The 144,179-nt window shown below is 42.9% G+C and overlaps 6 protein-coding genes and 2 long non-coding RNA genes across 9 annotated transcripts in view; 4 read left to right on the top strand and 4 right to left on the bottom strand.

Annotated features, from left to right (window-relative positions):
- The window catches only part of wdcp (WD repeat and coiled coil containing), a 9,830-nt gene extending 6,173 nt beyond the window's left edge, over positions 1 to 3,657 (bottom strand). The window contains exons 1-3 of one of the 2 annotated variants that reach the window (XM_079525474.1): positions 3,582 to 3,657; positions 2,224 to 2,313; positions 1 to 1,557 (exon numbers count right to left, since the gene is read on the bottom strand). The exon at positions 1 to 1,557 is cut by the window's left edge and continues 356 nt beyond it. In XM_079525474.1, coding sequence (XP_079381600.1) covers positions 1 to 1,528 — 1,528 coding nt within the window. In that variant the 5' untranslated portion in view covers positions 1,529 to 1,557; positions 2,224 to 2,313; positions 3,582 to 3,657. Of the gene's footprint in view, positions 1,558 to 2,223; positions 2,328 to 3,581 lie in introns of those variants that run through there. The other variant, XM_079525473.1, reaches the window with a different exon arrangement.
- Positions 2,782 to 19,441, top strand: fkbp1b (FKBP prolyl isomerase 1B). Its single transcript, XM_079525476.1, has 4 exons — positions 2,782 to 3,090; positions 5,001 to 5,048; positions 17,695 to 17,807; positions 17,900 to 19,441. The coding sequence occupies exons 1-4, from the start codon at positions 3,054 to 3,056 to the stop codon at positions 18,026 to 18,028; spliced, it is 327 nt and encodes a 108-aa protein (XP_079381602.1). The 5' UTR covers positions 2,782 to 3,053; the 3' UTR covers positions 18,029 to 19,441.
- A 1,161-nt stretch (positions 19,442 to 20,602) lies between these two features.
- Positions 20,603 to 57,047, top strand: mmut (methylmalonyl CoA mutase). The gene is made up of 13 exons (XM_079527003.1): positions 20,603 to 20,705; positions 22,229 to 22,662; positions 28,681 to 29,048; positions 30,782 to 30,939; positions 31,386 to 31,557; positions 33,121 to 33,369; positions 33,773 to 33,884; positions 38,215 to 38,330; positions 43,571 to 43,686; positions 44,821 to 44,952; positions 45,989 to 46,136; positions 52,390 to 52,557; positions 56,625 to 57,047. The coding sequence occupies exons 2-13, from the start codon at positions 22,272 to 22,274 to the stop codon at positions 56,751 to 56,753; spliced, it is 2,259 nt and encodes a 752-aa protein (XP_079383129.1). The 5' UTR covers positions 20,603 to 20,705; positions 22,229 to 22,271; the 3' UTR covers positions 56,754 to 57,047.
- Positions 57,048 to 61,812: 4,765 nt separating this feature from the next.
- Positions 61,813 to 75,481, bottom strand: opn8b (opsin 8, group member b; the record flags this gene model as incomplete). The annotated part of the gene is made up of 4 exons (XM_079526312.1): positions 61,813 to 62,187; positions 63,296 to 63,621; positions 65,272 to 65,565; positions 75,412 to 75,481. 4 exons carry the CDS (start codon positions 75,479 to 75,481, stop codon positions 61,813 to 61,815), a joined length of 1,065 nt encoding a protein of 354 aa, XP_079382438.1.
- Positions 75,482 to 80,482: 5,001 nt separating this feature from the next.
- LOC306940927 lies at positions 80,483 to 81,617 on the top strand. The gene is made up of 4 exons (XR_013792074.1): positions 80,483 to 80,602; positions 80,688 to 80,769; positions 80,853 to 80,917; positions 80,997 to 81,617. It is a non-coding gene; the product is annotated as an uncharacterized lncRNA (long non-coding RNA).
- Positions 81,618 to 84,967: 3,350 nt separating this feature from the next.
- LOC306940361 lies at positions 84,968 to 85,400 on the bottom strand. Its single transcript, XR_013792005.1, has 3 exons — positions 85,347 to 85,400; positions 85,148 to 85,195; positions 84,968 to 85,035 (listed from the first exon to the last, which is right to left on the bottom strand). It is a non-coding gene; the product is annotated as an uncharacterized lncRNA (long non-coding RNA).
- Positions 85,401 to 91,656: 6,256 nt separating this feature from the next.
- LOC306941008 (guanylate-binding protein 1-like) lies at positions 91,657 to 110,763 on the bottom strand (the record flags this gene model as incomplete). The annotated part of the gene is made up of 16 exons (XM_079526311.1): positions 110,729 to 110,763; positions 109,144 to 109,346; positions 108,430 to 108,557; positions 104,888 to 104,997; positions 102,887 to 103,074; positions 101,870 to 102,106; positions 100,620 to 100,897; positions 99,482 to 99,691; positions 99,170 to 99,275; positions 98,773 to 98,954; positions 97,659 to 97,787; positions 94,418 to 94,500; positions 93,751 to 93,835; positions 93,399 to 93,614; positions 92,584 to 92,808; positions 91,657 to 91,956 (listed from the first exon to the last, which is right to left on the bottom strand). The coding sequence occupies exons 2-16, from the start codon at positions 109,331 to 109,333 to the stop codon at positions 91,657 to 91,659; spliced, it is 2,667 nt and encodes an 888-aa protein (XP_079382437.1). The 5' UTR covers positions 109,334 to 109,346; positions 110,729 to 110,763.
- Positions 110,764 to 115,595: 4,832 nt separating this feature from the next.
- LOC306941007 (guanylate-binding protein 1-like) lies at positions 115,596 to 127,164 on the top strand (the record flags this gene model as incomplete). The annotated part of the gene is made up of 12 exons (XM_079526310.1): positions 115,596 to 115,650; positions 119,042 to 119,239; positions 119,798 to 119,925; positions 121,554 to 121,663; positions 122,213 to 122,397; positions 122,523 to 122,756; positions 123,225 to 123,502; positions 123,938 to 124,150; positions 125,213 to 125,321; positions 125,615 to 125,796; positions 126,474 to 126,567; positions 127,154 to 127,164. Exons 2-12 carry the CDS (start codon positions 119,050 to 119,052, stop codon positions 127,162 to 127,164), a joined length of 1,734 nt encoding a protein of 577 aa, XP_079382436.1. The 5' UTR covers positions 115,596 to 115,650; positions 119,042 to 119,049.
- Between the last annotated feature and the right edge of the window lie 17,015 nt (positions 127,165 to 144,179).

Genomic DNA, 144,179 nt, shown 5'->3' with positions numbered 1-144,179 from the left:
CCACGGAGCCCGCGACAGGGCTGGGAGGATCGCTCAACTGTTCCACTAATAATGTCCGCCTGCTGCCTGGTGAGCGGACTACCCCTCCTCCAGGCAACACCAAGTCCTTTATCCCCAAAATCTCCCTGTCATCTTTAGGCAGGCGATGATCCGAGTGCCTCCTAATCCCTGCGTCAGGGGAGGTTTCGAGGCTGTGGGAGGCATTTTTCATGAGCGGGGTCTCTCCGTCAAACAGCTCTTTAACCATGATGCGCAGCATGTATTTGTCCGTGTTGGAGGATTGCAGGAAGGTGGGGTCCGTGGACTTCTGCCTCCCTACAATCACCAGCAGGGTCTTGTTGTTCAGGAAGCATACTCCTTTGGGCCTCTCGTTCTTCTGCAGAGAGATCTGCTGAACATTGGGCATTGACGAGGCCGTGACACAGTACACCAGCACCATGTTACAGGAGTTGGATGCCACGGCCATCGTGGAGCCCCGTGGGTCAAAGGCGATGATATCTGGGACCAGAATGCCAGGAATGTTGACCTTCCGGGTGGTGGTGACCTTCCGCTCGTAGGTGACCAGGATCAGGTGCGACGAGTCTTGGCCAGAACCCGTCACGGTGTCGCGGCGTCGAAGGCTTATGAGGGGGCTGGGCTCGGAGTGACGGTGCCTCTCCAGGAGGTGTGTGAGATCTATGGGTCCAGGGCCGGGGGACATGCCGGAGGATCTGTCAGACTCAAACGACCTCCTCCGGGAGTCCACGGAGCTGTCGTCGTCTGACGCGATCGAGTGTGACCCCCGGGCGCGCAGGTGCTCGCCCTCCGCAGGCAACTCGAAGGCCATACCAGCGTTTAGCCCGCAGATTTTATCCAGAGGCAGCTCCGTAGCCACTGCCACCTGAGCCTCCCCTGTGGGTTGTATGGCACAGATGTAGCCTCCCACGTCGAAGATGGGGCAGAAGGAGCAGGCCACTAGACTCTTCTGCGCGTCGTTCCATATGTAGGATTGCAGTGCGCTGCCGACGGCCACCACCAGACGGGCGCCGTCCTTTGTCCAGCAGGCGCAGTGGATTTGGCCGCTGCCTCTGATGTCCGCCTTGACCCTCCTGTTGTCAACCCTGACCGCGAACAGCACGGAGGTGTCCCTCTTGGACAGCACGGCCAGGATGTCCAGGCGAGGGTGCCACACGCAGCCCTGGGAGAGCAGGGGGAATGGCTCGCTCATCTCGCAGGTCTGCGTGCAGAGCAGCTTGTTCTGCTCCAGGGCGCTGAGCTGCAGCTGCCACACGGTGACATGCTTCTTGTGCTGAACAGCGAGCAAGGCGGGGGACCCCGAGCAGCCCGACGGGCCCCAGGAGAGGCCGAACACGTGCTCGAACTGCCCGATGACGTTGGTGTCGCCGAACTTCGCCTCGCCCTTGGTGCAGCAGAAAGACGTCAGGCAGACCTGCTTTCCGTCCGTCCACGCGATCCCGTGCACTGGGTGGATGGCCTGGTGCAGCGTGTTGATGCCTGTCCTCAGCAGCTTTGCCTTGCCGAGGTCCATGCCGATTGCTCACAAGAAAAAGCAGGCTTCTTCAGAGAGAGAGGGAGAGGAGGAAATTAAAGAGACGTCACTCAAAATGAGAATATTAGAGGAGACTCCATACGATTTGAAATGGCTCTTGCGTGCTCCTCTAGGACTGTTAACCACTGCTACCTACACACACTAAGAATAGTGTTAATCCCCTCACCCTGTGTTGTAAGGAGGGACTTACTGCTGCTTATGTTTGAATGACCTATCACGTAACGCGTACTACCCACAGGATAACAACATAGTAATTAGTACAGTATGTGCCCCTCATCCCATTACTGCCATTTAAATTCAACTCAGTCATAATATACAAAAATATATCGCAAACTATAAATACATAATTAGCTGTAGAAAATAAAGTTACTTTTAGGATGTAGGCCTACTGGTAAAAATAGCATTTGTAATAATAAATAGAACTGTAACACTGGAAAGCCAAATGGGGCTTTTAACAAATTAAGTAACAGCCATTTAAAGTTTAGTTATTACGGTTTAAATTCCGTTTTAGGTCTCCAGAGTCCAGACTATAGAGCTATAGTTGAGAATAAATACAATAACAAATTAAATGTCTGTCACTGTCAGGCAAGTAATTCAAGCTTCATACTTGTATAATGTGTAAACACATAATGCACATGATGTAGCCTATATAATTGAACAGCAAAATAAAGTACCTTTTCAGCGGCAAGGTGCCACTGCCAGATATATCGAGACTTTACAATTTTTCGTTCACGTTTCCCGGCTCAGCTTTCCGCATACTTGACCTGGAAATAAAAACAACAACAACGAATATCTCAGTGCATCATGGGACTTTGAGTTTATTAGAATCGTTCAATTTGTATTCGCACTAAAATTGTTAACATTATTTTGTCCATAGGCCATGGATATATTATTAAATAAAACGACTTTTGAATGCAGTAAACGCATTTACTAAACGCATAATAATCGATTCGTATATGGCGTAAAATACATGACACTAAATTGACGAATGCTGAAGACGACAATGTAGAGAGAGTTGAATATCTCGACGGATCAGTTCAAGGAAAATGCTCTGGTTGGCAACATGCTTCAGCGAAGTTCGTGACCCATGAAATACTGTGACTCAACTGGTAGCCTTGTCCGCAAAATAAACTGGATGGCGCATGATGTGAGAGTTTGCTGTCGTAGTATACAAAACTATACATTCAGATTCAGGATTCTAATTCTAATTCAGGATGCAGTCTTTTTCAAGACTGCATAGGCTATCTACCTTATTTTCGTTCGCATTCGGCTCTTGTTTTTATTTTTATTTATTATTATTTGTTTTACAAACAAGCGACCTCTGGAGTCACACAATTCAATAGCTCACTAATAAGTACGTAACAGGTTACCGTTATCGCATATACTACAGTGGTCATAGTGGGTGAATGCATGGTGCCACCGCGCTGTATTGCCGCAAAACGGGTATCGAAACGGCATTATAAAGACTGTATGCTTTAGCAGCAACGTTTTAAATAGAACAATTATGGGCGTGGAAGTCGAAACAATATCTCCTGGAGATGGTAAGTTCACCACGTTATTGATTTCATACTTGATTATTTTCGTTTCGGCTGCACCCACCAGCCCAGACTGCTCCTCGCCTTATGGGGCATCTAATCCAAATATTGTACTGGCTGCCGCAAATTAACGTTTAGGCAAACGATTGATAATAATATAACTGCAAAATAGGCTCCGCCGCTCCGCTCCTTTATCCTCCCACTCACACATGCATGCGTTGCATAGCATACTGTAATAATAATTCTACATGTGTGTCACAGTGTGTGACATCACAATACCTTTCTGGATGTCACGACCACTACTGTAACTAATTTATTTTTTGCATGCTTAGATATATATAGTTCACGATTTCCTTCAATATTGCAATAGCTGTTGTAATATGTAGGTAACAAACATTATATCCTCTTGGTGTTTTTCTTCTTCTTTTAATTAGAAATTGCAGGGTTACATTATTATTTGCGCCATTGATTTATGGACATATACTGTATAGGCCTACCTCTTTCATTGTACTTTTCTGTATTGCTATTCATCTGTCCTGCCAGCATTCTGCCTACACTATGGTTTCTCAACCAAGTTCCAACACAATTCTGCTGCATGGGTCACACACACACACACACACACACACACACACACACACACACACACACACACACACACACACACACACACACACACACACACACACACACACACACACACACACACACACTCCAGTGACTCCGCAATCATGGGCATTTGATAATGTGATATCCCCCAGTTGGCATTGCAAAGAGTATGCTTATACAGGCTATAGGGTTTCAATATTGGGCTATTGAGAGTGATGGGTAAAGAGTTGACTTCCACACGTCTGCACTCTGCACTCTGCAGGCATGAGGAGGATTTGGCATTCTTGCCAGGAACACCTTGCCAGACCTTAATACAGCCATTGTTACTTTATAAGCCTATTCGTGTGACAGCCTCTGTGGCATACGGTATATAAAACACATTACAACATGAAGTCGCTCTGGATTAAGAGCGTCTGCTAAATGCCTAAATTGTAAATTGTAACTCAGCACATGCAAGCCAGGCAGTATGAATTAAAAGTGACGTTCTGCCAAGCATCAATATTTCCCATGTCCCAATGTTGCTGTTTTCCCTAATCATGGCCTAATGATTTAATGCAGCATTGTACTGGCATGTTGTCTTTATTTAGCTTACTGTTAAAGCAGAGGCAGTGGCGGAAGAGGAGGTGATTTTAGCGTCTTGCTCTATTTCCTCTTACATTCTTGTGATTCTCAGATGCATTATTATTAGCCTGAAGATTTGCTCGTGTCATTAAGTGACATGGTCATGTAATGGAATATAAATTAAGCATAATACTCTGTATGCATTTCCTGTCTGTTTCTTAACTGTTATTTCACTTTAAAACACTTCTGGAGTAATTTCTTTGAATGTCTACTCAGGCTTTTGTAAGCACACCGGACAGTTTTTAAGTTGCTTGATTCAATATTTAGATATTTGATATTAATTTATCAGACATGTCCTCCTGCTATAGGCCTACTGTAAGTCCATTGAACTCCAAACTCCATCTTAACCATGTTAGACTAATTGAAAACACATGTCCCTGACCCTGATTATATTGTCCTTATGGCCTGAGGGGCCATGTTTATTTCTATTGAATCAAGCAACTTAAAAACTGTCTGGGGTGCACACAAAAGCCACAGCAGATGTTAAAATGACTTCAGATTTTTTTTAGGTGAAATACCCCTAAACCACAAATTATTGATTAAGCATTGGAAATCTGACAAGGTAACTTTATCGGCCTACAAACTCTAATACTCAAGGCACTTTAACACAAGCAGGGGGGGGGGGATAATCCATTTATTAAGTTAAATAACTGTGTGTTGACGCTTCCCTTTTTCTCTCTTCTTCACAGGAAGGACATTTCCAAAGAAGGGCCAGACATGTGTTGTTCATTACATAGGTAATTCATATATTACAGATGGTTTGCTTTCAGCCAGTATCAAAGACCTCATACCTTTTCCCTGATCTGTTTATCCAGGGAGGAAATTTGTCCCTGCATTTATTTATTTTGTCGGTCCCAACACGACATTATGCAGTGCAACATATTATCATGCTGTGTGTACACTAGTGAGCAAGCTGTCAATGTCAATGCCCCAACTAGAACATCTTGAGGTTGTTTTGGATGGATGGACAGGGAGGTTCTGCGTCACATGATCTGAATTCTGTTTGAATGGTCTTAACAACCTGCCAAGAGGAAATCTTCAGGGAATGCAGTGCATGCACACACACACACACACACACACACACACACACACACACACACACACACACACACACACACACACACACACACACACACACACACACACACACACACACACACACAGCTTGTATTTTGGCATGTAGTTTGTACTGTACAGTGTACACACACACACACACACACACACAGACATGAAAACACACACACACGTACGCACGAAATCACGCACACACGCACACTGCTATTGCCTGTTTATCTCATGTCTGACTGGCTGCCCAATTTTAGAGGTGGAGCACGCAGAAGCAAAGAAGCCTTTTGGGAAATGAATGTGGGTTATTCTGTGCCTCAGGGTTGAGAGTCCAGACAACTAGGCCAGACAAAAAGTAAACAAAACCTAGGCGGCATGTGATGTCATCACTCAGTCTGCACATCACTGGCTTTATTATACATTCTATATTAGCAGTTATGACGTCTGTCATTATGACTGCTGACCGTAGGAGCTGAATCCTGCAACATCTGTGTGTGTGTGTGTGTGTGTGTGTGTGTGTGTGTGTGTGTGTGTGTGTGTGTGTGTGTGTGTGTGTGTGTGTGTGTGTGTGTGTGTGTGTGTGTGTGTGTGTGCGGACACACTCACTCTTCTTGACTAATTTGTTACATGATGGTGTTAATAACAGATTTTTAAGCCAAAATCAGATTTTCAAGCTAAAACATTTTCAGCGCAACTAAGTATAAATCAGCATTAATCTTTGCTTGGCGTCTGATGTCCCCATAAGTTTGAAGTCTGAAGTGTACTTGATCGTATGATTACTGTTGAGCAGCGAAAATGTGTTAAGCAGATGACTGAATATTTTGTTTCGTGTAATCTAGATTTGCGCCTCCGATTGACAGCAGATAAAGCAGATAAACACACAGGCAGACATACAGGGATGTAGGCTGCCAACAAATACAGATATACTGATAAAGAGACAGACACGTCTGACTTCTTTTCCAGACAACGGGTGTTTTAAGGCCTACGTTTTCAGGTGCGGCTCTTCTCTTTGTCCACGTCCAATTCCTTGCATTTGAACAGAAGTAAACCTACTGCAGTAGAGCCTGACCGATATATCAGCCATTATTTGACTTTTTTGATTACGTCAGGATCTGCGATTATGCAGCTGAATTTTTTGCTTTCAAGGTGGTGTCCCTATTCTTTCAAAAGTAAAAAAAAAAAAAGAAAAAAAAACATTGATCTATTCTATTCTAAAAATCGGTGGTTTAGGATCCCTTAAAGATGGAGTACCACAATTTTTGTATTTTTCCAGTTTTTCATGTGTCTATGAGGTGACAGTACTTCATTAGACACCCTGGAGTCGTTTTTATGTGCAATGGTGTATTAACTTTGTATTTAGGGTTTCTTCCTGGAGGCTGAACCCTTGACAGTCAAACGGGCCAATGAAATAAACAGTAATATAGTGACATCACACTATCAGCCCCTCCCCTAACCCCTCCCCCTTTATCATACAACTACAGCTGTGGGTGCGGCTTCAGTTCAGGTGGATCACCACCCATCACCACCCACCAGGCAAACCAGGCATACTTAATGAACTGGTGGGCGTGTCCACATAAAAGCATGATTTTAACAAATACTGTACACTTTTTGGAAAAAGTTCTTCCTCCTTATATTACAATGATACCTGATGATCATGTTTTAGGGTGGAAAAAATCGTGGCACTCCATCTTTAATTTTTACGGTCTAAAACCGTAAAACCGTTTGATGCCAACCCTAAATTGGCATCAAACCAACAAATAATCTGGCATCCGTCGGGCTCTACCTTTGATCATGTATGGACAGGACATAATGCCAGTCTTGAGTTTAATGGTGACATGTATATTGCCCCAGGCAGATTAAGTCTGGCCCCTCTCAATTGTGGGAGGACTTCACAGCCGAAATGGTGACGGCCAACCAGATTCGTCTGGAACCAGGCTATAACCAACCAGGGCCCAGTATTCAAATATGGGGCGCTACATTGCGAAAAACTCGAACACTGAGAGGGACGAGACTAATATTCATGCAGTGATATTAGTATCGCTAAGTGAGGCTAGACATGTACAGTAACTGTATTTCCCTACTGTACCAGTTACTTTTATTTGGCAGGGAGCAAATCACAATTTTTGGTAGTCCAACATTTATATTTGGGCAGATATCAATTACACATAGCTGACCTGGTACTGTTTTGACCATGTAATTGGCAATGCTCCTGGTTTGATTCTGTGTGGAGACTTGTGTTGCATGTCTCTCTTCCTCTCTGGGCAGATATAAATTACACATAGCTGACCTGGTACTGTTTTGACCATGTAATTGGCAATGCTCCTGTGTGGAGACTTGTGTTGCATGTCTCTCTTCCTCTCTGGGCAGATATAAATTACACATAGCTGACCTGGTACTGTTTTGACCATGTAATTGGCAATGCTCCTGTGTGGAGACTTGTGTTGCATGTCTCTCTTCCTCTCTGCCCCTAGTTTCCTGTCCCATACTACACTGACCCACGTAAATTAATCACAAAATACATCATGCACGGACATGGTATCACGCACGCACGCACGCACGCACGCACGCACGCACGCACGCACGCACGCACGCACGCACGCACGCACACACACACACACACACACACACACACACACACAGAACATCACAAAAAGCGAATATGCTCCCAGCATGTTATTTTGGGCATACAACAGTACTGTACATATAGCTCCATGTTTTTTCAGCTCCTGAATTCCTGTTTTCTGTTTCCCTGACATTATATTTTCCTACCCCACAGTAGTAGTAGTAGTCCTGATCACATTATGTCCTGTTGTTCTTGTGTCGTCCTTCTGATTACATTGTGTTCTTCTCATAATCACGTCCTATATGAGATGCCGTATCTCTGCTCTGGCGTCCTGTGTGCTGAGCTCCTGTAGCGCCAATTAAGGCCCTGGGAAACAAACATGCAGTGGTGTAAAAAGTACTGACATGTTGTACTTAAGTAAAAGTATCAATACTGCAATGTAGAAAGTAACTCAAAAGTAAAAAGTCTGGACATTCAAAATTTACTTGAGTAAAAGGACAATACTAAGTATTGGTATCAAAATGTAGCCTAGTACTTTTAAAGTACCAAAAGTAGAAAGTACTCATTATGCAGAATATCTAATTTCACAAAAAAAAATATATAATGTGTTTTATAATAAAAATGAAAATCTACTAGTAAAGTAACTAGTAACTATAGTAAATGATACGTAGCTTGCAGAGTTAGTTCAGTCAGGTATACTCGAGGGGCTCACGTTATGCTCTTACAATGGTATACTACACATGATTCATATGGCATACGCTGACGTAGCAGTCAGTTGACCAATTGCCGGGTTATTTAAGCTCTCCTCAGTCTCTGTTCTTCCTGCTGTCATCCTCCTGCTGTCATTGTCCCTGGACTGTTGGTGTGCGCCTTAAATTTATCACAGTCTAAAGGCTCATTCATAGTCTGGATTTTCGGTGGTGAGGTGACCACCGCTCCGGTGGTGAGCTGACCACCGGAGCTGAAATAACATTGAGCGGTGGTGAGTAAAAACAGAGAGAAGGGCTGGGGCGGTGGCGGTGGTTTGCTCTTCACCGCGGCTCGTGACGTCATGTTGTAGTTCGGTGGTCACCTCACCACCGAAAATCCAGACTATGTATGAGCCTTATGCCAGGTCCAAGAATGTTGTCCCCACCTTCATAGATGCACACTATACTTGAACTGAGAGAGAGAGAGAGAGAGAGAGAGAGAGAGAGAGAGAGAGAGAGAGAGAGTGAGAGAGAGAGTGAGAGAGAGAGTGTGTGTGTGACCTCACTGCCCCCCTTTGACTCCTGTAAGAAAGTAACCAAATTAGCTCAGGGTTCACTGACACAAGGAGGTGGCCATTCCCAAACAGGCAGCACACCCAATCAATTAGTAATGAGATCCCCCTCTGTCTGTATTCACTTTCTTTCTCTCATACCCTCATACACGGAAAGTCTTTATGCTGCAGCATTGATACCAACATTGCTATCAGTATTGTCAAAGACTAGACTTAGTCTAATCATAATGGCTTCATTGAAAATAAAACAAACATGGAAGGCTTTAAAATAATTAAATGTTCTCACTACGTTATGCTAGCTCTTACAGTACCTGTAATGCACACACACATTTAGACTGGGAGTGGGAGGCATCCGATCAGATTTTGTTCAGACTGCACTGCAGGTGAATAGGATTGAATAAGATTGACTGACTACACTGTTATATGCAATTATAATGATCAGATTTACGAGATTTTACATTGTTTTTTTTTAAAAACATCTGTTTATTATGAATTTTTGGTATACAGGCATTTCATTAATATTTAAGCAACAAGTTACAGATTGGTCAAAAAAATAGCAGAAACATACAAACAAAACAAGACTTACAATAAAAAGAGACAAAATATAACCGTCAAAGAAAAAGACAAAAACAATATCATTAGATTTTACATTGTTGACCTAATCTGCATTGTTTGCTGTGGTAACGATGTAATGACAGACATAGGCGTCTCAAAGGAAATTGTGAGCGGTATGAGCAAGCTGCTTCTTTAGAAAAAAGATTGCGAACAGATCACATTTCATCATGGGATTTATTTTTGCAGTTCAGACTTTATTAAAACCAATCTGATTCCAATCTGAATTGGCCAAAAATCAATCTAGTATCAAAATAGTTTGATACATTTGAAAAATTGAAAAGAGACATTCTGCATAATGACTACTTTTCTACTTTTGGAACTTTAAGTACATTTTGATGCCAATACTTTTGTACTTTTACTCAAGTACATTTTGAATTCCATTGAAGTATTGAGACTTAAATATGAGTACTGTTTCCACCACTGATTGCCGGTGAGGTCATGTCATGCTGAGCAGCATGCTTGTTGCAGGGCTCCACGGGACGGGATGGGGCGGTGATATCATGTCCTAAAAGGGGACACTCCACGCCATGTTTGAGCTCTGCCCCTCCTCCTCCTCCCCACAGCTGAAACGTGATGAGGTGGGTAAACCTATAGCGGCACTTGGTGAGGGTGTCGCACAGAAATAGACTGCTAAAGCGTATACAGCTGTAATTTAGCGGACGGGCGAACTCTCTCCTTTCGGGGGCAGAATGTTTGACTGAATGCCATGTGAAATGCTGCGTAGAGTGTACAGTACGTTGTAATGTGGTGTGTGTGAGTGTGTCAGAGATAGGGAGAGAGGTGCAGGGGAGGCCACTGGACAAGACAGTTGTGTGACACCGAGTTGAGTTGAGGGGAATAAACCCCATCCAGTTCAAGTGATGCTATATGCACTTCAACCCTATACATACAGTACTGTATAGCTGACTGTGGACCCCTCAGGACTTCATATTAGGTTCATGCCTTTTTTTTAATAAACATTTTTGAATAGTTCAAATAGCTACACAACATGTCGATGTAGATTGGCTAGTTCAACAATTTTAAACTGTTTTAAAAAATAGTAATACAAAATAAAATATCACACCCGTGTGAACTGAGTGGTGTAAGGTCTTATATAGACTGATCAGCTGTGGTCTGACGTAATGTCTGACGTAATGAAGCACAGACAGACAGACAAACAAAGCCAGTTGTAGGAGTGGTTTACACCACTCAAAAAGGAAGGCAAAGACGTTTAGGGATTAAGGGGTGAAAATAGGGACATTTAAATCTCTTCGCTGAAAATAGCCAATCCAAAAGCTCACTACTCATTGCAACGTGGCACGTTGAGCTTGGAGCTATTTTCGCCGAATGTTTGCCCCAGAATAGGGATTAGGGAGAAGAATAGATTAACCTCTATTCAGGGGGGGTAACATTCGCAGAAAATAGTGGGAAAAGAGTGGACCAAGTACAGAGCAGACCCGGTCAAGTATAGAGTTCAAATAGCTTGTATACGTGCCAGACACCCAGATGGAAATGCTTTATTTTGTTTCCAGTTCCCTTGTCCTCTCTTGCTCTCCTTTCAGCCTCCATGCATCCTCTTTTATTTTGCAGACGACCTGTGTGGGTGTGTGTGTGAGTGTGTGTGTGTGTGTGTGTGTGTGTGTGTGTGTGTGTGTGGTCGAAAAGACTACAGGACAAGTCAAGGTCTATATTTTCCTAATCAGCGTGCAGCGGCACATCTTATTATTATTATTTTTTTTATTTATGTTTTTTTGTGGCTTTCGCCTTTATTTTATATTTTTTATGGAGGGACAGACAGTAGGCTGACAGGACATGGGGAGAGAGATGGGGGGAAGACATGCAGTAAAGGCTGTCGGGATTGGGAGTCGAACCCGCGGCATACTGCCAGACTGGATTACCAGCCAAGGTGCCTGGACCATTGAGCCATGGCCCAGGCCGGCACAGCTTATTTTGAGGTCTTCCGTCTTTCAAAGCTCTCAGCATGATCCTACCCAAGCAGCAGCATACACCCAATCGTGTCACGATCTGGTATGATGAGGACCTAAAGCAGGACAGTCAGTCAGGTATAGTGATCAAACCCCATGGTTGGGTATATTAATAAACAGGAGGTGAACAGAAATCACAAACTAACTAATGACAACAAATAATGAACCGACAAGGACTGACTGGGGAACAAGACTAATATACTGATTACACTGATTGCACATGAGATACACCTGGGGAAGACATGAACATAGAACCATAACAACTAGAACAAGAACATAGAAAAACAACATCTAGATGAGCAAAGTCTGCGACCGTGACAAATCGACCGAAATGGTGCATAGATGCTGTATTTCTCGGTGAGGCCAGCAGTCATGTATTGGAATGGTGCATAGATGCTGTATTTCTCTAGCCTCACGTAGCGATACTAATATCACTGCGTGGATCTTAGTCTCGTCCCTCAGTGGGTTTTTTTCTCGCGATGTCCCGCCCCATATTTGAATACTGGGCCCTGGTTCCAGACAAATCTGGTTGGCCGTCACCATTTCGGCCGTGAAGTCCTACCACAATTGAGACAGGCCAGACTTAATCTGCCTGGGGCAATACATTGCAAAGGCAGATAAAGGCTGGCTACGGGAGGCTAGTATTCCTCTGTCAGGCCAGATGTATTGGAATGGTGCATAGATAGATGCTGTGTTCCTCTGTCAGGCCAGGCCAGTCATATATTTGAAGGAGGGCAGGCAGTGCATCTTCATTATCCCTCCATACAGGGACAGGGAGGCCCGGAGGAATGCAAGAGCCAAGAGCATGTATGTAGCGTGTGCCAGATTCAGAACCTAGCTGTGCAACTGTGCATAGCGCATACATACAGTAGGTTAATTCCCATGCAGGCCACCGTGGTGGGGGTGGCCTGCATACTCGCCACTTAGCAAACAGTCAAATCTTTACTTTTATCTGGAGCACCGGTCTCATCGCGAAGCATTGTGAGCTTGTAGATTGGCTTGTAAAAGTACAATATTTGCCTGTCGTGGAGTATAGAAGTAAAAGTATTGGAAATTGGAAATACTCAAAATTGTCCTTAAGTACAGTACTTAAGTAAATGTACATAGTTACGTTCCACCACTACAAAATAGGGATTTTCTGAAAATAAATATATTTTGACATAAAGGTTGCTGCTCAAAAGCGATGATATACTGCATTCTGAAAATAGGCTGCTCTAGTAAACTGCCAAATTAATAAGTCAAATTTATATATTCGTTATCTTTTTTTGGCTTGATCTGTAATTATTTTCTGTCTTTTGTCTGTAGGTAATCTTAACTTTTTCATTTTGGAAACTGAAAGTGCTATATAACATTCTCATTACTTAGTAGTTCTGATAGGTGCATGGCAAGGGTCAGCAGTGGCAGTGATGCGTAGAAGGCCAGATGATTACAGCGCGGCTGTATCTCTGTGATGCTCTCATTGTGACGACACACAAGTCCTAATTATATCCGTCAGCGGCTGCTGTTTGATCTATGATTCAAACCACCAACGGGTCTTTTTCTCAGAAACATGTCTGTCTGCAGCTTCGGAATATGCCACCACACATAGTGTATAAAGCCTGTCGGAGACAGATAGCTTACACACGCTATCTTGTTTCGTCCGGACCTTGGCCCAAGAAAGGCTGCTGGTCCTGGCAGCCCTTCTATACACTGCAGCTGAGATGAGGATACAGTAGACTGGGTAAAAATAGCCACCCTCCCTCGTCTGTGTGCACTACAGCTTTTCCAGATCCAGCCCGAGCAGTCGCGGAGCTTTAAAAGCTCTCACGCCACTTAGGAGAGCCTGGGAGTGGGCCTCAGGAAGGGACAGGCCCTGTTTTTATTTTCACTGTGAGACCCCCACCCTGCTCAAAGAATGATAAATCAGCAGTGATACGAGTGGTGCTCAGATTGGGGCTGCTCATTGGCTGATGCATAGTGTAGACTGTGAGAACTACTTAAGCCTCGCACCCACTTGCACTAATGTCATATTAGACATTAGAGCCCGACCTGACCCCAGGTTCATATTAGACATTAGAGCCCGACCTGACCCCAGGTTCATATTAGACATTAGAGACCGACCTGACCCCAGGTTCATATTAGACATTAGAGCCCGACCTGACCCCAGGTTCATATTAGACATTAGAGCCCGACCTGACCCCAGGTTCTTGGCTCCGATGCAGATTCCAAATTTTCCTTTGAAAAAGTTTGATTTGATTCGTGTTGTGAGCTTATAAATCTGCCATTTTAGAAATGTTTTGGAAATGTAAGATGTTGATGACTATGATGCCCAAAATAGGGATATACGGTTCAAACTTCAAAGTGGTAAAAAGTAATCATTTCGGGACACATCAGCCGCATAATGGCCGATACCGATGTTGTCAAGTCTTGCCATAGTACGGTTGAATATGTTTGCATAGTAAAATAGTAGCAGGTGGTAATCGTGGTGTGTGTGCACCCAGTGACTGTATGCTTGGCCCCGGCCCAACCTGCTTCACCACCCAGTGACTGTATGCTTGGCCCCGGCCCAACCTGCTTCACCACCCAGTGACTGTATGCTTGGCCCCGGCCCAACCTGCTTCACCACCCAGTGACTGTATGCTTGGCCCCGGCCCAACCTGCTTCATATCGCCCAGTGACTGTATGCTTGGCCCCGGCCCAACCTGCTTCACCACCCAGTGACTGTATGCTTGGCCCCGGCCCAACCTGCTTCACCACCCAGTGACTGTATGCTTGGCCCCGGCCCAACCTGCTTCACCCAGTGACTGTATGCTTGGCCCCGGCCCAACCTGCTTCATATCGCCCAGTGACTGTATGCTTGGCCCCGGCCCAACCTGCTTCATATCTTGGTGTGTGTGCACCCAGTGACTGTATGCTTGGCCCCGGCCCAACCTGCTTCACCCAGTGACTGTATGCTTGGCCCCGGCCCAACCTGCTTCATATCTTGGTGTGTGTGCACCCAGTGACTGTATGCTTGGCCCCGGCCCAACCTGCTTCACCCAGTGACTGTATGCTTGGCCCCGGCCCAACCTGCTTCATATCTTGGTGTGTGTGCACCCAGTGACTGTATGCTTGGCCCCGGCCCAACCTGCTTCATATCTGTGTGTGTGCACCCAGTGACTGTATGCTTGGCCCCGGCCCAACCTGCTTCATATCTGGGTGCACCCAGTGACTGTATGCTTGGCCCCGGCCCAACCTGCTTCATATCTGGGCGACGGTAATTCCTGGAAGCCAGTGGACACACTAAGTTTAGGGAGAGTGAAAGGGGAGAAGCAATGTACAGTACCAAGCATCATATCTGACTGGGACGAGCTAGTCTGTCTGTCTCCAAAGGTGAGTTATTATGCTACGTTTTATGCCGACTATTTACACTCAGGTGCTACTGCTGTTGCTGTGTGTCAGTGGTGGACATAAATTGTCTAGGATTGTCTTCAGGCCACTTAAGGTAGTGGTTCTCAAAGTGGTCCTTGAGGAGTTACGGATCTGTAACACTGAGGGTGTTACAGTGAAGATTGGGGTCCCAGAGAGATAAAACTGTATCAAATGGAGGCCTGTGGCTGGGACTGTATAGCCTACTGTGTACAGTAGATGGACTGTCTAGAGGGAGAGAGGGCACTCTCTCCGGGCAGCGGTGGCCGAACGGTTTGCGGAGCGGTCTTGGCTTGGCGTGGCTGTAAACAAGCATCTCGAGCTTAGTCCACTTACCCTGGGTAAACAATGAACTTTGCTTTGCTTTCTCTCTCCCTCTCCCTGCAGAGCGTCTGCCTCTCTCTACAAGGCAAGACTACCAGTCCCCCCCCCCCCCCTCTACTGGCTATGTATACTCCGTTGTACCATGGTGGGGGGGGGGGGGGGGGTTCACCTTTGATAAGAGAATCGTGAGCAGCAAAGATTGGAGATATTTTAGTGACATTAAACAAAATAAATAAGGAATGGTAGGAAGCCACTTATAATGCTGAAGTACATTTATTATGTATTGTTATGTTGTTCATAGTATAACATAGATTAAAAAATCACACCCGTGTGAACTGAGTGGTGCAAGGTCTTATATAGCCTGATCAGCTGTGGTCTGACGTAATGTCAGTGACCATGGTAACCATGCTCACCTGTGCACGGACACGTACACAGGTACACAAACATAGATACAGACAAAGCTGGTTGTTGGAGTGGTTTGCACCACTCAAAAATAACACTGTGAAGTCAGTGCCACTATTATACGTTACAAGACATGAATGCAGTGTGTTATTGTATATAAAACAAAACCAGTCACAAGATGTATTTATATTGGCCACATGATGTCTCATGTCGTCATTTAGTGCTCTAAACTAAATAGACATGGCTGGCAAGTGCTCTAAACAAAGCCCTCACAGACTTGGCTGTCATATGCCATGCTTTGGAGGGCTATATACCCTCGAAAAAACAAAAAAGGCTTCAGATAGTTGGTGATAAGCAAAAAGCTTTTGCTCAGGAAGCAGTGAAATTAATAAATTAGTTACACTCATGGATGGATGGTAGTGCATATCAATTCATCATTTTATCAAATCAATGTCGAAGACACACTCAATTTACAAATGAAATCAAACTACCGGTACTCATTTGGCTAGGAACCCTGTGAAGAGCCCAAGAGTATTAGATGGTAGTACTGGACCAATTCATGTCATTGTCTACTCATAGCTTCATTAACAAACCTACATGAATAGATGAATCAACGTTAATCTCACATAGCCAGATAATCAGGGATCTCCTACTGATATATTTGGGGAAATCTAAATTAAATTATTGCGTTTGGAAGGTGGAGTAAACCAGTGGTAACAAACCTACAGTACACCTTACTGCTTTGAAAATCAATTATGATACCATATGGACTACCCTAAAATCTTTCTATTGGTTCAGTGAAGGTGTTATTCGTTACATTTCCGAATAAAAGAGGGTCTGGCTAAAAATGCCAGACCTTCTGTATGTCCCTTATAAGCCCTATACTGAGATGAGCTCAAGTTAGAAAAACATAGTACTCCCCCAGTTGAGCTGTCCTTGGGAGAGACAGTGGGAGCTTGTTGGAGGATGTGGTTATGTAGGCCTAATATTATTATCGTGTCTGATAATGTGTGTTATGCACTGTGTGGCGCTCTGTTCTCCTCTTCTCCCCGTGGTCTAGATACAGGCAAGCAGTGGCCTACTTAACTTCAAAAATAATCCAGTGAACCAAGCCAGCTTCCTGTTTCGCATTCCCTTTGTTCATTTGGATAATTTGAAATGAGCCCAAGATCTTGATAAGGGGCCCTCAATAGAATAATTCTTGTTTTGGGGCCAACACTGCATTATTGAAAGCTGCCCGCCTCTTTGTCTTTGATCCAGAAATAATACCTCATTCCATAGCATTCCAGCGTTGTAGGAAGGGTGTGGATAGACCTGGCGTCAACAGGGTCCTGGTTTGGCATTGTTGCATAAAGGTTACAGTTTACAAATCACACATGATGTTGTTTTATTCCACTCAGACCAAAATCAGCTGTAAAACAACGGATGTTCCTCGAGTGTACATGATCTGTATTGAACTCTGTCTGTCTGTCTGTCTGTCTGTCTGTCTGTCTGTCTGTCTGTCTGTCTGTCTGTCTGTCTGTCTGTCTGTCTGTCTGTCTGTCTGTCAGTAATTAATTTATTCATTTGTACAAGTGCATTGGGGAATGTTACTACTATCCTGTAGTCAACATTAACTTTGCAATAATTATTATATTTTAGACAGTAAGTGCACCAACCCCATCTTTTATATGCAAACATACAGTAACTTGCAATAAAAATAATTCCGATTCTTTAATTGAAAGTAATATCTACTGTGTTACGTCTTGAAAGTAACTTATACACATCACTTCTCTCAAAGACTTTTCATTTCTCTCTGGCAGGTATGTTGCAGAACGGAAAGAAATTTGATTCCTCCAGAGACAGAAACAAGCCCTTCAAGTTCAAGATCGGACGACAGGAGGTCATCAAGGGCTGGGAGGAGGGGGTCGCACAGGTAGGAGGGACAACATCAAGGGCTGGGAGGAGGGGGTCCACAAAACATTAAGACATGTCATACTGACCCACTCTCGTTTCTCTTCCTGTCAGATGAGCCTGGGCCAGAGAGCTAAGGTCACCTGTACGCCAGACATGGCCTATGGAGCAACAGGTCACCCCGGTGTCATCCCCCCAAACGCCACGCTCATATTTGATGTTGAGCTTCTCAAGTTGGAGTGACACCCAGAGCGAAGTGAAGGGTTCTAAAGGTTTCAAGTCCTGTAGCTGTGTTTGTGCCACCAGACATCCTCGCTGGGGGAGAGGATAAGATGAATTTATACTCCGTAGAAAATTAGGGTGGATGCTTGCCGACAAGAAATTAGCTTGCCGACAGTTCTTGTCGGCAAGCGACAATATGGAGATCACTATGGACATTAAATGAGGCTTTAACCGGGCACTAGCATCCCTATTTTGGGGGGGAACATTCTGCAACAAATAGCAGATCTATAAGCTCACAGCGTGTCACAACGCTACAAATTGTGAGCTGGTAGATCGTCTATTCTCAGCGAAGAGGTTTGCCGTAGAGGGGAAAGTAGCCTACATGGTGGTAATAAGTGGTCTTAACAGCGGCCAATGCTCCCCTCCATCCATCCATCCATCCATCCATCCATCCATCCATCCATCCATCCATCCATCCATCCATCCATCCATCCAGCTACAGTCTTTGATTTCCACCTTCACGTTCTTCAGATCAACATTAATGACTATCTACTGCTGCTTTTGTTTTTGCCAATTTGTCATGTTAGTTACTACAAGGATTTTAGCCTTTTTACATACATAATATGCACGCGCACACACACACACACACACACACACGCGCGCACGCACGCAAGCACGCACGCACGCACGCACGCACGCACGCACGCACGCACGCACGCACACACAGTCACACACACACACACACACACACACACACACACACACACACACACACACACACACACACACACACACACACAGTTTGGCTTCATTGTCTTAACCACTTCCAACCTGACGCCCCTATTTCGGGCATGTTATTATAGAGATGAAGATTTTCATACATTTTGAAAAATTGCCTAAAGCTCGCAATATGTGACATTTTGTGAGCTTGTAGGTCTGCTATTTTTTTAATCTTTGAAATAGGGCTCATGTGGTTTTAAAGTTGTCGGTTGGTTTATCAGTTATTTGTTTTTGTATTGTTTTATTTCATTTTAGGTTTTATTTTTATTTTCTTTGTTTTTGTTGAATCAACAAAGAATCATCTGATGGACATGCAATCAAAACATACTGCCTTACAGTTAAAAAATTATAATAATAAAAGAAGAAAAAAAAAACCAGAGAAAGGGTACATGTCTGAAGTACAATACTGAAGCTCTGTATGTTAACCGGGCATTAACAACCACTGTCTGCATTGCCACTTTGATAAACGTCTGTCCTGCTGAATGCTTTGAATGACGTTGCTGTGTTTAGTATGTTTTATATCCCTCATAAACATTTACTGCAAGTGTACCACAGAAGGAATCCAAATCCAATACTGTACAGATCTACAAGCCATGGCTACTATGACCGTTTGATCGATCAACTCTTAATAAAATGGCAAGTACTGTGTTGAGAGATGACGTTTCACGCTTGTGTTTTTGTGCTTGAACTCGGTGTTAATTTTGTCGAATTTTGACGAAAACGAAATAAAAACTATAAGCTATGATAACTAAAACTATATAGACTAAATCTATTGACAATTTCGTCAACAGATAAAAACTAAACTAAAATGTTAGGGAGGGAGGGACTAGTCTAGTGTGATCCAGTAGAAGACCAGATAGTTTATGCTTGGTTCTGTGTGGGTACAGCACCCCGAAAATAGCTGATCTACAAGCTCACAATGTTGTGCTGCGACACGTTGTGTTGTGTGAGCTTGTAGATTTACTATTTTCGGAATGCGGCCGAGTATAAATCAGGCATTACTATGCCATCATGCCAATCAACTGTAGTTTTAGTTGATTAAAATCGTACGATAGCTTGACTAAAACTAAAACATTTCAGAAGACTAAAATGTGACTAAAACTAAATAGAATTTTATTCAAAAAAGACTATGACAAAAAGTTTTTGTCAAAAACTAGGCTAAATAAAAAGGATCACAGCTTACTTCAACTTCAGTTTATATTGTCACATCAAGGTTTAGGCCCTATGCAAAACGTTGGGGCTGAAGAAAAACTGAAAAATAATCCTCATACTGGATCATGCTCCCATCATCATATTACTACCATATAATAAGTACTGTATAACAATAATTATACATGGGACCATGTTGCAGTGTGCAGATTTGCAGACAAAACTTTTCTGACATGACAAGTTTGAACACCAGGTATAACAGTGAAAGAAATTATTTTGTGCAAGCTTCCATTCTAAATAAAGAATAATAGTGAAAGTAAGAATACGAATATAAAAAATAAAATAATAATACAAATAAACTACTAATAATAATAAGGGTAATTAATAATAATAATAATAATAATAAAGCCAAATAGCAGCATAACATAATGGTATACATTAATTTATATAAATACATGGTAATATAAATGTACCATAGTAGTACTGAGGTCTGAAATAGGTTTCCTGGATGAGACATTTAAACGTACACAGTATGTCACATCAGCGCCTCCTCCTGGACAAATGAGTGTAGCACACTGACAGGAGCACAGTGGAACATCTTTTCAGTGACGAAGAATCTTTGCCTTTGAATTACATCCGGTGCTTTCGGGTCAAAGGTCAACCCATGACGGCGGCTTGCGATTGGCTGACTGTCCAATGTTATGAAACCTGATTGGACGAAGCGACTCACGCCTGCTTTCCTCACAGCCACGCAGAACATAACAACAAGGTCAGAAATGTTCCTTAATCATAATGAAACAATAAAACATGCGTACTTTACAGCATGAAAGAGTGTCAAATATTGTCTATAGGTTTGTTGACATTTTGTTTGTGTCCTTATGCATAAAAAAGCCCGGTAATTACTTGCTGGTACGACTCGAGGCTGCTAGGCAGCTGTTGGCTATCAGGATTGAGAATTTGAGAGTTCTCAAAGCCAGAAAGTCAGCCTCTCTTCCATTGTTTATACATGACATTTATCTGGAAGGCTTGACAGGCTGGAATGGGACGACAGAGTACAGCATCTTGCAATGGGTCTTCTGGGCCACAACCACCAAGATACCCATTCCATGTACGATGTACCCGTCTAAATACTTCCTTAATGTCAACGAAGTCCATGCACCACAACACCAGAGGGAGTACAACAAACCATGTGCAACCCAGATTCGGCACAAACAAGTGACTAAATTAATTTCGCTCCTATGCCACCAAAATGTGGAACGCCCTACCAACAGTCATTAAGACATGCGAATCCCTTGACTCCTTTAAAACCGCTCTCAAAGGGCACCGCCACCTACGGACCCCCACCCACCTCTTTTTCCCCTCACTGTATTCTTTCCCCCTTGTTACCTCCTTTATGATGATTTCCTGTTTTTGGCTATATAGAAGTGTATATTTCTAAATGTTATGATGAATTGAAAACGGTGGACCCTCTTGTAAACAAGTGTAATCCTTTATGGTGTATTGAGTTGTGCTTGAAATGTACTGTAATTCTGCAAACTGTTAATAAATACTTCAATCAATCAATCAATCAATCTGTGAGTTATTATTATTATTATTATTATTATTATTATTATCCAGTAGGCTTATGCTGACTGCGTTCAGAGGACACAATTATTATGATATTACTCGGTCATTACAGTCTGCAGCTCAGAGCTGCCTTATACAGTATAGCAGTGGTTCTCAAAGTGGGGTCTGGGGACCCTCAGGGGTCCTTGAGGGAGTTCCAGGGGGTCCCCAGCTGAATGATAGTGATGAACCAAATGGACCCTTTATGGGTGTCTATCTCAGAGAGTGTACAAAATGGTTCCATTTTGTACACTCAGAGTTAAATTAACATTGACTCAAGACACAAGATTCAAGCATCAAGATCAAGAACACCTCATCACATAGGAACCAAGGTGTCTGACCTTACAACCCAGACCCCTTCGTACCGTATACGACTCCTACGCTCCGAGGTATCTGGCTTTACAACCCAGATACCTTGCATAGCTGCACTAAGACCACCATGCCAATTACACCTGTTAAACATCCCGGTTTAAGTTGTAATCGGACACCACTGAGGCGATCCCTAAATCTAACCTTTGAATAACAGTCCTTATCGATCCTATTTAACAATGCTCTTAACTCATCCTGCAATGTTTTATTTTGTTTGTCTAATTTTGAATATGCCTCTAAGGCCTCTTTTCCACCAAAATATATTTGTTTCTAGAACTGATTCCTTCTCTCCGTCTCTGTCTGTGTTCTCTTCCCCAGGAGTGTGGGTTCCATGTGTGTCTGAGAAGACACAGCAGCGATCATGCTTCATGCACAAAGGGCGTGCACCGCCCTGGCTGCATGCCGCCGCCTCGCCGTGGCGTCCTCACAGCCCTGTCAGTTCCACACCGCCACCACGCCTCATCATCAGGACCGGCAGGAGCTGCACGCAGAGTGGGCCGGCCTGGCCAAGAAGCAGCTGAAAGGGAAGAACCCAGAGGATCTGGTGTGGCGCACGCCGGAAGGCATCAGCATCAAGCCGGTGTACACCAAGTCGGACTCAGCCGCCAGCGCAGACGAGCTGCCGGGCGTGTTTCCGTACACCAGGGGGCCCTACCCGACCATGTACACAAACAGACCCTGGACCATCAGGCAGTACGCAGGCTTCAGCACGGTGGAGGAGAGCAACAAGTTCTACAAAGACAACATCAAAGGTATACAGCTAGAGCCCGACTAGTCTCGCGTAGCCAGACAACTACTCCAGACAACTACTCCACAATCTCCAAAAGCTATATAGAGAGTAGAGACTGGAGCTACACCTCGCTCCCGAAATCTGAGTAATCAGTTTGTCATTTCCGTTCACAAAAATATATATATAAAAATAAACAATCGGTTTGTTATTTCCATTCTGCTAATCAGCAGCAATATGATTAGATCATTTCTATAATTAGGATAAATTTGTGCGACTATAAAGACAAAACAGAAGTGGGGAGGAGGCTTCACTCCCGCTTTATATTTTACTCAATGATCAGAACTTCCGTGCTGTATGACGGAAGCAATTGAAAATTGCAAGAGGCAACAGTCTGGCCACGCAAGACTAGAGCCCGACCGATGCTGAATCCAATTGTTGACAGGCCTCGACCATTGATTTTCAGATGTTGTATTTTTTCCATTAACGTCATACCAAAAATAGGGACGCCAGGTTGAAAGTGGCCGGTATATCAAGTTCTACATAGACAACATCAAAGGTAGCCCACACTGGCTTTTGCTGCTGTGCTCAATGAATCCCTGTTGTGAAAGCAATTTTCTACGGGGAGCCTAAGCCTGATTGTGTGCGCCGTGCTTGGAGGAAAAATCCCGCCTAGTAATTCCGAATAACATGAGCTGAAGCATACGTTATTGCCATAACATAGGATAGACTTTATTGTCCCGGTGGGAAATTTGTTATGGACACAAAAAGTATCTGCTACTGCTTAAAAAAAGAAGAAAATACACTGACAACATAATGCATGCAGACAGTGAGTCTATACAGACAATAATTGCACACTGCACCTTGAACAATATACTCTAGAGTCTAGTTAGTAAGTCGACATAGTACTGTGCTGTGTTGTAAGATCAACTGAAAATTGTAGTAAAGAAATTACGTTACTGACTGTACATGTGTACAGTTATGGATGTGCTGGAGCGTTCTTTTCCTAGTGACAGAGCATGGCGTTTTCAATGTTCCCGGCGTCCAGCGTTTTCTTTTGCCAAGTGATCCATGTGCCTCCCATAGAAAATAGTTAAACATTTTGGAGAGGCTGCATGCTGCTCATCAATGTCACTTTCCTGTGCAGCGGGTTGGAGAGCAGGGCTCCAGACTCACTTTTATCACCAATGTCCCAGAACCGTCCCAAAATACAATTTGAACCGACCCAAAGTGAATGTATACTATACAGTCCCGATGTTTTTTAGTTTTTTTATGATTTTGATGTCATTCTAACCATTCACACTAATGTGAGGGCAGAACACAGTTATTTAAAGACTTCCAGCATTGCTTTAGAAAGTGGCAAGGAATCATAATAGGTATCAAGGTATCAAAAATATCCTTGATAAATGCATTAATCCTTGAAGTAAATGCCTTCTTAGAATCTTTAGTTCAGACCCAGAAGTGTAACAAAACATTTTGGAGGGGTCACCACTCACCAGTTGCATTTCTGAATATGCGCAAAGTAATGAAAATCTGAATAAAAAACAAAATCCTTGTTTTCCAAGTTCATATTTCAGTAAAAGTACAGTCACATTACAGAATATTTAGGTAATTAGTAGGTAATAGTTTTTTGATGTACACGTCTGCGTGTGTGGCACTGAAAACTCCTCAGATTTATCGATGTGATTTGGGTGTCTGGTTTAATCTTAGTTTTTCCACTGAAGTGCAGTCCGTGCGTCAGAAAGTCAGACACAGGGCTGATCAATGCACAGCAGGTCGAAGTTGTCATTGTGGGTGTTAGGTGTGTGATATCTTTTTATGGATCTTAATTATCTTACCAACGGCAGGATGCATCCACCACAACATCCACCGTCCAACGTCTACATGCTGTTGAGAGCCACTGTTCCATGTACAGTATTAATTTGCGACAGTTTCCTTACATATATTAATTTTTGGCTGTTGTCATATGAAAGTTTTTTATTTGGAAAAGGGATTGGGTACATCTCCTTGTGCTGCAGGGAGCGTTGAGCCTGCGTGAATGGTCTGTCTCTGCCTGTTCTTCTCCCTTGTTTTATTGTTATTATTATTATTATTATTATTATTATAGCGCTGCTTGTCTCATGCTGCCCGTAGGTGCGCACTGCGCATATGCACATTTTCAGTGCAAAAACTCCTCTAGTCCCAAAACCGTCCCGGCTGAGATTCATTTAAGTCCCAAATAGATATTTTATAGGCCCCGGGACGTAGGGACCCCCTTAGTCTTGAGCCCTCCCTGGGAGAGTAATTAAGCCTTGGCTGTCTCCTGTTTCTGTAGCATGAGGCAGCTTGATGTACACAGTAGAAGTACACCCCCTGGACATGACGCTAGTATGTTGCAGGGACTTCAATGCAACCCTTGATGCTGAGTGCCAAGCAGGGAGGCATTGGGTACCCTTTGGTACTGAGCTGGGGTTGGAGTCGGAGAGACACTCTCACAATCCTTGAGCATAGGAATCTTGATCAGTGTAATATGCAAAGGCCTCCACTGCTCAAGAAAACCGTTTGGACACGGCCCAAAGATGTAGTGATGGTTTATGGATCACACATGATCATGATGTTTTTGTATGTATGTAAAGGATACACGGGAAATCTGAGAGAATGCAACCAACAGCAAAAGTCATAATCAAACATACACATTTGGTGGGTGCGTATGGCTTAGGGGAGTTAATCACCAGTTGCATGTTGAATTGATCAGCTGTGTGTGTATTTCCTAGAGTATACACAGTCAAATCCTTAGTGTTAATCCTTAGTGTACTGTGCCAGGTCGCCCCACTAGCTGGGTCTGAATTCGTCCAAAATCAACAAGATCGTGCACTTGGTGACAAGTTTTAGATTTTTGGTATGATGGTAGGTATGGTTATAAGGTTTTCAAAAACCATCGCAAACGAGTTGGGAGCGCCCCCTAGTGGCCTGTTTGCAATGAATCTAATATTAAATGGGTCAGTATATGGCTAAAAATCTAAATAATTGATAAAAGAGAGTTTCCAATGGATTCTATTAGTATTGGGTGTGCTAAATAACATACTAAAAAATTAGGAAAAAATAACTTCTGGAAAGGCATCATTTTCAAGATGGCGTCCACGATGGCTGCCAGGAGCTTAAAATGCCTATAAACTGGGATTTAATACATAAAAAATCATAACAATTATACTCTTGGTGACAAGTTTTTGATTTTTGGCATGATGTTAGGTATGGGTATAAGGTTTTCAAAAACCATCGCAAACAAGTCGGGCTCGCCCCCTAGTGGTCTGTTTGCAATGAATCTAATATCAAATGGGCCAGTATATGGTTAAAAACCATAATAATTGATAAAAGAGATTTTTCAATGGATTCTATTAGTATTGGGTGTGCTAAATAACATACTAAAGAATTAGGAAAAAATAACGTCTGGAAGGGCATCATTTTCAAGATTGCGTCCACAATAGCTGCAAAATGCCTATAAAGCTGGGATTTAATATGTAAAAAACAAAATAATTGATAAAATATATTTTCCAATGGATTCTATTAGTATTGGGTATGCTAAATAACATATTAAAATATTGGGTGAAAATAACTTCTGGAAAGGCATCATTTTCAAGATGGCGTCCACGGTGGCCTCAGTAAGCTTAAAATGCCTATAAACTGGGATTTAATACATACAAAATCATAACAATTATGCACTTGGTGACAAGTTTTAGATATTTGGCATGATGTTAGGTATGGGCATAATGTTTTCAAAAACCATCGCAAACAAGTTGGGTTCGCCCCCTAGTGGTCTGTTTGCAATGAATCCAATGCTGGCCTATTTAACATTGGATTCATTGCAAACAGACCACTAGGGGGAGAGCCCAACTCGTTTGCGATGGTTTTTGAAAACCTCATGCCCATACCTAACACCATGCCAAAAATCTAAAACTTGTCACCAAGTGCATAATTGTTAAGATTTTTTATGTATTAAATCCCAGTTTATAGGCATTTTAAGCTTACTGAGGCCACCGTGGACGCCATCTTGAAAATTATGCCTTTCCAGAAGTTATTTTCACCCAAAATGTTTATATGTTATTTAGCATACCCAATACTAATATAATCCATTGGAAAATCTATTTTATCAATTATTATTATTATTTTTTACATATTTAATCCAAGCTTTATAGGCATTTTGCAGCTATTGTGGACGCAATCTTGAAAATGATGCCTTTCCAGAAGTTATTTTTTCCTACATTTTTAGTATGTTATTTAGCACACCCAATACTAATAGAATCCATTGATTTTTTTCTTTTATCCATTATTATGGTTTTTAACCATATACTGGCCCATTTAATATTAGATTCATTGCAAACAGACCACTAGGGGGCGAGCCCAACTCGTTTGCGATGGTTTTTGAAAACCTTATGCCCATCCCTAACACCATACCAAAAATCAAGAACTTGTCACCAAGTGCATAATTGTTATGATTTTTTATGTATTAAATCCCAGTTTATAGGCATTTTAAGCTCCCGGCAGCCATCGTGGACGCCATCTTGAAAATGATGCCTTTCCAGAAGTTATTTTTTCCTAATTTTTTAGTATGTTATTTAGCACACCCAATACTAATAGAATCCATTGGAAAATCTCTTTTATCAATTATTTTGATTTATAACCATATACTGACCCATTTAATATTAGATTCATTGCAAACGGACCACTAGGGGGCGCTCCCAACTTGTTTGCGATGGTTTTTGAAAACCTTATAACCATACCTACCACCATACCAAAAATCAAAAACTTGTCACCAAGTGCACGATTTTAACGAATTCAGACCCAGCTACACGCCCGTTCGTGCAATTCTCGTCTTTGCATTGACTTTGTATGTAATCGCGCCACTCTAACCATTCAAGTCTGAATGCACTTTTAGTATGTCAGCAGCACTATTTTTTGAGTGGTGCAAACCACTCCAACAACTGGCTTTGTACCCGTGTACCCGTGTTTGTTTGTTCGTACCAAAAAAACGAGCATGGTTGCTATGGTTAGTGTGTGACGTCACTGACATAGCTGATCAGACTATATAAGACCTTGCACCACTCAGTTCACACAGGTGTGATTTTTTACTGCATAGATAGCTGGTTGTCTATGTAATTTCCTCTTCGTCCTCCAGCCGGAGCCACTGAAGCTGTGTTTGTGTGGGTGTTTGTGTGTGTATGCATCCATATGCGCACACACGCTCTTTCCACCTCTGAATCCTATTTCCATCATTCTTCTTTCTAGGGCTGCAATTATTGATTACTCTTTTGGTTAATCAAATAATTGAGAATTACTTTTGGTGTGGTAAGCTTGTAGATCTGCTATTTTTGAGTGGTGCAACCACTCCAAGGAACAGCAATGTCTGTGTTAACCTATGTGACTGTGTGACTATGTGACTATGAGTACCAGTAGGGGCAAAAGTGGCGCTGTTGTGCCAGAAACAGAGAGAGAGCGATAGTGCTGCACTGTTGCCTGCTAATGAGAGAGAGAGGGAGAGGGGGAGAAGGGGAGTTGCACCACTCAGTTCACACAGGTGTGATTTTTTCACCTATAATGAATAGGTTGATAACTTGATATATATTTTCAATTTTTCTTATAATCGATTCAAATCGATAGTTAGATTAATACTCTAATACTAGCCATGTGTTGTATGGAGAGTAGTTGCTGCCTTCAGGAAGGAGATGTTGGTGGTGTTCCAGCATACAATAAGGTCAGACTGAAGAGGACTTTTGTCCATCAGTCGACTTTGAGGCTTAATCAGGATTTTGGCCAGGACTAGACTGAGCTGTGGACATTGCTCTTGCCTTTAGGTTTCTAATATGTAATTGTATTTTCTTTTCTGTTTTGTGTTATGTCAAATGTGTGTATATGTGTTGCATACAAGGCCGCTGGGTCGCAAGACAAATTTCAGTGCAAACTGACAATAAAGTACTATACTGTATCTATCTATTAACTGTTGCACCGCTAATTCTCCTCCGCCTTCCCTAACTCCCCAATCTGTCCCCCCCCCCCCCCCCCCGTTCAGCCGGACAGCAGGGCCTCTCGGTGGCCTTCGACCTGGCCACGCACCGCGGCTACGACTCGGACAACCCCCGTGTCCACGGAGACGTGGGCATGGCGGGCGTGGCCATCGACACGGTGGAGGACATGAAGATGCTGTTTGACGACATCCCGCTGGATCGCATGTCGGTATCCATGACCATGAACGGCGCGGTCATCCCCGTGCTGGCCATGTTCATCGTGACGGGGGAGGAGCAGGGGGTGGACAAGGCCAAGCTGACCGGCACCATCCAGAACGACATCCTGAAGGAGTTCATGGTCCGCAACACGTACATCTTCCCCCCGGAGCCTTCCATGCAGGCCATCTCCGACATCTTCGCCTATACCTCCAAGGTATTCTCTGTCCCGTCTAGGGCCCGTCACGATAATGACATTTCACTTGACTTGACGATTAATCGTCGCTCAAATACTTGTGATTAACGATTTAATTGTGTTTCTGTCGTTGAACATTATAAATAATAATCACAACCGTGTGAAGTAAGTGGTGCAACTCTGTGTGGGTCCCCGGAACTTTCAGACCCGCAGGAAAGTGCCCAGGCTGCCGGCCCGGTTCCGCCGAGCCGCCCCGCGTCCGGAACGTTCGAGATATGACAGAGTTACCGTGTGGGGGTCCCCGGGGGGTCCCGTAACATCCAGACCCCCAGGAACGCGCCCAGGGGCCGGGCCGGTTCCGCGAGCCGCCCCACGTCCGAAATGGTTGAGAAATGACAGAGTTACCGTGTGGGGGTCCCAAGGGGGTCACTGTACTGTACTGTACTGTACTGTACTGTACTGTACTGTACTGTACTGTACTGTACTGTACTGTACTGTACTGTACTGTACTGTACTGTACTGTCGCAGCGATGCCTGATTTATTCTTCGTCATACAACGTGTTCCGTGCTGAAAATAGCTGATCTACAAGCTCACAACGCGTTGCGGACGCGACACGTTGTGAGCTTGTAGATCAGCTATTTTCAGCACGCGGAGATATGCAGGCTGTGACAACCGAGAACATTCAGAAACTTTTGCCTTCACAATAAAAGCATGCAGCTTTCACAAGTGTGCCCATAAAAACAAGGAAAAGGATTAAGAATTCGGTGGCATTTCACACTGCAAAAGAGCTATTTTTTCCAAAAGGTAAAAACAATTATAAGGAATTAATTTGGATAATGGTAATGGAGATATTGTAAAAGTTGTCCCTTTATTAATCCCAAAGTTTTTTTTTTAAGGTTTGGACTTCAGACTTTATTCAATAGGAATAAAGTCTGAGGTTTTATGTGGCTATGGGCTGTGGCAATAATTTTGAAAAATAAAATAAAATAACTAGGGTATGCGCATGCATAAAGTCAATGGCAAATCGAGTGGCAAAGTGAGTGGCAAAGTGAGTTTAACGTTTTTTAACATTGTTTAATACAATCAGATAAGACTTTTCTGCTTGGATGTATGGGCTGTCAAGGCCAGAAAGTAGGCGTTCCTGCATAACTTCCGGGTATGATGATGATGTCACGCGCATACCCTCTATAGTTCATTTTTTGGAACCATGAACTTTAGTTCAAAATTTCTAATGATGAACTATGAATGGAACTAGTTCATTTTTGAAATTTTGAACTGTGAACTGAACTAGTTCATTAAAAAAATGAACTTTACCAAGTGAAAATTCCGCTTATGCTGTCTATGGGAACGCAGTTTTTAGAATCATAATATCTCGGATGCTTCTTTGAAATGGCTTTCAAACTAAAGATTTAGTCTGGCGGTCAATTCAGACACCAGGTGGGGGTGTTGGTGGTAAATTAGTTAGTAACATAGTGGAAATAGCAGATCAGATCCACTATTTGTGAGTGTGAGTGTGAGTCTGTCACAGTCAGTCAGTGGTGGAAGAAGTACTCAGATTTTTCACTTAATGACATAGTTGTTGAAAATGAGTGGAATGCCCCTTTAAGTAAAAGTAGCAATACCACAATGTAGAAACACCCTGCTAGAAGTAGCAGCCCTGTATTAAAAATGTACTTGAGTAAAAGCACAAAAGGCATCAAAGTACTCATTATGCAGAATGACTGACTGTTTTCCTGACCAACCCTTTTCACAGCACATGCCCAAGTACAACTCCATCTCCATCAGTGGCTACCACCTTCAGGAGGCCGGGGCAGATGCCATCTTGGAAGTGGCCTACACCATCGCCAATGGCCTGGAGTACTGCCGCACGGGTCTCAGTGCGGGCCTGACCATTGATGACTTCGCTCCCAGGTAGATTCAAGACTTTGGTTTATTCATTACATCTCATAATATACAGGTACGCAAGAGTCAAATTCTTTCAACATTCTAGCAACAATAACAAAAGACAGACATGAAGAATAACAACAAGGGAAGTAGTAAGGTAAAGACGAAATGGCAGTAATGGCATGTGAGCAGTGATGGGCTATTGAACATGGAATCTGAAAACAATGTACCTTGCATAATGCTGGCCTCTTTAGCACACTGTTGTACATGATATAGATAACACCTCATACAATTCATGGTTTATTTATTTGTGACAAAGGGTCGTGTAACTCAAATTCAAGACATCTACAAAAGTCTTAAGTTAGCGCCAGTGGCCAAGGCTATGAAAAATGAACAGTGGACCGAAGTGTGAATAAAGTGTGCGATCTGTGGATTATGTTGTTTTCGTCTCCTGACCTGCTACGTGATGTCAGGCTGTCATTCTTCTGGGGAATCGGGATGAACTTCTACATGGAAATCGCCAAACTGAGGGCGGCCAGGAAGTTGTGGGCCACGCTCATTAAACAGAACTTCCAGCCCAAGAACGCCAAGTCTATGCTTCTGCGCACACACTGCCAGACCTCGGGCTGGTCTCTCACTGAACAGGTAAACTGGTAGTAAAGAGCACCACTGAAAACACATCATGATGAGAATCTCGTCATTGGCAAGCACTTAACCTTTTGAGTGCTCGGATCGCCTCCTTGTCTTTAGTATTCCAGTCCCACTGATCTACTTTACTTGATTATGTTTTGCATCTCCATCGAGCACCTGGTTGACTTTCTTTTTGTCTAATAATAAGTCAGGCTTCGGAGACAGGAAATGAATAATGAACGTTGTCATTGAAAGAGTGGTTCAATTCACTGGTGAAGATGTAGGGCGTGTTGGAGCTGCCATCGTTAATGGACTAAACTGACAAAGTGCGCAAACTGACTCCGCTCACAGGAGAGAGCATTTATTGCCGTCATCTGTGTGCAACTAACATTAAATAGGAGGACTTTCAAGATCACATTATGCAACAGTCTAAAGTGGTGTGTGTGTGTGTGTGTGTGTGTGTGTGTGTGTGTGTGTGTGTGTGTGTGTGTGTGTGTGTGTGTGTGTGTGTGTGTGTGTGTGTGTGTGTGTGTGTGTGTGTGTGTGTGTGTGTGTGTGTGTGTGTGTGTGTGTGTGTGTGTGTGCTGTTATAACTCTGTATTGATGCATTGCAATGCTGCAATAAGCCAGCTTACACAAACATTGCAAATTTGCAATGTGTCAATTTAATTTACTGTGCGCTGGAGAAGATGTTCCACCGCAGAGCAGGCTCTTGGCACACATGATGCGCTCCAATTCAGCTTTGAACCTGTGTGGCATGTCATTCTTCCAGCTTTGAACCTGTGTGGCATGTCATTTCTCTTCTCCTCCATCACTTCACTATCCAATTTGGAAGAAGAACACTTTTTATTGCCATAATAATCTCTATTCTGTCCTCACACTTGCGTGTCTGTGCAAAGGCTAGACAGATGGCGTACAAACTCCCAATAATAAAGCCGTTTCTTTAGAAGAGTAGTTTTTACTGTAGGTTTTTGATTTGTAAGACTGTAAAACATGAAATGTAAGACATGAAATTTCAAATGAAAACATTACAAAAAACATAAGCTGCTACGTAGTAACAGTTTAAGCTACAAACATCTTACTGTTCACTACTGAAAGCATGTACACATATAGGTGATGTAATGACAGACAACTGTAGCTCACATGGCACATGGAAATTAGCAGACTAACAAACACTACTAAGTTACAAAAATAACTAAATTGACAACACATTACTTTACACTTTCTTAAACACTTTGGAACAATGATATTTGAGTTTACTCACAGACATACAGTATCTACTCCAAGACACAGAACGTTGCAGAGCTGTGGAGAACACACTGCAGCATGCTTGCTTCTCAAAAGGTAACAAAGGAATTAACTAGTTGCTTTTAGTTTCACTTAAAACGAGACCTAAACTGGAACATACCAGCAACTGGAATATACTCCAAGAGGGAATGAAATGACACAAAACAACCACAAATATCAATTAAAGACGTCCAGCACAATCTCAACAAATGGATGGAATCACAAAGCTGTGAAAACCATAATACTTGCCCTGCCTAATGAATTGTAACCACCCGTTGTGGTCCCGTTCAGGACCCCTACAACAATGTGGTGCGTACGGTGATCGAGGCCATGGCGGCTGTGTTCGGGGGGACCCAATCACTCCACACCAACTCATTTGACGAGGCACTGGGCCTGCCCACGGTGAAGAGTGCCCGCATCGCCAGGAACACCCAGATCATCATCCAGGAGGAATCGGGGATCCCCAAGGTGGCCGACCCCTGGGGCGGATCACACATGATGGAGTCCCTGACAGATGACGTGTACAACACAGCCATGAAGGTAGACCATAACTGTACATTAACTCATGCATACTGTATCGTAACCACCTAACCCTAACCCATTTTTAAGGTTTTTGATTTTTTTTTTTTCATAAATCAGTCACGGGGGGCAACAGTTCCAGCACTGCAGCAGAGAGCTCCAGACTTCTCTTTTTCGTGCAACATTATATCTGATTTTAACTGTTTTAATTGCAGAAAAACCATAGACCTTATTAGACCATTCAAGCCCTTTAAATTCCACAACAACAAAAAACGTAGTACTTTATTATGAATTATTGCACCATTCGGCTGGACATAACAGTTTTAACAGCTGTAATAACAGTTAACTGCTGCATTTGGAAATACACGTGGGTTTGACTTCAGCATGTTGTTTTTATTCCTGTGTTTTCCTGTATCCCGTGTAGTTCATTAATGAGATTGAAGAGGTGGGAGGAATGGCCCGGGCTGTGGCTGAGGGCATTCCTAAACTCCGCATCGAGGAGTGCGCTGCACGCAGACAGGCCCGCATTGACTCAGGTACTGGAAACACACGCACACGCACACGCACACGCACGCACGCACGCACGCACGCACGCACGCACGCACGCACGCACGCACGCACGCACGCACGCAATTTGCATTGACGTTGATCTCCTTCTTTCACCAATAAATCCAAAAACAGTGTGACTGAAAGCTTCCACGGTCGGCTGTACTCGGGTTGTGAAGATTGATGCGGTGGTACGGGATGGGCTGGGAAATTATTAATACATGTGGGACCTGCAGGTCCTGAATTACCCTGACCCGTGCATCACTATTCCCCCCCCCTGCCAAGCCCCGGCCATGTTGTGGTTGGCCATATCACACTCTGCGGGGCAGTCGGTCTTGGGACATCAAGGTCAAGGTCAAGTTTATTCATATGTCCCAAACTGGGCACTTCGTTTTACAGCACATAATAAAAGCTCTCAAAGACATTACAACACAAACAGTAGAGCATACATAACAACAACAGACAAACGTATACATTATCACTAGGGATGTCCCGATACACTTTTTTCGCTTCCGATCCAATCCCGATCCCGACCTCAATTTCTGTGTTAGCCGATACCAATACCGAATACCGATACCAGTGTCGTGATCTCATGTTGTGTTTATAGCTATCTAGCTATATATCTCGTGTTGTGTTTATAGCAGACTCCTCACTCAAATGTGCACTTGCAGCAAGTCCAAAGCAAACTCCACATTTTATTTACCTGCCATAGTGTCAACCCCTTACCCTAGTGTCGGATCTGTGGTTAAATTGGCATATTCGCCGATACCGATATGAACCGATATGACAAATAAGGGCCGATCCGATACTTTTCCCGATACCGATACAGTATCGGGACATCTCTAATTATTTATCACAAGATACAGATGTTACATTAAATATAAAGTGCAACTAGAGCTAAAGTGCAACGAGTGTAACTACATCTACCTCCTCCTGCTTCCCTTTTTGATGGTATAAACGGAGCCAGTGCAGTGGGTGCTACAGGAGGTGATCCTAACCTTGATACTTAAGCAGTTGGTCTTTCAGTATGAGGCACACGACCATGACAGGCGAGCCCCAGAAAGCACATCTCATACAGTATGCATGTAAGCACTCCAGGGACTTGATGTGACAGCTGTGTTGAGTATAGTCCATGCGTCGCAGCTATAGAGCAGGGTGGTGGTTGTGATGGCCTCATCTTGGTGTGCAGGTGTGCAGGAAGGAGGTTATACAATTGGCGAAAGAAGGAAGGCACTGGAGCAACTCAGACAGTTTAAGCCCTTATTTTGCAAGTCAAAATGTACGTTTCGATGTATCGACCACATCTTCGTCAGGTCATGAACCTGACGAAGATGTGACCGATACATCGAAACGTTGTACATTTTTACTTGCACCCTGTGAATAAAATAAGGGCTTAAACTGTCTGAGTTGCTCCAGTGCTTTCCTTCCTCCTGCAACATGTCCTGCCTCTGAGATGCACCAGACTGGCCTGCCATAGGCTTGAGGCTGCCTCTGAGATGCACCAGACTGGCCTGCCATAGGCTAGAGGCTGCCTCTGAGATGCACCAGACTGGCCTGCCATAGGCTTGAGGCTGCCTCTGAGATGCACCAGACTGGCCTGCCATAGGCTAGAGGCTGCCTCTGAGATGCACCAGACTAGCCTGCCATAGGCTTGAGGCAGGGTTGGAACTCCCTTCTACTTATCTGATGTGTTTTTCAATTGTATTGTCACCGCTGCAGTCCTCACTCCTCAGCATTGTGTTGATTTCGTAGACTAAAACTATGATGAAAAATGAAAACGATCGACTTTTCTTTTCACTGAGGAAAACTGAATAAATAGCCAAAACTAAGACTAAATATACTGACAATTTCGTCAACAGATAAAAACTACATTTTAGGGAGGGTCTAGTGGAGAAGAGATCCAGTAGAACTAAAAGTCATTTTATGTTTTGTTGCATGCGAAAAATAGAAGATGTACAAGCTCGCGACGCATTGTGAGCTTGTAGATCGGCTATTTGCAAGTGTAAAATCAGCCATTATGACATCAAGGCCTGCCAAAATACATTTTAGTTGGCACTTTGACTAAACTAAAATCTAAATTTGCTGTCAAAATCAACACTCTTCAGAAAGGATTCCGCCCACATATTTGAATGATGGGGTTATTGTTAGTGTTTTGTGGTCAGTGGTGAAAACAGGCAGGTAGGGCTGTCAGGATTAGGACATTTTTGTCGCTCCAGTAATTGCGAATAACCATTTAATTGCGCTTATGATGTTGAACATTTGGAACATTATGCATACAAAAAATAATTTCGTTTTAGCTTCGTTAACAAAAGGTGCACAGGGCACATAAGACAAATAACTTGCATAATTTCATAACTTTATACTTACATGAATGGTGGAAATAGCTGATCTACAAGCTCAAAACGTGTCACGTAGATGTGCTATTTACACAATTATGTTGTAGTTGTTGAAAATGTATACATTTTTCAACATGGTAATGATTATGACGATTATGCAAAAATATAATTGAGATTGTCTAAAATAAGTGCGATTAGCCGATTATGTAATAATAGTGACAGGTCTACAGGCAGGGTGTGTGGGGTAATGGTACGCTGTTGGCAGGTGACTTCTGTCACACGCACACAAACGTGTGCACTGCACACACGTTAAGCGATCGTTTGATGCGACTCTTTGGTGCTTGTTATGATGTGTTGAAGGACAGTGGAGCCATCTTGGCATTTTAGAGGTCTAATGCCACACATTTTGTGTTTCTGTTTTCTGCTGTTAAAAATAGGATTATTCGAAATGTCGGTGCATTGGAGCACCTCCAATATTTCAATTGTAGAAGCTCCATGAATTGTGAGAAGACACATATTCCCATATGTGTCCCATAATATTATTCCCATAATAGAGAAGACTCTCGGCGGACTCTTATAATAGACTAGTCTCTCCATGCTGACAAATTCTCATTTGTCTTCATTGGTGTTGTGATTCACGGCGCGTGACGTCTGGGCTGAAGTCCAATGCATTTTTATTGGCCCTTGTAGGGCTGTCAGAAACATTCCTGTCCTCAGTGTCCTGAGCATGCAGGATAAGACGTTTTTCAGACGTGTCGTTATTTCCCTGGTTGTTTCCTAACGTGCCAATTGGTTATAATACAGATTTATTTTAAATATTAGATTTGACTTAAAAGCACCTCAAAGTGTGCTATGACTAATGTACATACTTAGCTACTTCTTTACCTTACTAGTTGTTGTTGTTATAACGAGCTCATGTGAAATATGTCATAACATCCAGAGTGCAACACAGCTCCGACCTGGGTCTTTTTCAACTGGCAGATAAATTAACCACAATCGATTTACAGGATTTCGTGAGCGTTTAATTTCAAAAGGACTCGTTCTTTTTTTCAATTTCCTGAAAAATAACACTATTGGACATACAAGTGTGTACACCTCGACCCAACAGCTAAGATATGCCTACAGTACATCAACAGAAGCCTTTGATCCTTCTGATCCTGTTGTGTAGTGGTGTGCACATGGACTGTCTACAGATGAAATAGATGCAGGTAGAGAACGAGGCTTTTTCATCTCACAGTGGGAGTGGAATGAGTTTATCCAATCCCTTAGTTGTCAAAGGGCCTACTAGGCCCATAGTGCGGGACCCTGAAATTACACAATGAAATGAATCAAACATTCTGCATTCTGAGTGCACCCTTTATCCTGCACTAGGAGGGTCAGCATGGGGCTTTTTCCTGTGTACATGGCTGGAGTCATGCAGTGGTGTGTGTGCTCATGGACTGTCTTTGTTGCATACAGAGAGGAAAGAGACACAGGTAGTGGAGAGGGAGTGACAGCGTGACAAGAGGAAATCAAAGGGGTAGTCATGGATTTTTCAATTTACTGAAATCGGTGGGAGTGGAATTAAGATTCTCCAGTCGCCTTGGTTTCGAAGACATGCCTTGCCATTGTTCCTTGGTACAGTATACGCACCAATTAACTTAATTAGTTTTATGTGAGCCTCGAGGTCTGCTATGTACATCAATGCACTTTAATGTTGCAGGCCTGGCTTGTAGTCAACTTAGCTTTTGTATTTAGTTTCAGAAGATGTTTTCTCTTATGTTCTGTGTCACAAATTGGCTGGTCATGTTAATGTTTTTGACTTTCCACGTTCCCCTTTCCATTTAAGGATGGATGGATATTATATATAGGCCTATAGCTAATTTGCTAAATATAGCACTCCACTCTGTTCTGCTTTTGAAATAACAAATGTACATAGTTTTTCCTGGCCATGTCACCGAATCATTGCTAATACCACATGCGCTGTCCTTCTGGTGTGGGCCAGGTTCAGAGGTCATTGTCGGGGTGAACAAGTACCGTCTGCAGAAAGAAGAGACCGTAGAGGTGTTGTCCATCGACAACACCAGCGTACGTCAGAAGCAGATCGACAAACTCAAGAAGGTAAGTGACCCCCCTTAACCATTTCCGTCCGTAGGACGTGGCCACACGTCCTGGGAATCCAATCGAGGGATGCATTGGACGTGTACACGTCCTAGCACATCCTCAATGATATCAGGCGAGGGGAGAATATTCTGATTTTTTTCCTTATTTTTATTTTTCAGTCGGACACTCGGCCACCGTCCTTCGCGCTCTACGGCCATATTAGCTGTTAGCGCGGCAGAAAGAATGCCTCTCCAAATCCACGCTCTCTGTGTTTTTGATCTGATGGATATACTAGCGCTTCACGGGGGGGGGGGGGGTGGGGGGGGTTACGGACGGTTGTACTCTGCCACAATGTTATGCTGCCCACACGGGCAGATGTAAAAGATAAAGGTGCTCACAGACGGTGTATTTGTAGGCTAGTCGTTAGCAGCAGGAGGACGTTTGTTAGCAGCTCAACCACTGAAACCAAAACAAAAGTCCAACACAGATAACCATCACCAACTGCTGCAGGTTCCATGTTTAAGTAATCCCAGTGTTGTTCAAGATGCATGGTTTTCATATTACTACCACTATGAGAGGAGCACGTAACTTTGGGAAAGTGTCATAGTAGCTTGTTTACAACTGAAACGGACTTCCTGTGCACTGATTTCCTCTTCAAAATAAGAGCCACATGTAATGATTAGTCAACACTATTTTTATTTCTAAGTCTGGCACACCGGTTGTGTGCCCCCCTGCTCATAGTAATCATTGCTATGGACTCTGTGTTTGTTCAGTAACCGGGGTCTCCTGTTCTCTCCAGTTCTGTAGTTAACAGAAAATACATTTTCAGGCGACTTGCCAATTTCTCCAATCAGGAGAGAGTACCCATTCATCAGCATCAATTGTGTTCCTGTTCCAATGTCGTCCAATCAGGAGAGAAAACTGATACAGGACACAGGATGAACAAGTGAAATTGGAAGTGATGACACAAAGAAGTGATCAAAATTGGAACTTGAACACGATAACAATTTTTTGCTGATAACTTAGTTAAGTACTCTCTCATGATTGGCTGAAAATGTCCATCGGCTATTTCTGGCGAATGTTCCCCACCGAAATGGGTGGATTTCCCAAAAGAATGGAATGTGTGTTGTTTAAGAATGATAATTTTGAGTCGTAAAAAGTCCAACTGGGAATTGAGTTGGACTATATTCTCTTTCTAATGCAAACCCATATTTGTGGAGTAACAGGATTACACAAGATCATCTTCACACTGTACATGCGATCTTCATACAGCAGCTTCATCTTCGTATTATTGTCTCCACTCCGTCCGTGTGTGTGTCCTTCCTTCCTTCCTTCCTTCCGTCCTTCCGTCCGTCCGTTATCAGCTAATCTCCGGTACCGTTGGCCCGATCCATGCCAAACTTTGCACACACACTCCATGGATGCCAACGACGAACCTCTGCTCCAAATATTCCTCAACGGCCTGTTATAGCGCCACCATGATGCCGATTTAGGCAAAACACATTTCTGTAGATTACTCGTACACATTTTATCCATACATCACACAATTCGGTATACACTATCGCCATAGTCATGTGATCAACACAGATCTGCACAATTTCCCATCTTCCATCTAATATTGGCTTCCAAAGCTCACATGATTGGTCCGTTTCGAACAAAATGCCACAAATCACAAACACAGTGTGCAATTTCCGTGAAATTATACACGCACATTTCCACTAGGCCAAGGACGACATGCCACTCATTCTTTTCCAAATCAGCCTCATGGTGGTGCTATAACAGGCCAATTCCTGTTTTTAGCTATAACTTCATCAATCTGTATACAACTTATGTATGCGCACTCCCTAGAGGCCATGGAAAAACATTGTCCCTGCATCATTCCCTCCACATCTTCCGGTTATAGCGCCACCATGAGGCCGATTTCTGCTAAACACATTGCTTATGTTAGTCGCACAGATTTCATCCAAATCTCACGCAAATCGGTACACATGATATCTGTAGTCATGTGATCAAGACAAGTCTGTTGGATTTATCAGATTCTACACTGATTGGCTAACATTGCCTTCTAAAGTTTTCAGGAGTGGCCCGTTTCGTTCAAAATGCTGCACATGTCCTGCTCATCCAGAATTCTATCCTCAGAGATTCGATGAGTGATCTGGCTCTGCATTTCCTCAACAAAATGAAGAAAATTGTTGCAAAAAACAAACAAACAAAAAAACATGTTTATATTACTCCTAAACATTTTGCCAAACATCTCACACACTCCTATCCTCCTGGTGGAGACCTGTGCCCAGAAGGGCACTTTTTCTAGTTGTATAATACTAGAATTTCGCCGCCCTTCGGGCGGCTCATCCTAGTTCCGTTGCAGCGCAATGGGAAGAAGGAAATTGCGAGATTTGACAGACTCCACTTCATGTTTCAGCTGTGTTTTTAAACCCAGTATTGTGCCCTTCACATGTATTAACAGATGGGTATTATTAGTATTTGTTGTATTTTATTTTCACATCAAAGCAAATTAAATTAATTTTAAATAAGCACACATGAAACTGCTTTTTACTGTTTTGGTTTACTTACAATAAGTTAGTGTTTTTGGAAACCAAAAGATGTTGAGAATGGAGCAGAACATACTGTAGTATATTTTTGTGGGGACCTTGACTGCATTATAGTAGGCCTACAATCTTTTGGATTGCAGTGACCCCACATTGTTTCTTCGGGAACAATATTTGTAGTTACAATGAGGGCTACATGAGCCGAAGGGAGAGAAACACGTCGCCTCTCTCCAGTGCGTGCGTATGTTGCTGCTGGTGGCTGACTAACAACGGATCGCATCGCTGAGTGACATAAACGCACAGTTACAAATCAGAGGCACTTCAATAAGAAAACTCAACTAATAACGCTTGTGTGTGTTAATCTGCCCGATGCTGACGTTAGTATATAATGTTTAGATTGTTTTCCTCTTGTACATGCGTTTGTGGGCACAGTGGCAGGGGGTGAAATGCCGATTTGTCCCATGGTGTGCACTGCGCAACTGTGCAGTGTAAAAAATGCTGAAATCAAACCACACACACACACACACACACACACACACACACACACACACACACAGTCACTCAGTCACAAATCCTCCACAGTGTGATTACGTGTCTGCAGTGACACTGCTGCGAGGTTACAATGAGTCCGTGGTGTGGTGAGACTGGGAAAGGAATAAATCGCGGAAGAGCTTGGCATCCGACTGCGCGCGTTGTGTGGATGAGATGGGCGCGTTGGGAAATACCGCACCGAAGCACACTCGCCTATTAGTTTGCATTGCATTTGCACAGTGCGCTCAGTGCTATATTTGCGAACGTGGCCGTTGTGTGTGTGTGGCTGGCTGCGTGGGGATCGCCATGTGAGGGGGCTCGCCAATAAGGGGCCTGTTGCATTAGTGTGTGTGGTGTAGCCGAAGGGGGTGGTGAGAGCATGAGGGGGATGTAGCACAGCAATCGGTGACCCCTACATTAAGCTGTGTTGCTCCCATCATGCAGTGCAAATGCGTGTTGTAGCAACCGTAGCCAATGGGAAAACAGGATGCAGTGTTGCCAGGTCCGCGAATTGTAAGCGAGTTGTAAGTAGCGTGTTGAATGGCATTTTTTCTGGGCTAGTTTTCATAGACCTGGCAACAAATTAGGCGGGGGTGTCGGTGCTTGTGGCGTGTTTGTGTTTATTATTGATATTGATGTTGTTTGTGAGTGTGGACGGGAGGCGGCTTTAGTGGCAGTGCAATGACAGTTTTTACGCGGGTGTTGTGGAATGTGGTCGTGCGGCGCGACATGAGGAGATAGCCGTGGATCGACGCGGAGGGTAAGGCTGTGTCGTGTTAGTGTGTTGTTGCAGTGTGTGTTGCAGCGTGTTGCAGTGTGTCAGTGACGTAGTAGCTGGTGCCTTTTGTTCCTGTGCGTGCTTTTGGGCACATGTTTTCAATTGTAATATAGGATAATGGAGAGAACACTGTGCCACTTGTAGTGACTATTTGACCTTTGCACAAAGAGAGCTACATTTCGCTCCATTTGCCAAGATGTCATATCGAAGGCAATTGTCGGATAAGATTGAGGTAATCAAATGAAAGTGGTCCTCCATGCCTGTGATGCTATTATTTTCCCATATTGGACAGTGACCTCAATTTTCCTTTTTTTTTCACATCATGCTGGGATGACAGTCATTTCTAAAGGTTTTCCTCTTGATTTGATTTTGCACATCTTTACTGAATAGACTGCATTCAATATTTCCGTCACAACTCCATGAAATACATGTACAGTTACAGATTAGGTATTAGCGTGCCATATATTAAATGTAATAATGGTCAATAATCAAGGCGGATCTGTCATATTTTTTATATTCCATTCTTATTGGCAAATTTCGAACATTACTGGCCCACAAACCTACCTGACCTGGCGGAACACTTTTTCTAGTTGACTTTTGAATCAATCCCCCTGCAATTTCAGGAAAGCAAACGGCAATTCATTGCGCACTAAACGCTGCTAATGCATCTCTTGAACACATATGACATAACGCCATTTGTCTCATTGCTTCTGTTAGAAGGTCACTTGGCATACATTTGACGAGGGTAGCCGGTCAAAGGTTAAAATGAATAGTAAGGCCGTCCCCGGTCCGGGCGCCTAGGCTGGTGGTCCAGTCTGACAGCGTGTTGCGGGTTCGAGTCCCGATCCCGGCGACCTTTATTGTGTGTCTTCCCCCCATCTCTTTCCCCGTTTCCTGTCAACATACTGTCTGTCTGCCTATCAATAAAATATTAGTAAGGCTTGTCATTTCCTCCAAGGCTTGTATGTATTACAAGAAAAATTACTTAAGACTTAAGTATTCTGTACTTTGAACCACAAATGAATTCAGATTAAGCTTGTATCCTTTTTAAGATGGGTTCAGCTCAGCTCTCGAATTGTTTTGGGGAGCTGTTGAGTGGCTAATAATTAATAATAATTTAAATAAATAATTATAAAAGCATGTTGCTATAATAATAGACTGTCTGCTCAGCTACCTGCTCTCCAGAATGTCCCTTGGAGAATATGCCATACTGCTGTGGCTGAGAAAGGAGGCACAGCTCGTAGTCACGATGCCATCAAAATCTTTATTTTTCCAACGTTTCGGCAACAAGTTGCCTTCTTCAGGGAATACTGCTGTGGCTAACATACAATGGCACATTTCCCATGAGCTGAGTTAAGTCATTGCTGTGGTTGTTATTTCATGTTTATCTTCCCTTGCAGGCGAGGGAGAGCCGTGACCCCGTGGCAGCGAAGAGTTGCTTGGCTGCCATCGAGGAGTGTGCCCGAACTGGGGAGGGCAACCTGTTGGCGCTCGCCGTTGAAGCAGCTCGTGCCAGGTCAAATTGATGTCATTTAATTAAGTGCATTCACTAAAAATGCCGGGACAACACTCCACACGTCCCAAACTCTTCTCCATTCTGGCTCCAAAACTATGGAATGCACTTCCCATTGCAATCAGAACTGCAGACTCACTCCTAATCTTCCACCGTAGTCTGAAAACCCACCTCTTCAGACTCCATCTTAGCCTGTTGCACTTGCCGTAGCACTTGCCCTAGCCTTGACAACCTTACAGGCGTATGTAAAGGCTCAATTTATGTAACTTGGATAGCATTTTACGTAGACATAGAACTCTATAGTGTATATGCATTGTTTCATTGTATAGATATTCCACAGTTAGGTTCTTAGCTTACGTATGAGTCTGGATGACTATTTTTATGTATTTGATGTATTACCAATTTACCATGTTTTTGTTCTTGCTTACTGTAAATCGCTCTGGATTAAGAGCGTCTGCTAAATGCCTAAATTGTCATTTGTTGACATTTCCAAACAGTTCTCCTGTTTTACACACTATTAAATCTCTCAATACAATACAGGCCGAGCTCAAGTACATTAAACTAGATGACAGCAATACAGTATAATATCATCTTTTTTATTAATACCTTGGGCAGGGGCTGAGCTCGGGCTCATTACTTGTCAACTATTGTGCAGCGGTGAACCTCCCTTCTTTGACAATGACGTTTGTTAAGTTAGTTTACACAGACGGAAGACACATGTCACATATAGTACTGTACAGAGAGAGGTAAACTTAAAACTTGTTCTAGTTTTATTAAACATAACTACAACTGACACAGCCAAACATACTCACACATTAATAGGCTACCGGGTCCCGACTCTCCATTAGTGACATGTAAACAACATGAAGTACAGTAGAGAATAAAGCTATTTGCGTGATAACAACACAGTTCTCACAAAGAATAGCGACTGTCCATTACAGAGATGCATAAGCATGCATGCTGTACTGTGTACAGAATACATCCACGTCACGTTATCCAGCAGCAAATCAGTCAATTAAGGCTGAGAATAAAAGGAGTGTTGAGGCAGTGTCAGTGTGATCACAGGACACAGTGATGAGTATTGATGAGTGATTTTACTGTGTACGACTGCCAGCATAATGTGCATTTTTCTTTCAGGTGCTCTGTGGGAGAGATAACGGACGCCATGAAGACGGTGTTCGGTGAGCACAAAGCTAGCACAAGGATGGTGAGTGGCGCTTACCGCAGCGAGTATGGGGAGACTGAAGAGATCTCCCTGACCCTCAGCAGGTAATTGTCTCCGTCCGTGTGTGTGTGTGTGTGTCCGTCCGTGTGTCCTTCCGTCCGTCCGTTACCAGCTAATCTCCGGCACCGTTAACCCGGTCGATGCCAAACTTTGCACACACACTCCCTAGATGCCAACGATGAACCTCTGCCCCGCATTTTCCAGAACGGCCTGTTATAGCGCCACCATGAGGCAGCTTTTCACATTGTTTACCTAAAACTGCACCGATCTGCGTGAAACGTTGCATGCACACTCCCTAGAGGCCAAGGACAAACCTTTGACCTGCATTTTCCGCATCTGCCTTTTATAGCGCCACCAGGAGGCCGAATTTTGTAAAACACATTTTTGGATATTACTCCTCCAGATTCTGTCCAAAAATCTCACAAATCGTTACACAGTATCTCTATGGTCATGTGCTCAAGTCGGATCTGTCCGATATTTCATATTCCATCCTGATTGGCTATAATTGGCTTTCACAGTTTGCAAGATTGCCCCGTTTTGAACAAAAGCCTCAAATCATGAACGCAGCATGCAATTTACGTCAAATCTTTCACACATTTTCTTACTAGGCTGAGGAATATATCCCACCCTTTTCACATTGGCCTGTTATAGCGCCACCAACAGGTTGATTTTTGCAAAACACATTTTTGGAACAAAATGCCTCAAATCATCCAATTGCCATCAAAGGCAAACATATTACTTATTTATATTACTCCTAAACATTTTGCCAAACATCTCACACAGTCCTATCCTCCTGGTGGAGACCTGTGCCCAGAAGGGCACTTTTTCTAGTTTACATATAATATTATAAACTTATATTTATTTATCTATCTATGCAACACCTGTGTGTGTGTGTGTGTGTGTGTGTGTGTGTGTGTGTGTGTGTGTGTGTGTGTGTGTGTGTGTGTGTGTGTGTGTGTGTGTGTGTGTGTGTGTGTGTGTGTGTGTGTGTGTGTGTGTGTGTGTGTGTGTGTGTGTGTGTGTGTGTGTGTGTGTGTGTGTGTGTGTGTGTTGGTTAATGTGTGTTATCTTGCTTTCCAGAGTCACAGAGTTTAAAAAGCAGGAGGGCAGGAACCCTCGCCTGCTGGTGGCTAAGATGGGTCAGGATGGCCACGACAGAGGGGCAAAGGTTATCGCCACAGGGTTCGCCGACCTGGGCTTCGACGTGGATATTGGTCCTCTGTTTCAGGTTAGTGCTAGGAAGGGCGTTCATTGCAATCAACCCATCATTCTAACTCTACAGCAGTGGTTCTCAAACTGGGGTCCGGGGACCCCCAGGGGTCCTCAGGGGCTTCCAGGCGGTAGCCCCTGTGAGCATGTAGATCTGATATTTTCAAAAAGTCTTTAACAAATGTGGAAAACCGTTAAACACAAATATTGTATTGAGATCCCTGGCACAAAAGCTGTAGCATAAAAAAGAAGCATATGTTGCCTCCCACAATTTTCTAATTCTTCCATCCTACAGTCTGTACAACAGAAGCGCTAATAAATGTGGGATTATTTTTGATTAGATGCACTTCTTGGCGTCACAAGTCAGCCCCTAACAAGTTAACAAGAATTACATATGTTGTTCAATTGAAAACAGGATTTATTGTGGTGAACATGGCTAAATAAACAAAATCTCAATCAATCAGTACATGTGTACAATGGTAGCCATTTTGCGCTGGCATCATAAATCCCTGAGTATGATGTAAGAGCAACATGTGATAATGGTCAATGTGGTAGGTGAGTGGATGGCAGTATGTATGGACCACACAGGGTGTGTTGTAGGTGAGTGGATGGCAGTATGTATGGACCACACAGGGTGTGTTGTAGGTGAGTGGATGGCAGTATGTATGGACCACACAGGGTGTGTTGTAGGTGAGTGGATGGCAGTATGTATGGACCACACAGGGTGTGTTGTAGGTGAGTGGATGGCAGTATGTATGGACCACACAGGGTGTGTTGTAGGTGAGTGGATGGCAGTATGTATGGACCACACAGGGTGTGTTGTAGGTGAGTGGATGGCAGTATGTATGGACCACACAGGGTGTGTTGTAGGTGAGTGGATGGCAGTATGTATGGACCACACAGGGTGTGTTGTAGGTGAGTGGATGGCAGTATGTATGGACCACACAGGGTGTGTTGTAGGTGAGTGGATGGCAGTATGTATGGACCACACAGGGTGTGTTGTAGGTGAGTGGATGGCAGTATGTATGGACCACACAGGGTGTGTTGTAGGTGAGTGGATGGCAGTATGTATGGACCACACAGGGTGTGTTGTAGGTGCCAGAGTAACAAACAGCAGTGCAAGGAGAGTCTTAATATAGTGCATGTCATTGTGTACTTAAGTGAACGTTTCGTGAAGATTCTTGTAAACCATGTTTTTTCTGTTCTATGGACCCTAACAATATTTTATCACCATGGCAATACATGACAATATTATGTAGCAATATTTTGTGTCCGTCTGTATTTCTGTCGATCAATCTGCCAGGCCGATTTACACCAAATTCGTTCCAGGAGTGTATGATGTGCTCTAGAAGACCCCATAAAAATTGCTGGGTTCTTGCACCAAGGGCTTCTGCACAAGCCCTGCAAATGTGACCACAATGTGTGTGTGTGTGTGTGTGTGTGTGTGTGTGTGTGTGTGTGTGTGTGTGTGTGTGTGTGTGTGTGTGTGTGTGTGTGTGTGTGCGTGTGCGTGTGCGTGTGCGTGTGTGTGTTGTGATTTGTAGTTTGCAAAGATCAACAGCTTTTTGTGCAATGTAGAGGACGAGGTTGGCCTTGGTTTCCTTGGTTCCGAGGAAAGCCTTGAAGTCTTGGTGGTGTGTTATCCTTCATTTTATACCCATTGTCTTGTGCTCTTCCTGCTGTACGGAGATGTCTTGGACAGGACAATGCATATTAATGGACGTCACATGGACGTAAATACACCGGATATAGCACACAGATACTGGTCAACACGTCTGCAGATGGGCTACTCTACATTTCTATGGATTCTTCATTAGATTCTATCTTTGAAACTACTCCTTCCAATTCATGGATGAGGGCAGACTTGGCTGTAGTCGGCAACAGAGAACCATCAGACTTGATTAAGCTTGCTTTGTGATCGGCAAATTCATGTGTTCCCAGAATGTTCTGCAGGTCCAGTTCTCTTGAGGACTTGGCAACGAGAAGCAAGCGAACAAACAAGGAGTTGGTTGCTTTCAAGCTGACTATTTCAGATGATGCCCTGAACTTGATAGTTTTGCATCCGTCTTTCCAGGTCAGATACTTCAGCTTTGTCATTTTGTCCCACATGTTCTTTTCCCCTCTGACCCCTCACCACTCTTGAGATCTTGCCATACTGAGGGATGGCTATGTTCCAGGTGATGCATGTGTACGATGTAGTCGGGTATGTTCTGGGCGTAGTCGTGTCTATTGTAGGCAAAAAAGTAAATACACATCTGCTCCAATGAGGCTAGGTGCAAGGGTCAGTTCCGATCACGAGTAGTTCGTATGAACTGAAGGAGATTGTTGACCTGTCTTATATATATATATATATATATATATACGAGCCCATTTTTACATCGGGTCCTTCTCATTTTCACTGTCAAATTGGTCCAGTGTTGGCCACACTCGCCCTCTCTCTTCCTGTACTGATGGCAGCAACACTTTAGTGTGTCATCTCCTCCTTCTGCACTTTAGTTTAGCCTTTGGTTTGCACCATTCAACAACACCCCACACTACATTACCACACATCCTCACCTACACTACTGATTTCACTGATTAACACACCTCATAGCATGTTGAAGCTTTAAGTTATTGTTTATATTGTAAATAAATATTGCTTTGCACTTTTAACCCCGTTATGGCCAGTGACGTATTGATATCAATAAATCCCTCATGGCCACTGACGCTATTGACGTAATCGTTTAATCCCCTGTAATCGGGAGCTTAATATAACAAAATGTAGCAACTTTTAGCTTGTTTGGCTAACGGCCAATGTAATCTACCTAAAACCGGCCGAAATCCGCGTGTGCACGGTCGATCACGCACGCGTGTGATCGCGCATGCATCGCTGCGTAAAATGCGATATTTTGGGCATGATTAGAGCTTAATTTGATTTAGTTATTAAAATAAACAATGATCGCTTATCACTCCGGACATCTGATAGTGCTGCACCAGTCCAAACTAGTCCTGGATGTTGTGATTCCTTAAACCGGAAGTGACATCGCCAGATTCGCTCTATTTGGTCAAAATCGGCATGATGGTGACGTTACCGCCACCATCAGGACTGGGTATAATACTATAGGATTGCCGTGTGAGAATGAGATGCAGTGTGTATATCACGGATTTTTCTATTGGCATTAAAATGACAAATTAATTAGAAATAAAAAATGTAAACCGTTTTTTTTGTGTCCTATAGGGTCCATAGAACAGAAAAAACATGGTTTACAAGAATCTTCACGAAACGTTCACTAAACTGGATTCTGCTACATAACTACATACACTAATACAGGCTGCATTATATTCTGACTCAATGGTGTTCCTTAGGCAGTTTCGACCCTACAAGCCTCCTGCAGGGAACAAGCCTCAACACAGAGGCTCAACACAGAGGAACATGGCAAACAGCGAGAGGGTTGTTAGTCGGCCACATGTGTGACTGTTTATTCCCGCTGACATACTGCACAATCCGATTGCCAGTGTTAAGTGATGTGTGGAGATGAATTGCCCAATTGAAATTCTGACCACCCCCTCCAGAGATATACAGTCGTTTTTGGTTGATCTGGTCTCCAGGACACCTTGTGGTGTTTTGATTGTTAGGCCGGGGCTCCATTGAGTGCGTTGCGTCACGCTGCGTTTGGACGGCGTCAAAAAATGAACCGTGGTGAATGGGTGATGCCGTCCAGACGTCGTCCAAGCACAACCGCCGGCAGAGTGTGTGTGTGTGTGTGTGTGTGTGTGTGTGTGTGTGTGTGTGTGTGTGTGTGTGTGTGTGTGTGTGTGTGTGTGTGTGTGTGTGTGTGTGTGTGTGTGTGTGTGTGTGTGTGTGTGTGTGTGTGTGTGTGTGTGTGTGTGTTCAACAGTCTCTCTCTCTCTCTCTCTCTTTCTCTCTCTCTCAAAAATAACGAGAGACCCTTGATACAATAATAATCAGTGTGGTGCGTGCCCTGGCCGTGCTGTGTATATAATAAAGTAGGCTACAAATAAAAACGAGATGATCACCTTCCCAGCGGAGAAGGGGAGCCGCAGCGGGTGGGGAAAAAGATCACATCTCCATGTAAACAATGATTCGGAATGACCATTTCCCATGTAAACTCGCAGCAAAAACAATTACTTCCGAAGTATTTTATTCTGAAATATTTATTCGGAATGATCAGCCTGCATGTACTGTAACTGCGGCCGATGTGTCAGTTGCTTCCTGTGTGAGAATTAAGTCCACAGGCTTTGCTGCGTGTCCCTCCCAAACTACTTTCTACTGACTGTATACTATAAATAAAGCCAAGAAAATATCATTGAAAATCAATATGACAACACATGTATAAGTTAGTCCTGCATATGCAATGGCCAATGTAATGTAACAATCTTGCAGTGACGTGGAGATTTTGGCATGTTGATTCTACTGTAGGGGTCTGTCATAATTTATTGGTATTAATAAGGGCATGATTCTATGCGCTGGATATTGTCATAGTTAATACTTCCTGCAATGCTAAATTAGGTCAAAGATAGAGCCATTTTTGAGTTACTGTACTATAAAATTCCTTTATGGATGCATTGATTAGAGAGGATTTTAAACCACGTGAAGTGTGAGAAAATGTGAGATTGAGACGAGAGACAAAGATAGAGATTATAAAGACCACTACATCCGCTACACTATTACTGAGGGGAATAACATGATATTACAAACCACTCATAATTAGGTGAGTGCATTCACCTAATCCTATTATTATTTTCATTACTATTAGTATTATTGTTTGTAAGGTGTTTCATTGCAGATGTTACTGGTCTCAGATGTAAAGTGTTTAGAAGAGGTTGGGAGAGCCTCTATACATGTTCTCGATGTTGTTATGCTTACTGTTAAACATTTAAGTTGATATTATTTCCACTATTTTAAAATGTGTACAAGTGTGTCTACAGTACTTAATGATTATGTGCTACTAGAAGGCTTGTGCACTGTTGAGTTATGATGAAAATGAAATGATCTTTTTATTTATGTTTTTGTTACCCCATACGTGATTTATAGTGGAAGTGAATGTTGAAATATAGCATATTATGTGAAATTTAAATATACAATGGTAGAGTAGAAAATACATTTACAACAGTGATTTCTGTGGATTGTGTTATTGTGTTATCAACAATAGTGTCAAAGTTATGGAATAGCATTTCTGTACACATTTTTAAATCAAAGCATACAGTATTATAGCCATTAGGCTGTATCTGTTGGCCAGAATATAAGATATACCGGTATATTATATATTCGCCTAGTCTGCTCACACACGCACGCACGCACGCACACACACACACATGCTCAAAGCCACAGAGTTCAGCTTGACGTCAGATGAGCATTCTGTGGTTTTAGTTTAGTAGTATTATTATTTTCGCACAATTATGAAGGTTGACGTTCAATAGTTGGCGTGCCAGTATTATGTTATTATTGATCAGCTTGTTTCGTTTTGAATGCTGACAGAGTAGTGGAGTTCATTTAGACATTCCTGAAAGGTTCAGGGAGGCTGTGTAGGCTGAGGGAGACTGTGTAGGTTTGAAAATGTGATCATTATTGTGCTCAATAATGTACAATAATGTCCACCCCCCGTCCACCCCCCCCATAGAAGGTTTCTATGTACTTGTAGTGCAGTGTCAAAGTGTCGCTATGAAGTGAATAAAGCAACTTTCCCTTTCCAGAGGATCGGTATAGCACTGGAATAACACATGCTCATTTAAGTAGTACATTTAATATGAATAGAATTAATTGACGAGCAATTAAAATATGAATAGAATTAATTGACGAGCAATTAAAATACTGCGCCGCGAGTAGAGTAGCCCTAAATAGTAATACTAGTACTTGTCATGCTGTGTTCTTGTCAGCTCTGTACTCTGTGAAGTAATTTGTGTCAGCGTGCATTCGCCACTAGCATATGGGCAAAATGTTGGGGGAAATGCCAAACGTTTTTTGATTATTAGAAGTGGAGACACATGCAAACGTGGGAATGTAAAGCGGTTCAAACGCCAGACCCATGAGCGATTTCTGTGTCTAGTTTGAAGGCAATAATAGGACAACTGGTCTGCTATGAGTTGGTCCTGGACACACAGTATTGCAGATTGGCTCGGGGCTGCTGGCCGAGTTAAAGTAGTAAAGATGTATGTCCCCCACAATGTAGACCCGGCGAGTTAAAAATGAAAGTGAAACTTGTTGAGTTGGGTTGCAGTTGAAAATTGTACATCATTCTTAGAACCTTTTGAACTTGCTGTTGGGTTAACAGACTCCCCTGGAGGTGGCTCAGCAGGCGGTGGATGCTGATGTACACTGCGTTGGGGTCAGCACGCTGGCAGCAGGACACAAAACTCTGGTCCCCGAGCTCATCAAGGAGCTGAGGAACCTCAACAGGCCTGACATCCTGGTCATCTGCGGGGGCGTCATCCCACCACAGGTACTGTAACATATTTGTCTCCACCAGGCCAAAGGCTTGGAGGGAGAGTATGTTTTGCACCCTGTCCGTCCGTTCGTGTGTCCGTCCGCCCGTGTGTCTGTCCATGTGTCCTGTCTGTGATCAGCTAATCTTCGGAACCGTTGGCTTGATCGCAGTGAAACTCTGCACACACACACACTCCCTGGATCACACAGCAGAAGCTTTGCCCCAGATTTTTCAAATGGGTCTTTTAGCGCCAACATGAGGCCGATTTTCACGAAACATTTTTCTTGACAGAACACCTACAGATTTTATCCAAACATCACGCAAATTGGTACACAGTATCTCTATCGTCATTAAATTAAACTAGTCTTTCAGATTTTTCATACCCCATCCTTCTGATTGGTTCCGTTTTGAACAAAATACCTCAAATCATGAACACAGCATGTGATTTCCGTGACATTTTGCGTGCAAAATCCCACTAAGCCGAGGAAGAAATGCCACTTGAAAATGTTGAAATCAGCCTCATGATGGTGCTATAACAAGCCGAGTTGCGACTTTACCATAGAGTATATATATAATAGAGACTGAACTAGCGCGAAGCTCCGCCCCCCCAGCTATTCATGTCAGTGGAAGTTGCTCAGTGGCGTTTTGAAGCACCCGGAAGACTGCCGGAAGTCCCTCCCAGGACCTCAACTTTGAGGTCCTGAGTGACGTAGGGCAACCGAGCGCTCAACGTTAAAGCCCAGCTGCACGGGGTTTCCCGGTCATGAATCCACGGGTCCGCCTGTAGTCCCTCGTCCTACCACTAGGACCTAGAGCTTCAACGTTGGAAAGCCTGCCTGCCCCCTTGGACTTTACCTATAACTGCACCGATCTACGTCAAACTTTGTATGCACACTCCCTAGAGGCCAAGGAAAAACGTCTGGCCTGCATTTCTGATTATTTTATATCGGTCCTTCAGATTTTATCCAAATATCATTTATAGATCAGATTTCTTTCTATACTATCGCGGTTAGCCAAGATTTTTGTTTGCAGGTGTGGCCCGTTTGGAACAAAATGCCTCAAATCAACTTATGTTTTTCTTTGTGATCCTGTCATAATAAATCCTCTACCAACAACACACTACAAGTACCATCTTCTGTAAGTCATTAAAGAAATGAAAGAAATAAAAAATAAATTCGTCATTCGTCATTCGTCACGACTTCAGCCGTTTCAGACGGGGAGCGAGTGGCGTGCCTTAGTAATTCATTTTCAATGAGAGGTGGGTGATCACTCACTCCTGTTCTGAAACGGCCTTTAAGGCCACTCAAATGCCACTCAAAGTGAAATTGCATTGTTGAACGATTTTTTATTTATATACTGTAGCACCTTTCCAAACATAGTTACAGTTGTTTTTGATGTCTTTTATGATCTCTCTCCAGTACGTATACTGGTGGAGAGAGTTATGTGCATCCTTATGTCACTTGCAGATTGCCACATGGCATTTATTTAAGTTCTTTCCATTGTTCTACTTCTTGCTTCCACTGCTGTTTCAGTGGTGCAAAGTAACTAGCACATTTACTCAAGTACTGCACTTACTGTGCAGTAGCTACAATTTTGAGGTAGTTTTACTAGACGTTAGTATTTCAATTATTTTGTATTCTTTATACTTCTACTCCACTACATCTCAGAGGCAAATATTGTACTGTGATTATTTGACAGCTTTATTTACTTTTCAAAGTTACATTAATATTACAAAACATACATTAACCACTCAGTCACTATCACTATACTTTGGCTATTCAAAGATAGCTGATCTAGAAGCTCACAGCTTGAGAACTTGCAGATCAGCTATTTTCGAAACATTTTGACAAATTGAGTACTTCTACTTTGGTTCTTTAAGTACATTTTGACACCAAATGCAATAATTTTGTACTTTTACTCAAGTATTTTGGTATTGTTGCTTTTACTACTAAAATCTTGAGTACTTGTTGCTGTTGGAATGTGTTTCTCTGCTCCGTCATCACCCTTCTCCATCCGTAGACTCTGGATGTGGTTCTTTGCGATTCATCTCCCTCACTCTGAAACGGTTCATCTCCCTCAATCTGAAACGGTTCATCTCCCTCACTCTGAAACGGTTCATCTCCCTCACTCTGAAACGGTTCATCTCCCTCACTCTGAAACGGTTCATCTCCCTCACTCTGAAACGGTTCATCTCCCTCACTCTGAAACGGTTCATCTCCCTCACTCTGAAACGGTTCATCTCCCTCACTCTGAAACGGTTCATCTCCCTCACTCTGAAACGGTTCATCTCCCTCACTCTGAAACGGTTCACCTCCCTCACTCTGAAACGGTTCACCTCCCTCACTCTGAAACGGTTCACCTCCCTCACTCTGAAACGGTTCACCTCCCTCACTCTGAAACGGTTCATCTCCCTCACTCTGAAACGGTTCATCTCCCTCACTCTGAAACGGTTCATCTCCCTCACTCTGAAACGGTTCATCTCCCTCACTCTGAAACGGTTCATCTCCCTCACTCTGAAACGGTTCACCTCCCTCACTCTGAAACGGTTCACCTCCCTCACTCTGAAACGGTTCATCTCCCTCACTCTGAAACGGTTCATCTCCCTCACTCTGAAACGGTTCATCTCCCTCACTCTGAAACGGTTCATCTCCCTCACTCTGAAACGGTTCATCTCCCTCACTCTGAAACGGTTGTCTAATAGCAGATTATTAATGCCAAAATCAGATATAAATTCTCACCTGCTTTTACATTAGACATAATTTTGTAATCTATATGCAAGCTGTCCCACGTTCAAATGTACTGGCCACAGTAGTCCGTCGATCATATTTAAATAATTATGCTCATGGTCGGCATAATGTGGCATTCTCAGAAGACCCTGTTGGATACGTCCCTTTATTGCTGGACATGCGAGAAAGAAGAGAGGGACTTCACAGGAAACTGCAAAGAATGAATTAGCCACATGGGTTTACCGTTTAACACTGGTTCCTAAGCAGAATGCTAATGTCCCTTTTCTTCACAATAGTGTATCATCACTGTCGGGTGGAAACCTTGTATATCCAAATTTTATTGGTTAAAAATATATAAAACACACAGATAGGCTTAACCTCTGTCAACCTGGCGTCCCTATTTTGAGCACAAATTGTAAAATTAGCACAACGCGACACGCTGTGAGCTTGTAGAATTGATATTTATATTACTTTTGTGTGACACAGCGAAGTATAAAATATAGCATTCATTGATGAAAAAAAAAACATATGAAACATGGAGATACAAGGTCCCCCCCCCCCCCCCTTCCAGATCATGTCGGCATTGGTGCGTGACGCTGTTGTCGAGCAAGCTTATTAAAATGCAAGCTGTATCATATCTGCTGATGATGAGCTTGTGGGTCGTTTGATGGAATTGATGGAATTCCTGGTAAATGAAACCTTTTCAGATGGAGTAATTCCGAGAGAGCAGCCTCTCGAAAGCTTTGGAAAATGTTAAGAGGAAATTAAGAATATGATCTATGGCCTGGGCCATGGCTCAGTGGTCCAGGCACCTTGGCTGGTAATCCAGTCTGGCAGTGTGCCGCGGGTTCGACTCCCGATCCCGACGGCCTTTACTGCATGTCTTCCCCCCCCATCTCTATCCCCATTTCCTGTCAGCCTACTGTCTGTCCCTCCATAAAAAATATAAAATAAAGGCGAAAGCCACAAAAAATAAACATAAAAAAAGAAAAGAAAATAATATGATCTATGATGTCTTCCGCGTCCCATATGGCTCATGAGTCATGACATGAGCCAGGCAGCTCATCGGCCGGCCTCTTGAGTATTTGCCCGACAGTTATGTCAATCTCCTGTAAGCCGGTGATATTTCTGTTCCCCTGGAAAATGGGAAGTGAGTGATTTACTGTGCCACATAATATATTCAAACCCAGCGTATATATGATACCTTTAATTAGGACAGGTGTTTCAAACCTTTCAAACTTGTCCATGCCTAGGATATATTTTGTTTGACAATAATGAGCAAACTCCCTGTATATTACATCACATTACCGATTTGTTGTGATGTTTCTAAAGTGTGCTGTGTCCCCCCTATTACAGGACTATGAGTTCCTGTACCAGAGTGGTGTGTGTTCCATCTTTGGGCCAGGCACCAGGATCCCTCAAGCTGCAGTTCAGGTCATCGACAACATTGAGAGAAGCCTAGAGAAGATCCGCCAGGCTATGTAAATTGCACTGCAATAACGGTCTGATCCTGCTCCGTGTCAACCAACCATCATCGATTTGACTGTGGGGTCCCTGACTGTGATCCTTCCCTCTGCTTTTGATATCCCCCCTCTGGTCATTAATTTTCATCACTGCATTGCGACGCATTGTAAGCTTGTAGATAAGCTATTTTCGCTATTTGTATAGGGTCTTTAAGAACCTCCCCCCTTTGTTTTTGTTTTTCAAATCAAACACTGAGCATAGGAGACTGATTGTGCCTGTCTTTCTCTGAACGCACAGAATATATTGTATGTCAATGATATGCCTCTTCAGGTTGAGATGGAACACTGTGTTCTCTGTATATTATGAGATATGCACACTTTATCCAGAGCCTCCTTGCAACCGTATACAGAAAAGGGCAACAGGTTTATTCATTAACTGAATTTTAATTACATATCAAAAGAGCCTGCAGCTCCACGTTCAACATAATGTCACCAAGTCCTTGACCTTAACAAGATCTGTTAATTACATTTAGCCGCGTAATTTTATTATTTTCTGTCACACCAGTAACATTTCCCAAATGGTGCTGATATTGCAAATGTAATTAACAGCTCGATTGTAGTGAAGGAACTCCCAGAAGTTCCGGAAATATCCTGCTCTCTTTTTTCTTTTTCTGACAGAGTTGTATAGAAGAGTCACAAGGATATTTTTAAACTTCATAAGCATAACTACACTTAACACAGATGGCAGATTGTCTGTTCAGTCATTCAGAACATACAGCGTGTGACTTGTAGTTGGCTAAAGTTGCAATGGTGCACATCAATTATGCTTAGTTTGTACCTATCTGAGAAATGCTTTGGTTGATTTCTTTAAGATTTTAACCACATTGTCTGAGACTGAATCTGCTCATTCTCTGACTCCAAGGAGGTTAAAGCATTCATTTATTGGTGTGTGCCAATAAAAAAGTGGAAATGTGAGTACTTTGTCCTCCATTGATTTAAAATTTGGGTTGTGCTACCTTTTGGTATTTTTTCAATTCCTATTTTTGAGTGGTGCAACCACTCCCTTACGGAGCTATGTGTGTGGCTGGCTGGCTGGCTGCTTGGGTCTGAGCACTATGTGTGTGGCTGGCTGGCTGGGTCTGAGCACGAAAACAGTACAGTTGTTTGTCACCACCTGTGCGTAACCTAATACACGCACATATTAACTGTATATTATGATGATTTGGGTGTGCCAGTACAGTACAGTGACATTACAGTACAGTAGAGGGTACAGTAGAGGGACGCCGTCGCCAACACGGCCCCATAACGGTCCATTTGGATCATAACTCCATCATTTAGCTCGGGACCTCAGAGGAACTGTCGAGGAGATTTTAAATATGCCATGTTATTAATTTAAGAGAACTCACCGTTTTAAATGATAGGAAGGAAGATATAAGTAAAACATTTGAGAACTCACATGATATATCTACTTCAGAGCTCTCTCTCCACCAACAACTCTGGCATGTTTGCTAGATTTTGCATCTCGGCTTGAGAGCACTGTTACTACAGGTACTGTTTGCTCAGATGTGTCTAGCATGACTGTCCTAAGACAGGACCCCAGGGGGTCCTCGACTCCTCGTACATCACGTTGAGCATCAGTGCTTTCTAGCTTTTTCCATTAAGCATTTTGATGCAACCCTAAGTTGGAATCGAAGGCTTTTATATGTCGTTTTAAATCAACAAAGAACCAAGCCGAGAAGTCAATATTTCTAATTACAAGGGATGATGCTCAGTTAGACACTACCCATTGATCGTTTCTGTCCAAGACAGTAAATACTTTTCAGGATTCAAATAAAGAAAAATAGCAGATCTAGGCGCTCTAAGCGTGAAGTGACGGGATGCGACGCATTTTGTGGTTGTAGATCTGTTATTTTTTATGCTAAAGTGGGCAATAATTTACGATAAAAAAAGAAATAAAATATGGAGATAAGAGGTTTCTGCCCAACAGTGACAGCATGCTTAATCTGGTGCTTCCAGATTACTGAAAAGACTTGTGATGGGAGACTTTGTTATGCAGTAGCAGCAACCAGGAGTTGAGCTGATTCGAGGATGATTTGAGGCACGTGCAAATGGTATCCAGACAGGCAATAGGGCCAGAGCGTAGGGAGGAGTTTCACTCAGAACGGGTTATTCTTGTTGCCATTTTCCTGCCTACCAGTAGGCTAGTAGGCTATAGTAGTATAGGCTGCTAGGCTACATTTTCCAGCCTTACTGTGGAGACATATACCATTGTAGATATAAAATAATTAAATAAACACTGTATGGTTTGGGTGTCAGATGACCATAAACTTAACATAAACTTGATACACTAACTTGTCCATTCCACAGCGGGCCGTCAGATTTATGCTTCCATTGTACCCTCGCAGTGCTTTGACTGTCTCTCTCGTGGGTTTTTTCCCCCTCTCCCAGGTTCCCTAAGGATATGTCTTCTCGTCAAGTAAGATGTAAACATTGAGAACTGTTTTGGCGTGAGGGGAGAGGAGGCGGCTATCAGATCAGAACACCCGAACATTCACAACAGCGAATAATAATAATACCAGCGTCGATCCAGAACCATAGAGTAGAAGAGTTGTGACAAGTCAAAGATAGGAGAGATGGAAGATGGTATACTGCAGTGACAGTATACACACCAGTGTCACTGACAAGCAAACGTACGAACTACAGACTGGCAGCCAAGTAGCCTAGCATCCTACTAGCCTACATGTAGGCAGGAAGATGGCTCCCAAATAAGCCAAAATCCTACCGAACGCGTCACTACGCTCTCCCCCTATAGGGAGGGACAACATTTTGTACTAGCTGAAGGAATGCTGAGGATATAATTGACCATTAGGCGCTGAAGCTATCTGAATATTAAGCAATAGGACTACCCTATAACCAAAAGTAGGCTATTATAGCCTCATTTTTGGCTCAACTGATATAGAGTGCATAACATGCACAATATATTTTGAGAACCCAAATTAACATATCAAATATTTGTGAGTAATTTATTACATTCCAAAACAAAACATGCTGTGTTGTGGAATGTTTTTATTGCGGTGTCTGTACTGTGTGTGAGTGTGAGCAAACACGCCATATATGACCATCTGCGGACCATATGACTCATGCAGCGTTTATTTCCACCAAGGCTCTTGTGGTCCATTATTGATTTGACAGTTGACACCACTTTCACACTAATTATAAGTGTTTGCTGAAGACTTGGGGCTTTTAGGGGGATAAATTGATGTTGCAGGGAAAATAAGCTTCCTTCTGTGAATTATAACCCCATGGAATCTCCCCTGGGCCCTGGCATTGATTGGGTATGTCGAGTTCCCTCAGTAAATGATAGCATATCCTGCATCTATCTTCAACCGCTTATCCATAGTTGTATCGCCAGGGCAACAGAACTCCAGACTTCCCTCTCCAGAGCAACATTAGTACAGGTAACTTCATTCTCTAGGGTCCAGAGGTTGGAGATATAAACCCTCCAACTCATCCTTGGTCTGCCCCGGGGTCTTCTTCCAGCGCGGGGCGTCCATCGAGGACCTCCCTAGGGAGACGCTCGAGAGGCATCCTAACCAGATGCCTGAACCACCTTAGGAGAATATGTTTTGAAGGCGAGGTTGGAAATTAATGCAATTTATGTGTTATGGTAAATATTGAAAAGTTGGCTTTTGGCCTTAAAGGTCCACTCCTGACACTACATAAGCGATTTATTATATTTATGAAGTTCTTTATTTTCATTTCATAAAAAAAATTTTTTATAACATAATCCAATGTACACGGTCAATAATCGTCCAATGTACACGGTCAATAATCGTTAATTTGGGTCAAACAAAATGTCACACTTGCTATGCATCCCATGTTTATAACGCATTATGAACACACTTATAATATATTATAATCTTCTCATAAACATGTATATGTATATTTATAAGCGCTCATAAATAATCATTATACATTATAACCTTAATCATAATATATTATAAACTTTATTATAATGACTTATTAATGTCAAATATTACATACCTAAAACACTATGTTTGAAATAGACACTTGTGCTTTCTAGGGTATGATTTGGGTCTGTAAAGATGAATACAAAATGAATATGAACATTTGTCCAATAATTAAATAGGGAAATTATGACAGGCAGTTACTGCCATCAAAATATGACCCCCCAGTAAAAAAAAAACACTTTGTGTTTTGTGCTTTCTAAGGTGTGATTTGGGGCCCTAAGGATGAATACAAAATCAACATCTTAACGTCCAATACTTCGATACAAATGAGTACGGAGTTACTGCCGTCCAAATATGATGGCAGAAGCCATCGTTCTCATGATAATAAAAATCTAAAAGAAAAAGTTGAATTCTTCTTTCTGAACTGCTCACAGCCCTCCTATGAGACACAGACTGAGTAGAAAAGAATTGTGCCATTTTATCATGATTATTAGTGAGGACCTATTATATGTAGATAGGTTGAAAAGTGGTGAAAGTGGTCCTTTAAGATGTTGCCAACTTGCCATCATTGTCATTAAAACAGCATCTGGGAAAGTAATTGGCACCAAGCACAGATTAATGAAACACTATTACAGAAAACTGACAACGATTACTCCCAGAATTATGTTCATGATGAAATCAGATCCTCTCCCTATGTCCACAACTAACAACTAACAAAATATATTTCACATAATATTTAACAATTTTACACCCAAAAAATAAAAAAGTCATCATAGACCTTTGTGAGGCATACATGATCATGAGGAATCTTTAACATGTTATAAACTTAATTGGCTGTACACTACTTATACAGTATATTGTATAGCATTTGCATATTTTTTGTGTTTGGTTTTCTTTTTTATAGTGAGGTTTTAATGTTGAGTCTCCTGGTACCAAAAATGTGCTATACAAATAACATTTACTTGACTTAAAGTCTGCTTTCCGTTTCTCTCTGACGTTGTCTCTCTCTCTTCCATTTCAGGTTGCCTGCTGCATGAATGGAAATTACTGCAGCACTCTACCCTCATGTAATGTTTTCATTCAGAAAGAGGTGTTGAACATTGATTCATTTTAGATGGGTATGTGCTGCAACTGACCCATAGTCTCTGTGCTCACTTGGAAGGTTGAATTGACATCATTAGGCCTGGCGACCTTGGCCTTCTTATTGGTCACCATGTAAATACCATCATCTTTGATGTCGTTAGATGCATGGCATGCGTTTGAACCTCCACATAACCAGCCTAGCTTCTTCAACTCGCCTTTGAATGTGGTGCTGAAGGCGTAGTAGATGAACGGATTGTACATAGTGGATGTCTTGGCAAACATGCAGGGCAGTAGGCTGACTTCAGGGGGGATGGAGGCACTGTCCTTGAAGATGGACCACAGACTCACAATACCATAAGGCGCCCAGCAGCCGATGAAGCCCACACTGATCAGAAAGGCGATCTGCAACAAACCAAACAGATGTGTTCAGTTAGAAAACCTTGAATCGCAAGATTATGAAAAATAACAGGCTGCTTTAAACATATCGCAGAAGAACGTTGTGAACGTTGTGAGCTCCCGCTCTGTTCCTGATAGCCTGTGAAGAAGAAAATCTGTGTTTACCTATATCATTGCAACCTTCAGTAACAGAGCTATCTATTTGTTTTCTGAATGGTGTGATTTTAAATGTGATTGCCATGAGGTAATCTGTGCATGTTAGATTCACTGTCAAATGCGTATAACGTGTTTCTGTTGTGAAAACGCAGTGATTGCGAATGCACTGAGCCCTAACTATGGAAGCCAGGCAGAACATGTCTGTCTGTCTGTGTGTCACGGTGTGACACCACCCGCCACCAGAGGGCGCAGTTACTATGGAAGCCAGGCAGAACAGGCAGTTAGCTGTGCGCAGTTAGCTGTCTAACCTGTGTATGTGTGTGTCTGTCAGACTGCCACAACAGCGCTTCGTTGTCTAACTAACATGTGTGTACCACACATTGCTGTCTAACGTGTGTGTGTGTGTGTGTGTGTGTGTGTGTGTGTGTGTGTGTGTGTGTGTGTGTGTGTGTGTGTGTGTGTGTGACGTGTGTGTGTGTGTGTGTGTGTGTGTGTGTGTGTCACGCTGCGCTCACACAACAGTGCTTCGTGCAGAATAGCCGACAGTGAGTGAATGCTGCAAAACCACACATAGCTGTCTAACGTTAACCTTAGCTCTAAACCAACCCTTGCTTGGCTGCGTTCGCTTCCCACGTTCGCGCGTCTTACTTGTATAGATAAGAAATGATGAAAATGTATTTCACGATGAACAAAAATCCGCCAAATCTGCCAATTTGAATAAAAACGGATGCTGCTGAGCAAGAGCAGTGTGCGGAATTTTTGTCCATGAAATTAAACTTTTTTCGTGATTACTTTAGTTGTCACTGTCCAACGCACCTGCATCTGAACAAAGTTGATGTGCGACCCTAACCCTGTGTAAATCATTAAAAGCATCGACATTGAAGATGTTTTGTGTGCAACTGTTCTGAAACCATGTCCATGGGAGCCAAGCCAGCACTCTCTAGTTAAAGCAACTTACTGTCAGCAGCCTGCGATGAATCTTGACAACATTAGGTATCTGGTTAGTGTTGACTGTTTTCTTGTATACGTAGAAGAGCTTCAGGACAATGCCAACGTAGCAGAAGACGATGATTGTCGAGGGCATGACCAGGTTGAAGAAGAATATGGAGATGACGAAGGAGAAGCCTTCGTTCTTCATCTGTCCCCAGGCCAGCGAGCAGGACAGGCCAAAGGGCTCAGGCCCGTATCGGCCCCAGCCCAGTATGGGGCACAGGGCCCAGAGCAGAGCGTATAGCCACGTCCATGCGCACAGGAGCTTCACGTTTCTGCGGCTGATCTTCTCATCTACCACAGAGGTGAGAGAGAGGTTCAGGTTCATATTTAAATGTGGTAATGGCTCATTTAACATGCAAATCCCCGGGCAATCCAAGTGCAGAGGGCAAAGCAAGGCCCTAAATCTCCTTTGTTTTTTTGTTATTTTTGTACTTTATTCCTAATCCCTTTGCATTACTACATGTTTTCTCATTATTCATTTTTATTATTATTAGCACAGAGCCCGCCAGAAACGAGGAACATGGAGGGTTAAATTAGTACCCTAGCCCGCCAAACACGAGACTCTCGTGTTCCAGGGTTTACATTCTTTAATCCATGTTTTGATCTGATTGCATCATTAGCCACCGTTTGCTAACACAACATCACCAAGTAGGACAGTGGCCGCGGCCATTTTGAAAATGTGCGCGCATCCACTTCCATTCTAAGCCCTGCATTTAAAGCTCTGTATCTCAGAAACAACATCGAGGGGCCGTTTCTCTGGCCCAGACAAGCGTTTTCGGCGGCCTGTAGCAGGCGCTGTGATACTCGCGGTTGGGTTTTTCCAACACCGACCGAGAGAACAACAACCGGTCAAGACACCACACACAGCAGTTTGTCACTGTAACATGCGATTACGGATATTTGGCTCTTCAAAGTAAGTGTTACGCGTGATAAAACCCTGGCAGCACGCTATTAATTAATGGCGGTGGATTAAGAATTAATTGTCTCTCCTTTTCTGTATCTTGTTTCGTGTTTCATACTGCGGTACTGCAAAAGAAGGAGGAAGTCTGCACACCGTTTTAAAAGCTCCCCAAAACTTTTATTACAGGAGCGGAAAAAACATACAACGGCCTCTGTGGCCTTCGTCAGAGTATACCTGACGAAGGCATGTTTTTTCCACTGTGTAGATAGGCTTATTTTAGGTGTGTGACGTGTGGAAATCAGAGGAGTCTCTCTGAGCAGGCAGGTCAGCAACCGCATGGGGGTAGAATAGGCCTATCTCACAGCATTTCCCCACCCCCTTTTGGAGCTAGTGGTGTTATTTAACCATTAGCATTTACACTTGTTTTCTCTGGAGAATCTAAGTACATTTCCTAATGTTAAAATGTCAAAGACCGATAATAATATGAAGAAAACACAATGGTATAACAACTCAAATAAGTAGAATAAACCTTACCTTTACAAAACAGTAGTTTGTGGCTTGTGAAAATACCTCTTTTAACATGGAAGCCTATGGACCGCAGAAAAATAACACCACTAGCTCCAAAAGGGGGCGGGGAAATGCTGTGAGATAGGCCTATGATGGTTGAATGATTTTTTTCCACACCTTTTCCAGTCTCTAGTAAATGTTTAGAAATATGATTTACCGTGTCCATTTACGGAGGTGAACAGGCCATGACATTCTGACACTGATATGAACATGAACACATTGGAAAGAGAGATTCTTCAATAGCTGTCGTCGGCCTGTCCTATATATAAAATAATAATAATAGAATAAAATAATCAATATGTAAACAAGAGTCTAAAATCTCTGCTATTGACCTAACTGGACCAAAGTGGTTTGAACCCAGTCAACCCACTGAGATTGCAAGCCTAGTATCTACCAGGCAGCCAACCTACATTTCCATCCTTAGAGCACCGCTAGCAGCCACCCAAGCCTCTTCCCACATGAAAAATACTTACCGGGAGAATGCATGCTGAGGGACACGATGAAACGTACTATGGCTATGATTGTAAGGTTCATAATGCTAGCCATGCCGAAGAAAAATCCTGCGAGGCCGTAGTAGAGGCAGGTGGCGTCTCCCCCAAGCCAGCGGTGGCTCCAAGCGGACGCTACAGCTAAAGGGTACATAAAGACAGCCGCTCCCAGGTCCGTCACTGCCAGATTCACACTCAGCAGCTCCGGAGGCTTCATTCTTGTTGACCTCTTGAAAGCCATGATGAGGACTAGAAGGTTCCCCACAATGGAGAACACAGCTGAGGAGAGGTAGAGGAGAGGTGTTATCATTATGTCACATAATTTGGGGAGAAGAATGATAGATAATGACTAACACCTTGGCCTAACAGCATTCAATTGTGAGCGAGCATCGAACAGGACAACATGACTAGGGATGGAGCTCGTTAACTTTTATTGATAACGAGCACCTTATTTATCAGGCTTATCAAGCGGGGTTCTTATCGAGCCCACTATCGAGTATCGAGCATTTTCTATTATTTTGTGGAAAGACGGGAGACGACAATACATTCAGAACAGAACCAGTATCTTTTACTAGGACCTTCAAATACAGTACTTTTCTAACAGATGGAAGGCAATTGACCTTTTTACTTTTGGAAAATAGTATTGAAGAAACTCTTAACTGGTTAACGTCACTTTAAAAGCATAATTTTGTTTACCCGGGCAGTGCTGGTTGGCAGGTATCAATACACTTATAGACCAGTTTGTGCCAGCATGGGTGATTAGATTTATTTCTTGTCTTGATGACGTCATGGGCCGCTATGATCGATAACAGGATTGATAAGCCAAAAGCTTATTGATACCGGTTACTCAATAAGCTTGTTATCGAGTTTTTTCGGGTATTGGCTTTCGAGCTCCGTCCCTAAACATGTTGACGCTATTGTTGTAGTCATTTAGGCTGTCCTAACCAGCTGTGAGCATTGATGGACACCCTGCTGTAATTTCTAATGTCACCCCTGGCCCTGGTACTACAGTACTACAAAAAAAACTATGTTCGAGTTTTACCTTCACCTAAAAAACATGCCCAATCTCTTTTTCTTTTTATATTTTTATATTTTTTTACGGGTGGGTTGGTGGATGGGTGGGAACATGGGGGCAGGGGGAAAACTGGAGGGGAGGTTTAAAAAAATAAAATAACTCACAAGAAAGCAAGAACGAAATTTGTGGAGAGAAAAACTAGGTCCCGCAAAGATTGTGTTAAGGAGTGAATGATAAAAACAAAATACACTCAATTTCTCAATTCACTTCCCCACGGCCCCATCAAGGATGCACGTCTTCTCGTTACCACTAGCAACCAGAACACCAGATGTACATTCTTCTTCCCATCCCCTGCACGTATAAGAGCTCAAGTGTCTGGATGCCGCCAGGTGTGACGAAGACACTACCATGTGTTCCTTTGTTTGCTCAGCCCCCGTCCGTCCGTCCGTCCTCCCTCTTGTCAACACGGTACCGATTTACTGCAGATTACGGATACAATAAACCCAGCAAATTGCGATGGGACTTCACTCCTCACAGAGGTGAAATGATGCCACGAGATAATTCCCCCCACATATATTTATACAGTATGTATGCTATCTAAATTACATATTTTAGCCTTTGTTGAGGCTAGGGTAAGTCTAGGGCTAGGGCTATATATCCTCCATCCTACTCCTCCCACTCCCGCCCAACACTGCCTGCTGACAGGTGCCGCCCCAGCAGATGAAAATTGAAAGAGGTCTTTCAGTCTATCTATTGATCTCTGTGACCTCGACCCTTGTGACTCCTCTGTCCAGACTCTAATTGTTTAGTTTGGAATAGCCAAGGTCCAAAAGAAAATAGGCTTCTCTTCAGTGTTCATTTTGTTGACTAAGACAGACGCCCTTTCTCAATTCCCCCCTTCTCCCTGGCCCTTAGCCCTTCCCCTTGCTGATGCGCGTTCACGTGAGGAGAAAGGGTTTTCTCAATTCTCTTTGGAGCGAGGGTTAGGGCCGAGGGCGAGGGCTAGGATCCCCTTCAAACGAAGGGACATCGCGACCCGACTTAAAACGGAGGGACATCACAGAGGGCGGAAGGCGGACAAGGTAAGAAGCCTTTTTTGTCCTTTATTATGGGAAAATATGATAATAACCAATATTATTTGAATCTATTAACAATCTGCATCGCCAAAAATATCGCAATCTCTAGCAAAGGTTAACGTTACCTCACGTGAACTAACGATATTCTACGGCGTTGCATTCATACAGCGTTACCCATTAATTTGGCATCGGCACTTTATTCTTTTTTATTTACCGCCGGTGCCCTGGTGGAACAACTCGGATGCACGCTAGCTTTGCTTAACTAGCAGGCATCAGTCCGACCCCACAGACCACGATATGTCAACATTCTGCAGTTTTGGAGCTCTTAAAAGCCGTGAAATAGCCTACTGTACCTACATAACGCTGTCGCTGCATAATGTTGGCTACTCGGTGCAGTGACAGCCGGTATGGTTTTATTTGTTTTTTTCCCCCAGGCAAACCAGCTATGGAACAGACTGCAAGCTGCTGTACAGCCTGTACATGGGATGGAGATGAATCACAATGGCATTTTCATTGTCCTAAATGTTGTTGAATTTGAAACATTGTCATTCATATGTAGCATACCACGACTTGTTATAGGACAAAATGACTCTGTTCTTAATGATATTAAAAACAATGAACACAGTGACCACAGCCCCTTCTTTCTATACTGTAAATTGTTTTTCCTTTTTCTAACCCTGTATATGATATATTACTGTACCCATTCTATACAAACTGTTAATACAATAATCAATGAATCGGGTACAACTGTTGAGCAGGTGTCAGAATGACCTATATCTAGCTGAATTACATTCTGGTGGGCTACCAAGATGAGACAAAATTACAATATATTTCATCATAACCACAGCAATGTTATATTTACGTTTATGTTATCTCTTCTCCCAAAATAGCCCATCTACAGCTTATAGCAGTGGTTTCCAAAGTGGGTTATGGGGACCCCCAGAGGTCCTTGAGAGAGTTCCAGGGGGTCCCCTGGAACTAGGATAGTTTGGACCCATAACATAACATAACATAACATAACCCATTACAATATAAATTGGGGGTCCCAGAGACAGAAATGCCATCAAATGGGGGTCCATGGACTAATGCATGTGACACTGGCGGTCCTTGACACTGCTAGAGCCGTAAATATCTATGGGGTCCGTGGCATATCTCTTCAAATGGGGGTCTGCAGCCTAATTAGTGTCAATTTGGGGGTCCTTGACATGAAAAGGTTTGGGAACCACTGGCCTATAGTGAGCTTGCAGATCAGCTATTTTCTGAGAACTTATTATATCATATAACTCGTTCAATATTTAGGGACGTTCCAATTCCTAGGGGGAATGTGTCAAGATTCCTCTTGACACTCATTATGTAGGGGGAAGGGGCAAGGGATAAGCGGTAGGGTTTCAAAATAGAATTGAGAAAGGGCCTAAAAGAAGAAGAATTTGATATTTACTCGACTAGACTAAGACTAAACAATTTCAGATGACTAAATATAGTACTAAAACTAAATTATGTTTTATTCAAAAAACTAAGACTAAATCTGAATTTGCTGTCAAAATTATAATAGAATTGCTATTTTCGGTGTGTCTCCTGCGGTAGGCAGACTCAATAAGTACCAGAAAGATTTGATCGCATTCGCTTCTCTCATAGCTAGACGGTGCATATTGCTACAATGGAAGAGCCCTAGTCCCCCTCCCACGACATCCTGGTTAAAAGTCATAATTTCTTCATTTAGAGAAAATAAAATTTGCAGTCAGAGGCTCCTTGAATGGTTTCCACAGAACCTGGGACTCTTTCCTCGCATATATTAACTCTCTCACTGAGATTGTTTGACCTCTTTTTTCTTTTAAATACTTTGTCTTTCTCTACTTTATTTATTTTTATTATTATTATTTTATCTGTATGTTTTTCTTACCTTATCTTTAATTTCCAATATTATTATTATTACTGTTACACTCAATTTTGCTTCTCTCTATAATTCTCCCCTCAGGGCGGGCGGGTAGGAGGGTAAATCTGTGTTGTCCTTATTTTATGTTTTGTACTGTTCCTTTGTGTCTTTGTATGTCTTGTATTTTAATGGGAAAAAAACACAATAAAAAAATATAATAAAATTAACTCTTTCCAGCCTCAGTACGCAGAGGCGGCACAAAAGAACGCAGCCATGCATTTGATCTGAGATTAAGTGAATTATGAATCAAAACAAACTTGATGCCTGTGTTATATATCTTATTTATACATACAGTATATATATACACTATACAGTACACACACACACACACCAACGTGCCAAATCTTACGCTGATCAGAGCAGTGGTAAATAAGCTATGGTCATTTGAAGTGTTAAACACTAATGTAGCACTGCTGTAGTGCCCCACTGCCCCATACTGTACAGTAGGCTATGTGTGCAATTTAGTTTTTTGGTGTGACTGTTCTCATGCCAGACCCCTGAACAGTGTTTTGAAACAATTGAAGCAATTTACAATTTAGGCATTTAGCAGACGCTCTTAATCCAGAGCGATTTACATTAAGCAAGAACAAAAAGCATGGGAATACATCACATATATAAACAGCATTTATCAAGAAACATGCGTAAACTAAGAACGTAACTAGAACATATCTATATATAATGACACTATACATATAAGCTATACATATATATTATACTATGCTGTACTGTTATTGTGCTGTCTACATGACATGCTATAAGTCTGTTTCGAATGCTATCTAAGTCTAAAAAAGTGCTGTCTAAGGGGGTAGGGTAAGTGCTATGGGCCATGGTGGAGTCTGAAAAGGTGGGTTTTCAAACTACGGCGGAAGATCGGGAGTGATGCTGCAGTTCTGATTGCAACGGGAAGTAACAGTGCACCTGTGGCCCCCCCATGTAGCCCCTGGTGTGATTATTCTCATGGCAGACCCCTGAACAGAGCAACAGTGCGGCTCTCAAGTCCTGGGTGTCAATGTTTGTAACATTACCCACTCTTTAGGCAATATTATATGTTCCAATCTTTTGCGAGTTATAATATCTGTATCACAGACATGCAAAAGCGTAACTTTTTTGGAGAAAATCGCTGTTTTTAAACCAAATGGGCCAGAAGGCAAAGCTCTCTGACTACCGAGCAATCTTCGTTCCTACTCTCACCTATGGTCATGAAGTGTGGGTCATGCCATGACCGAAAGAATAAGGTCGCGGATACAAGCGGCTGAAATGAGTTTTCTCAGACGTGACATCTCCCTTAGAGATAGGGTGAGAAGTTCAGTCACGTGAGAGAGACTGAGTATAGTCGCTGCTTCTTCGCTTTGAAAGGAGCCCGCTTATGGTTCCGGCATCTGGTTAGGATACCTCTCGAGCGTCTCCCAATAGGGAGGTCCTCAATGCACGTCCCATTGGGAGGAGACCCCCAGGCAGACCAAGGATCAGATGGATGGATTATATCTCTAAACTGGCCCTGGAACACCTCGCGATTCCCCAGGAGGAAGTTACTAATGTTGCTCTGGAGAGGGAAGTATGGAGCTCTCTGGTGGAGCTGTTGCCCCCGCGACCCGACTACGGATAATCGGTTGAAGATGGATGGATGGATGGAAACCCCACCTGTGTGATTCATGCAAATCCGTTGAGAAATATATCTTTCTGATGCACTGTAATGACCGTAAATCTGCCACGGCGCCACCGGTCAAGAAGCACGAGGTATAGAGATAAAGATCAAGGGAAATGTACATGTACAATTGTATATGATGGACTTGTAAAACAGTATAAATATGGTTTATAGGCTGCTAATCGACTTATTTACTTTGTCTTTCAACAGCTTGATCAATGTAAATGGGTCTCTTTTGCCGTTCAACATGCGTTGAAATGAGCAGATCTACAAGCTCACCCGCATTGCGTCCGTGACTTGTTGTGAGCTTGTAGATCTGCAAAACACATGTTATTGTAGGCTGTTATTATAAAACCTGTAATCAATACATGGTTGTTTGAGTTTGTAGACTAGATAAAACGTTGCACTCACTGTTGGGAATATTTGCGTGTGTCTTCTATTTTTGACATTGGTCACTATTAGATTTGGGGTAATGAATGAAATAGAACAGAAATTAAATGTTACATTTGGTATAGAACAGAGCAAGATACATTTTTCATTTGAAATGATGAATGCAGCATGCCTACAGGTAGAGTAAGTAGTGTGCATGCCTCAGATCGTAACATTCTTAAAGGGTTTGATATAATGAGCATGAGAAGTCAGTCACACAATTATAACGGACTATATGAAATTAATTGCTCCAGGTAGGCTACATGAACCATGAAACAGCTAGGCTCTTGAGCTCATTAGAAGACACAAGCTGTGCCATCATGAATATTTCTCCACAAACTAATCCGGTTAATTTGGATGAAGTGTGATACAGAGAATCTGTAAGTCTTTTTTGATCTTTGTTAACAGCAACCTCTAATAGGCTACTGTTAGCTGCTGGGTACTCAAAAGGTCACAAAACTGGACCTGAGTAATTGGATATCCTACTGTACCTATAAGCTAAACATTGACTGAACTCATGCCAAGCTAAATGTACTGTATTAAAGTTATTATTTATGACATATCGCTAAGTCATTCCATGCATACTGTAGCTTCACTCAACGTGACATACAGTATTTAAACATGATCAAGGAGTACTAAATGTAGTTCAGTGATCCTGGGCTAGGTGCCTTTGGAGGTAAGACTAATGGATTTTACCCAGGGCTGGAACCCGAGTGCATGCTCCCTCGAAAACACATTATTCATATGATTTAAATCTTAAAGGATTTACAAAACGCAGAACGGGATTATCCTCTCTTACTAAAGCACTTTGAGCTGCATTTCATGTCATGAAAGGTGCTATACAAATAAAGTTGTATTATTATTAGAAATGCCACTTGACAAAGGCTGCAGCGAGTTTGAAAAGTTGTTAATTTCTTTCATGCTGCTGAATAAAGACTTTAATTTTAAAGAGAGTTGCGACTGCCACCTTGTTTTGTAATGATTCTGCAGTTTTTTGTCTTTGAATTAACCTACACACACTCTATACATTCACACATACAGTACAGGCATGCTGATGCATGCACAAAAATGACTTGAATAAGCTCAGGCCTCATTTCTCTAGTCTAGGTCCTATAGGTAGCCTACTACTGTACTAGCCTATATAGTCAGTTTGAATTTGTTATGTGTTGTTTTATGTTGTGATGTTTCATGTGGACCCCAGGGAGACTAGCGACTGGGGATCCGAATAAATAATATAAAGATTAAAGAATATAGAAATAAAACTAGTTTCCCCATGCTCTGTGGGAAAAGGATTATCAAAGTCACATTTTGTATCTGTACTGGACTATATGTACGGGACATCTATCGTCATGCCTCAGGTTTGAGTGACATAGTCTGGCTTAACCTGACTCCGCCAGATGGGGCAGCAGAGAGTACACTGGGTTCCCCCCTCCTGCTCCCATCTGGGAACTCTCAGGCAGACTTGATGCCCGGCCACAAAACGACCTGGCCAATCAGCAGCAGCTAGAGGCGGGATCAAGGCAGCACTGTGTATGCCTACTATTACTAGTTTTCTCCACCTGTGTCCTGTTAGTTGACCAGCCAATCCCTGTGTTGATTGTTAGTTCTGTTCACCTGTGTATTGTTATCCCTGCGTCTACTTAAACCCTCAGTTCCTTATATGCTTGAGTATATACAGTATGTTATTATGTTCCAGTGCTGTTCGTATGTGTTTTGGAGAATAAATCCATGTCCTGCCTGTCTGTTCTGCACTTGGGCCCCACTCCCACTCCCACTTCTCTTGAGTTGCACTGTGACAGAACCAAGTCTGAGGCCTGGGCCAAAGATGGGCCAAAGATATCTGTGTCCACTGTCCACACAAACGCAGACAGGGGCGGAACAACTTTGTACCGGGCCAGGGGGGAAGACCGCACAACCGTAGCGCTGGTGTAGCTGCATGTCAGACTAACTTTACGCACAAGAATATAGTTTCACATGGCTATATGCATGCACACGCACCGCCACGCATTATCCACAGTTTCTCTGTAGGTCCGCAATTTACCTATTATTCAAGCTTCGCCATCCACACCAATACAATTCATCTGGTGGCCACCGCGGACTGTAGGCTGATATTATTATTTATATTGGATTGCTCGGGGACGTGGTGCAGTTGATGCAACAATGATTACTTATTAACGCAGTGATATAAAACAGGAACACACGGATAGATATCTGTGTAGTTTCCAGGCGCAAGCTGCATTTCTCACCTATATTATAGTAAAAGTTATATGCGCTAATGAGCGTTGACGTCATCGTTTCTCAAAAGCTCAGTTTCGCATGACTACACAGATCCACTGATCCGGATATTGGAAAATCTTCACTTATTTATCCGTTTCCAAAAACCTCTGGACGAAAACGCCGTTTGCGTGTGGCTGAAAGGCCCAAACGTACAAAAGAAATTGCGTTTGGAAAAAGATTCATATAGGTGTAGCCCAGGCCTGAATCAAAAGCCTGATAATAAAAGGAGTTTCAGTTGATATGATTTGATGCATTATTATTTGAGAAATCAAAGTCCCTGTGAAGAGTTCTGACAAAGCCTTGGTCTAACCATAGGGGTCTGATGCAATCCATCCATCGTCAGATGATCTAGGCCTACTACACTACAACTCGGAGGCAAATATGGCATAGTTTTTAGTACTCTACTACAATTATTTGACATCTTTAGTTTGTAATTTAGATTAGTATTACAAAACATAAATGAACCACTTAAGCCCTATTATACACACTCTTCGAACATAGCTCACAGCGTGTCAGAGCTTGTAGATCTGCTATTGTTTTGTGCACAACACTAGCAGCATGCAAGTATAAACCTTGAGGGGGGGGGGGGGGGGGAAGTACCATTCGGGTGGTTGGCCCCTTCCAACGTGAAAGCCATTCCACCAGGCCTCATCACCTTTGCATGTAATAATCTTGGCTCAACCCAGAACAGATTCAATACATGTACAGTACTGGGGTATCCACAGGTGGTAGGCCTATATGTAGCCTGCTGTAATGTGAACTGATGAAGACATCGGAGGCTTACACAGTAACCCTGGTTCTCTGAGTGGAGAGACTGGCTCTCCACGAAAGAGCCACTCCAAATTCGTGTGAATCAAAGGTTAATCAAAGTGGCCATGCCCGGGTGGGGCTTAAATACCCCACTGATTGAAATCAGGGAAGGGCCACCATGCAGATGATCGGTGTCCTAAAGAGTATCCACGTTCTCTGCCCCGTGGGGTCAGTTCCCGATATTGAATAATATGTAGTGGAGACTGTCTCGAACACGATAGAGAACATTCATTTCAGTGGGTCCGGAAATATTGGGCAATCTCAAATAAAATTGCATAAGAAATTAGATAGAACCATGAAACTCATCTATGGTCTGTGATGACCCCTTTCTGCTTGCCAAAGTACACATACCGTAGCCAGCCTACTAATATATGATACCTGCCATACTTTTTCTGCAAAGACACATTTTTGAGGCATTGAAGCTAATGTTTTCATCTAGGCTACATTATTTCCCTTATACTAGTATCCTTAATCCTTCATAGACCTTAAAAACAAACTGGGGCTACAAACTCAAACTGACTGCCGGGGAGTGAGCAAACACACTTGTCTCAGACAAACAATGTCACATTCTTCTTTCAGTGCAGTGTTTGACAGATATAGTAAGGCATGGTGATGGTCCTGGAACGGACCCTAAAGGAAAGAAAGGGGGGAAAACTGTTGCCTATATGCTGACCTAAGATGACTACGTATCTTTATTATTTCAATATTTATTTATTTATTTCTCTCCATTCAGAAACATACATAATCAAATACGGCCATAGTCCAATTTCACTGTGGAGAGGAGGAGAAACTTCGCTGGGAATGTTAATTGCTTATTTGAGCATGCAGGCAAAACGCATGATCAAGTCAATGCGTCCTGCATACAGGCTACTACAACTACAATAATCATAAAATAATAATAGCCTATAATAATCCATAATAAACAAAGGACCAGACTTACCAATAACTAAAAGGAAAACCCCTGTTCCAATATCGAGCGTAGGTGACAGTTTTGACGCATAGATATCCATCGGAAAGGTGAGCACTGCTAAATTAGTCAACGGAATTATTAGAGATAATGCACTTTCATGAGGACGAAATCAGTATCCGCACCAATTGTGTAACCGTCCAATTGTATGAAATCCATCTGATCTATATGAGGCAAACCACTGGTGGAGACGCGCAATGGACATGCTCCTCAGAGCGCAGCACTGCACAACGCGAATGATCCTAATCCTTTATGGAGCGGTAGTCCATGGTTGGATGAACTGGATGGAACGCCAAGTCTCGCCTGAATTATTGATGGTCCTCCTGGAGAAAATGACCCTCTGGCTGTGCTGCATGGAGTGGAGACATCGAGCAGAGCGATAGCGCAGAGCTATATTGTGCAGACCTATAGAGAGCTGTTAGTGTAGTCACAGTTCACAGTCACACCCCCATGCATTCAAGATTCAATGCACTCCGGAACCCCACTGGACTAGTTTTGGACTAGTCAACTTGCCAGAATGTGAACCCAGGCATGTTGAGTAAAGTTGAGACAAAGTTGTATGGGTCCCCTGCAGCATGTAGAAACTGCCGAATACTAACTTGCATATATGCTGATCAATTTTCATAAATTCATAAATACATAATATGTGATTATGCCATTAGCAACCAACCTATAAGGGGGGGGGGGGGGGGGGATCTAAATTTCATCATGCTTTAAGTAGCAGTGACGTGTAAACCTAGGGGGTTTTCATGATGCTGAATCAATTCCAAGCATTATAGTTTTGCACAATAAACACTCCTTGGGCGTCATCACAAATGTGATGAAGTCAGCACATTAGGCAAGTGGCTATGGCCTATGGCCGTTTTTAGCCCAATGAGTTGTTGTTTTTTTTGCAAAACTAATGCTTGGAAGTTGGAACCCCCTAGTTTGACACGTCACATGCTTAATAACTTGGTATGATGAAATGTAGAAGTTTTTGCCTTCTATAGGTTGTTAATATGTTCGACTAACTTAAGTGGTAATTAAGACTCAGTTATTTGTACAGCCCACTGTGACCATATTTGTGTGTGTGTGTGTGTGTGTGTGTGTGTGTGTGTGTGTGTGTGTGTGTGTGTGTACATCAGTTTTGAATATCCATCCTACTGTATTGGGTTAAAGTGGTTAAACCTTTTTGAGAGCTATACGGACCCTTTGGAGTCTCAAGGATCCTTGGGTGTAACTCCATTATTTATTCAGCACTCATGATAGGATTTTAGACTCTCATAACCAAATCATATGTTGTTGCCGTTAGATAACCTTTATTTATTGATTGATTATTATATTTATCTATATGCAGTGTAATTACAGAATAATTACAGAAGGAACAGAGGATCCGATTGAAGATCCCATTGGAAAAAGAAGAAAGAAAATAATTTGATTGTGACACGTGCAAAAATAATTACCGGTAATTTGCAATTACACTGCATTGGAGGATAAGCTCCCTGAGGTGTCAGCATCTCGATTCCGAGGGGAGTCCTCAGTCCTCACCATTTCATCTAAGCCCCTGCAGATTAAATTGATGGGATTTTCAGCTCAATAGTGTTCAATAATTGTTTTTGTGGATGTAGTTGACATTTCAGAAAACCACCAATACAAGCTTAGTGACCCGCACTAACACTGGAAATGACTTGTGTGACATATTGGACAGATCTGAATCTGATGCTGCCGTTTTAGAAGAGGTATGCTGCAATCCTTGGAGAGAAGGTTCTCATAATAAAAGTAAGTGTGTGTATGTGTGAGTGTGTGTGTGTGTGTGTGTGTGTGTGTGTGCGTGCGTGCGTGCGCACGTGCGCACGCGCGTAATTCTATTCAATTGTGGGCTGGATTCATTGGCATTAACACTAAATTGGTAGAAAAGGCGATTCAATTAATTGCTTACTCTGAATAAATGAAATGGGAGCAGGATACTGCTTTTGATGTATACTGATTTACCGTATGTGAGTTTTGGACAAAATATGTAGATGTAGAAGACAAAAAAGTGTGTTACGCAGTGTTTTGAAGCACCTTCATGAGGCCAATTTGAAAAAATGGACTGTCTTCCTTGGTCTACTGGGAGTTTAACGCTGATAGGTCCAACTGTGTCTGACATTAGGTGTACGTACACACACACACACACACACACACACACACACACACACACACACACACACACACACACACACACACACACACACACACACACACACACACACACAAGCTTCCTGGCCTGGTGAGATAATGAACGCAAATCCATAAGGATACACAGGGCGTCACTACAGCAACAGTACAGTGTCTGTTATGGATGGCAAAAGAAAAAAGAAAAACGTGCCATATGGTACAGTATAAATAGTGCATATAGTAATTTGAAGTACTTAAGGGTGATTGCACATGCTGCAACATACATATCCTTAGGCTGTGATACACATTGTCACGTGTGTATTTACAGTATAGGCTATGTACTGTATATAGCGTGTTAGAAACACCAGGATCCTGGAGAGAACTGATGGATAAAATTGATGTTACACGTCATGTCAAGCTGGACAGTGTTTCATAATCCTGTTTGTCAGGTTAGAGATGTCCATATCATTTTACCCCTAGCCTACTCCCTGTTTGCACATTATTGTTCATCTCATCCCATAATGTCATGTCACCATGCACATCCCTAATCATCTCGGCCCTATATTATCATTTATATTATGGATTTCTGACGCCATGTACAGATATAAACTGTCTCTCCCCGGCCAGTTAACTTTCTATACTGTGGCACAATGTTTTTAACACGGTCTGCATGCAGCTGCCATCCTTATCAGGCCAGTGACCTTGTTAGAGAGTTGAGAGAAAGGTTGAGAGACCTTGTTAGAGAGTTGAGAGAAAGGTTCAGCTCCTCAGGTTGCCAGGACAACGCATCCAACGATATGAGACGGCACATTTCCTATCTTGTGATGGCTAGTGCAAGTAAAGGTCAATCTTGGAGAAACGCTCACCGTGTGACATACAACTCAAGGTTGCGCCTTTGGCCCTCATATGCCACTTTCACCGTTAATTTTCCCAGTGGAGTGATCCGCTCACCTGTGTATGTTTTCAGTTTCACCATCGTGCGTTTCAGTTTCAGTTCAGGGAAATGCTCCTTGTAGTTTTGTAGGGATATGATAGACAGTGCAGATCCAGTATCAAGTTCCATTTTGAGAGTATAAAGAGTATAAATCAAGACAAGCCAAATTATCTTCATTTGAGTCATCTGAGTCTGTCTCTGTTACTTCATGTACTTTTTGGCTGCCTTCTCCAGTTCTCTTCCCTTGTCTGTCACTGTACCTTGATTTACACATTTTCTGTATGTGCCCTCTTTTATTGCACTACCTGTAGTCTTTATCCTTGAACCAACAATCTGCAGGATCATTTGACTTTTTTTCACATCTGTAGCAACGCTGTGTTTTCTCATTTTGTTGGTTTGTGTGGAACTTGTGCACTAACCTTTCTGCTTCATTGTGTTTGCCTTGTAACTCACCCTTTCATCCTTTGTTGCCGTTTCCATTGATATGGCTATTTCCAATGCATGAGTCAGTGTCCATTTGTCTTCAGTCATAAGACGTTTCTGGATGCCTTCGTTGTGCATCCCACACAAGTCTGTCTCTCATCAGAGCGTCAGATAGCCCGTCTCCAAACTGACAATGCTCTGTCAACCTACGGAGCTCTGCAATGTAATCCAATATGGTCTCAGACTGTGATTGATTCCTTTTGTGAAACGAAAACATTCTGCTATCAGCAGTGGTGTTGGATTCAGATGCTTTCTTTAGAATGTGATCTGTGATCTCTGTAAATGTTTTGGTAGCAGGTTTGGTGGGTGCAGGTTCTGTTTTAGCTCCCATAACACTGAGGAGCACCGCAACTCGTCTCTCCTCTTCGTTAGCCACACAATACTGTTCAACTCTTTCCACGTAGGAAGTCCAATCTTCAGCTGTACTGTCAAAACTGATATGACTCACAGCCACAAATCCAGCCATACAGGCACGGTCTCTCCGTGATGACGTAATCCCCTGTCTTAAGGGAACTAGGCACTGTCAAGATAACAGCAGTGCTATTATTGAAATAATGTATTACACATACATAACAGAATGGTATGAACATGAGGTGACCTTGACCTTTAACCAGTTCATCCTTGAGTCCAAGTGGACGTTTGTTACAAATTTGAAGAAAGTCATAATGGTGCATTTATATAAAATATGGTGCATTTATAGCGCCTTTATGCAAGGAGCTTTACAATGTGCATTACATTTCGCACGCACGCACGCACGCACGCACGCACGCACGCACGCACGCACGCACGCACACACACACGCACACACACACACACACACACACATGCATACACACATTTTCAAAGACAAACTGGAATGCAAACAAACACACACACACACACACACACACACACACACACACACACACACACACACACACTGAAAGCAAACTGTGAGCCACAGAGTTCAGCTTGACGTCAGACGAGCATTCTAGTTGGCGTGTCAGTGATCTGCTATTATTGATCAGCTTCTTTCATTTTTAATGCTGACAGAGTAGTGGAGTTAATTTAGACATTCCTGAAAGATTCAGGGGCATCTGTACATACTGTACGTACGCTGAGGGAGTCGTGCAGGCTGTGTAGGTTTGAAAATGTGATCATTATTGTGCTCAATGTACATACCCACATGGTACAGCATACTGTACCATGTACATACTGTAGCCACAACACACACGCACGCACGCACGCGCGCACACACACACACACACACACACACACACACACACACACACACACACACACACACACACACACACACACACACACACACACACACACACACAGGTGGTGGAGTGCATGGCCCCAACCTGCTCACTGGAAGCAAGGGGTTCAGCGTCTTAGTGTAGCAGGATGGGCTTTGGTTCCCCACTGTGCAGCCCATGCTCCGCCCCCTCATCAGTGGCCTGATTGCTACCAGTATTTAGGCAGCACATGCTCTGTTTGCTTGAGTGTCTCCTAGAAGCTGGCCCGTGGGGCTGCAGCAAGCCACGCTTTCCCACTGCGTGTGCGTCATTCCTATATCCAAGGCTGGCATGTTGGGCGTACAGTTTTGGGGTTTTAACATCTGTGCAGGTATGTGTCTTTCCAGCTATTAGCAATCTGTTGCAGAATTATAATGTGGTCTTTAACTTGATCGTGACCGCTGGTGTCTTTTTAGCCTCGGGGCTACACTGCTACCTCTCACTCCTTCTGGAGTTCCTGCTCTGGGCGTGCAGTGTAAGTTCACCACGCACCAACAGGTATGTTGGCAGTCCTCACAGTTATGTTCATTAAGGTGTCTTTGATGCCACAAGAATATAAACATGGACCTTTGCTATTACAGTTTCCTATTTTGCGCCCGCCGTGGTGGGCCTCACGATGGTGTGTGTGTCGCCCTCCTAAAACGCGGTAGGTTTCACTTGTGTATCTGTCTCTGTGAAATTCAGTATTTTAAGCAGTAGTGTAACATGGCCACTTGTGCTTTCAGGGGCCAGTGGCACACCTGCTGCTTTGCTAGAGGTTGTTTTATGAGGAACATCCACACCCCTCTTTCTCACTCATCAACCTTCCAGTGTGACAGCGACTACACCGAGACCGTCCCTCCCTGGTTGTGTGAACCTGGAGTTATCTGTTTTGTTGTTTTACATTTGTTAGTTCTTTGTGAGACCCTCAGGCTCGTAGGCTGACACCTATTTTCCTTGTTAGAGGATAGAATTGGACATTACTGCTTTTACTATCCCTGTGAAGTACTCATTGTTTCCATTACAGGACCAGTGCTGGGGGAGCTACGTGGGACCAGGTGACAGCTGCCCAGTGGTGGTGGTAACCCCCCTTTTGTTTCTGTTTTGATATTATGTTTGTTAACTAATTTTGCAGTGCATTGGGGTGCCACTACCCTGGGTCGGTTGGGCTGCCTGCCTCCCTTCCCCCCAGTACTGGCCTGCAGAAGTTAGTATTCACTGGTATTGATTAACTAGTAGTTTTATCTGCATGGAATTGCTAAATCTATTTTAATGTTGAATAACAATGTCCTAATTGTACATAATGAATTGGTGTTTGCCATATTGGCTGACTTCCTAATTGAATAAACCCTTTTGTAATTTTGGTACACACGTCTCTGCCTGCCTCATATTGTATAACGAATCTGTGTGGAGGAGTCATTAAGTGCTCTGGGTGTTCAGTGTTCTACCATAGTAAATATCTCCTGGGGCGCAATTCCCCAGGTGGCGTAGTAGGCTACCGGTTAATTCATATCACCCCACCACATTAGCACAGAATGTAGAGCATAGAAAGCATAGTATGTGTTAGTTAGAGCATAGAAAGACAGATTTAGCTCTCTGCAGTGTTCTTTAAAGCCGGTGTTGTTGTTCCTGTTACTTTTTCCTGAAGTAAAATATGTGCTCTTTTGTCTTGAAGGTAGCCTACAGGTTACCAGCCAGGTTGTGGATTTAATCTGTAGGCAGACTCAGTTTATCTGCAGTGGTGTCATCTGCATAATTAATGACTGTATTTGTGAATAACGGAGACGAATAAGCCTTTCGCCTTTTGCACACAGCCTTTCGCACACAGAGCCCAGCTGTGAAGCTCCGGTACTGAGCGTCAAAGTGATGTGTTCCCACCCAGCATGATTTGTCAGAAAATCCATTATCCATCTGCTTGTGTGCTCACAAAAAACGCCTGGGTTTGCGAGGCTAAATGTGCTCACTAAACACCCTAGTTGAGGAGCATGCAGAGCTGAACCTGGATGCCTTATTGCAATGTGTAGAGCAGTGTTAATGGCCTCGTCCGTCGAGCTGTTGGATGCAGGCAAATCACGAAATCGGTGTTCGTCCAGGATGCATGGAAGAGATGATTTAATATGCTGTCTCTTCTACAGTGGAACTAAAAGCCATAGGTCTGTAGTCATTTTGACTTTGCTGTTAGGTGATGTTTTTGGGGGGACAGGCAAAATGAGGGCAGAATTAAAACATGATGCATGATGATGACAAGGAGAGGTTAAAGAATACTGGAATACTGTCTCGCCCGTCGTGGCCTTCCTCCCTGGGGTTGACATCTCGAAGCATTCTCCTGATATCATGTGCTCACAGTAAGGCTGTTAGTAGTTGGAAGCAATTCAGTCAACATCTCATCTCTGCAACTTCCACTGCAAAGCCATTCAATATTATGTAGTCATAGCACTTTATAGTACACATGTATAATATATTATATAGTATGTATAGTTTACATAGATACTCCACTGTTACGTTCTTAGTTTACGCATGATTCATGATAACTACTTTTTATATATGTGATGTATGCCATGCTTTTGTTATTGCTTAATGTAAATCGCTCTGGATTAAGAGCGTTTGCTAAATGCCTAAATTGTAAATTGAAGTATTTTTTTTCACATTGCTGTAATGTTTTCACAATTGATTTATAGAACAGATGTAGTTTGTCTTCTGTAAACACATTTTTACTTTGTTTTTCATCCCCGAAATCTCAAACAAAGACCATGGGTGTTCTTGGAGGTTTAAATGGAGGAGAGACATGCATCCACACCAAAAACAGGTGCTAATAGAAATATAACATCCCACACTGTGGGCTCCAGTTGTAGATTATTATATATTTTGTTTTTATTGCACCTGAGTGAGTGGTTCTGTACGTGTTTTGGGCTTGCCCTTCCTCAGAGTGACTGAAGTGAACACCCACAATATACAAACAACACGATCACACAATGCATTGGATTTGGCGACTAAATACCCCTCGCTTGACCAAAGATGGTCTTGTCTTATCTTAGCACTGGCAAAGAAGAGGTTGAGCTCCACTGCTTAGTGAGTCCCTGCTGTGCTGATCCTCCTTTAGTATTTTGTGCTGAATACCATGCCAAACGCGTAAAGTGTTTCCCTCGCTGGAATGTTGTTAAATCCTTTGTCCACACGCTGCTTCAACCCCCTTGATGGATATCTTTAAGCTGGATCTGACCACACTGTAGTATAGTTCATCATTCCCAGCCTAGACCTTGCAGGCTGTCCCTCAGCTGGAGATTAACCTCCCTATAGTCAACCAGGGTTTATTTGGAAAGCAGCTGATACGTTTGTCACAGTGACTTTATCAGTGCAGTTCTGTATATAAAACAGTGTGCAGTTCTGTATAGTCCTGTATACTTCTGTAAAGTCCTCTAGATCTTGTTATAGATCCCAGTGGGTACGATCCAAATATGAAATAGTGTGTTAAGCCGCCTCGGGCCAAGTCTCTACATGTTTCTCACACTGGGCTTTGTTTTGTTTTGCTAAGAGGTCCGTATGTCATCTCACTTACTGTTTTTATGTAGCGGCTCCAATATACTGTAAAAACAGTAAGAAGTAAGATGCCCCACTCCCCAACCACACTGTAAGTCTGACAGTCCGACCATATCCCTCTTTCTCACCCCCGCATAACAAAACAAAGCCCTGTGGGAAGATGTGAAGAACTCGGAGTGTAGGTACTCGGTCAGTGGACCCCCAGGGGTCCTTGAGGTAATTCCAGTGGGTCCCCAGCAAAATTAGTTAAAGCAGTTTCAAAATCAGTTTAACCGCTTTAACCCTATGAACATTGGCTATTTTCAAAATGCATTAATTGTGGGGTCCTTGACATGTAAATTGCTGTCATGATCACCAAATGCACACTTTCTTGTATAACAAATCTACAAACTGTGCTGAGAAAACACACCTAAACCACACCTAAAGTGGCACTGCTGAGCAGCCTAAAAGGGCCATGACTGCAGCCAGCCAGTGGTGTTGTTGAGCAGCCAGAACCGCTCAGTTCACACAGGTATGATCTTTCTTATTGCTTGGCCCCGTCTTATCGCTGCTTGCAGCTATATTTTTCTGTTTTATTGTATTGTATTGTATATTGAGTTGTGCTATTCTTTTTGTATTGTATTTCACTAGAATTTCGCGGGCCTTTGGCCCGCTCATCCTAGCTCCGCCCGTGTCGCAAATCGGAGGAAGGAAATTGTGAGAGCAAAGGTAGACAAAGTCACAACATTTCAAAATGTAGTTCTCAGTGTATTTTTAATGGAGTCCGATCTTCAGTACATGTAGGTATAACATACACACATTGCATTGAGGCAGAGGGCAACATATCTGAGGCCTTACCTCTGGTCCGTCTCACTCTGTCACGTGTTTGCTCCCGCCTGCGCTGAGCTGGGTATGGATGTCAGTAGAGTGTGTAGACACAGAGGTACAAAATGTTATCGACTTGTTATGCAGAGATATGTAGATGGATGTCTCTATACAGTGTGTCAGGATGCTCGGTACCAAGCAGTAATAAGTAGATTGTGGTCAGTATGTGAATGTGATGTTTTTGTTGAGGCCGGCAATGGAAATGTGTGGAGGCATTAAATTGAACTGTGTGTATGTGTAGTGGGACAATGTGATAGTTGTATTAGAGTTATTGAGGTGAAAGTGTAGATGTGAGTGTAGTGCGTTGGTTACCTGTGGTTTCTGCTGTGGCCATTGGCTGTGTTGTAGCCATCATGTGCTGCTGTTTGTCCAGGTTATGCTGAGCTGAGAAATTAAGATGGGAGTGTATGTGACTATATCTTCAGTACATGTAGGTATAACATACACACATATGCGTAATGCATTGAGGCAGAGGGCAACATATGTGAGGCCTTACCTCTGGTCCGTCTCACTCTGTCACGTGTTTGCTCCCGCCTGCGCTGACCTGGGTATGGATGTCAGTAGGGTGTGTAGACACAGAGGTACAAAATGTTATCGACATGTTATGCAGAGATATGTAGATAGATGTCTCTATACAGTGTGTCAGGATGCTCGGTACCAAGCAGTAAGGTTATCTGAATAACAGAAGTCAGTACCTCTGGCCTCAGCCACGTCCAATGAAGGTGTGTTGGCCATTTGTGGAGGAGTGCTGGCCTGGTGTTGAGCTGTGAAGTGATGTGTAGAGAGATAGTATGAGTCATGTAGAGCACAGGGTGTGAGTGTAGTGTACACAATTAATGTAGGTTATGTGATGAAGATACTGCAGTATCTGTGGAGAAAGAAACAGCAGTGTATTGCATTGTGCAATGTGCTGTGCAAAGTGTAGTTTTGAGCAAGTTTACCTGGTACATGTTGTGCTGCAGCTGCTGGAACCAAGCGTTGTGTTGGGGCTGTTGGCGTGTGAGTGGCGTGGGAGGGTCCATGTAGTAGTTCAGCTGCTTGATGCATGCATTTGCGTGTAGCTGTTGGCGATGGATGTTTTGCACAGTATGTGAGTGTAGTGGACACAATGCAGTACGGGTAAATTTGAGTGCAACATATGTGAATGCATTACCTCTGGTGTCATGCAGGTGCAAAGTAGGGGTGTGGAGCAGTCGTGGTGTAGTCGCGTCATCAAGGCGTTCTGCTGTGAAGTGAGACAATCATCATCAGCGGTTGTCAACATAATAACTTGTGCTGCTATGACATGCTGCTGTGTGATGGGTCCCTGCACACATGTATTGTGCAGTGCGAGTGTTTGTGGAAGGTTGTTAGAGCACATGTACCTTGTACGGATGGTGCTGTACATTGTGCGGATGGTGCGTGGTGTTGGCTGGCAGCTGTGTGCAAGCGTATTTGGGTGGCGTTTGCCGTTCGGTATCCAAGGGATGATGTGCGTTTCTTCGGCATGGCTTTGTATGTAGCTGAAGTGGTTGAAAGAAGTTTTCTGCATTGACGACAAATTATGAAATTAGTTATTATGGTATGAGGCTAATAATGGCGTTTTTGGCAACAGTGGAATTGTTAGCAGCCCTCATTTTCAGCATTGACAACATGAATACAGAATTGGGTGGCAATAGCTGTTGTACATGAGACATGGCGGCGTGTTATTATGCTTGTAATGATGCTAGTGTTATTATTAATATTGTTATTGTCATGATGCTATTTCTAAGAGCATAATTGGCAACAGCCCAATTGTTAGCAGCCTGTATTGTTAGCAGGCGTTATTTTCAGCATTGCCAACATAAATAGAGAATTGTGTGGCAATAGCTGTACATGAGACATGGCATTATCAGCTGTTGATGCTGTTGATGCATCAACAGCATCATAACGTGGCTATGATTCAGGACGCGTATCTGCTTGTTTTTTTGTTTTTTTTGAACGTCGTATAAAAGCATCTAAGTATGCGGACGTCTCTGACGTTTATAACAAACCAAACCGTTTGAAAATCGGTTGAAAACTGAGCAAGTTATGGTCATTTAAGAGTACATGCGTCATAGACACAATGTTATGTGGGCCAGGTAAGATGGGCGCCATGTAACGACGTCGCTCTCCATTGGCCAACAGCGCGGGTGAGCTATCTAGAGTTTATATATATCTATGGTTATGATGCTATTAATAATAGCAGTAGCAGCTGTTTATGTAGTTGTTATGCTATTAATAATAGCATTAGCAGCTGTTTTTCAGTATTGACACACGTAGCAAGCACACACAATACACACACACGCGCACGCACGCACGCACGCTGAAGTTGTAGTTACCTGTAATGGTGGAAAGAGCCGTAGTCAGAAGTAACGTCGTGTCCAAGTGAGTAGTGAAACTGCTGTGAAGAAGGGTGTCGTGGGCGAGGGGAACACCGAGACGCAATGCAATGCAATGCGAGAGTCCGTCCCGCGCGCAATTGTCGTCTTTTCATTAATTAAACTGTGTATGTAATCGCGCCGATCTCCATCCAAGTTATAATCAGTTTGTGTGAGAGTGTGTGTATGTGTGCGCAATCGCGCCGCTCTCCATCCAAGTTAGAATCAGTTTGTGTGGGTGTGTGTGTGTGTGTGTGCTCGCGGTAGGTGTGTGTGCTACTTTTGGTATGTGTGTGTGGGTCACGTGGTGGGCTTTGAGCAAATGGGAGAGGGAATGTAGTGTTGCCAGGTCCGCGTATTGTAAGCGAGTGGTAGTGTGTGTAAGTAGCGTGTTGAATGGCATTTTTTCTGTGCTTGTTTTCATAGACGTGGCAACAAATTAGGCGGGGGTGTCGGTGCTTGTGGCGTGTTTGTGTTTATTATTGATATTGATATTGTTTGAGTCTGGACGGGAGCCGGCTTTAGTGGCAGTGCAATGACAATGTTTACGCGGGTGGTGTTGAGTGTGGGCGTGCTGCGCGACAATTTACAATTTACAATTTAGGCATTTAGCAGACGCTCTTAATCCAGAGCGACTTACATTAAGCAATAACAAAAAGCATGGCATACATCACACGTATAAAAGTAGTTATCATGAATCATGCGTAAACTAAGAACGTAACAGTGGAGTATCTATGTAAACTATACATACTATACTATATAATATATTATACATGTGTACTATAAAGTGCTATGACTACATAAAGTGCAATTCTAGAGCTGTCTACATAACAAGCTATAAGTCTGTTTAAAATACTATCTAAGTCTACATAATGTGCTATCTAAGGGGCTAGGCTAGGGCAAGTGCTACGGGCCATGGTGGAGTCTGAAGAGGTGGGTTTTCAGACTACGGCGGAAGATTGGGAGTGAGGCTGCAGTTCTGACTGCAATGGGAAGTGCATTCCATAGTTTTGGAGCCAGAAGGGAGAAGAGTTTGGGACGTGTGGAGCGTTGTCCCGGCGACATGAGGAGATAGCCGTGGATCGACGCGGAGGGTAAGTCTGTGACGTGTTAGTGTGTTGTTGCAGTGTGTGTTGCTCCTGCTTCGGCTTCGGCACCCAGCGTGTCAGTGGCGTAGTAGCTGGTGACTTTGGGTATTGGGTTGCGTACATGTTTTCAATTGTATAATAGATATGTCATGTTAAAGTTTGGAACACGACAACGTTATTTAATAATGTAGTCTTGTTGGCCTTTCATCTAATCTGATTTTCGTCTTTGCAAATACTTGTGCAGTCCTACTTATACCTTTCACAGACCCTTTCACAGAAAGTATTCGCCAACATCTGTGGTCAATAACGCTGGAGACTTCATATAGAATAACTAATTCTTATGAATCCCAGCTGAAACACTAACCCTAACCCAACCAATAGAGCGTCGCAGTCCCGCCCCCTCGAGAGACTCAGAAAAGAATTCCCCGTTCATTTTCCCCATAGACTTTTCAAAAAAGTGTTTATTTAAAGACGTTTACGCCACGGACAAAGCCACGTTGTGACAAATCATGACAATAAACACAATGTTTTGGGCTGATCAAATAATTAGAAAGAAGAAAAAAAAGGCAGGATACAACACTTTTTGTTTTGTTTTTCTTCTTACAAATAATTTGTTCGGCCCATGATTTTGTCACAACTCGAGTTGGCTTTGTCCGCAGCGTAAACGTCTTTAAATAAATACTTTTTGAAAAGTCTATGAGGAAAATGAACCGGGAATTCTTTTCCGGGTCTCTCGTCGTCATGAACGGTGCATATATGCAACGCTGTATATACAGTATATTTGCACATATTTAGATTGTTTAAGTTTAGTGTATCGACCACCTCTCCACAAATTCCTTGCAGACATACTGTACCTGCAAATAAAATAGCTCCATAGTGAAAGTCCATACAATATTTATTTTTTTACTCTTATTCATTGATACATGTGTGCATGAGCCTCAAGGCATTTAAATGGAAACGTTCTACTTTCAGTCTATTTAGATTACTCCTATTTTTACTCCTATTCATTGATTCATGTCAATAATTTGTTCATAAACATACATTTGCTATCGCCATATTGATACTGTTGCTCTCAGGTGGAAACTGTGAATGTCCAAAACAGTTTAAAGTGTTTCAATGGATCCAAAGTAGTTGCCCATCGATCTTGTTAATACATTACATGGGTTAAATTAAATATATAAAACACAGATTTAACAGATTTAACCACTATCAACCAGGCATCCTTAGGGATTGGGGATGAAAGCAAGAAGTGATCAATGCTGATACGGATGCAGTTACATCTAGTTTATACTTATAGTTGACTGGAGTTCCACAGGGCTTGATACTAGGTCCCCTCCTGTTTTCACGCTACACGAAATATCTTAGCCGAAAATAGCTAAATATTTGCTGAATGTTCTCCCCCAGATATAGGGACAGTAGGGTTCAAGTCGGAAGCAGCACTGGAAGCTGCATTCTTGATTCTTCTCTAGCTTGAGCCTGGCCAAGCCAGAGATAGGCCAAGCTTTTATGGCTTGGCCCTGTCTTATCGCTGCTTGCAGTTATATTGTTATTATTATGTTAATAAGGGCTTATAAGAACTCCATAGGAAGAAGCTCTTTAAGACCAACGGCTCCCTCCTCGGATTATGTTTTCCTCAGCATGCTGTGCAACAAAGGTCAAGGACTGTGAGGCAGAGTGACAAGAGTGATTTGAGTGATTTGCCACAATGTGTGGGGAATATGCAGTGGGCACGACAGGGTCGAATTGATCCCATTTGTACACTGTCTTAGTTAAATAAACATTCTGATTACCACAGCCAGAAATTCAGTAGTGAACTGTAGGCCTATGTTTACAGCAAGCTTTAACATCAAGAGAGCCAGAGAGGATCATAAAAATAAATTAATGATACGAGACAAAACACACAAAGCATAGATACACCTGGAAACTGAGGGCCATGGTGTGAAGCAAAAGGCATCAAAAGCATGTGAAACATCAGATGTTCAATGTTAATAGTATTAATTACAATTTGAAATGTGTACCCTATGGCCAGAAAAATAATGAAGTCTGTGTGTTTGACTATAGGGTTTGACTGGATTGCTGAATTCCTACAATGATCACAATGCTTCGGTGCACTACCCCTCCTTGTAGAGACGGGGGAGGCTGCGTGGAGGTGACACTTAATTGTAGTCCAGGAAGGAAGTGACTTCAAGTGAGACCACATTTTCATGACAAATTTGATCATGAACATTGCCCCAGGAAAGTGTTTATTGTGTCCTAAACATCATTAATTATTTTACTGTGAAGTAGCCTACGTATTCGTACACCCCAGCTATGGGACGTTATCTGCTAGGTATACATATATATTCGTACACGCCCCTATACTCCATATATGAAGCCGTTGAGCACTTTTTTTTTACATTGGTCCGGTTGGTATGCAACGCCTCCGTCACCACCAGCTATGGGTTCTTTACAATCAACTCCATTTACCTCGGTTCAGAGCAGGATTTTCAAAGCCCCGTATAGCTCTGAAACTACGAGCGCTGTCCTTGGTGATCGTCATCCATCCAAAGATCGGATGTCATTTGTGACTTTGTCTCGCATCGCTCCCGACATGTAAACGTTTCTGGCGAAAGGTAAACATTGTGAGCTAATGCAGCTACCGCGGGGAGGAAACTGATTCTCTTAAAGGGGACGCAGGCGCTGGCACAGCTAAGGCCCAGCGCCAGGGGGGTGCCAGAGGAGGCCTGGCACCCTCAGTTGCAAATTCTGACCCCTCAGTTTAAGTTTTATGTACAAATTGGTTTACTAAAAATGATGTGTGCCCCCTTCCATTTTCGACTGCACCCTCAGTCATTTCCTCCTGGAGCCAAGCCTGGCACAGCTTAACTACACTTGTGCTACCAGCTAGCAGCACAGAAATAATTAAAACCACCTGTGCCCCTAGTGGACACAGGTCTCCACCAGGGCAGGCCTCCTGGTGCCGCTATAATAGGCACGCCAATGTTACGCCTTGGATGGCAATTGGATGATTTGAGGCATTTTGTTCCAAAAATGTGTTTTGCAAAAATCGACCTGTTGGTAGCACTATAACAGGCCAATGTGAAAAGGGTGGGATATATTCCTCAGCCTAGTATGAAAGTCTGTTAAAGATTTCACGTAAATTGCACCATACGTTCATGATTTGAGGCTTTTTGTTCAAAACGGGCCAATCCTGCAACCTTTGAAAGCTTCCAGACTAATGGCTCATTGGAGAGCACCTGGGCCAGGTGGCTCCAGGAGGCTATAAATAGCCCTTCCCATGCCATCCCCAGCCCCTGCTTTATCCTCCATTTATAATATAGTATATAGAGTCTGGAACTACACCTCCCGAAATCCGAGTAAGGAAGCTGCCATTTCCATTCACAAAAATATATTTTAAAATATCTTTAGAGCTTATTTTTTCGTTTTTTATTTTAGTACTGCCTGTCGAAATGGCTGGCCATGAACACACTGGCACTGCACTCGTCAGCCGGACACTCAACACCGCAGGCGGTGTTTTGTTTTGGCCATTCTCGTAAACCTCAGTACACGCTCTTCTCGGGGGTGTTGTAAGATGTCTTCTCCCTCTTCTTAGCACCACCACGCAGTCTCATCACCAGGAACAGAGTGCTCTCTTTCTGGATGTTGTAGTCAATCAGGGTGTGTCCATCCACCAGGGGCTTGCCAGCGAAGTTCAGCCTCTGCTCCTCAGGAGGGATGCCCACTCTGTCTTGGATTTTAGCCTTGACATTGTCAATGGTATCTGAAGGCTCAACCTCGAGGGTTATGGTCTTCCCCGACAGGGTTACCACGAAAATCTGCATCTTCCCACTGGTATGCTCCTATAATGGAGGATCATGAGAAGAGATGATGTTATTGAAATGCTCAGACATTCTTAACACTTATTTTGCCCAGGACGGCCCCAGACGTCTTTATAATTACACCTGTAGGAGTCCCAGGATGTCTGGATAGAGACGTCTTTAGGTCTTTTTTTAATGGCATAAAAACGGATCGCTAAAATCCATTTTTTGACATCGGCCGTTGCTACTAGGCAACACCTTGCTTTAAGCTCCTGGACATGTTTTGTGCATGCAAATCCATTCACTTTCTTGTTTACGGGCCGAACAAATCTTGCTATTATCTCTGAATCTCTGAACAGTACATCGCTGTCCGTGGTTTTGATCAGAATGCCGATGTTCTGTCCTAATTTCTGACTTCATCATGCATCTCGAATATTAACGCTTCTAGAGAGAGATCAGACGAGGTAGCGCGAGGTAGTAATGGAACATTATACCTCCAGTTTTGTTTTGTTTTTGGGGGGGGGGGGGGGGGTGGAATGCAGAGCTTTTCAGAGTAAAATCTGCCTCATCTGCTGGGCACTCTAGCGCCTTTATTTTGAAAGATTCCGGGGCATGAAAAGGGCTCTGTCGCACTTGAAAATGTAACATGATATAGGCTATATTTCTTACCAAGAACAGAGTGGAGTGCTTCGGGATTTTGTAGTCAGACAGGGTGCGTCCATCCTCCAGCGGCTTGCCAGCGAAGATCAGCCTCAGCTGATCAGGAGGGATGCCCACTCTGTCTTGGATTTTAGCCTTGACACTTTCTATGGTAGCTGAAGGCTCAACCTCGAGGGTCATATTTATAGTCTTATCCGGAAGGTTTACCACGGAAATCTGCATCTTCCCATTCTCCTAATGGCGGATCATGAAAAGAGATGATGTTATTTAAATGCTCAAACATTCTTAACCCTAGAACACTAAACATATTTTTGTTACACCATCACTAAACACGGGTATATTTTACCCCCAAAAAAATATGACATACAAATATTTATCAAAATATATATAAGTACAGCAATACATGGCAACTTGAGCTAGTCTATTTCATCATGACTTTTCACAAAAACAAATAGATTTTCATGTAGGGGGGTCATAGGGGGCCAAAAATCGGTGGAAAAACATACATATTATTTAAAAAAATATTCCTAGAAAAAGAGTAATGAAGTTGGGAAGTTCTCCTTTGGTCCACCCATTCCTGGGACAGAATGGTCCACTGAATCAAACAATAAAATCATCTCACTAAACAGTAAACACGGGTGAAATTCACCCGAACACCTGCATGTAGAAAAATAATCACACCTCAGACATCAGCAACAGTATGCAAATTACAATAATATAATTGTCCGGGTGAAAATCACCCGTGTTTAGTGTTCTAGGGTTAATATGGCTCTGTCGCACTTGAGAATGTAACATGATATATAGGCTATATATTTTTATTTTACCAAGAACAGAGTGGAGTGATTCAGGATTTTGTAGTCAGACAGGGTGCGTCCATCGTCCAGCAGCTTGCCAGCGAAGATCAGCCTCTGCTGATCAGGAGGGATGCCCACTCTGTCTTGGATTTTAGCCTTGACACTTTTTATGGTATCTGAAGGCTCAACCTCGAGGGTTATAATCTTCCCCGATGGGGTTTTCACAAAAATCTTCATCTTCTCACGCTCCTAATGGTGGATCATGAAAAGAGATGATGTTATTTAAATGCTCAAACATTCTTGTGTGTGTGTGTGTGTGTGTGTGTGTGTGTGTGTGTGTGTGTGTGTGTGTGTGTCATGTGCATGTGCATGCGTGTGTGACCTTGTTAAGACAAGTGTTCCGTTTCTCCTGCAGTTCTTTAAGCTCCTCCTCAACCTCCACCTTCTCCAGACGAGCCTGCAGCAGCCTGACGCACACGCACGCACGCACGCACGCATGCATGCACACAAAGAAACAACAAGAAATGCAAGGGATGCCAGGGACCACCAGACCACCAGAATACGAGATTTGTGTTAAAAAAAGTTCTAAAATGGTACATAAAATAAATATCCAATCTACAAGTTCACAACACATTACATCTGCAGCTTGACTGATCAGTGTCTTTTCAACATGCATTCGAAAGCAGGGGGGGGGGGGGGGGGACAACATATTTTCAGATGGGGGTCCACAGCCAAATACAGATAATTCTGGGGGTCCTTGATGTGAAAAAGGTTTTTCAGAAAACGGTTTGTCTCTGGTTGTGTTAAGCCCTAACCACACCAAAGGGTCACCATGCAACTCCTTGGGTCCAAACGGATGCAAGGAGTTAACGCTAAAACCGCCTTGACCCTTTGGTGTTGTTTGGGCCATTGAATTTCACGTGTTGAATCACTAGGGACAACGCGCGTCAATGCGCGTCAACGTGCAAGAGGACATATCACACCACAGGGACAACGCTAAAACCGTCTCGACCCTTTGGTGTGGTTATAGGGCTTAAACTGTTACTCACTCCTGCACGGTGCATGTCAACTGGTCTCTGGTTGTGTTAAACTGCTCCATCCAGTAGAGACACCGTCCGCTGCAGCTGGACAGCTGTGGACAGACGTGTTGTCATAACAATAACTGACATAACAATTTACAACTAACAAATTACAATTTACAATGTAGCAGACTTAACGTACAGTAAGCAAGAACAAAAACATGGTAATATATAGTATCATTAGTACAGAGGTTCTCAACCTTTTGGGCTGGGGACCCCCAAAGGTGCTTTGGCCATGTCTCACCCAACCCCCCCACCCACCCCCACCCCCCCATAGAAATACTGAAGCCAGACATAATTGTTAAGGATCTAAGGCTTTAATTATTAAAGTTTATGAATGTACATGGCCTATGCAAACTACTAATTTCCAGCCATTTAGTGCTGTAAAGTTTAAACAACAGTCATACACCATTCATAGAATCACTTACATCTACCATCTGATGCTGTAAAGTTTAAACAACAGTCATACACCATTCATAGAATCACTTACATCTACCATCTGGTGCTCCTCCATGGGCTCTGTGAAATACAAAAGTCAATGTTAAATGCAAAATCAAAAATAAGTCCTATTTAACGTTTTGGCCAAGCCAGGCTACTATTGAACTCCTCAACACTTGAGAGGGTTTGTCTAAAGGACATAATTATTCCACTCTGTAATCAATAAAGCTCTGATAATAAAAAATATCCGATATTGGTGGATTTCAGCAGCATCTTTTTTTGAGTGGTGTAAACCACTCCTACAACTGGCTTTGTTAGTTTGTCTGTCTGTCTGTTCGTACCAAAAAATGAGCATGGTTGCTATGGTCACCCAGTTCACACGGGTGTGATTTCATTACGTCAGACATTACGTCAGACCACAGCTGATCAGTCTATATAAGACCTTACACCACTCAGTTCACACGGGTGTGATTTTTTTTTTTACCTCTGCAAAGGTGAGTTCAACAGAAAGGGCTTATATAATATTAACGTTTTACTATTTATTTACTTTATTAACGCTTAAGGGAAATTGAGTCCCTATTGTTTACAATGGAGAAACTGCCGAAGGAGGAAGGGGAGGCATACTTTGGTTCGACATATCATTGGTTCGAAGGAGCATTGGTCCGAGGTGCGTTAAGGGTTGGGAGAGGGTTAAGGTTAGGTTTAGGTGTGCTGCCCTCGTGGGAGGTTAGGGTTAGGGTGAGGGTTTGAGGTAGGTTGTCGTTCGGACCAATGGTATGCACCCAGGAGGAAGCCGTTAAGCGCCCGTTCTGTTGTTGTGATCGCCGCTATGGAATATTTTTCAACACTACAACAAGTGATTACACCGTTTGGATTGGATTGGATTGGATTTTCATGACAAGCAACTCAGCGGTCGGTGCAGTGGCTGTTCAAAGTTTTAGGCTAGACTTTAAACAGTCTAGCCTAAAAGAGGGCCGTAAATTGTCAGCTGTCAGCTGACAATCAGCTGACAATTTTTGTCAGTCTGTCCCTGGTTGGCTGGCTGGCTGGGTCTGAGCACGGAAATAGCGTTTGGTTGGTTTTCACAACCAAGTGTCACTGTTGTGCAGCCTAACACACACACACACGGGGCGGGGCCGTAACGGGCCCGGCCCCCTGGGCCTGGGGGTCTGGATGTTCCGGGGACCCCCCGGGGACCCCCGCGGACCCCCACATGGAGTTGCACCACTTATTTCACACAGGTGTGATTTTTTTAAGATTGGTGACGTTTTTCCATCTGTTTCCGGTTGCCTTTCATGGTCTTAAATGGGGTGTGGAGCCTTTGAGGCAAAAATGAGGAGGTAATTTCTATAACAGCTACAGGTGGAGACAGGGGGCTTATATTATTGTTCTGCCTGTGTGTAAACATTGAGAGAGGAGTTCTGCCTGTGTATAGATAGATGAATCTGCGGAGCCGTGCCCTGTAGGCCAGCTGTATGCTATCTATGCTGCAGCGTCAAGCTGCGCTTAATGTGACACCTCAGCTATGATTCCGCCCAGGGCAGTCTGTGCGGGATTTGTCTATAGACTTAAACACATTGTAAACTATATGTCACATGTGCTTTGCTGTTGGTTTTAGGTCTATATGTGGAACAAGCGGCACCTGTATGGACCGCTGTTCCTTTCCCTTCCTTGATTTGTTATTTTGATTTGTTATGTTTTGTAACCATTCTCCCCATTCCCCTTGAATCACTCAAAACACCTTTAAACCATTTACGGTACAATTTTGGTCCTGTGTCATATCTATTAGCGGGACAACATTTTGTCAAGTTGAAAAAAGAAAAACAATCAAATTTTCATCATCATCATCCTCTTGGCCTGTTTCTCACCAGGGTCATCTCCGTCACTGTCACTGTCACTGTCACTGCTGTCGCTGCTGCTGCTGCTGTCATCTCCATCGTCTTGTAATATATCCCCTAGAGGGAGGCAGAAATAAAGTGATGTCATAAGTGACACAGGTATTTAAGGCCTTTCTGAACAGGTAGCAGATCGCCAATCTGTGCTTTTTGCCCATGCAGGTGAGCGTGGTTTTAGGTTAGTGAGGTTAGGTTTCTGGTTGATGATTGGGGGTGTATGCCTGGTTTGCCTGGTGATGGTTGGTGATCCACCTGAACTGAAGCCGCACCCACAGCTGTTGTATGATAAAGAGGGAGGGGTTAGGGGAGGGGATGATATTGTGATGTCACTACAGTATATCACTGTTTTTTTCATTGGCACGTTTGACTGTCAAGGTTTCAGCTTCCAGGAAGTAACTCTAAATACAAAGTGAAGACATCATGGCACATAACAACCATACCAAGGGGTCTGTCACCTCATAAACACATGAAAAACTGGAATGAATACAAAAATCGCGGCACTCCATCTAGGTTTAGGCATAAGGTAGTTTTTGTGAGGTTATATGTTTAGGTTTAGGCATATAAACATAACATGCCCACCCAGGTAGAACACTTTGCAAAAAAGTGACACCGCCTCTATGATTCCACCCAGGGCAGCCTGCGCGGATTTGTCTATAGACTTAAGAGCTATATGGTAAAGTAAAACTTTGATTGTTTTACTGTGACATATTGTAGATAGCATGGTGCATTGATTGTATGATGTGTGTTTGTGTTGGTATAGATTGACTGTGTGTTATTGTGCCAAGTGCATATATATATATATATATATATATATATATATATGCAATTCCCTTACTCAAAATGCGATAGATGCGAAGGAGAAACTTTAGGAAAGCCACCAAGAGGTCACGCCAGGCTTTCTTCTGCCGTTCCTCCATCCTTCTCTGTCTCTCGACAGCCTGCTGCTGTTCTTCCAACCGACGGGCCTCCTTCTCATCAGCTGCTCTTTCCTTTAGTTCCTTTAACAACTGAAGTGACACAGACACATTACACAACAACATAAGATATAAAAACACATTGACACACAACATACTAGGCCTGACCTCAGGTTAGTCGATTAATCGACTCATCGAGGGAGAGTCTTGACTCTTTAGTCGACTACCAATCTCTTAGTCGATTAGTCCATTTTTTCATGATTTGACTTAGAGACTGGCCTCATTTCTTATATCAATTAACAAATAGTTTGAAGCACTGCCCAAATGGAATGATTCTCTATTGCATAACATTTGTTATGTTATGTAATCAGACTGATTTGACTGCCAATAATCTCTCAGCCAGATCATATTGCCTATAGTTGACTACCAGTCAATAGGCAATATTTGGCCAATCAAATTCGACTATAGGCCTACAAGTCCTTTAGTCGGGGACATTTACCCATCCACCCTATAACAACTAGGAGTAGTAACTGAGCAGCCAATTCTATGGAGGTTGGGAGCAATTAGGGTTAACATGATCATCAGGTTTTATTATTATATAAGGATGAAGAATCTTTCCAAAAAAGTGTACAGCATTTGTTAAAAAGATGTTTTTATGTGGACAGTTTGGACACGCCCACGCCCACCAAGTATATGCCTGGTTTGCCTGATGGGTGGTGATCCACCTGAACTGAAGCCGCACCCACAGCTGTGGTTGTCTGATAAAGGGAGAGGGGTTAGGGGAGAGGATGATATTGTGATGTCACTATATCACTGTTTTTTTTCATTGGCATGTTTGACTGTCAAGGTTTCAGCCTCCCGGAAGAAACCATAAATGCAAAGAGAAGACATCATTGCACATAACAACCACACCAAGGCGTCTAATGAAGTACTGTCACCTCATAAACACATGAAAAACTGGGGAACAAATACAAAAATCACAGCAACCCAATTTGTAAGAGTCTTGCTCATGCAGGGAAACACATTGACACATTGCTGGAATCGTACGCCCCATTACACCACTCATATAATCACTTACATCCATCAGCTTCTCATTCTCTGCTTTGTCTTGTATCTGCTCTCTCTCCATCTTCTCCTTGAGCTGCTTCATGTTCTCCTTATTGGCTGCCTCCTGGTCAGCCATCTGCCTCTTCAGTATCTTCTGATGCTCCGCCATGGACCGTCTCTCTCTCTCTGCCTTCTCCCTTTCTGCTTTCTCCTCTGTAGGAAGACGAAACCATTCAAAAGAAAAATATTGGGCCTCATTCACCAATGTTCTCTTAAATGTATCTCTTATGTTCTCTTAACTGTTAAATGAGGCTTCCAACAGACTTTATTAATATTATCTATTCTTACTCCTAGGAATTTGACGTCAGTCACTTGTTAAATTTCCATTTAATTTATTGTGAGTTTTCATCTCTCTTAATATACTTTACCTGCAGCTCTCTGCTGTGATGCCTCAGAGAGGCTTTTATCTGCTGCCAGTATGGCCTTGCCGACAATCGCCTTCTCATCCAGGTATGTCTTCAGCACCTCCTCAGCCTGGTATCACACACACACATGCACACGGGCGCATGCACGCACACACACACACACACACACACACACACACACACACACACACACACACACACACACACACACACACACACACACATAAACTCTCCAACTTGGCTTCAGTACCCCTTCCTCTGATTTCTGAATCCAAATAGAACTTCAGATCTGAAGTTGTCAGGAATCTGACTCACCTTGACTCCTCTGCCTTCTGCACGGCATGTATCAGTCATGTCCTGGAGGTCCTGGCAGAACATCTCGTATCCCCCAGGGAACGAGTACAGACCAGCTCCCACCTTGCTCTCCAGAGGTTTAAAGACTCGTTTGATGATTTGTTCACATGCCTTCCTGGACTCGTTGAAATTCTTCTCACAGATCTGATTGTATTTCTCCAGAAGTACAATCTAAAAGCATAGTGGTCAACATGTAAATGTATATTCCCAAATTGGTTCATTTGTAGTGTGCTCCAACATGTATTATCTTAAGTTATTGGTGTTTTACTGGTCAAGTAGACTATTCTTGAGGGGCCATGACTGAAAAAGAAAGGTCACTGTTTGACGACAATATGGTATCTTTACTGCAGTGTATTAATGATAATGATTTTGCAAGGACTGTAACACATACAAGTGGTAGGGGTTCCCACAGTGAAAAGACAACAGACAGAAATGATGCATATCAAGATACAAATAGAAAAGCAGTTCCTGCAGAAACTGCGCTGCGCTGAAAACACCCGCAGGGCTATATCTTGTGCCACCCTTATCCCTAAACACATTTGCCATTTTTTACTATTTAAAAAAACCTTTTAAAATAGTTCAAATAGCCGATCTACAAGCTCACAATGTCTCGATGTAGATCGGCTAGTTGAACTATTTTAAAAGGTTTTTCAAAATAGTAAAAATGGCAAATACGTTTAGGGATAAGGGATAATGTATATTATATTACATTGCGAAAAATGTATGAAAGCAGAAGAAAAAGTTTAAAAAAATTACAACAGTGGACTTAAAAATATAACGTTTTTCCTGGTCGGTGGACTTCCAAATAAGATTTTTTTCATTTTGTATTTTTTTTGTATTATTAATAATATTCTCTGGTATCGGATTGATATCGGTATCGGACTATACACAAGCTGTGGTATCGGAATCGGATCGGGAATGAAAAAATGGGACATAATTGTGGTGAGCTTTTTTTTCACGCTACACGTCCTGCGCAGACGCTGATAGAGGCGAGAATGCCTGGCGAGAACATCTGGCGAGAATGCCTGCGTCACTCGCTACCCGTCTGAAAAAGCAACACTCATTATGAAAATAATGGATGATGATTAACGACACATACCACAAGCTTCTTCTGATATTCGTGGTTGTCATCTCTGACAGAACGTTTCATGAAGAGTGACAGGGCCTCTACAATACTGGATGCATTTATTGCAGACAGCTCCTCCAAGGTGTTGGTGGGGAAGCGTACTGACTTCATCCTCTGTACATAGAGGTCCCGGGCCTGCTCAACAGCTTTAGCATTCTCAATCTTAGCCAGTGCCTTCACAGCATTTTCCAGACAGGGAACCTCTCCACTACGGATGGCTTTCACGTATGTCTCTGCCAGCTGACCAAGCACTGTGGAAGATAGACCCATTCAGTAAAGTGTGTTCAACTAGTCATGATAGTTGATGGTTCTAATGTAACCATTATGAGGAGAATGTTTTTATTTTATATTTTTATGTGAATAATGTAAGTCTGAACCAGGATCTTAAGTTCTAATAAGTCAGACCACACCGAATATATAAAGTTTAAAGTTTAGTGAAGATTATTTTCTCAAAGAATGTGTTGCATATTCGGACGTAGGCTACAATTACATAATAGGGTTAGGGTTAAACCCTGAGTGGTCCAGCACAGTGATGATGATGATGGATAGTGACGTCGCCGTCACAAGATGATGAGAGGGAGTCCCACTGGACTCTCATGAAGTTGAATGCGTTGCCATGACAACCTGTGGACCTTAACTTTGATTGCGATTGCTATAGCGAGGTGTTATGTCGAGAAATGTTTTGGGAAACCAGATCACACTATCTAGAATATTTGATAATGCGGCAGCTGCATGGCAGACTGAATCAAAACATTGTCCTGTAATATTATGCCTAACAAGCTGGAGAGAAAAGGCAGTATAATGAACAACAAAATTGTAAACCGGGGACAAAACAACAAACAGGGAATAGGCCAGGGTTAAAATGATAGGGACATCATGTGACATGACATCTTAAATGGGGACTTGCCGGACAAACAAAGTGTAGGCCAGAGAAAAAGGATTAGGGTTGTAACAAATATGAGTGACATGGAGAAATCTTGAAATTGGTTGTGGGCAAGATCAAATCTATCCATCAATAGTTCAGAGATTGTTTGAGAACTTAGAGTAGAGAAAAGTCAGATGTTGCTAATTCCAACGTCATTAGCGAGTAACATTTATACATAAATATATACATTGAGCACAGGTAATATTCATACATTCCAATCCCTCAAATGCTGTTGACTGACAGAAATGCCAGACACCAAGCGGCTGCAGCAGTGTACCTTTATTTAAATCCCACTTACATCTGCCAGTGACCTTTATGCCGTCACTGAGAGTCTTGGTGTCAGACTCGGTGTAGATGTGTTCAGTGAACTTGTTGGCCTGTTCAACAAAGTCTGGATCCAGTTGACCATCAGTCGCTTCCTCCATTCGTTGCATTATCTTAGGCTTGGCCGGTCTCTCAAACACAAAGCATGAGCGACGTGGGAAGAATTTACGAAGGCAGGTACGGACTTCGTTGTACTGATGATTATCTTCACCTTTGACAAAATGAAACACATACAGAAAACAATACCTTTTAGTGTAAAAAAAAAACTTCTGATGCATAGTTTAAAGGGATCGTGACATAAATAAAAAAAAAAAAAATTTCTTTTTTTTGTAGGCTTTCTGAGCTCAATGCACCCACAAAACCTGAACTTTTAACATTCAGTAGATATTCTGTGGTCTAGGGTTTTCTGGCTCAAACAAGTGCTTTTGTCAGGTGAAACCTGACATGAAAGTGAAAAATAAAAATAAATGGAAATTAATGTCATGAAACCTTTAAATGATTGAAATTTCAAATATTTCAGTCAGATAGACTGAAATAAAATAGATTTAACTAATAGGCCTATTTATTATAGAATCAGAATACAAGTGTGCATATATATATATAATATCTCTGCTGTCCGGAGGAAACATCATAACTCCAAAATGTTAATTTTTCAGGAAATTAAAAATATTTTTTTTAAGGAAATTAATAAAACCTTATATTTTTTTAAACAATGCAATACTGCCTCATCAAAGTTGGTGTTGTTGCATGAGAAGGAGAGAGGTGGTGGAGTTAGCTGTTTGAGGGTCCAATGGAGTTAAGAGGTTTTGACAGACTGCCACATCAGTGTATGAGGTGTGGGTCTGAATACTGAATACACCCACATAGTAATGCAGCATATTAACCCCTCAGGTGCATGTATGTCCCTTGAGCATAGCATGAAGCCGCTCGAGTATATCTGACTGAAATAACTCCTCAAGCTACGTATCATAAAATAAGCAGTTCATGAAACCTTCTTTCTCCTTGATACTGTTTTCCAGGTACTTGTCTGCTGTACAGGGTTTCCCATCAATCTCCAGTTGGAGTGTAAAATCTCGCACAGCCCACACAAAGGAGGGAAGGAAACGCATATATGTACGATCATCATCCTCATCCTTATTGGACTTCATGTTGATATTCTTTGACAGTTCTGTCACATAGCTGTAAAGGGGTGGTGTTAAGGATTACAAAAGAACCTCACACAAGTCTGGGTTTCTAAACAAAATGTAGTTTTAGGACTGAAATATGAGATATAATAATGAACTATAGAAAAGGTTTCTCCTTGAAGCACATGCAGGTCTTCGTCAAGTCATGTACGGGTTATTGTGGGTTGGAAGCCAATCTTATAGCCAATCAGGATGGAATATGAAAAGTCTGAGCCGTTTCGTTTTAATGACTATATTATAAATACTTTGTACCGATTTGTGTGATTTGTAAGATCTGTAAAAACATGTAAGACTACTCCCCAAATTCTTTTTGCAAAAACCAGCCTCCCGGTGGCGCTATAACAGGCCCATGCAAACATTTTGAGTCGAGTAGTAGTCGAGTTGTGTGTGTGTGTGTGTGTGTGTGTGTGTGTGTGTGTGTGTGTGTGTGTGTGTGTGTGTGTGTGTGTGTGTGTGTGTGTGTGTGTGTGTGTGTGTGTGTGTGTACGGTTTTGCAACGAACGGGTGAAGCAGTGCCGTATAGCTGAGCTACTCTCAGACAGACAGAGAAGGTTAATTCAAAACATAGTAACGATATATTTTAACAGTGATACGATACGTATCACAATGGTTGACGATATGATACATGGATGATATTGGTTATGGCGATACGATACGATTCAATGATTTGAAATCAATACAGTAACTGTTTAGCAAATTCATTAAATATGTGTGAAACTTTTGGATAGTGCATGGTTATTTAAGGGATAGATGTATAATTGTGGATATAAATGAGTGAATTCTCTGGCAAATAGATGGACATTGTGAAAATGTTTAGGAGTAATATAAACATGTTTTTTTGTTTGTTTGTTTCTTGCAACAATTTTCTTCATTTTGTTGAGGAAATGCAGAGCCAGATCACTCATCTCTGAGGATAGAATTCTGGATGAGAATGAGACATGTGCAGCATTTTGTACAAAACGGGCTACTCCTGAAAACTTTGGAAGGCAATCTTAGCTAATCAGTGTAGAATCTGAGAAATCCAACAGGCTCGTCTTGATCACATGACTACAGAGATCATGTGTACCGATTTGCGTGAGATTTGGATGAAATCTGTACGACTAACATAAATAATGTTTTGCAGAAATCGGCCTCATGGTGGCGCTATAACCGGCAGATGTGGAGGGATGCAGGGAAAATGTTTTCCCATGGCATAAGTTGTATACAGATCGGTGCAGTTATAGGTAAAAACAGGAATTGGCCTGTTATAGCGCCACCGTGAGGCTGATTTGGGAAAGAAATTGTGGCATGTCGTCCTCGGCCTAGTGGAAATGTGCGTGGAATGTGCTCATGGAAATTGGACACTGTGTCTGTGATTTGTGGCATTTTGTTCGAAACGGACCAATCATGTGAGCTTTGGAAGCCAATCTTAGCCAATCAGGATGGAAGATGGGAAATTGTGCAGATCCGTGTTGATCACATGACTATGGAGATAGTGTATACCGAATTGTGTGATGTATGGATAAAATGTGTACGAGTTATCTACAGAAATGTGTTTTGCCTAAATCGGCCTCATGGTGGCGCTATAACAGGCCGTTGAGGAATATTTGGGGCAGAGGTTCGTCGTTGGCATCCAGGGAGTGTGTGCACAGTTTGGCATGGATCGGGCCAACGGTGCCGGAGATTAGCTGATAACAGACGGACGGAAGGACGGACGGACGGACACACACACACACGGACGGAGTGCAAAACATACTCTCTCCCCATTCCTTCGGCCTGGTGGAGACAAATATGAGCAAAAAAGGATGAGTGAATAATGTGAAGGATACTGAAGGTTCTCCATGGATTTATTATCAATGGTTCCCATGCTGTTGTAGACCAGGGTGCTGCTGAGCAGAACTGCCATGGCAAAGATCCAGTTGTCACTTGTCTCATCTCCCTGAAACCAGAAGAAACGATTGAATGTGTTACATTACTCTTGATCTGTTCACTTCCTATTTCAAATAATCCTATTCCAAAATCTGTAGCTTTCAGGAAATAACTTTTGTGGCAGGTCTGATACAAATCAACAGGCAGAGACAGGGCATTCAAGGTTTGACAAGCGAAGCCGCAGCACCTTTTATTGTAACCAAAAGAATACTGCAGGAGAATTCAGAGTTTCAACACAATATACAGTAATCATCAAGAGCAGTCCAGGTGTCTTCCAGTCCAGGTAGGTTTCCACACTGCAAGGAAGAGAAGCAGGTATTAGTCACGTGTTCACAAGAAACAGGGCTAGTTGGGGGCTCAGGCTATAACACTGGGCGTTCTACCAACCAATCAATAACTGTTCTCTTCTTCTGTCCCTTCTAGGTTCCCAGATGGCGCTGTCGTTGGACAGGTAAAGGTGTGTGTGTGTGTGTGTGTGTGTGTGGGGGGGGGGGGGGGGGGGGGGGGGGTACTTTAGCATAGGTTTTCTTTCCCACAGGAAGCAGGCAAGAATAAGTACTCCTTTTAACAGGAAGTCAGTGAGTAGCTCTTGGCTTCAAACAAATGTATTTTTTAATTAAATTAATCTCCTCTTCTCCACAGGCTTAAGGTGAGAAATCAACTTGGTTCTTTATCTTCTTTAATTTTAATTAAATGTCTCTTTTATCCGCAGGCTGGTAGGTAAGTAATTAACTTAAATCGTACTCTTCTTTAACTTAACATAAATCTTCTGTGTTGCATCAACAGGCGAGAGAGGGTCAGGCTCATCAGGTAGGCGATTAAATCACAGTCTTTCACTTTAGCTTCTCGACCTGTGGGGAGTGCCTCTTCAAGTTCAAAGGACGTGAGTAGGAGATAAAAGGTTTGCTTACGACTTTAAGGTTTGTAGATGGATCACGCGGAGATACAAGGTTTCCCAGTCTCAATCCACAGAGTCAGTTAAGATACAGATAAGATACGAGGTTTCCTTTCCAGGTTTCCCACACGCTCCTGTGCGTATCAAGCGCCACTCCTATAAAGCCTATAGGATGTAGAGACAGCAAGTATCAATATCATATCATGGCAAGTAATATGATGCAGGTATCATTAGGGGAAGAAGTGTGCAGCACTTACCACCCAGATGCGAGGTCACGGTCACGACTGCCCGTCTGTGTGCGAGGTGAACCAGCCAGCAACCGAGTCTTCTTCTTCTTCTTATTTGAGTTTTATGGCGGGTTGCAACCAATGACTTTGAGGTGTATACCACCACCTACTGTACCGGAGTATGTAGTCGGACTCCCTACACTACACTACACACTTGCAACGTGCTATGTTATATTACTAGAAAGGGTAGCAACCGAGTCTGAAACTAGAATGGCTTTTATACCTGTCTGATATACGGGGAGGCGGCGGCGGCAGCTGACGCTGATTGCTGCTGATCAGGCCGGCTGCATTAATTCCAGCTGATCTAGAATCAAGTTCGGCACATAGACATTGGCGATGACCCGACCGAGGGCGTGTCTAACCGGTCGGCGTCGCCTCAGCTGGTCTGACTGGCTGGTTACCACGACAATGCACTTATTATTCTGGGGCAAGCTCGCAGAGATGCCCCACTTTACTTTTTGTATATACGGTACTGTGAAAAGGGCGTTTTCTCCACTGCTATTGGAGGGTTCGACCCATTTCGACCGATAAGCGATTTCCTGACACGGAACCTCTTCTCGGAGCTAATATGATATGATATAGTTATTATAGTACTTTATTGTCAGTTTGCACTGAAATTTGTCTTGCGACCCAGCGGCCTTGTATGCAACACATACACACATTTGACATAAAATACAGAAAGAAAAATACAATTACATACATAGAAGCATAAGGGCAAAGAGCTCAGTCTAGTCCTGGCCAAAATCCTGATTAAGCCTCAAAGTCGACTGATGGACAAAATACCTTATTGTATGCTGGAACACACATATCTCCTTCCTGTAGGCAGCAACCTATACTCTCCATACAAAACATGGCTATTAGAGCTAATATTCCTTGCTAAGTAATATATTCATATTATCATCATTACTAAAAGGACCGGTCACTGTCTTTCTGTATACTTCCTTAGCATAGAGCAAGACAGCTGCTCGCTTAGAGCGACTCCTCACAACCCCACGACGCACGGACAGCCTCAGGGAACCTCGCGCCGCACAGCCCTGTCCTTCAACCTCAATGTGCACTGCATTACACACGCCAAACATTCTAACAATCATCTTAATTAAATTAATTTGCATCAAAAACAACTCCTCTCCCCGCAAATCACGTGTCACCAGTGTCACCAGTGAAATGCATGTTGGGACGGACACAGAATAATACTGGGACACAGTTTTCCACGCAACATTCCCCTTGCATTCTCCAACGCACCTCCCCTTTTTCACACTGCCCCCAGGCAGGCATCAGACCTATGCATCAGACCCACACGGGGAAAACAACTTGGACCCATACTACAGCTACTCTTGCAGACAGATGCAATGACCAACGCTGGCTCAATAGCTCAGGAACGACACATTCCTAAATCACAAAAAACATCTCATTCTTAACCTGATTAGATAAAGAACAAACTATAACTTGCTTTGAAGCCCAAAAAGCCAACCTCCGCGTTCACCGTTTAATAGCTTATATCTCCATGGGCAGCAGACGGTTAGCTGAGCGGTTAGGGACCGTCTACAAAGTGCAACACCGAACGTGAAAATATTCAATAACTTCCATTTATAGGCAGAATATTACCACCAAATGTACATCACACATCAATGGTGTACTTATGATTGTACTACAGCATTTACTGGCGAAAGAAACATTTAATTATCCCTCCCCAGGAGTGTAGGCTAATAACGGGGAAGAAGTTAGAAGACTGCGGGTGCCCGTACGCTTATGTTTTTATTTGCACTGTTCTGTTCACCAGTAGCCATTAGAGTTATCGCTTGGACACCCATCAGCAACATTATCTATCTATCCGTCCATCCATCCATCCATTCATCTCTATTAGCCTACTTTTGTGCCCAACCCAACTTCCCAAGATCATCTGTAAACAATCCCCCCCCTATCAGTAATGTGATCTATTACATCGCATTACCCACACATCATTTGCTGTTCATATATTCAGAACGGGTAAGGACTAGTATTATACTAATAGCGGAGGGTGAGGCTATAGTTCCCAATTATAGCCTATCATTTTTCTGCACTGCCTTCTTGTGGGTAGCTAGGGTAACCATTCTAGGTTCACATTATTACAACGGGGAGAAGATGCCAGAGCGTGTCCTGAGGGGAGGGAGTGGCCAATGGAATCACAGGGAAAAGAAAATCTCTGACGTGTTAAGTCTTATTATCCAGGGATCCTTTTAAATGCAACGTGATTTGAACATGAAACAAAATGGGGTCTCACCTTCTCAAAATCTCCCAGTCCCTCTGTATCCAGCAGCACCAGAGTGTGGTCAGTCTTTTTGGGGTGAGGTACACACCACATCCAGATGCCCTTTGTCTTTGATTGGATGGTGGCTCCCAAAGCGAACCCTTGACAATAATTAAAATACATGCAGTATTTCAACTAGACTCTCCATATGCAATGCTAATTTGATTCCAAGTCAGGCTTGCTTTAATACAAAATGAAGATGTTTACATTTTAGATGGAAAAAGCACCTCTATGACCAGCAATGCATCTAATTCATTCATCATCATAATACACACTTTCACTTAGAAACTCCATTCAAACTTTGACATGTTTAGTCGTTTCCGAGATACATCGAAACACACATGCCTGAAATTTTTACTTTTAAATGTTTTGTCATTTTTTTAAATATTTAACTTTTAAAACTCAAGTGATACAACTTTGGACCCTTCCTATTCCTTCATACTTTCACTGAGAAATTCAATTCACAGTTAAAAAAATCTATCTTACTGTGGACATGCATACTTCGCAATATATAACTTCAAGCGCCCAATGCATTGTCAATGGCCATGGCCCAAGCACTCCGACACGCAATGATTGACAGGTGCAGCCTCGCGTTTCTTGGTGTTTCAAGAGGGGGGGGGGGGGGGGTCAAAGAACGCCATTCGATGTGCGCATGCACGACAAGGAATTCATAATGAAAAGGCTCACCTTTGTTTGCCCCAGCCAGCCTGTTCATAAGGTATGACTTTCCGGTTCGGTACATGCCCACTACTGACACCACAACCACTTTCTGCTCAATCTGCTGTAAAATCGCCAGGGCACTGGGAACCACACGGAGACTCCCTTTACTGTCACTCTCTATCAGACATACTGGCTCCTCCATGCTGCAGGCTGCCATGACGCAGTCACTGCTGGTGGAGAAAACACAACATAATAAAAAACAGAGACATGAGTATAATATGTACTCTTCTACTGATTCTTTTAAAAGGGAAACATCAAATATAATTTTGCTGTCGGGAGGAAACCACGTAACTCCAATTTTTTTTAAATCAGTGCTATTGAACACCCTTTACGTCTGTGTGTTGTTTTGAAAATATTTAACCAATGAAAAGCAACGCGGTTGGGACAAAACCTCTTAACTCCATTGGACCCTCAAACTGTCTGCGAAAACAGTTAACTCCACCACCTCTCCCACTCTCATGCAAGTAATTGACAATATATAAAGTCACAACACCAATGTTGATGAGGCAGTATTGCTTTGTTTTCAAATATATAATGTTTTCTTCATTTCCTGGAAGAAAAAAAAAAAGAAATCCTGAAAAATGAACATTTTGTAGTTAAGTGGTTTCTTCCCGACAGCAGAGATATTATTGTATTGTGTTTGCCAGGATCCAAGTCATGAGTTGTGGACATGGCCATCATAATCAAAGGCAATTTGCAGGGAATAAGAAGACACAACACACAACATGCCATTCAAATATGCAGAGTTAATCCAAAGTGCTTTCCAATCAAGAAAGACAACGGCATGCATCAACACCACAGTACAGAGTGAAAGTGAAACATAAAATGACAAACCATAACAAGCTACAGTATAAAACACTAAAATCAGAGAACACATTAGCAAACGCAGACACTGAATGAAAAGTTAATTACAGTACATGCAGTGGTCATAAAAACAGACAATCAGTCACCCTCAGACTATATAAGCTAAAAGCGAGAGAGGACTATAGGAAAAGTGCTTCTCAATGAAAGCACATAGGTCTCCAACAGGTCCGAATTCGGATGGAATATAAAAAATCGGTAGGTACACATGACTATAGAGATGTGTACTGATTTGCGTAATATTTGGACAAAATCTGTGGGCTGTTCTCTCTCTCTCTCTCTCTCTCTCTCTCTCTCTCTCTCTCTCTCTCTCTCTCTCTCAAACTTCTCTGAGTGCCTCACACCACCCCTCCAAATAGCGATGCACCAATATAGAAATTCTTGCCCGATACCAATGTTTAAAGTATCTATATACAGTATGATATATATGCTTATTTCGTTTTTGTTGTTTTTATTTCCCCCTTTTGTGCCAGGGAAACAAATACATCTCAATATAAGGAATAAATGTTCAGAATCTACAGCTAGGTAGGCTGCAGATAACAAACAAACGGATCTGTTAATGTCAGTTTTATTTGCCGATACCGATATTGACCGATAACGGCAAATATCGGCCGATGGTGTGGCCATCAGTGCATCACTACCTCCAAACGCTAATCTAGTGTAAGTATTTTAATGCACCACCAGGTCTTACCTACTGTGACTGAGAGGTGGAGTGTTGAGACTCAGGAGCCTTTAGGTTCTTCAAGTGCAGAGATGGGTTGGAAAAGGCTTCATATACTGTACACACACATATGTTATCAGTGGGTGTGTTGCACACTTGGAGGTGGATTCATTCGTGACCAATCAAATGATGGCTTTTCATTGTGAAGTGCTCAGTGCAACAATTTCAAGTACTTTCAGTTTCAGTTTGACGAGATCAAACTATCCTTGTGTGGAAAGGGCAGAGTCATACAAAAACAAAACATTGTACTATTCCTATCTCAGCTCCGCTAGCAGGACAACCACACGCTCTACTGGAATATGTCTGACACTGTGCCCAACCGATGACCACCAGTATTACCTGTTATACCTGTAAAACTGTGATGTGACAATAAAACTGATTATGATTCTGAACAGCCAGCATACACTATAAAGCACTCAGAGTCAAACTCCAGTTGTAATGCCAGTACCAGCAGGCAGCACTGTGTACTGTAGCACACTAAATATGGCAAATATTAACCACACTGACTATAAATGAAAGTGAAAACTCCCCAGGCTGCAAGCGTTAGTAATGACCCCAGACATCATGTTCTGTTTTGTCTGTTTACGCAGTGCATCTCTATTACAATTCACATATTAAGGCTATTAGGCATTTCTTAATGATAGGTCTTTTGGGGTCGTTCTTTCCTTTATAGTCAGTGTGGTTATTAATTCCACATATTTAGTGTGCTACGCACACCTGCTATAGTACTGTTATTACAACTGGACTTTAACCTGAGTGCTGCATTGTGGCTGCATGCTGCTGCTCACTGTGCCTTAATATGGGTCAGTAGAGCCCAGAAGAGCCCGTTGCACTTGCCATAGTACTTGCCCTATAGCCTCGACGACCTTACAGGCGTATGCAAATGTCTCAATTTATGTAATTTAGATAGCATTTTATGTCGACATAGCATTCTATAGTGTATACGCATAGTTTCATCATTATAGATATTCCACTGTGCGGCGACTGTGGCTCAAGAGGTAGAGCAGGTCGTCCAATGATCCATGGGTCGGCGGCTCGAATCCCGGCTCCTCCTGTCTACATGTCGAAGTGTCCTTGGGCAAGACACTGAACCCCAAATTGCTCCCGATGTGCTGGTTGGTACCTTGCATGGCTTCCGCCGCAATCGGTGTATGAATGTGTGTGTGAATGGGTGAATGTAATGCACAATCTATGTAAAGCGCCTTGGATAAAGGCGCTATATAAATGCACCATTTACCATTTACAGTCAGTCAGCCCATTTCCTAGAAATTAATCCCTGACAAACAAAACAATTGAAAGTAAAGTTGTGTCTAGCATTTATGAGTTTATGTGCCGAGCTACTCTTTGAACACTGCTGATTCGGCAATTAGACAGTAGATAACATGGTTTTATCTGATAATAACAGGTCAATCTACAGTATGGAGCCATGATTAAGATTCATGGGTTGATTCATTGTGTCACACACACTTATGATACAGCAGCGAACAGTGTGACCATATAAAATACATTTATGAGATTGTTTTGTGTCGAGCTACTATTGCACACTGCTGATTCTGCAATAATACAGTAGATGAAATGATTTTATAATGGTCTCATACAGGTCAATGTATCACTATGGACATGTAGGCCTACTGGTCACACAGAACTCCACATACTATTTGGCTCAGGAAGGCTAAGGGCCTTATTTTCTCTAAACCTCTTTGCCTTTTTTTACTATTTAAAAAAAAACAGCCGATCTACAAGCTCACAACATTTAGTTCGGCTAGTTGAGCAATTTTAAAATGTTTTTCTTTTTGTCTTTCTTTTTTTTATACCAAAAAAGGGCAATAAACGTTTAGGGATAATGTAAGGCAATGACGAAAATAGGGCCATCTACAAGTGTCCAAGGAAGCCTGTCTAGATACGCAGTTGTCAGAATCGATCAAATAATTGTATGACAGGCTTGATCCAAGGCCCGGTTCGGCGGTTCCCTCATACAAAAAGATAGCCTGTTTACTTTTCTCATAATGAGTGAATTAATGTTAAAACACGTTTTAAGTTAGGTAGAGCAGGGGTGGGCAATTATTTTTCCCAAGGGGCCAAATGAGAAACAGAAATTATTTTGTAGTGCCGGGCCAAAAGGCTGAACTTAATTATGCATAATATCAATTTTATTTATATATAAAAAGCAGAAATGGCATTGTTTTAGAACAACAGAAACATTTGGCCTCAGCAAGGTAAATCCGGCTCTGGCTGCATGCTTCATGGCTATTTGCATTCACCAACGATGTTGTCAACAATACATCCAAAACGACGTTTTTGCTTTTGAGGGGGGTGAAGGAAGGAAGACAGGTTCTCAATCACATGCAATTCACATGCACAGTTGACGTGCAGATTGCGTGCACTGTGAGAATATACGTGGGCTTCAAAATAAAAGCGATGTGGTTTTAGTCCACCCATAAAGTAATTAGAAATTATGTTTTATTTTCTGATTATCAAGTAATCTTTCGCGGAGCGGTCAGAGTCGGCCCGCGGGCCGTACAATGCCCAGGTCTGTAATAGAGGAAGAAGCGCTGCTTGGGTCTGTGAATATGGCAAACTGCAACCAGGTGCTCTTTGGAAGGGTTTAGTACGTTTCAACAACAAAAGTTCCACGTTAATTGTCTCCACCAGGCCGAAGGCATGGGGAGAGAGTATATTTTGCACTCCGTCCGTCCGTCCGTGTGTCCGTCCGTGTGTCTGTCCGTCCGTCCGTCCGTCTGTGAACAGCTAATTTTCCAGAACGGCCTGTTATAGCGCCACCAGGAGGCCGACTTTGGTGGCCTCCTGGTCAAAACATTTCTTTTTATATTACTCCTCCAGATTCTGTCCAAAAATCCCGCAAATCGTTACACACTATCTCTATAGTCATGTGCTCAAGAAGGATCTGTCCGATATTTCATATTCCATCCTAATTGGCTAACATTGGCTTTCAAAGTTGGCAGGATTGGCCCCTTTGAAACAAAATGCCTCAAATCATGAACGCAGCGTGCAATTTACATGAAATCTTTCACAGACTTTCCTACTAGACTGAGGAATATATCCCACCCATTTCACATTGGCCTGTTATAGCGCCACCAACAGGTGGATTTTTGCAAAACACATTTGTGGAACAAAATGCCTCAAATCATCCAATTGCCATCAATGGTGTAAGAATAAATGGCACCCTTTTCACCTTGGCCTATTATAGCGCCACCAGGAGGCCACAACCTGACCTGGCCTGGTGGAGACCTGTGCCCCGAGGGGCACTTTTTCTAGTTATGATATATTCTAGTCTCTAGCAGTGTAACTCATCATGCCCTGTTCTCTCTTTTTTGTTGTTTATGCTTTTTTTTCATTTCAATTCCTTTGTCTTTTCAATTCCTTTGTCTGTTCTTTTTTTTGCAAAACCTTAATACAAGAACGAAAATAACATCGCCTGGATGCAACTGGGACGTATCCTCAGTGATGTATCCCAAGGTCATCGGGGTTTCGGGTCTCTCAAACATCATACCCCTCACTCGGGTGACCCAGCCGGGGTGATCAAGTCCCGACTTACGTCCCAGTAGCTACCCTCGATCAGACCACTAGGGAAAGACAGGGCCGCACAATCCGTTGGGAACTACTATGCCGGGACTGAGAGGTACAATTCTGGTATGTGGAGGGACTAGGCTCTGTGGGTTGCCTCCTGTCCGGGCGCCTCCTACGTCTCACCAGGTCCACTCCTGCTCTCACCAGGAGTACCGCCAGGACCTGTGCGTTGCACCAGACTCCCAGCACCAGACACTTCATTCAGGAGTGGTGGATTCTTGAGCCGCAGTGGTTCTGCAGGCTCCACCGCTGGGCAACGGTAGTACTGCAGACTCCACTTACGGCTCGAATGGCCCTCCTAAAGGCCTCATCGAAGTATTAAATACATAAATAATAGACCTGCAGTAATCCACCAGGTTTGGACATGACCAAAACATATGAGTCAAATCTGTTGATGCTGATGGTATATTCTCCATAGTCTCGCTGTACTATAGGGCAGTGGTTTTCAACCTTTTTCATGTCAAGGCCCATTATTTTTTCGGCAATTGAGCCACCACAATTTGATGAGATTGAGCCTCTCAGAACCAAAATGTAAGATTTTATCCACAATTCCATGCTGTATTTGATGTTGGTACCATTAGGAGAGAACAGGAAAGACAATTCTTCTACATTCTCTAATTGTGTAGACTTCTTGTAAATTTAGTAATACAGATGTTTAACAATAATGTAACTCTTGAGAGCTTAAAATGAAAACAAATTTCGTTTCATTTTATGCTCTCAAGAGTTAAAGATCTATAAGGGTCAATTTGGTTACTCTCTATCATTTAGCTGCAGGGGACCACCTGGAACCCCCTCAAGGACCACTGGTATCACTAATATCCCTAATAGTATGGCATGTTGTTGTACAGTTGAGTTTGGGTTTTGCACCCCAGCCTACTGACAAGAAATATGCTGAGCTGTGTATCGGACGGTTATTCTCTGAAACCACATGGTTTCATGGAAATCATCCACCCACATTTCTTATAAATGAATGCTTGCACTTTCATTTATAGTCATGGGCGTCCTGCTAGCGGAGCTGAGATAAGAATAGTACAATGTTTGTTTGTTTTTTATGACTCTGCCCTTTCCACACAAGGACAGTTTGGTCTCGTCAAACTGAAACTGAAAGTACCTGAATTGTTGCACTGAGCACTTCACAATGAAAAGCCATCATTGGTCACGAATTAATCCACCTCCAAGTGTGCAACACACCCACTGATAACATATGTGTGTGTACAGTATATGAAGCCTTTTCCAACCCATCTCCCCACTTGAAGAACCTAAAGGCTCCTGAGTCTCAACACTCCACCTCTCCGTCACAGCAGGTAAGACCTGGTGGTGAATTACAATACTTACACTATAGATTAGTGTTTGGAGGGGTGGTGTACAAGGCGCTCAGAGAACTTTGGGGTATTGGAGAGCACATTGTCTTTATTTCATTCTAGTCTTCCTGTAATAAACGCTGCAGTCAAATGAGGCACATATTTTGAATTGTGAATGTGTAGTTGAGCATGTTTTATCATCAGTATGATGATGTACTTTACATGTTGAATGGGGCTGGTACAGGTTAGCCTTGTGTAGTACTAGTCAGACAATAAGCATGTCTGGGAAGGCTACAAGCCTCATTGTCTCCACCAGGCCGAAGGCATGGGGAGAGAGTATGTTTTGCACTCCGTCCGTGTGTGTGTGTGTCCGTCCGTCCGTCCTTCCGTCCGTCCGTTACCAGCTAATCTCCGGCACCGTTAACCCGGTCGATGCCAAACTTTGCACACACACTCCCTGGATGCCAACGATGAACCTCTGCCCCGCATTTTCCAGAACGGCCTGTTATAGCGCCACCATGAGGCAGCTTTTCACATTGTTTACCTAAAACTGCACCGATCTGCGTGAAACGTTGCATGCACACTCCCTAAAGGGCAAAGAACAAACCTTTGACCTGCATTTTCCACATCTGCCTTTTATAGCGCCACCAGGAGGCTGAATTTTGTAAAACACATTTTTGGATATTACTCCTCCAGATTCTGTCCAAAAATCTCAAAAATCGTTACACAGTATCTCTATGGTCATGTGCTCAAGTCGGATCTGTCCGATATTTCATATTCCATCCTAATTGGCTATAATTGGCTTTCACAGTTTGCAAGATTGCCCCGTTTTGAACAAAAGCCTCAAATCATGAACGCAGCATGCAATTTACGTCAAATCTTTCACACATTTTCTTACTAGGCTGAGGAATATATCCCACCCTTTTCACATTGGCCTGTTATAGCGCCACCAACTGGTTGATTTTTGCAAAACACATTTTTGGAACAAAATGCCTCAAATCATCCAATTGCCATCAAAGGCAAACATATTACTTATTTATATTACTCCTAAACATTTTGCCAAACATCTCACACAGTCCTATCCTCCTGGTGGAGACTGGAGACCTGTGCCCAGAAGGGCACTTTTTCTAGTTTATACTCTGTTTTACCATGATAGTGCTGATGATAGATAAGATATAGTGCAGTGACATGACAGACAGTGAGAGAGACGTGTCTACCATGATTATGAATTAAGGTTCAAGGTTCAAGGTTGTGCTTTATTGTTACATCTTGTGTACAGGTACATAAGAGTAAAACTTATTTTTGTTTGGCTTCCTTCAGACAATGCAGCAGCAAAAATATAATACGACATCAAGACAGCAAAACACAGCAAACAAAAAAAAATATAGAGTGCAAAAATATAATACGACATCAAAACAGCAAAACACAGCAAACAAAATAGAATATAGTGCAAAAAAGAGCAAACAAGTGTAGAAAAAGAGTATCATATGTACATGTGCATGTTTTCCTTGTAGTAGGACAATTATTATTATTATAGTATTCTTTTATTATTATTATTATTTTTTAACTTCACAGTAGACTATGTTCAATATAAATATACAACAAAAACGTTTTAGAGAGGTGCAATTTGAGCTCAATAGTGCGAGGGCAAAGGGCAAAAGGTGCGGGGCAAAGGTGCGGGGGGGTGCTAGCGTTTTCCTTTTCCCTGATACACTTTGGTTCTTATCAGTTCGTTCATGTATCTGATTGTTCGGGGAAAGAAGCTTTTTTGCAGTCTATTTCCAGTGGCTTTGAGACTGCGAAACCGCTTCCCATGTGGTAGCATCTCAAACAGACTGCGGTTGGGATGACTTGGGTCCTTCATTATTCCTCGAGCTTTGCTGACACAGCGTTCATCGTACAGGGCTTGGATAGGGGGGAGAGCACATCTGCTGATGCGTTCGGCTGTCCGCACAACCCTTTGCAATGCTTTGCGGTTTAGGTCAGTGCAGTTGCCATACCAGGCCGTGAAGCAACCAGTCAGGATGCTCTCTGTGGTGCCTCTGTAGAAAGCTCTTAGAACTTTTGGACCCATTCCAGCTTTCTTCAGTTTTCTGAGAAAGAAGAGGCGTTGTTGTGCTTTCTTCACCACCCGCTCTGTCTGCACTGCCCAGGTGAGGTCCTCAGTAATGTGCACTCCCAGGAATTTGAACTCTCTGACCCTTTCCACTGCAGCACCTCCGATCTGGATAGGAGAGTGATCTCTGGGAGGCCTCCTGTAGTCAAAGATCAGCTCTTTTGTTTTGTCAATGTTGAGAGCCAGGTTGTTCTCTTGACACCATTGTGCCAGGTTTTCTACTTCCTTCCTGTACGCTGTTTCGTCGTCATCCGTGATCAAGCCTATGACTGTGGTGTCGTCTGCAAACTTGACCACTTGGTTTGAGTTGAACAAAGCCACACAGTCGTGGGTGTACAGGGAGTAGAGAAGGGGGCTCAAAACGCATCCTTGAGGGGCTCCTGTGCTGAGGGTCAGGGGGGCAGAGAACTTTGTTCCCATCCGCACCACCTTAACCAATTAAGTTGCATGTGTGCATTCATTGTGCTTTTTATAGGGCAGTGTGACATGGATTCATAAACCAGAGATTGATTGATCACATTGATTGATACAGTTCACAAATAATGCTCTTTTGTATTTTACAAAAGAAACATTAAGAAAGTTTCTTGTATGGTACCTGTACAAAGTTATTGCCTTTTGATTGATCTTTTTGTTCAATATAAGGAGACCCATTTATTGTTTGACGGTTCAATTCACAAGCCTGTTAACATCTAACTCCATATTTGAATGGCATGTTGTGGGTCCTCTAACGATCATCCCTGCAAATTCTGTGATTTTGTAATTTTTTGTTTCACTTTCACTCTGTACTGCAGTGGCTTTCTTGATTGGAGAGCACTTTGGGTTAACTTAATGGCATGTTGTGTGTTGTATCTAACGATATTCCCTGCAAATTGCCTGCATGGGTTCTGATGGCCATGGCCACAACTCATGACATCCTGGCATCCTGATTTTGTAATTGTTTGTTTCACTTTCACTCTGTACTGCAGTGGCTTTCTTGATTGGAGAGCACTTTGGATTAACTCCAGTTTTTAATTGTGTGACTTGATCATGAACATCAAACCCCATATTTGAATGGCATGTTGTGTGTTGTATCTAACGATATTCCCTGCAAATTGCCTGCATGGGTTCTGATGGCCATGGCCACAACTCATGACATCCTGGCAAACACAATACAATAATATGTTGATGTTTCCCTTTTAAAATAAAGCATTAATTCCACAATCATTAGGTAGAAGTGTACGTATTATACTATGTCTCTTTGTGTTTTTTTTTATTATGATGTGTTTTCTCCACTAGCAGTGACCGTCATGGCAGCCTGCAGCATGGAGGAGCCAGTATGTCTGATAGAGAGTGACAGTAAAGGGAGTCTCCGTGTGGTTCCCAGTGCTCTGGAGACTTTACAGCAGATTGAGCAGAAAGTGGTTGTGGTGTCAGTAGTGGGCATGTACCGAACCGGAAAGTCCTACCTTATGAACAAGCTGGCTGGGGCAAACAAAGGTGAGCTTTTTCATTATAAGGTACATGTAGTGTAATGGGGCAGCAGTGGCTCAGGGGTAGAGTGGCCTGATGGGAACCGCAAGGTTGCCAGTTCGAACCCGGGCTCCCCAGGGTTAGTGTCGAAGTGTCCTTGAGCAACCCTTAATTGCTCCTGATGTGCAGGTTGGTTCCTTGCATCGGTGTATGAATGTGTGTGTGTGAATGGGTGAATGTAATCTACTCATGTAAAGCACATTGGATAAATGCACCATTTACCATTTTACTATCAACATTAGCATCTCGCTAGCACTAGCAACATTAGCATCTCACTACGAGTCCCTAGCACCTCCAGTATAGAACCAGTAGTTGAGGGCTCGCCCTCAATGTGTTTTTAGAGGTTTTAAATAAATAACATTGCTGGTCATATAGTTACTTTTCCATCTGAAAATGTCTTCATTTTGTATCAAAGCAAGAATGACTTGGAATTCAAATTGTTATTGCCCTTACAAACAATCAATATGGACAGTATGGTTGAAATATCTTTTTAATGTAATTTGGTTTGTTGTTATTGTACTCAAGGATTCCCTCTGGGATCCACCATCCAATCCAAGACAAAGGGCATCTGGATGTGGTGTGTACCTCACCCCAGAAAGACTGACCACACTCTGGTGCTGCTGGATACAGAGGGCCTGGGAGATGTTGAGAAGGTGAGACACCATTTGTTTCATGTTCAAATCATGTTGCATTTTATCTGATTTATAAATGCACCTTGTCTCTGTCTGTACGTGTGTACGGCTATAATCCACGTAACTCGAGAACCATTCGCCCCATCGACTTCAAATTCAACACACGTGTTCCGCACCCCCACAGGGAGTGTCCAGAACCGCCACAAAAGCTTCTGCCAGGGCTCTGGACACTGGACAGGGTCCCAGGGTCCATATATGGAGCTGTCCTGTTCTGACATCACAACACTCCATATTTGGGTATGCCTGGCACAGAACTCCATATATAAGAATAAAGGGACACGGAGAGACAGATACAGACATCTCCATATGTGGCCAGAAAAGGGACACAGATGGGTGGTACGGTTACTCTTTCGAAAGGAAGAAGCACGCACAACTCCAGCTATCTCAGTCTCTTGGAATATTTTACCGGGTGCACAGTCAGGAAACACATTTTAGAAGAAGGCACTTTATTGTTTCATCTTTACATGGGAAGGTATGCTGCAAGCAGCAACACAACGAACGTGTTTCGGCCAGGGGCCTTCGTCAGCGTTGTAAATGCTGTAAACAAAGCGGCGTGTCACATTTATACTGTCAGACGGTGCGACATCCTCCCCTGTCCGGGTAGATACACACGGTTACTCTGACACAGGTACAACGGCTATTGCATAGCCGCGGGTGGGGCATGGACAGTATCTAACTCATACTTACCCAACTGTCTATTTTATTCTATATCTAGTGACTTAATCCAGTGGTTCCCAAAGTGGGGTCGGGGACTCCCAGGGGTCCTTGAGGAAGTTCCAGGGGGTCCCCAGCTAAATGATAGTTTGGAACCAAATGGACCCCTTGTTTGCTCTAGTGAAGCTTGCTGCTGCAATACATGAATAGATATGACATGTTGAAGCAATGAGAAGCGATGTCTTTCCACATGGAGGATGCCGGGGAGGCGTTTGAGGATTGTGTGGGTGCCAATCAGGACACAGTAATGAAGAGGATTGTGTGGGTGCCAATCAGGACACATTGTGCCCTCAATTGTCAACGATTGCTCTAATTAAAAGTTATCTGTATTCAGCAAAGTGTCTAAGATCCCTGGCTAATAAGCCTTGTATATGCCTACGTTACATAATATACCTGAAAAAATAAAAACGACTTTATTATTTACTTTGAAATAGTTCATGTTTTATTGAAGGGGGACAATGCCTGTCGCAAGTTGGTGGTTTTGATACTCATATTGCCCTTGTATTGAAAAGATAGAAACGTCAAACAGATTGAGAGGTGAGATTGACCCACAAACATCAGAAATGGATTCTCATCATTCATTTTATTTAACTCACGACCATGTTCTACACACATGAAAACGCCCCCAAAAATATTACACAATGTATCATTGTAGGACACACAGGTCAAAAGGTAAATCTTCGACACCCGGGATTATACAAATTGGCTAAATTGTTCTAGGACACCATATGAATGAATGAATGAATGAATGAATGAATGAATGAATGAATGGCTGTCTGTTAAAAAACATTTAAACATGAATGTGAAACTAAAGGGTGGCAAACTATGAACTACAGGTGATCAGAGTAAATCGAAACAATGTATTGTGGTTTCAGGGAGATACGAAGAATGACAACTGGATCTTTGCCATGGCAGTTCTGCTCAGCAGCACCCTGGTCTACAACAGCATGGGTACCATTGATAATAAATCCATGGAGAACCTTCAGTATCCTTCACATTACATTTAGCTCATCAGTGTTGTGCTAGTTACTGAAAACTAGGGGTGGGACGACATGGGTACCTCACGATACGATATCGATAATGATAATATAACGATTTTCAATATAATGCAATATTCAATATATTCCAAGAGATTTCATCAACGATATATCACGATATATGTAACTGATGAAATAACCATAAATGGCAAAATATCTGGAATTATGTATTTATTCCAAACTCTTACAAGATTTTTTTGTGTCATAAACTGGCCAATAAGTACATGAATCTTGCCTCCTCCAAACAGTAAAACACTGACTGCAACTTGTCCACAACTTGTCTGTCCACGACAATGAGTAGCCTACTACTACTAGTACTAACTAATCAATATCACAATATTGGGAGGACAATTTTAGATATTCATATTTCTGTCCTAAAAGTACATTTTGCAGTTTCTAAGTATATCCCTGCTCAGTCTACCCTCCTGTAAAACGGTTTACAAACCCAGTGTTGTTGTGTGACGTTCTTTTGTCATCCTTAACACCACCCCTTACAGCTATGTGACAGAACTGACAAAGAATATCAAAATTAAGTCGAAGGAGAAGGATGATGATCGTACGATGGTACGTTACCTTCCCTCGTTTGTGTGGGCTGTGCGAGATTTTTCACTCCTCCTGGAGATTGATGGGAAACCCTGTACAGCAGACGAATACCTGGAACACGGTCTCAAGGAGATTAAAGGTTTCATGAACTGCTGAAAATTATTTGAATATAATTGAGATTTCAATCATTTAAACTATAGGCATCAGAAGGTCTTTACACTTAAAAGGTATATTGTGTTCTGTTTGTGTTTCATTTTGCCAAAGGTGGGAAGTCGCAGTACAACGAACCCCGCGCCTGCTTACGTAAATTCTTCTTGCCTCGCCATTGTTTTGTGTTTGAGAGACCGGCCAAGCCTAAGATAATGCAACGAATGGAGGAAGTGACTGATGATCAACTGGATCCAGACTTTGTTGAACAGGCCAACAAGTTCACTGAACACATCTACACCAAGTCTGACACCAAGACTCTCAGTGCCGTCATAAAGTTCACTGGCAGAAGTAAGTGGGATTTAAATAAAGGTACACTGCAGCCATACAGCATGTGAGGGATTTAAATCAGTGACCGAATACTATCTGTGCTCACTTTGCATTCAAAGCGTTTGTCAAGAATTTAGGGCTGGTATATGGTCAAAATATTAGATAATTTATTTTCCTTTTTTTTTTTTAATGATTAATGCTATTTGAGAGGATGCGGTTGTTCCAGGACAAATTACTTATCATTGTGGAAGTGAAATTGTATGTACTGTTTTGTAAAACAATTATTTGTTTTCTTTTAGTTTTTATCACATAACCTACCTTACTTTTGTAAGGAGCATTGTTCTATTTGTAGAAAATACAAGTATAATTCAATGATTTGTATCACTGCATTAAAATAACCTTTCTAATGATTTATGAGAATATAACGTAATATTCGGTATACTTCCAAGCCTTGGTTGAACACTTTCTGAATGGTTCTATCTTCCACAGTGCTTGGTCAACTGTTAGAGACATACGTGAAAGCCATCCGTAGTGGAGAGGTTCCCTGTCTGGATAATGCTGTGAAGGCACTGGCTGAGATTGAGAATGCCAAAGCTGTTGAGCAGGCCCGGGTCCTCTATGTACAGAGGATGAAGTCAGTACGCTTCCCCACCAACACCATGGAGGAGCTGTCTGCTATCCATGTGCCTAGTGAGACAGAGGCCCTGGCACTCTTCATGAAACGTTCTTTCAGAGATGACAACCAAGAATATCAGAAGAAGCTTGTGGTATGTGTCGGAAATCATCATTCATTGCTATCATGTTGTGTGTTTCCATCACCTTTAATGCATCACTTTTAAAACACCTACAGCGTAACTAGTCAAATTATAGAGTAGTGTAGTGGAGAGAGCATATGCCTTTCATGCAGAAGTTGTGGGTTTGAACCCTGCCTGGGGTCGACGTCAGCAAGGGCATGCGGTCGGGTTCCTAACGCCAAATCAAATGCGTTCAGATCTGAGCTAAGTCTCCTGAGGAGCGAGGCGTGTCTGAAGCCTGTCCTGGACGGGGTATCCGGACGTAAAAACAAAATCATAGAGCTGATTATATACTGGATGAGTAAAGAATTAACTTATATACACTGAGCAATACAATTTGGAGCACACTATACAAATGAACCCATTTGAGAATATATACATGTTCATGGTGACCACTGTGTTTTTTAGAGTGTACTTCAGGGGGAATACAATCAGATCTGTGAGAAGAACTTCAACGAGTCCAGGAAGGCATGTGAACAAATCATCCAACACGTCTTTAAACCTCTGGACAACAAGCTGGAGTGTGGTCTCTACTCGGTCCCTGGAGGATACGAAACGTTCCGCAATGACCTCCAGGAGATGACTGATACGTACAGCCGTAAAGAAGGCAGAGGAGTCAAGGTAAGTCAGATTCCTGACAACTTTCAGAGAGTCAGAGAATGTTGGAGGCATGCAAGCAGAATACAATCAGTCCTTCACTAAACCCAGAGCCATTGAAGGAGAGTTACGACAACTCCGTTCACTTCATGGGGCCAGTCCATTGGCGGCTCTTCTACATACAGTAGACTTCTATTGGCGAAGAGCATGGCGAAGACTGACAATGTCCTGAACCGGAAGTTGGCAGAATGTACTGGACACAGGCAAAAGCCCATGATCTTAAATTCCTTTATTTTAGATCGTTCTTTTTTGTAATAGTACAACATAAACATTACAGAGACTTTAGTTCTTACTGTACAATAGTATACAGAACAGTTGTCATGTTGCACACATGCCTAGAATTGCTGATATTTGCACCGCCCTCATTGAAAACAATGTACAGTATTTCAAACTCCACCTTGTCACACTCCAGGGCTGCATGAACAGCGCTCAAGCGCTGATTTCTGCCCCCTCAATGACGCCACTCTCCTAGTCTATACCACTCTGGCTAAACCCCACCCCAAAAGCTATTGTCCAATGCCAATCCAAATAGTTTAGCAACCGTTGCTAAGGATGGCAAGCTTTTGGCACTACATAGTTGTCAGTGTTATTTTGCATGGTTGTTGAACACATACACAGCTTAACGTTGGAAAAGAATGAGCCACGCAGATGATGGCAATAATACTAATCATCGTAGTCTTACCGTGCATTAATGAAAACTCCCGTCGGACGGTCGTTAAAGTTAAACTTTACAGATTGAAAGAGGATAATTTAAGCTTTCCGTACAGCTGCAATGTTGGTGAGTTTGACGTTGTTTAATACAATTTGATAGAACTTTTGTGTTTGGATGAATGAGCTGTCAATGGGAAGTTGCACCTAGTTACAGTAGCACCTTGCTGGCAAGTTGGATGCGGTCTGCATACGGTCAGTTGATGAGGTGTGTGTGTGTGTGTGTGTGTGTGTGACGTGTGTGTGTGTGTGTGTGTGTGTGTGACGTGTGTGTGTGTGTGCGTGTGCGTGTGCGTGTGCGTGTGCGTGCGATACCAGGAGGTGCACCAGGAGGTGCTGAAGACATACCTGGATGAGAAGGCGATAGTCGGCAAGGCCATACTGGCAGCAGATAAAAGCCTGTCTGAGGCACAGCGGAAAGCAGAAGGTAAATATATGTATATTAAAGAGTCAGCCAGTAAATTAATCAAGGGGGGGGGGGGGTTCTGTCCTCTAGTGTCTAGTCTAGTATTCTGGGTTTAGCCATGGAACTTGTTAAGGTTTAACACTAATACCCAGGTCTACAAAGTATCCACTCCATGACATAACTGCAAAAGCTATCACCTAAGAAGATAGTGGATATACTGTATGTGGGATGTATAGCAAGGCTGGTTGAGGGAACACAGAGCTGATGGTGTTTTTCTTTTGAATGGTCCTTCCTGTGTCATTGGTTTCCTACAGATGAGAAAGCGAAACGGGAGGAGGCAGAGAGAGAGAGACGGGCCATGGCTGATCAACAGAGGGAACTGGAGAGGAAGATGGCTGATCAGCAGAAAACCCAGGAGGAGGCTATGAAGCAGCTCAACGCAAAGATGGAGAGCGATAAGAGAGAAGCCAAAGCAGAGAACGATAAGCTGATGGCTGTAAGTGATTCTATGAATGGTGTATTTTTATTGATAACGAGCACCTTATTGATCTGACTTATCGAGCCGGATTCTTATCGAGCATTTTCTATTATGTTGTGGAAAGACGGATTCAATAAATTCTGAACAGAACCAGTATCTTTTACTAGAGATTCTAACATTTTACCAATAAAATAATATTAAACAAAAAGGTAAACTGTTAACTGGTCACTTTTAAAGCATAATTTTGTTTACCCGGACAGCACTGGTTGGCAGGTATCCATACACTTTTAGACCGACAGTTTGTGCCAGCATGGATGATTACATTTATTTCTGGATCGCCTCTTGTCTTGATTGTTTAAATGATGTCATGGGCCGCTCGATAACAGGCTTGATATCGATATCGGGTACTCAATAAGCTTGTTATCAGGTTTTTTCGGGTATCGAGCTCCATCCCTAGTTATATATATTCTTCAGGTTTAGTTTCATTTAATTTCATTGCATAAGTTTTGTAATTTTTCTTATTTATTTTGTAGGTTTTCTGAGCTCAATTGCACCCAAAAAACCTGAACATTCACTAGATTTTCTGTGGTCTGGGGTGCTCTGATACAAAGAACAAAATTCACTGCAGTAACGTGTGTAACAAATCGTACGACTTTGACTTTGACGCTAACATGTCTGATAATGTGTTATTTCAGGAGATTAAGAAACAAATGGAAAGAGCTGATGAGAGCGAGAGACGTCGGCTGGAAGACCAGGAGCGGGCTCTCAGGATGCAGGAACAGAATCAGAGTAGCGGGGTGGAATGTCTTACGGCGATGCTGAATTTAGCATCAGAAGCTTTGCAAACTTACGGTCAGGCACGGGGGGGTGGGGGGGTGGGCTTTGTTGTTTTACCATCTACCAACCCTTTGCCTCCACATGCCCCTTTGCCTTTCCCCGCCCCCAAAAAAAGAGGGAGGGACCCCCCCATGAATTGACCACCGGTGTATTGGCTTTTATGGATTGAGGTTTGATCATGATTATGATCTACACGCACGCACACACACACACACAGACACACACACACACACACACACACACACACACACACACACACACACACACACACACACACACACAGACAGACAGACAGACAGACAGACAGACAGACAGACAGACAGACAGACAGACAGACAGACAGACAGACAGACAGACAGACAGACAGACAGACAGACAGACAGAGCAGCCTCTGTCAGAGTAATGTAAGCTGTTCAACAATACACATTCATTGTATTGTTGCTGTATTGTATTTGTAACAGGTTGATTCTCAGTCCCACAGAAGGTGCACATTCTGCTGTGACATGTGGATCTAATATACTTTTGTTTATCTATGCAGACCTGCTGTAATTGGGACACTGCCTTGATTCCCTGAAGAGAGCTCTGATTGATTGCTTTAGGGGGAGCATCTTGGGTGTTGCTAAATGCTTTGTGATTTGCTGACTGCTTAGCCAGGGGTGGAGTCAGGAGTCTATATAAAGGGGAAATGGTTCAGTAGAGAGTAGGCTGGTTGATTCCAGCACCACTCTATTAAGTTATGTTGTTTGAGTTTTTCTTTTCTTCAGTTATTTCACCCATGTTGTCCAGGCCTGGAACACATTAAACTTTATTGCTCACCTGCAAGTCTGCCTCATGTCCAGTATGTAATTTTAAAGGTTTTATTACTGACAAACACCCGATCTACAATCCCACTTGGACAGACAGACAGACAGACAGACATTCTGCTTGTTCTGTACTGACTTTTTTTTTACACACACAATAATTTGAAGTAGTATAAACAAATTCAAACCATGGGAAACAACTTGCACACAGAATCAGGATATTTTGGCTACTAGGCTAATCATAATTGGCCTTTGCTTGGGTCTCTTTTTGAGCGGTGCTAACTGCTAACTGCTCAAACATGTGACTGTGTGTGTATTAGTCAGTAGCAGCACGTGTACTGTGTTTACCTCCATGTGAGATCATGTGGGTCTATTCATCATCATACACATTCACATGCGTGCGATCTTCTCTTCTCTCTCAACTTCGACCTCCTTCAATGTCCATGGTGCATTAGAGGATACATAAGTTGCCAAACCGATTTGTTATTGTTTTTACATTTTGCACTATATTACTTATTGTGCCCAAAGGTCGCATGCAGTTAACTATATGGAATTGAGCATTTCCCGTCAGTGTGTCGGGCACCAGTGTGTGTCAGGCACCAGTGTGTGTCATCTCGTGACATCATGTGACATCATCAGGGAATCACTGATGGAGATGTGGCGACCCTGATGTGACGTCAGTGATGTCATAGTATCTCAACAGAAGGCAGTTATTTCCCAGTTATACTCTAACATCATGTCACTTGATAAACACTCCACCAACAAAACAAAGACAGCCTGTGAACAGGAACTGGGTATTGCACCAACTCAGAAATGGTGGGATGGTGCAATCGACAAGGTTAGCTCCACCACCTCCTGTGCTCGTCTCGGATTAATTCAATTTAAGGTTTTACACAGAGTCCATTACTCTAAAGCGAGACTGTCCACTATATACCCAAACGTTACAGATGAGTGTGACAGATGCCATGGTTCCCCATGCAACCTTAGTCACATGTTTTTTTTTACTGCCCCAAACTACGCTTCTACTGGGAATCAATTTTTAAGGCCCTCTCCGAGGTGCTCGGAGTGGATATACAGCCTTGTCCCCTACTGGCCATCTTCGGCACTCCTGCTGAGTCCCTGCGTCTGGACCTTATGAAAACGGACATCGCGGCTTTTACGTCCTTACTAGCCAAACGCAGGATTCTCCTGCACTGGAAGGCTGCCCAGCCACCTTTCTTTTCCCAATGGCTAAATGACGTAATGTACTTCCTCCAACTCGAGAAAATTAAATATTCACTCAGGGGCTCCAACGGTAAATTTGTTCTAAAATGGAACCCATTCATACAGTACTTCAAAAACCTACAGAGGTTACCCACAGACGAGACACCATGAGGTGTGTTCACCCACTGGCTGCAGGTTGAGGTGCAAATATGCATATATTTATATCGGAGGCAGGTTTGGTCATGCGCAGTGTAGGCGGGTGGAGGCTGTAGGTAGGGTGTACTGGAAGGAGTGCCAATGATGAACAGAGCTATTCTCATTTTTGTACTTTATTTCTATTTTTTTGTATTTTTTGTATTTTTCTTTTCTTTCCAATAAGTGTCACTGTCAGGCGGAGGGTGGGGGGGTGGGTGGGAGGCAGGAGGTCGTCCTCTAGGGAAAAAACTAAAAATGTTTGCACCCCCTAATTTCTATTTTCTCCCTGTATATAGGCGAGCTACTGTATGTTGTGACCAACTGCTGCTGGTATGAACAATAAAAAACCATAAATACAAACAATAAAGAGACACTATGACGTAGGACAATAAAAAAAACAAAAAAACAAACAAAAGTGATGTCATAGTAAATGCAACCTGCTGTCGCAGTTAAGCCCATATATGGAGATCCGTGATGTAATTACTATTGGCCAGCAACTCTACATCTGACCTCAAACCTCAAACCCTTAGATCTCCATATATGGATATATTTCAGAACCTGTTCTGACATTCCATATATTGATCCTTCCCCATCCCCATCCATTCTTCCTCTTCAATGTCTCCCTTTTTGATCTAGAAGGGCCTGCCCCAAAGTTATTAGTGTAGCTGCGCCTGGCAGCCGGCGAAAGTTCTCAACAGGCCTGAAAATTAAGGCCCGGCCCTACCTGGGCCCTCATCAAACCCTGTACACTCAAGAGAATGTCCCCGCTACCACCCTTAGATCTCCATATACTGTATGGAGCTGACTTGTTCTGACATTCCATATGTTGATCTGACCTCATCAAACCCTGTATACCTAAGTCATGCTCCTTATATTGCCAGTACAGAATTCATTCCATGTTGATCTGACTCAACGAGGCGTCTTTCTGGTTGGTCTAGTTCTGCACACTATTGTTGGCGTGACGTTAAGCAGTCAGAGACTTTGAGCTGCAGAAGCAGTCTTTAGCTGCTGTTTACACTGTAGTACGGAGCCCCGGAGTGGCCATTGAGAGAGAAAACTAAATTGAATTCAGTTCACTCAGTGCAGTTGCTGGCCTGGCACTGAGTTTACCTCAAGCACAGCTCCAGGCTTCTGTTATCAATCAATGTTATTGTTCTTATTTGCTTGTTTGCTGCATTGTCTGATGCTGCTGCTGCCCTTCTAGGAATTGCTGCTCAACCAGATGAAGGGATTATAGGCCATGGCTGCTCCTGGGGAGTGTAGCATGCTCCAGAAGCTGATGGCCATGTAGGGAGTCCATGCTAAGATAAAACCTGAGTTGATCATCACTGACATCTTGAGTGGTGAGATTAGAGGAGAGGAGAGGAGTAGGTCAAAAGGTGTGGGTAGAAGAAATAAACACAGTCATATAGAGAGACTATAGTAACATCAATGATGAGTACGCACACGCACGCACGCACGCACGCACGCACGCACGCACGCACGCACGCACGCACACACACACACACACACACACACACACACACACACACACACACACCGTACAACCAATGCCAATATTGTCAACAACAGCACCCAGGTCAGCATGTAATCTCTCAAGAACAGGTTTGAGCGCTGCACTTTCAAAGGAAAACAAGGGCGCTGTTTTTCTTTTTTTTGGCGCATCATCAGCATGTGACATTTTCCGCCACACCTCAGATCTGTTAAGTTCACTGATACCCAGATGTGAAAATCCTAAGAGTTCTGACTAGTCAGTGACCTCTTACACTGTCAAGCACAAACCCCAAATCAAAGTGACATTCTCGGATTCTCTCCATCTCCTGCACATTTGCACAATATGTCATCATCTGTTAGCTGAACACATAACGGCTTACTCTGCTGCAGTACATTTGATATCATGAACACAACCTTTCATGTCAGTTGCGTACAGATGAATGAATGTGTACTGCCTCTCCCATGTGCGAAGTAGCACACTGTAGGCTAGTTTAATCATGTGCATCATATCAACTTGACCAGTGCTAGTAGTCCGGAGGCTTAGTGAAAGGATAGTGCAATTGCGGATAAAAGCGTATTTTTTTGCATGATGGTTCGTTAGGGTCAGTTATTGAATTTTAGCCTAGGAGCCCTTGTCAAATATATATTTTAAATATCAAATTGCAAGACATTATTATCAATGCAATATGTGAAATATGTGAAAATCCGCCTGGTATTTTTCAGACTATATACATCATAAAATGATCAGATTATTTCCAAATGTGATAAAGTTGACTTATTTTGACATTATTAAAGTCACAGAACATGAAATATCATCAATAACACCTTTATTGCAATGAAGAATACATACAAATGAACTATAACTCGACCGGCCATCGGACGGTCTCGCGCCACACCATCCAGGTGGCCAGTTGTCCGGGTGGCCACTTGTGCAGGGTGCCCACTTGTTCAGTCAGACTACATTTTGGGTGCGGTACTGAACCATACTGTAGCGTACTGTACTGTACTGTACTGTACTGTACTGTATGTTACTGTACCTTACTGTACCGTACTGTATGTTACTGTACCGTACTGTACCATACTGTACGTTACCGTACCGTACCATACTGTACTGTACCATACCGTGCTGCTGTGTGTGCGCGTGTGTGTGTGTGTGAAGTGAAAAGGGGAGGGGTCAGTGAATGTGGAAATTGTGATATAATTTGCGTCACAGCAAAATGTTGCACAATAACAGTATGGCACACAAAAGCAATATTTGTACAATACATATGACAGGTGAGCGGAGGCAATGTAGTGCAGATGGATTCCTGTGGCATGTAGAATTTGTTTGTGCTTCTTCTGTCGTATATGTCCTTAGACCTTCAGCTCCATTGCAGCAAGCCAGTCCAGTGTGTCATTGTCTAGGTCAATTAAGCCTTGATCACTATTTGGTGGCCGGTATGTGGGGCAGCTGGTCAGCACGTGTTCCACAGTCTGTAATGGATCCCCACATTCTCAGTGGGCACTGTCTGTGAGACCCCACTTCTGCATGGATGCACCAAAGCGTCCCACACCCGTCCTCAGGCAGTTGAGGGTTGTCCACTCCCTGCGGGGGAGGCGCTGGCCAGGAACATCTGTGAGATCCTCGATGTAGTAGTGAAGCCTTGAAGGATCTGCTGCCTTCCACTGGTCCCTCCATCTTGCCTTCACCCAGGAAGCCTTGGAGGTGTCGGCTGGTGTTGTGCCGAGCAGTTCCTGGGCCTGTGTGGCAAAGGGCCGCCGGGACTTGAGATGCATACGCTGTGGTGTCTCCGTGACGACCTTGTGGAGGAGATGAGATTTGCTCAACTGTGCCTTCCGAGTGAGGGACAGTGTGGCTGCTTCTCGCCTGACCTCTGCTGGGGCGATTCCAGGCTGAGGCACAGTATTCAGCGGCAGGGAAAACTAGGGCCTCGGTGGAGATGTGCAGTGTCTTTGTGGGGACTCCCCACGTGGTGCCAGCTAGATGCTGTATCAGTGCGGCACAGGCTTTCCCTTAACACTGTCCAGGTGTTGTTTAAAGGACAGTGTTCTGTCGAGCTTCACTCCATGTATGTCGGTGAGGACTGGGACTGTAGCCGGGCACCGTCGACCATGATGTTGATTTGGCGAGTTGCTTCCCTTTTGTAGAGGTGGAACATTGTTGCTACAGTCTTCTCAACACTGAGCTTGAGGCGGCAGTCCTTCAGGTATGAAGAAACGGTGTTCATGTCCTCCGAGAGGCTTTCCCCTATACTGCTTCCCAGGATGGCTTGCTGAGCAGAATTGCCAAGTTTCATAGGAGAAGCCGGACGTATAAATATATTGGTTTGCTCCCCCTTTCCATTATAGTACAAGGATATGCATCATAGTGTGAAACATGTTATAGAGCTGTGCTTTCTGCCTAGCTGTCACAATTGCATTTGCAAAGTGGGGAACAGTCCAAATTTGTATTACTGCATTTTCAGGTACTACACTACAGTCACCTTTACAGGTGCATCTGATCAGCTCTCTGCAAGCTCTGGAAACCTCTGGAATGGTCAGCCAAACTGGCACCCATGACCCTTCTTCCTTAACCCACCCATAGTTCTGTGGAGAAGGAATCACTTGGTGGCTTCGTGTGCTGGTGGCCCAGATGCCCGCTTGGTAGACTGCAATAGCCTAGGGGAACCCAAATCTCGAGCCCTGCCTATGTTTCACGCATATTCCGGTTGTGACACAACATATGCCTTAATAGCCGGGGAGCCAGTCACCCAAAATTTGAGAGGACCTGTGATGTCATAACATACTTTTTATTTGTGTTTTTTTTCTATTCATTTGGTCAGAGCAGACCTCTCATTCTGTGTTCCATAATGACCAAGTTAATAGAAAAAACAAATAAAAAGTATGTCATGACATCACAGGTTCATCTCTATTCCCGCTCCCCGGCTATTAATGGAAAGGGTAAGAGGTCAGCTTGGCGGACCTGGCAAGCCTATGATGCTGCCTGCGACAGAAACATTCGTCAATCTGGCAAAGCATCCCTTCCAGCAACTAGATGTTGACTGCCAGCAATTCCGGGAGCTTGAAAGACTGACAGTAATTTTGTATGACAAATCCAGTCCTTTGAGCTCCATCAACGAAAAAAGAAAATAACTCTTCTGTGAACAAAATCGAACGATAGAGAAATTACCTCCCACCCAGGGTGCACTCACATGTGAAACGGGCAGTCTACCAAGCAGGCATCTGGGCCACCAGCACACAAAGCCATCAAATGATTCCTTCTCCACAAAACTATGGGCCAAGGAAGAAGGGTCATGGGTGCTAGTTTACTGACCATTCCAAAGGTTTCCAGAGCTTGCAGAGAGCTGATCAGATGCACCTGTAAAGGTGATGTATACCTGCCAATGCAGCAATGCAAATTTTGACTGTTCCCCACTTTGCAAATGCAATTGTGACAGCTAGGCAGAATGCGCACAGCTCTATAACATGTTTCGCACTATGATGCATATTCATTTGTATTCTTCATTGCAATAAAGGTGTTATTGATGATATTTCATGTTCTGTGACTTTAATAATGTCAAAATAAGTCAACTTTATCACATTTGGAATTCATCTGATCATTTTATGATGTATATAGTCTGAAAAATACTAGGCGGATTTTCACATATTTCACAAATTTAATTGATATTGATAGTCTTGCAATTTGATATTTAAAATAGATATTTGACAAGGGCTCCTAGGCTAAAATCCTTTAGCATGACATAAAGAAGCCTCATACAAAATTTGGCGCTTTTATCCGCAAGTGCACTATTCTCCTAAAAAAGTGCACTAAGCCTCTGGACTATAGGAAACTTTATGGCTGAAATGACTGAACAAATAGGGCTCACTGCATCAAACTTTTTATTTACAGCCAAAGCCAATAAAAGACTCCATCTTATGCCATGCTTTATCCTCAAGTAATAAACATTTGTATCAAATATAAATAGGCTATATTTCAAGGCAGCAACATGTGTCGCTCTTCCATGGCCATGGGCCATAGTGTAAATCACTGGGCCCAAACCACACCTATGCATAATGTAAGTAATGGGGTAATGGAGGTGTTTTAGAGACTTAGGGCTCCATTTTTGTCTCATCTTTCTAAAGCCACTATTTGGGGATTTAGGAGTGGGGAAAGGGTGTTCCCCCACTAAAGTTGGTATTTTGGTTACCTGTCTAAATCCCTTAAACACCTCCGTTACCCATGCGTGTAGATCGTCTATCGTAGATCGTAGCATAGCATAAAAATGAAGAACTTCTCTAATGCCATACAGTATGTCGTTTGTTGTAGTTGGTCGAGGTTGCTGTGTGGGAGCTGGAACTGCATTGATAACATGCTTAGATTGTCTTAATTTCGTTGTTTGCTTGTTTCCCAAAATAGGGATGCCTGGGTGAAAGTGGTTAGAGTGTGAGCGACCTGGAAATAATGATGGAAATAATACATTTCTGTGATGTCCTCTGCACATTATAAAGAGCTCTGACTATATAATCTGATCATAACGTTATTACGTCCAGAGACAGGCTTCAACACTAATAATAATCCCAATTATTTTGCATGTATTGTTTCCATTTATCTGTATAAAAACAGCTGGATGAAATTAACAGAAATGTAATTGAAATGGTCTATCGGCTTTCTGTGACTCTCCCACCCTCTCTTTCTCTGTCCTTTCAATTCTATACAAACAAAAACATGTGCATGCACAACGAACAAACGCACAATTGCAGTACCTATATACAGTACACATAAACATGTGCCAAAGGGCACACCACAAGATTAAAGGGGACATCAAGTTTTGTAATAAATAGTACACATTCAATGGTTGAATGAGGACGTGTTGCTCACAGAACTTGCACTTAAAACATATACTTCTACTTCTATCACGAGTGGATCATGGGTAGAGTTGCCCGGTAGAGCAGCCGGATTAGGAAACATGAGGTTCCCAACCAGTTAGTGTCGGAGTGTCCTTGAGCAAGACTCTGAACCCCTAATTGCTCCCGATGTGCAGGTTGGTGCCTTGCATGGTTTCCACCGACATCGGTGTATGAATTGGTGAATGTAATGCACAATCTATATGTAAAGCGCTTTGGATAAAAGCGCTATATAAATGCAACGTGAGCGGTGTGGCCATTAATCCTTATTGCATGTGCCGTCGCCGAGCAACAGCGAATTGCACAGGCGCCATTGCAGTTTGTCCGTGATTGTCTTGGATTTGGCACAGTATGCCCACGGCTTGCTGGGAAAAATGCTATTTAGTCAATGACTTTCCAAATGGAAGAAGGGTGCCGACAACATAAAGGTCTGCGTTTTCATACAAAGGGCATGCTGCTTATAAAGGATATAACCATAACCAATATGAGAAATGTAGCAAGTAGCACTAGCAACAGTCATTCTTTTTCCTCAATATAATATTTCCTCATAGCACATTCTGCATCTGAATGGAATATTCCAATTTAAGCAAAAGAACACGAGGTGTAAAATGGTAAATAACATCGTGGCTGTGATGACAGGCACGACAGACAACTGTCATTAATAATAATGAATTGCATTTTTATAGCGCTTTTCCAAGTGCTCAAAGCGCTTTACAATGGTTCATTCATTCATACATTGGGAGGTGAAGCAGCGAACAGTCGACGCCAGCGTCCTCACTTCCCACATTCACACACCAATGGTGGCAAGCTCACACCAACCGACTCATTGGCGTAGATCAGTGATTCCCAAAGTGGGGTCCGGCGGGGACCCCCAGGGGTCCTTGAGGGAGTTCCAGGGGGTCCCCAGCTAAATGATAGTTAGGAACCAAATGGACCCGTATGGGTCTGTAACTCTGAGAGTGGGGTCCATTTGGTTCCATGTGTACACTCTCAGAGTTAAATTAACATATAAATTGAGAGTCCCAGAGATAGAAATGCCATTAAATGGGGGGTCCGTAGAATGTCAAACTGGGGGTCCTTGAAATTAAACGGGTTGAGAATCTTTTCTAGAACTGTAAAAATCTTCTCTTATGGGGAGTCCCTCATGGCATATCTTTTCAAATGGGGGTCCGCGGGCTAATGAGTGTCAATTTGGGGGTCCTTGACATGACAAAGTTTGGGAAACACTGGCGTAGATCATCAAAGCTTTGATGTTATTCACCATAACACACAACCTCAAGTATTGCGTTTTTTGATTTATATCAGACAATCAGGTGTGTGCATAACACAAGCCTATATTTTAAGGCCTGGGCCATGGCTCAGTGGTCCAGGCACCTTGGCTGGCAATCCAGTCTGGCAGTGCGCTGCGGGTTCGACCCCCGATCTCGACGGCCTTCGCTGCATGTCTTCCCCCCATCTCTCTCCCCCATTCCCTGTCAGCCTACTGTCTGCCCTCTATAAAAAATATAAAATAAAGGCGAAAGCCACAAAAAAATAAAAAAAAATAATTTTAACATACGATTCCATACGAATTCCACCCGTGAAAAAAACTGTGAATTCTGAAGCTGCCACGTATTTCCTGGTCTAGGAGTGGGAGTGAACTACAGTGCAGAGCGGCATTGCTCCATATTTGGTGATGTCAGTGTTCGAGGACGGGGGCGGGCGCTCAGATCGGTGAACCAATAGGATTCACCGCCGACCGCCGTGATCCCAGTGGCACCCGCCCCTCTAGAGTCTGGAGTCTGGTGTTCCACCATATTTAGACTTTAGTTTAGGTATTCTTGACTTCACTCAACTTTATTTCTATGTGTGAGGTCCTGTGATTTCTGTGTGCTGCAATCACACACAGGTGTGACTGCAGGCAAGGCCATGGAGTCATGCAAAACCACACCCACCTGGGTGAACACAGGTAGGAAAGTGAATTCCCAATGCCTTATATGGGATTGGTGGGGCGGTTCCCTATGGTAATTAGGATGCTAATTATGATATATAGGGTGTCTACCTATGATAATTTGAATGAACTGGGCTGGCACACCCCTTCAAGTTACGAGGATTTGGATTCATCATCATAAGAACATGCTTACGAACAATTCTGCCTACTTAAGAACGTTTCATGAATCTGACTGGACTTCTCTCAGGAATTCACTTAGGAAGAAATGTAAGAGGAAAAGTTAGGAACTTATTGGCGCATGAGGCCCATTGTTCTTTTCGAGAAGGTTTCAATCAATAACTCTATGCACAGTTGCACACGCACCGTGAAAGGGCTGACCGCGAAAGGGCTGACACAACGGAGACAAGACGTAACGCTTCTTTCACCTGACAAAATATCACTATGCGATCATTTCTTGTTTATCGTGTCCCAGCCCTATTAACTGAAGAAAAATCACTGAAATCAGCACCTCAATTGTGAACTTTCAGGTGCAAGACCAGATGTAATATGAAAAGAAGTCCAAAATATTAGTACAGACCAAAGACCCTTACTGATCGAGAGTGGGGTGAAATGCATCTCACTACCAAGTACCTTGTCTCTAGTCTCTTGTATCCAGATGATCAGAAATCTCGCTACTGACACCGAACACCTGCCAACCTCCTCCTTGGCTCCTAAATTGAAATGTATCCTGAATTTCTCCTGTTTTTGGGGATATAATTGCAAAAGTGAGCAGTGGTGAATAAAGTGGTGAATCTCAATTGTTTTACTTAAGTAAAAGTATAAATACTGCAATGTAGACGTACTCCGTTACAAGTGGAAGTCCTGTATTCAAAATGTACTCAAGTAAAAGTACAAAGGTATCGGCATCAAAATGTACTTCAAGTACTAAAAGTAAAAGTACTCATATTGCAGAATGTCCCATTTCACAAGTTCAAAATGTGTACAAAATCTTTTGAAAATCGCCGATCCTTGTAGATCTGCTATTTTCAAATAGCCGGAATGTATAGGGCTGACGTGGTTTGTGTATGTTTTCTAATTAAAATTAAAATCTCCAAAGTAACTAAAGTTTTCAATTTTAAAGTAAAAGTAAAAATGTTGGCTCTGAGATGTAGTGGAGTATAAGTAAAAGTATTGGGAAAAAAAGAGATGATAAAAAGAGAAGGATCCGGGCACACAAGGTTAAAAAATGAGGAACGCCTTTATTGAATTAAAAGGCAACTGCCAACATGTTTCGACCTAACAGGTCTTCATCAGGGCCAGCCTTCTTGTCCTGAATAATAAGCATCTTTGAGGGTATCTCTTATCACTGTCATGCCGACGACATTCAGCTGTACTGCTCATTCAAGCCAGATAAGATCGACATAATCAACACACTCCATGAATGTCTAGTGGCCATCAAAAACTGCATGGATGGCCAGCAATTTTTTGCAAATAAATGCAGAAATGTAATTGTTGCCCCAGATGAAGTCACTGCAGATGTTTCCAACCACCTCGGGTCACTAAAAACAAACATTTGCTCCAAACCTAGAAAATAAGAGCGTCTGCTAAATGCCTAAATTGTAAATTGTGCGTGTGTGTGTGTGTGTGTGTGTGTGTGTGTGTGTGTCTGTGTGTGTAAGAGAGAGACACTTTACTGTAGGTGCCACCGTGCCAGACAATTTAAACAACTGAGATTAATCACTTAACTTGTGTTAATTTCAAGCACGTAATCAGCACCCTGTAAACCGGGATTGCATTTTCTGCTGCATTAATGTATTGAATACAAACAATGCTAGCACTATTCCCTCAATCAGTAAGATGTATCCTGGGTGCGACCTGCTTATGTCAGGCCTCTGCCATGGGTTTATAGGCTAAATGTGATTAATCCACCATGTTACAGTATGTTGTGCCTGTATTAGTTTATTTATTTGCAAAGCACTCAAGTAAATCAGAAATCACCATAATCTGCATCAATGTGTGAAAAAGAGTCAAAGGAGGCATGCCCTTCACAAGTCCTAATGAGTTTTAAATCAAGTGTCTTTTTCAAAAGTAACCTTTGGGTGAACAAAGATCTTCTTTTGTTAGGATTCCATAGACCCTTCACACCATTCATGGAGTATATAGGCAGAGCTCTGAAGGGTCTGAGACTAGCCATTCCATCCCTCCCTATATCATTCCCAGTGGTGTGTAAAGTAACTAAGTACATTTACTTAACTAGAGATAAAGTACACATCCATTTAATTACACACCACCACTCATGGTTTCTAATTGCTTAGGCCTGACTCACACCTTCGCAACAGATTGATGTATAGCTGATGCATGAGACTTGACTGATGCAAGCTCACAATGCATTTCCAATGGGAGTCACATGGTTTGACACAACATTTGTGTTGTATGAGGGGGAGGGGGGCAGTCGAAACACAGCCGAAAGCCGTACAACACAAATGTTGTGTCAAACCATGTGACTTCCATTGGAAATGCATTGCGAGCTTGCAAGTCTCATGCATCTAGCATGCATCAATGTTGTATGCTAGATGCGAAGATGTGAGTCAGGCCTTAGTAGGATACGATTAACATACCTGTCACTGACTGCCATGCATGCATGCTGAGAAAAAAACCATTCTTTGCAATTAGAATAGACCTTTTTGCTAGGGAAGTGGACACAGACACACACATTACATTACATTACATTACATTACAGTCATTTAGCAGACGCTTTTATCCAAAGCGACTTACAATAAGTGTATTCAACATAGGTAGGGAACAAAAACTCTAATCACCAGAAGTTTTTAGTGCATTTTCTGCAAAAACAAGCAACCAAGAGTATACCTAGCGCTAAGGTAAAAGTGCAATATATCAGCTACCTATTTCCTTAACCAGATGAGACAAAATAGCTAAATCAAATGAGCATGAGCTAAAACAATTAAGTGTATCGACTAAACAAGATCCAATAAACAATACAACAATAGAAAACAAGCGTTCGTACAACTAGTTAACAACAAGTAGGTCAGGCAGAGAGGAAGGGTAGTGTTTCCTGAAGAGGTGGGTTTTCAACCTGCGGCGAAATATGGGCAGTGACTCTGCTGTCCTAACATCAGTGGGGAGTTCATTCCACCACTGTGGGGCCAGAACAGAAAAGAGTCGTGACCGTGTGGATCGGCCAGAAGGACCCTTGAGTGACGAGGCAATCAGTCGCCCCGAGGTGGCAGACCGAAGTGGTCGGGCAGGGGTGTAGGCATCGACCATAGCCCGGAGATAGGAAGGAGCTGTTCCTTTCACTGCCCTATAGGCTAACACCAGGGTTTTGAACTGGATGCGGGCCGCTACGGGGAGCCAGTGTAGAGAACGGAGAAGGATGGTTGTGTGGGAGAACTTGGGGCGGTTGAACACCAGACGAGCCGCAGCTTTCTGAACAAGCTCCAGAGGTCTGATGGCAGATGCCGGAGCACCAGCAAGGAGGGAGTTGCAGTAGTCCAGGCGGGAGATGACGAGAGCCTGGATGAGCACCTGGGCTGCCTTCTCCGTGAGGAAGGGGCGAATCCTCCTGATGTTGTAGAGGAGGAATCTGCAGGACCTTGTCACTGATGCGATGCGACAGCGGTGCTTGAATTTAATAATGATTGTGTGAGAAAACTTCCGTGATAAAGACAAAGTGCTCTGCTGCACTAGTTTTCTATAAAGCTTTCTTAGTCTGCCCCTTGGTTACATGTGAATGCTATGGGGAGGCCCCTGGGATGCCAAATGTTTGATGTTGCATGTTTGATGTTTGCCATTCCATACAGTATGGATGAGAGGGTCTTGCTAATGCTTTAATCCTTGTCAAAGGCTGAACATATGAGACGTAGCTTGCGGAGTTAGTTCATGCCATGCTCAAAGGCGCACACTATACTCAAGGGGTTAACATGCTGCATTACTATGTGGGCATATAAGTGTGTGCAAGGCCCACACGTAATTCGCCGATGCGGCAGTCAGCTGACCAATTGGGCGGGCTACTTAAGCTCACTAGACTGCATGCTCTTCCTGTATTCCTCTGCACATGGTTCTTGGTTGTATGTGATGTTTTCTCCCACCGCCACCCCAGCACCACCGGTGGGCTCTGCTATTTATGCTCCCCATGGGGGGGTTTATTGTATATCTATCTCCCTCCCTGCTCTTAATGTTTTATGTTGGTGCTTAATCGTGCCGAGCAGGGAGAAAATACAGCCAAGTCAAATATCATATGCACACTCATTACTCATTCTGTAATAAATATTGGTAAATCTATTTGTGAGTTGTCTGACTGAAATACATTTTACACAAAGGAATGTTTTGTTGCAAAGTATTACAGGCAAAAAAGAAAATAAACTAGAAAAAGTGCCCTTCTGGGCACAGGTCTCCACCAGGAGGATATGACTGTGTGAGATGTTTGACAAAATGTTTAGGAGTAATATAAACATGTTTTTTTATTTGTTTTTTGCAACAATTTTCTTCATTTTGTTGAGGAAATGTAGAGCCAGATCACTCATAGCATCGTTCCAAAAATGTGTTTTGCAAAAATCAACCTGTTGGTGGCGCTATAACAGGCCAATGTGAAAAGGGTGTGATATATTCCTCAGCCTCGTAAGAAAATGTGTGAAAGATTTCATGTAAATTGCATGCTGCGTTCATGATTTGAGGCTTTTGTTCCAAACGGGGCAATCTTGCAAACTGTGAAAGCCAATTATAGCCAATTAGGATGGAATATGAAATATCGGACAGATCCGACTTGAGCACATGACCATAGAGATACTGTGTAACGATTTGTGAGATTTTTGGACAGAATCTGGAGGAGTAATATCCAAAAATGTGTTTTACAAAAGTCGGCCTCCTGGTGGCGCTATAAAAGGCAGATGCGGAAAATGCAGGTCAAAGGTTTGTCCTTGGCCTCTAGGGAGTGTGCATGCAACGTTTCACGCAGATCGGTGCAGTTTTAGGTAAAAACATTGAAAAGCTGCCTCATGGTGGCGCTATAACAGGCCGTTCTGGAAAATGTGGGGCAGAGGTTCATCGTTGGCATCCAGGGAGTGTGTGTGCAAAGTTTGGCATCGACCGGGTTAACGGTGCCGGAGATTAGCTGGTAACGGACGGACGGAAGGAAGGAAGGACGGACGGACACACACACACACGGACGGAGTGCAAAACATACTCTCTCCCCATGCCTTCGGCCTGGTGGAGACAAAAAGGCGGAAATGTCAAAAGGTGTCAAATGTTCAGTGAGTTCCTTCCTGGGTACAATGTGCATGTATAAAACTTGGCAGTACAGCACTGTACAAACTGTACTTTTTCCAGTGTGTATGAATGTATTAAATTTATAATCAGGGCATACAATACAATACAATTCATCATCACTACCATGAGCAATAAAAGGTATATTTACAGAAATAGCGGTTACTCTCTCTTTTTAAAATAATTGTTATTGATTTTTTACATTTTGACAGTTTACAGTACATTGCGTCTTAATCTGGGTGTTTTCTGTCCCAATATTGGGTCAGCTTGTGATGTGTGCCCAAATAAATATGTAACATATATAAGAAACAGTTAAGAAAATGGGAGAATAAACAAACAAAATAAAAAGTACCCCTCACTTAAAACAGAAGATTTCTCTCGTCAAGGTGAAAACAAGACCTCTTTGTGTTGGTCCTGTGTCAACACAATTGAAACAATTCCTCAGGGTATTTTTGTGTACAGTTCTATGTACGTTTTGCAAACCGTTAATAAAGTATTCAATCAATCAATCCATCCATCAATCCCAATACGTGGTTAAACTGATTTTGATGCTATATCTATTTTACTGGGGACCCCCTGGAACCTCCTCAATGACCCCTGGCGGTCACTTTGAGAACCACTGTTTTAGATTGGCACATGTACTGTTATGTGGGTGAGCTCAGCTGTCATTTGCAGGTTAACCTGTGTAGGGGCTGGTGAACTGCATGGGGGGGGGGGGGGGGGTATGTTGAAATCTGAAAATGTTCATGTTGTCGCGGGTTCGACTCCTGGTGCATTTAAAAGGAAATAAAGAGATGTGTCAATAAAGCCATGTCACTCACATTGCGGCGGTGGCTCAGGGGTAGAGTGGCTGGATGGCAACCGTGAGGTTGCCAGTTCGAACCCGGGCTCCCCCAGAGTTACTGTCGAAGTGTCCTTGAGCAAGACACTGAACCCCAAATTGCTCCCGATGTGCTAGTTGGTGCCTTTCATGGTTTCCGCTGCCATCGGTGTATGAATGTGTGTGTGAATTGGTGAATGTATTGCACAATCTCTGTAAAGCGCCTTGGATAAAGGCGCTATATAAATGCACCACTTATATAAATGCACCATTTAGAAAAACGAGCTTACAAAACCAGGAGAATTTGCAACCGTGGCAGCCCATTCTCACAACAAGGCGTCCATTTAAACATGGCTCCCTTCTAGAGTGGTTCAATGCTACTCCACTGCTGATACACACACTGCTGGCAAAGCTTTGCTTCCACCACCCCATACTACACCTTTCTAATTCAGTCTTGTGTAACAGGGAGACCTGTCTCCACACTCCCCTATAAAGCCAGGTGCTCAGTCAGTCATTCCTGCTTGGCTATCGCTATGCACTGCCGCTGACTTGTGTGAGCAAGGTAGGCATTGGGTTGTTTTTATGTTCAGATTATTGTGTGTATTTTAATGGTCCTATTGTTTCTCAGGTGCCCTCCTCATAGGCCTCAGTGTTGAGGTGTGTGTGTGTGTGTGTGTGTGTGTGTGTGTGTGTGTGTGTGTGTGTGTGTGTACGCATGTGTAAATAATTCCTCTGTATACACAGCACAGGAACAATGGGCCTCATGCGCCAATAAGTTCCTAACTTTTCCTCTTACATTTCTTCCTAAGTGAATTCCTAAGAGAAGTCCAGTCAGATTCATGAAACGTTCTTAAGTAGGCAGAATTGTTCGTAAGCATGTTCTTATGATGATGAATCCAAATCCTCGTAACTTGAAGGGGTGTGCCAGTTCATTCAAATTATCATAGGTAGACGCCCCATATATCCTTATTAGCAT

This window comes from Electrona antarctica (assembly GCF_951216825.1).
Source record: "Electrona antarctica genome assembly, chromosome: 17".
In the NCBI taxonomy this organism is placed as follows: Eukaryota; Metazoa; Chordata; class Actinopteri; order Myctophiformes; family Myctophidae; genus Electrona; species Electrona antarctica.
Note: the sequence above shows the minus strand (reverse complement) of the source record. Positions and strands in the feature narration are given on the sequence as shown.

Bases quoted from the DNA above. Each gene is read 5' to 3' on its own strand.
- fkbp1b (XM_079525476.1), top strand. From the start codon at position 3,054: ATGGGCGTGGAAGTCGAAACAATATCTCCTGGAGATG. The intron at 3,091-5,000 runs GTAAGTTCACCA...TCTTCTTCACAG, and splicing joins AACAATATCTCCTGGAGATG to GAAGGACATTTCCAAAGAAG. The intron at 5,049-17,694 runs GTAATTCATATA...TCTCTCTGGCAG, and splicing joins ATGTGTTGTTCATTACATAG to GTATGTTGCAGAACGGAAAG.
- mmut (XM_079527003.1), top strand. From the start codon at position 22,272: ATGCTTCATGCACAAAGGGCGTGCACCGCCCTGGCTGCATGCCGCCGC. The intron at 22,663-28,680 runs GTATACAGCTAG...CCCCCCGTTCAG, and splicing joins CTACAAAGACAACATCAAAG to CCGGACAGCAGGGCCTCTCG. The intron at 29,049-30,781 runs GTATTCTCTGTC...CCCTTTTCACAG, and splicing joins TCTTCGCCTATACCTCCAAG to CACATGCCCAAGTACAACTC.